At 52.2% G+C, this 142,912-nt stretch overlaps 2 protein-coding genes across 2 annotated transcripts; one reads left to right on the forward strand and one right to left on the reverse strand.

The window, feature by feature from the left end:
- Positions 1-3,857: 3,857 nt before the first annotated feature.
- On the forward strand, positions 3,858-12,447 carry TMEM160 (transmembrane protein 160). Its single transcript, XM_073321420.1, has 3 exons — positions 3,858-4,079; positions 8,186-8,278; positions 11,487-12,447. Exons 1-3 carry the CDS (start codon positions 3,911-3,913, stop codon positions 11,741-11,743), a joined length of 519 nt encoding a protein of 172 aa, XP_073177521.1. The 5' UTR covers positions 3,858-3,910; the 3' UTR covers positions 11,744-12,447.
- Positions 12,448-16,206: 3,759 nt separating this feature from the next.
- Positions 16,207-89,462, reverse strand: NPAS1 (neuronal PAS domain protein 1). Its single transcript, XM_073321710.1, has 10 exons — positions 89,265-89,462; positions 65,915-65,988; positions 47,587-47,676; positions 38,124-38,316; positions 36,366-36,481; positions 35,424-35,620; positions 34,797-34,903; positions 30,976-31,123; positions 24,349-24,455; positions 16,207-20,636 (listed from the first exon to the last, which is right to left on the reverse strand). Exons 1-10 carry the CDS (start codon positions 89,422-89,424, stop codon positions 19,372-19,374), a joined length of 2,457 nt encoding a protein of 818 aa, XP_073177811.1. The 5' UTR covers positions 89,425-89,462; the 3' UTR covers positions 16,207-19,371.
- Positions 89,463-142,912: the final 53,450 nt, after the last annotated feature.

Genomic DNA, 142,912 nt, shown 5'->3' on the forward strand with positions numbered 1-142,912 from the left:
GCGTAGTCCCTTTGAAATTATGTTTGGAAGGGCATGGCCTATGAATGGCACCCTGGTTCTGTCAGGGGAATAGGAGTTGGGTAATGGTTTTTTGTCACAGTATATGTGTTCCCTGTCTGCTGTTCTCTTGTCTCTTCACAGGTATACCAAGGATTCCCAGCCTGTCCCCTTGGACTCTTCCGTTCACTCCTTACAGCCCGGTGACTCTGTGCTTGTTCGCACCTGGAAAGACGAGCCTCTCCAGGAAAAGTGGAAAGGACCCTATACCGTCCTGCTGATCTCCCATACAGCGGCAAAGATCGAGGGACACAAGAACTGGATCCATCACTGTCGTCTGAAGGCAGTACCTGCCCCCTCGTCAGCAGAACAGTGGACCATCCAACCTGCTGACTCCTCATCTAGTGACGATCTCGGGCTAAAGCTACTGTTTAAAAGACACAAATAGCGGGCACCTTAATGCTAAAATGGGCCCACCCAGGTACTGGAGACCCTGGGTTGGGAAGACTCTGGTAATAATTAATTGGGTAACATTGTTATTCTCTGTATTGGTATTTCCAAACTGTGCATATCGGGAGCATAACTCCTGTTTTGCTTGCGCACCATGTTGCTAATTTAACAAACCAGACTGATTGCTGGGTATGTGCTCCAACTCCACTGTCCCCCAAAACGGGAATGCCCCTTGACATGCTGCCCTTGACCCTAGCAGAATTAGCCACCACCAAAGAGCAGGAAAGAACGGACTCACGGTTCTGGAACAAGATCTCTTTACAGCAAGCCACCTATCAGGACCAGGAGTATTCAGTTGCAGTACTCACTGAGGGAGTATTATGTTTTACCTGAAACCAATCTGATCACTATGGGCATCCTGTGGGAAAGAGCTCCTGTGTTATTACACAGTGGGCTGATGGGTATTAAATAAAGACCAACAGGGGAGGCCAACAGTGTGGGTGTAATGGTTCCTCCTCTTTTAGGGAAACACTTACAAATAATCTTACCACAAAAAAGGGGTTTGGAAATGTAACTTGCTGTCCAGTTAATATCTCCAATGTAGCAAGCCAATGGTGGGTTTGTAGTGATCCCTATGGCGAGTGTAATTTGAACAGCACAATTAGAAACGCCCCCACTTGTACCCAATCAAAAAAATAAGATGCTCCCATAGAGGCATATAAACTGTTTAAAAAAGCAGCCAAAGCAGCCTTAAATATCCCAGGAATCCCCTTAAGAAACAGTCCTTACTGGGCCCTACAAAGTCACTATTTTGTATGTGGCCGAAAGGCTTACAAAGGTGCTGCCAGCCAACTGGACAGGTAGCTGTTATATAGCTCATGGAGTTCCTCATCTTTCCATAACTGCCACACTGCCCAAAGAAAAGATTAAAAATGCCTGAGACACCTCTGTTGAGTCACGAGAAAAGACCCTGCGGCGACTGACTACGGCATTAGAGGGCAATATGAAGAATCCCCTCACAACCGAGAAGCTGGTAGGGTGCTCTGTACTGGGAATAGCGCCACTGTTTACTGGGCCAGCCATGGCATGCATAGGCCGCTATACTGTAAGGCTGCAGATGGTACTTAAGAAGGTGGCCTTAAAGTTAAAAAACTCGGTTCGTAATTTATGGTCAGCAGTAAAAACTTTAAATAAAGAGGTACAGCAGCTCAGGACGTTTTCCCTCCAAAACAGGCTGGCTTTGGACTATCTCTTGGCATCCCAAGGAGGGGTTTGTGCCCTCGTCGGGCCCCAATGTTGTGTATATGTAAATGATAGCAGTTATGAAATCTATAAAAAGGTGGTACAGGCTGAGGCCCATGCCCGAGCCGGAGCACAGGTTGCCTATACTGCCCCAGAAAACGATTGGTTGCAAACCTTGTTTTCAGGCTGGGGTTTGTCATCTTGGCTTGGTGGTTTATTTAGCCTGCTATTGAAAATTCTCTTTCCTGTATTGCTTGTATTACTGGTATTATGCTGTGCGGTATCATGTGTCAGGGCCCTTTGGCAAACGTTAATAAGTCATTCTCTTCAGGGCTATCACAAAGTGCTTATGCAAAGTCATATTGTAAAGAAATAAGTAGCCCAAGTGAGAAAACTCAGAGCCAAGGCTGTTGAGTGTTCTCAAAGGGGGGAGTTGTTGGGGACACTGGGGCATGGCCACTAGGTAACTCGAGGGGATGGAAGACCACGCGTGTCGATGAAGCCCCCTTGCACTAGGCCCCGGTGTCCTTGGCCCCCCCTCCTGCCTGGACGCCCTCACAGCAGCTCTGCGTACTAGGCCCAAGTGTCCTTGGCCCCCCTGCCTGGAGGCACACACAGCAGTTATGCTGAGAATCTGCAACAGTATGTTGCAGAGTCAGACTGCCTGAAACTAAGCAAGGCCAAACAGGGGAGATATGGAAGAACAATGCTGAATAAAGCAGCTTTATGTAGAGTTTAACAAATGATACAGAGAATCAGGGAACTAGCTGGGAACTGGATTGGCTGGCTATATGGATACTTGGGGCAGCTTGCTATTGGACAAGTATGCTGGGAAAAAGGATGTATAAAAGCCTGTGTAACTTCCTGCTCTGTGGTGCAGGATTTGAGATTTTATTCTCCCTGTAGCTTTTTGCAGCTGCAAATAAACTTTTCTGCTTCTCCACCCCGTTGTGATTATTGGGTGCAGCACACCGGGTAACGAACCAACTCAAGCTGTTGTTCAGCCTCTCGGCACTGGGTGCCGGCAACAGCGGAAATGGGGCCTTTCACATGCATTAAGGCAACGTTGTCTCTTTTGGCCTGGTCAGTTACACAATACTCAGAACCTTGCAGGGTTGTTTCCCTTAGGATGATAAATCAATTATATGAACGTTCTCAGGGTAATCTTGTTTATTTGTGTTAAGTAGACAGTGGGGTGGTGAACTGATCTTTTGGCCCCTGAAATGTTTTCATGCTTTTTCATACTGGGAATCACTTCTTAAGACTGAGATCCTCCTGGAAACACCTCGCCTCCCAATTGTGCGCTATCCCTGGTTCCCTCCAACTGCCGCGGAACCTTCGGGGCCCAACATTCCACCCCAGCTCCCTCCCACCCCCGTGCCAGCATTCCTTCCAACTGCCGCGGAACCTTCGGGGCCCAACATTCCACCCCAGCTCCCTCCCACCCCCGTGCCAGCGTTCCTTCCAACTGCCGCGGAACCTTCGGGGCCCAACATTCCACCCCAGCTCCCTCCCACCCCGGTGCCAGCGTTTCCTTCAACTGCCGCGGAACCTTCGGGGCCCAACATTCCACCCCAGCTCCCTCCCACCCCCGTGCCAGCGTTCCTTCAACTGCCGCGGAACCTTCGGGGCCCAACATTCCACCCCAGCTCCCTCCCACCCCCGTGCCAGCGTTCCTTCAACTGCCGCGGAACCTTCGGGGCCCAACATTCCACCCCAGCTCCCTCCCACCCCCGTGCCAGCGTTTCCTTCAACTGCCGCGGAACCTTCGGGGCCCAACATTCCACCCCAGCTCCCTCCCACCCCCGTGCCAGCGTTCCTTCCAACTGCCGCGGAACCTTCGGGGCCCAACATTCCACCCCAGCTCCCTCCCATTCCCGGCATGCAACGCGCCACCCGCGGCGCTGCCAGGCGCGGAGACTACAAATCCCAGCATGCAATTCTCCCCCAGGAACGCCGGAGTCGTCGATTCCTCCCTCCTGAGGGTGGGGCTGCGAATCCCACGACGGACGGGCTGGGCAACCTATCCTATTGGGCTCCCGTCGGAAGAGGGCGCGGTTATTAAGAGTGGCAGGCTCGCTGACCTATCCCCTGGGCTCCCGCCCCCTGAGGGGCGGTGCTTCTGTGAGTGACCCTCCGGACAGCCTATCCCCGTCGGCACCCCCTTCCCGTCGGGCCTCGGCGGCCTTGGTTGGGCGGCGGGTACCGGGTAGACTCCGCCATGGGCTGGTGGGTGCGGGCGGCCGGGCGCTTCCTGCGGGGCGCGGCCGGGCGCAGGCCCCCCCGGTGCAGCTCGAGCCGGGCCTCTGCCGCCCCCCCACCTCCGCCGCCCCCCGTCTCGGAGCTGGACAAGGCGGACGCCTGGCTGCTCAGGAAGGCGCATGAGACGGGTCCGTGCGGGGAGGCCCGGCCGGGAGCCGCTGAGGGGCCCGTAGGGAGGGGGCGGGGCCCAGGGTGGGGGGAGGGGAGCTGTGTGGAATGGTGGGGAGCGGGAAGGGGCCCGTGGTGGGGGGGCAGGGTGGGGAGGAAGGGGGGCTGTGGGGAGGGGCCCGTGGTGGGGGGGGCAGGGTGGGGAGGAAGGGGGGCTGTGGGGAGGGGCCCATGGTGGGGGAGGAAGGGTGGGGGGGGCGGGGGGCGGTGGGGAGGGGCCCATGGTGGGGGGGGCAGGGTGGGGAGGAAGGGGGGCTGTGTGGAAGGGGAGGGGGCCCCATGGTGGGGGGGCAGGGTGGGGAGGAAGGGGGGCTGTGGGGAGGGGCCCGTGGTGGGGGGGGCAGGGTGGGGAGGAAGGGGGGCTGTGGGGAGGGGCCCGTGGTGGGGGGGGCAGGATGGGGAGGAAGGGGGGCTGTGGGGAGGGGCCCATGGTGGGGGAGGAAGGGTGGGGGGGGCGGGGGGCGGTGGGGAGGGGCCCATGGTGGGGGGGGCAGGGTGGGGAGGAAGGGGGGCTGTGTGGAAGGGGAGGGGGCCCCATGGTGGGGGGGCAGGGTGGGGAGGAAGGGGGGCTGTGGGGAGGGGCCCATGGTGGGGGGAGGCAGGCTGTGTGGAAGGGGAGGGTGCCTCATGGTGGGGGGAGGGGAGCTGTGTGGAATGGTGGGGAGCGGGAAGGGGCCCGTGGTGGGGGGGCAGGGTGGGGAGGAAGGGGGGCTGTGTGGAAGGGGAAGGGGCCCGTGGTGGGGGGGCAGGGTGGGGAGGAAGGGGGGCTGTGGGGAGAGGGGCCCGTGGTGGGGAGGGGGAAGTGGGCTCAGGATGAGGAGGAGGAAGGGGAGCTATGTGGAAGGGACCTAGGATGGGGAGCGGGAAGGGGCCTGTGGAGGAAGGGGGGGCAGGGTGGGGGGGAGGGGGAAGGGACCCATGGTGTGGGGGCTGTGAGGAGGGGAGTTGGAGGGGAGGAGTGGCTATGGTTGGGGGCCCATGGTGGGGGTGCTATAGGGGAGGTGTGCTCTGGTCGCAGGAGGAGGTCTGTGGTGGTGGGGCTGTTGGGTTGGAAGTGGAGTGTGTGGGGGAGGAAGGGAGGGAGCCTTTAGGGAGGTTGTGGGGGGCTGTAGGGGAGTGGGGCCAGGGTGGGAGATAATGGGGACTGGGCATAAGGGGCTTTGGGGCAGCACAGCATGTGGAGATGGGGGCACGGGAGGGTCCATGTACTGTGAGGGCAGGGTGGTGGAGGGGATGGCATGGGGTGGTAGCTGGTCCATTGTTGGGTATGATGTGGCCTGAGGCATTGTGGGGGCCGGGCTGCTGCCACCTGAGACACGAAGTGAAGTGGGGTGGGTGACACAGGGAACATTGAGGCTTAAGGCTTGGTGTGGTGTATCGGGGTTCAGTTGGGGATGGTGTAACGTGTGGGGTGGTGAGGATGGGAAAGCACAGAGTTGCAGGTAGCCTGATGACAGGAATGGGGTAGGGAACTCTTGGGAATAGCATGGTGGGAGAGGCACGTAAGGGTTTGAGTGGGGAGATGGTGTATGGCACATTGCAGTGATGGGGTTGTCATAAGGGCTGGAAGGGCATAATGTGGTATTCTGACAAAGCATGTGGGTCAAGGTGGTGCAGCTGTATCTAGATGTGGATGTGCAACTAGGGTTGGTACCGTGTGATGGCATCTTGACACGGTGTCTTCTTTTGGTTAAAGTGAGAGGGTGTCACTGACCAGAGTGGATAAAAATCAATGATTTTTTTGATTTAAAGCTTTTTGGGGGCTTCTGTATAGATTATTTAGGTTAATCTTTCTATCTATCCAATGGGACTCAGTGCTCAGTCTAGAAGATACCATCAGAGATGCTTAGTTTTGCAGTTCTCAAACTGTGAATTTGTGTCTCCAGAGATAACATACTTGTTAACAGAAAAAAATGTTTTAAAATAAATAATATATAGAGGTGAGAAATAACAGACCTCAACCCTATTGTCCCTCTGCAAATTTGTGTTTCCAGTCACTCCCTTACCTCTCTCTAAAAGTGTAAAGTTTCAAAAAGTTCAGTGAATAGAAGATAGTTGTGGGCGGAATAGATCTGGACAAGGAGAAAAAGTGTGGAGATAAATGTGAGAAGGAAGGGACAGGCAGTAGAAACAAAAGTGAAACTGTTTGAGCAGCATATTCCAGAAGTCTTGAGGTCTTTCTGAGTGTAGCCTTCGTTGATTTGAGATCTGCCATACCATTCTCTCACTAGAAGAGAGAACCTATAATGGCAGCAGGCCGTAAAAGAGACCCAATTTGGGAATAAGAACCATTCAAGAAATATGTTTGCTGATGATGCTTTAAAGAAAGTCACACCAGTGAACTGGTGAAAGTCACTTAAGCACTTGGATTCAGAAACTGTTGAAGAGATAATCTCACTTTTAACAGCAGTAGCTTCTTCTGCCAGTGTGGAAAGAATATTTTCTTCCTTTGGACTAATTAATTCCAAATTGAGAAATCGCTTGGGACCTGAAAAAGCAGGAATGCCTGTTTTTCTTTTCCAGATTATGAACAAACAGGAAAATGAAGGTGAAGATGACTGAGTTAGCTGCAGAAGCCAATATTTTAAGTTTGTTATGTTGACCTGGCTGACAGAGTTGATTTAATTTTTAAAAAAAATATTTCATTTAACGATTTTAGTTAAAAACAATTTTAACAAAAACAAACCTGATTTTAAAAAATTTGAATGTTTAACTAAATTCAAAAATTCATATGCTTGTTTTGTTAAAATATATGTTTGCTGTTGAAGAAAAAAAAATCCAGAATACATAACGTTGTTTTAGTTAAATAAAACAATTTAAATGTGCGTCTGATGATGTTCTCCTCCTAATATAGCATAGCAAGAAAATTCTCCAAAAATTAATGATTAACCTGTTGAATTGGAGATAGTTCACCTCCCAGTGACTTCATAAATATCTGCTTCAGTTACCTTTGGTAAATGAAATAACCAAACAATCATTCATTTTCTGAGATAGCTGTAAAACTAATCTGAAAAGTTTTCAGAATAAATCACTTAAAACTGTAGAGTGTGTACCTTTTAAAAATGAAACCTACATCTATCTTTGAGTTGTGAAGAATATGTATTAAGGTCTTAAGAACCAACAAGAACACACTTTTATATCTTCATACAGTGTCACTTCACCTTCCCACTAAAATGCACAACTTGGGACAGGAAGTGAGAGAGAATCCCTTATCCACTACAGGGGAACTAAAGGAGCATAATGTAATTATCCCAGTTGGGCTGCTCCTCCTGATGCGTGTGGAATACAGCTCAGGAATTCTAATTGGTACAGGTAGCCAGGACGCTAGTTCTATGTTTTATCTAAAAAATAGCACATCCCGTCGCACTATGTTGAGCCATCTACCTCAGTAATGAGACAAAGAGGAGGGCACTCATCATTCTGTCACCATTATTCTAGTGTACAGTTTCCCCTTAATCATGCTGTGGCATTTTGATCAGTACTGATTTGAAAGGAAGAGCCACCTCCTCACTAATCATTGGTGCGTCCCACAGCGCATGGGCTTGGAAACTTCACACCTGAGTGCTGTCCATACTAAACCCTGCTTAAACATTGCAACCCAAGATGATGCAGCTACCTGTTAACTTGATAGGGTGATAGACTGAAAAGGGAAAGTGGGTTTTGATGGGATGAAGCCAGAACTAGAGACCCAAGGGAGATTTTAACCTGTGTTAAAAATGAGCAGTAATCACGGTTGCCCTTCTCACCTAGGTCTGGTAGATTGTCTTTGAAAGATCTCTCTCTGGAGTTTTCTACGGGTGTGACAGAGGTTTGAGACACTACAGGATCATGTGGAGCTTGGATGCTGTGGAGTCCTGCAGTTGCTTGTGTTCCCATGTTCCAATATAAAAGGGATGAACATGCTATAGACAAAATCCCAAGGCTGTGAGAGTTAATCTTTTAAAGAATCTGCTTCCCAGACATAATGGTGCCTCATATCCTCTCTACCACAACAGGTAGCAGTAAAAACAAAATAACAAATGGCTGAAGAGGAGGAAACACTCCCTTTCTCCTGTTCTCTACTCAGGTTTCCTGTCCTGGTTTCGCAATGGCTTGCTGGCGACCGGCGTTGGAGTAATTTCTTATGTCCAGAGCGACATGGGACGAGAGGCAGCTTATGGTAAGTAACACACGCTATAGATGAGCAAAGGGGAGATTTGAACTGGACGCTGCACCAATGAAAAGTATTATTGTCACCAGGTGAGTTAACCCACCACTGAAATGTTGATTTTTGTAACTAAGGTCAGTTCACTTATGCCCCATCAAACAATTGCTAAGCCCAGAGGTGGTCACATGTCAATTATGGGTGAAGCAATCCAGTCCTGTGTGTACAGAATTAGTAGATTTCATAAGACACTTTGAACCACATGGCTATAGCAGCTGTTTTCTATACCTGTAAGATCAGGGAAGGTTTATGACCTGTGGTGTGCAGGAGGTTAGACGACCAGTGGTCCCTTCTGGCCTTAGAATCTATTAATCATTTTTTATAAAACTCCTACAAATGTATTGTCTGTATAGATCTTTAGCCAATAGACTATAATGGCTTATATGATTATAATAGTCTATACAAAGAAGTTAATAGGCATCTCGAAATTGCCTTAGTGCAATTTACATGCTAGATCATGATGGCTCCAGCACTGTAGTAATGGTCTGTAAAAGGCCTCTGAATAGTGATGATAGAATGCATACAGGTCTACGCTGGGGGGGCGGAGGGGGGAATCGATCTAAGATACGCAACTTCAGCTACGAGAATAGTGTAGCTGAAGTTGACACATCTTAAATCAACTTAGAATCACTTACTTTGCGTCCTTGCGGCGTGGGATCGACGGCCGCCGCTCCCCGTTGACTCTGCTTCTGCCTCTCGCCATGGTGAAGTTCCAGAGTTGATGGCAGAGCGATCAGGGATCGATCTATCACGTCTACACTAGATGCGATAGATCGATCATTACCCTCCGATCCAGCGGGTAGTATAGACATGGCCTCAGAGTCATGCATGGATCCAATGTCCAGCTTAGCCCATGAATCCCTGAGGAATGACTTTGAACAATTTACTTAACCCCGATATCACTTAATTTCTGAGTCTGTACAATGGTGAGAATACGCCCATTGTAATGCATTTTGAGAGAGCCATTGAAAAGATGTGGTAGGTATGGATCATACATACAGGCTGCAACTGCTGTGAGTTACTGAGATTGAACTCTTGGGTTATTGAATTTCTGTGTGTGTTTAACTCTGTGCTCCAGGAAAGCTGTTATGAAATGAGGAAGGCACTAGCAGATATGCTAAAATGGCAGCAAACTGACCTTTATTTCCTAGAAAGAAGTGAACTGTAATGTGTATAAATGTGCTGGACCTTAGACCTTAGAAAAGGAGATGTAGCTGCCCCCAGATGAGCTTTAGAGGGTGATGTAAAATATGGGGGGTGGGGGAAGATGAATGTGTAATACAGATGTCTGTAATAGGGTGACTGTGTGAAAGTAACTTCATTGTTCCTGTTGGGCTAGAATCTTGAAGTCTGGTGCACTCATTGGAGGAAAAAATACCAGATTTGATCTTTATATCAGAGGTCATCAATCTACCCATTTACAGAAATGGTGTTTCTCTTGTGAGGCAGTTATATTGCACACAAGGCCTACCATTTGGAGAAATTAAAGTCACTAGTTTTTATGGGACTTCTACCACAGATTTGTCAGAGGCATGTGACTGCGTGACAAGATGCAGTGTTGATAGCCATGTGTGCTAGAAGGGTGGGGCTGCTGTCTTTGTAAAACATACACATTAGGATTACAACAAAAACTAGTGATGACCTTTTGACTCAAAGCCCTTTGTCAATGACATGGTGACCTTACCTAGCACTGTGATTCGAGGATCCCAAAGCATGGTACAAGCTCAGAACTACCTACTCTGTATGGCAGGTGTTATCTCTGTCAGGCCTCTTGAGATCCCTTCTTGGTTCCGCTGTAGACTTGCTGAATGAGATCTTGGGTAGGTCACTTCCCCTCTCTTTGGCTGCTTGCCCATCTTCAAAATGGGAATAATAAAGTCTCCTCCCCTGAGGATTGAGAGACCTAATGTGTGTTTTCATAAAGCACTTGAGATCCTTTTTAAAGGTGCTATACAACTTCAAAGTATTTGTGCTGGTCCTCTAATCTCGTCTTGCTTCATTTGTTCATTGATGCCACATGCTAGTATTTAGCCTCCGAATTCCCTATGAAGAAAGTAATGTGATGACTTAAATAGCTGACTGGGACATAGATGAATCAGCTAGGAGGAGGACTCTCGCTGCTTTCTTCTGCACACAGACTACAGGGGAGGGAGAGGAAATGCAAGAGAAATACATGACAGTCATAAAGAATTTTGGTTGAGTATGGTTATTTTAAAGCTCACCACAGTGTGGTGCAGTGGTTCTTCAAAACCTGAAGAGAGAAGAATTGTCTTTGTAAGTTGACGCACATGTTATGACGAGTTGTGGGTTTATGGTTGAGCTGTGTCCAGCTGAAGAGTTCTTGACCTTTAAGACAGGAAGTTCAGGCCAACTTTTATCTCTTGTTCTGTTTTTAAAAATTGTCTTGGTCTGTTTGATTACAATGAAAGCCATTTGGGATTTTGATTTCTTGCAGTGTTTGCAACTCAATTGCAGCCTGGGGCTAACACAGAGGAACTCTGTGGCAGAGTTGGGAAGAAAATCCATGAATCCTGGGGCCCAGTCATGTGCTTTAACCATCCTTCCTACCTCCCAAGAAACAACTCTTAAGAACAACGTGTACAAAGTTGTTTTCCTTAAACCCTAACTCAAAGTGGAGAAATCATAGGGAAGACTTTTTGGCATCACCTGCCCTGGCAGAATTGTTGCCTGCAGTGTTCTAGCACATCTTGCTTGACTTGTGTGGATGCGGATTTATTAAGACAACCCCCTAGGGAGTCTGGAACAATTTTATAACACAGTCAATCTATGTCTACGCTAGTCAGGGAAACCCTGCCAGCAACGGTCAGGCACAATGCCTGTCGTAACTAGCATGGCCCTGATTCCGTTATAAAGAGGGAGACTGGCCTAGAAGTTAGGGCACTAGGCTAGGACTTGGGAGACCTGAGTTAAATTCCCTGTTCTGCCACAGACTTCCTATATGACCTTGGCCAAGTCACTTATTCTCTGTGTTCCTTACCCCATCGTACAGGTGGGGATCTTAGCACTTCCCTACTTTCCAGGGGTGTTAGGAGAATAAATACATTAAAGACTGTGAGCTGCTCAGATATTTCCCATAGATGGCTGGTTTACCAAGCTCTGCTCCAGATGCATAGATGGATTTCATTCTCTGTTTCTACTCTAGGTTTCTTCATTCTCGGCGGGATTTGCGTCTCTTATGGCAGCGCCTCCTACCTTGTCAGCCTCTTCCTCCTCCGCCGCACCATGATGCTTGCTTTCTCCACGGCCCTGCTGAACGGCACAGTGGTCACAACGGTGGCGCTGTTCTGGCTGTGTGCCATCTCCCTCTACATTGGTCGCCTTGAGGTTGAGATCATACAGGAGGACAGTAGTGATGAATGCCAGAACACAAAAAAGGATGATGGGAAGTCGGATGAGTGAAGACCAAGGTCCTGGGGAATTTTGCTGCTTTCATGATGGTCATTTAGAATGTTCTCCAGCACGCTCAGTGGACCGAGTTTTAATGCAATAGATACAGCGCCCACAGGCTGTCCTGCTCACTGTGTCCAAGGGCACGAAGGAAGGGCAGCTTTATTTTAAATAAGACGCTGCGTTGGCTGCTTTATATTTATTTAACATTTTCCAGATTGGCAGTGGGAATTAGCATTAGAAAAATTGGATCATCGAACGGAAATATGGCTGCAGGAGACCCTGCTGTGGTAGTAAAAGAATTGGTGGGACGGCTTCCCAGCTGGGAGCTTGCGTTGCTGTCAAAATGGATCTCTGATGCTTTTAAAGAGCTGGCTGTCCACTGAGATCCTGTGCTCCTGTCTCCCACAGACATCCCATGCCTGTTCTGCCAGGTATGCAGAAGCTGGAAATTTTAAGCCAAATTCAGCTGATGTTTCCTAGAAATATTGAATCGCAACAGTATCCCATGGAGCTCGATCCTGCTGCCCCGTCTTATGTTGTAAAGTTAGCATATCACACTGAGGTTATTCATTGCACCTCTTGAGCAGCTCGATCCTGCTGCCCCAGCTTACATTGTGAAGTTAGCATATCACATTGAGGTTACTCACTGTGCCTCTTGAGCCCATTTTACATCCAGATCAGTTAATGTTTGTATTAAAAACATCAAAACAAAACTGCTCTCTTCCTGTGTCTGAATGAAATGTACACTCTGGGATTACTCTGCTTTCTCACTCTCCCCATATCCACTTGCAGAAAGGGCCTGGTTACGTTGTTATGCAGGTTAAATTTCCATTCATTTCCAGGAGTTTTGTTTCCATAAAGGCTTCAGGATCAGGCCCTCATGTGTTGCCCTTTCTCTGCTATTGCCTCGAGAGATGAACAGTTGTAGGGGTTTTTTTTGTTTTGTTTTGTTTTTTTTCTGTTGAACTCCACAAGCACCTACCTGGGAAGCATAAGACTGGGAGTTAGGAGTGTACAGTTCTGCTCCTACCCTTGCTACTGCTTTACTCAGATCACTTACTGCTCTTTGCCTCAGTTTAGTTATCTCTAAAATGGAATATAATTGCCTACTTCTTGGGTATAAGGTTTATAGAGCATATTTGAGATCCTCCAGTGGGAGGAGTTAAGGATCGGCAAAGTGTTTATTTTTGATCTGTAAAACGGTTTACTTAGTACAGTTTAGATGCTGCCCTTTTGACGTCTGGCAAGTTGTCATGGTGACTCATGGTGTTTGAAAGTTTGGTAGGGCCCTGGAGAAGGCCCTGTTTGCAGCCCTCCACACAACAATGGGTACATGTGGGTGGAAATGACTCTGTGGATAGCTAGAAGTAAGGCCACCTATCAGTGTGAGTAAAGGGAGGGAAATAGGATGCAGCCACAATCGGGTGAGGTTTCTAATTGGTTGCATCTGTTCCCCTCCCCCAGACATTGTTACTTTCATTTCTTCTAATAGTTTGTTTTCACTGGTCTGAATAATCGTTTGCCATGTTGTTCATTTGAAACATCAGGATGTTGTGACCTGGAGGCTTGATCCATCCTGCAAGGCAGGAAACAAAATCAAGGGCCTGGATCCTTGACAGTGGAGAATACACTTTGTACTTCCTTGCCCCATGGGCTGCCTTTGTGTCAGATGTAACTTATACCAGCATTCAGAGTTATACTGGCTGTCCGCAACTCCCAAGTGCTGATGTGCTAGCAAAACATCAGATTGGGAAATCCTGGCCATGCCTTCTGCACCAACGGGGTGGGGTGTGGTGTGGTGTAGGAACCTCTGTGTCAGTTATGCCCTGTTGGATGTGTCTCTGCTGGGAGGCTCTCCAAGGGGGCTGGTTATGTTGGCTTTAGGGTCAGAATCTCCGGGCACTGTGATGCAAGCATTTTTCCAACACAGCACTAGGGATAGCAGCTTTTACAAAGTGCTCTAAAACCCCCAGCCAAAAAATGCAAAGGATGTGCAAATAATTAGGTGTGAGGCTTTTTGTAGTGTTCTGACATCCCTCCAACAAAATCCTCTTACTTTGTAGGAATACCAGAGGACAATATTAGTCTGTGAATTAGGAAGTCTTGCAGTTGGTATCCTAGCACCTCCTGTGTGGGGAGTAAATACTAAGAGGATCTTATGGAATTATTCCAGCTTTACACTATTTGATAGAGCAGAATTTGGTCCCGTCTCTCGGCCTCCAGGAAATGATGCTCATGAAAGCCGGGTGATAAAGACACGTTGGCTATTTTTCAAACCAGAGGTGGCAACCCCATTGATTTAAAGCTCTCTGGGCAATGCATAGTTCGCAGAGGCAACATCCCCAGGGGTTGTGCACTGGAAATGACTCTGCTCCATGCATTAGTAATTGATGTAAATGACCTTCAGAGCATTTGGCATTACGGGCTTCTGGAAGGTGAGGAGTTGAGCAGATGGAATGTGTTAATCGCAGTTTTCATAACTAATGCAAAACATACCTGGACCATTTTCCCCTGCTGCAGCTTCTGTGGTGTACTTAATCTGCTTTGCACTGCTGTAGCATCTCTCCTGAGGGTTTCAGTATCTTGCTGATATCTCCATCTGACCTGCTGCTTTTGCCTGGCCTTTCTAATGACGATTAGCTCTCTTCCCTTTCTGAGGCATCTGCCTTTTTTCCTTATTAGTTGTCCACCTATTTAAATTATACTGTAAATTTTTTGGGGCAGGGACTTGTCTGTTAAAGCACCATGCAGGCATGTTGTGTGTGTTGTGAATAAAACATATAGGACTGTCAGTTTGGCACATTTCACTAATAGCTGTTGTGAGAACTTTTTTCTCCAGTTTATAAACTCTGTCCTATTTCCCTATGGTATCTGCTGCTTGGCTCATTTGGCGAGCACCTTTTGAAATACCCAAGAGGTACAATGCCCAAGAGACTAGATGAGCCCTATAACTAGCCTGGGCTTTGCAAACGCTGCCAGTCCTCATTATTTTGAAGCAATTTCTACGAGAATCTTTCTGATAACCTTCTGATAGCTGCTTTCCATGATGGATGCAGCAGCTCGCCCAGTAAAGTTTGTAGAAGTTTACATTAACTTATCACGTAAAATCTCTTCTTTTCCCTTTGAGTTTGAGTGAAACACTGATGTACTTTTTTCAGAGTAACAGCCGTGTTAGTCTGTATTCGCAAAAAGAAAAGGAGTACTTGTGGCACCTTAGAGACTAACCAATTTATTTGAGCATGAGCTTTCGTGAGCTACAGCGAAGTGAGCTGTAGCTCACGAAAGCTCATGCTCAAATAAATTGATTAGTCTCTAAGGTGCCCCAAGTACTCCTTTTCTTTTTACTGATGTACTTGAGCAAGATGAAGCAATGTCGGATGGTTATTCATGAAGCATGGTCTAGTGCCTGGAGCAAGGGATTAAGTCAAGAATCCTCGGTTATATTTTCAGCTCTGGGAAGGAGTGTGGCCTAGTGCTAAGTGTAAGGGATGGGTTTGCTTTGGTGTTCCTGGGTTTTATCCCCTGCTCTGACACTGGCTGGGTCTGTGGCCAAGTCAGTTTCCTCATCTGAAAGGGAGAATATTTACCCAGATCTAAAGAAGAAAACTGCAGTCAAATATTGAAGCTTCTAAGCATATGATTGAATGTGAAACATTACTGACTAATAATTTTATTTCTTTTAAATGCCATGTATGCATGAAAGCTAATGACAAAGGAGGGTGTAAGCAGTAAGAGATGGAGCAAGAACGGAACAGAAAATGCAAAGAGCAGTGGAAGGGTCTCCTGCTCTCTTCCCTGGACCCAAAAATAAAAGCCCCCTCATGTAACTTACCTCAGAAGAGCTGCTGAGTCCAGGGCTATGGCTCTGAATGTCTTGTTTTAATGCATTGTCCAGCTGCATTTCCTGTGAGAGGGATTAAAGTAGGGACCATCCATCTGCCCAATTCCTGTCAGTCTGAAACCTTTCCAGGTATTCTTAAGCACAGCTTTGGAAAGTCTGACAGAGTGAGTTTTGCTGTCGTGAAAATCACTTCACTTCTTTAAATCTGCTAGCAAATAGCCATCAGATCCAGTCATCATTGAAAATACACTGGGTGCTTCTTCACAGATCATGTGCTGTTGACTGACAGCTTCTGGGCCTCTGCTAGAGAGGCAGGGATAGATGTGTGTATGAATTCCCTGGTACCAAACTGAAACCTACTCCCCAATTTAAGGCATGTTTGCAAGCAAATGGCCTGATTTTCAGAGGTGCCATGCACCCACAACTCCCATTAAGACTGGCAACAGTTGTGGCTGCCAGCACCTTTGACAATCAAATCCTTGGCTGTTCACAGTGGGTTTCCATCCCCGCCCCAAGCCCTGTGTCTTGCTGGGAGCTGACATGTTCTGCTGCTGTTCCATGGCGTTTCATTCATTTCATGGTTTCTTTTCATGAAACCAAAAGGGGAGAAACAAGTTGATTCCTTTTTTTTTTTTTTAATTTTATTTTCATTGAAATCCTGGACCGCAGAAAGCAGCCACAATGACAACACCCAGTCAACGATGGAAGCTACCTTCATCGGACGAATGGGAATGGAAAAATTAAAAAAACACACAGAGATCCTTTAGCAAAAGTTACAGAAAAAGAACGTGGCATATAAGCACTACTGGTTGGGGTTGGGTTTTGTTTAACAGAATTATACAAATCTCTTTTTTTTTTTTTTAAATAAGTGCTAAAAGTCATGACATCGGTTTACCTTTTTAAGTGCAGCCAATGGAGTTCTCTTTGCCTCCTTTTGTTCTCCTAGCTTGCGGGAAGGAAGGGGTTCAGAGGTGGCTCTGGCACCCCCCTGAGGGCTTATTTTTGTTGGATCATTCAGTTGAAGGGCTGTGTTTGCAGGGGGAGCGGTTGGATTGCTTGGAAGAGGCTCTGTCGTACAATGCCAGCCTTTCAAACTAGTCACTGGTTCAAATCCAGCCCAGCGTGACCGTGAACACTGCTCGCTGGTGTGCGGTGATCTGGGAAATTAGTTGATCTTAATTTAGTTCCTAGTTGGCCCCACAGCAGTTCCCCCTCTTGGCAATCTCAGCGCAAAAGCCATGGATTGAACAGACCACAGAAATGGAACTTCTCATCCCTAGTGGGTGGGCTTACCATGGCAGGGGTCAGTTGGCAGGGCTGTCATTCCAACAGCTTTAAATACACATCAAGGAATAAGGGACTACAGTAAATCAGTGTCGCTTCCAATGACTTTGCTGAATGACAGCCCAGATCTATAAAGGCATTTAGGCACCTAAATCTCTGATTCGGGCACCATCCCAATCCACAACCCCCCCACCCCTGCTCGGCATAACTGGTTAGTTGCCTAAACCTGGTGCCTAAATCTTCCCTGGGTACCCAAGTTTCTGCCTCTGGGCATATGCACAATGCCTCATTCAAGGCATCTGGGTGTCTATCTCATGCCTAGGCCCTAGCATGATCTACACACCTGAGGAAGATAGGCGTTTGCTTGCGAGTCTTGAGCCGGTGGCCATGCTCCGAGCACACCTATATACTTGGGTCCTATTCAAATCTGGCCAGAGAAGAAGGAGATGCTGCCCACTTGGTGGTTGGAGCACTCACCGAAGGTGTGGGAGACCAGGATTCAATTCCCCTCTCTCCCAGATGATGAAAGAGGATTTGAACGGGGGTCTCCCACCTTTCAGGTGTGCCCTAACCAATGGGATATTCTGATGTCAGGCTCTCAGATTCTCCTGTTGAAGTTGTTCCCCTTTGGATAAAGAAATAGAGGAATCAGGGGGACTGAACTGTGGGTGGAAGCCCTAACCACAGATGACCATCGTTCTTACACACTCTGGTCGAATGACCATTTAAGTGTTTATCGAGTATCTTAAGCAACATTTGACAGGGAGGTGAGTGCAAATGCTCTTGCTGTAGCTTAAAAGCAAATGCAATTTGTGGCTGTGTGGGCTGGATTTCAGCTGAGTATAGCTAGTGTTTGAAGCCACTGGAAGCTGGGGAGAGGGCTCGCTCACTCCCTCTTAGGAAAAAGGCCCTGCCATGAAAATGATGGTAATGAGAAGAACAGGAACTCTCCAGCCAAGCCGCTAGAGCAACCTGGAAACCCTTTTCTTTGCATCCAGCTTCCATTCATCCTTCCTTGAATAGGAGAAAAACACTCAGTGGAGTTGGGGGAGAAGCCTCTCTCTTTTTTTTTTTAACCAATTCCCCCTCCTTCTAGGGAGGAATAAAAGGAAGATTGCTGCTGGCACAGAGCAGGGTAGCAGAAGGCCTGGCTGAAGAACATAAGAACGGCCATACTGGGTCAGACCAAAGGTCCATCTAGCCCAGTGTCCTGTCTTCCGACAGCAGCCAGTGCCAGGTGTCCCAGAGGGAAGGAACAGAAGAGGCAATCACCAACTGATCCATCCCCTGTCACCCACTCCGAAAGATCAAAGCACTCTCTTTATTTTGTTGTTAATCTGCAAGGAAAAGCACTTAAGCATAGTTAGCCCTTACAGAGCGCTGGGCCAAACTGCTCGGTGGGTCAGAAAACAGGCATAAGTGGTCAATTAGTCTGACCTGCAGTTATATGCGGCTGGGACACGACTGAAACTTACAAGCTGAAGAGGCCAACAGGGCTGGGAGGGGTAAGAGAAGCAGCCACCTGGAGCTGGTAAGATAAAGAGGAGGTGATGAGGGATGGGCGCATTGTCTTACACATTAAAGCAGCTATGGAGAGGGTGTAAGTCACCTCATTTTGCCTTCCCCACTGATCAGAATAAGCAACTCACTTTGCTACTCATGCCCTCCCTGCTGCATTTACCCCACAGATTTCTACGGAAGCTGCATCCATTTGCTCCAATTTACATTGCTCTCTCGGTGTCTTGGCTTCCCCAAACCCTGTTCTGCTCTTGGTTACCATGGAATCACTCCAGATTTTACCCCCGTGTAACAGAAGAGGAACAGAATCTGGCCCCCAGTTTCAACAATGGGGATGATATTCAGCTCCATAATAAGTGTCTGGCAGTAAGGATTGATTAACGTTTATACAGCATTTTGAAGCTGGAAAAGTACGAGGGGCCAGATCCTCTACTGCTGTAAATCAGCCTGGCTCCATTTTTTGATGGAAATCGGGTCACGTCATGAGTGCAAAGCGTCCTTTCTTCCCATGCACCATTATGCAATAATGGGAGAAAAGGCAAAGAGGGGAAGGAAGCTCATCCTGCTTTTAAAGATATAAATCAGGAAGGGGGGGAGGGGTGAGCTGATGCTTGCTATGATTCTGGCTCTTCCACAAAGGGTAGCTGATTTTTAAAAAGTGCAGATTCTGTTTTCTGGTGTAAATCTGGAGTAACTCATGGACCTGCTTTGGATTTACACCAGCGTAACAGGAGCATCTGACCCAGAAGGATAAAGCTATGAATCAGGGAGCAGAATACTGATTTGTGCTGTGATTTAGTTGTGGGGCGGGGGAATGAGACATGAGGATTGATTCCAGAATAAAGATTTTTCCCTGCTGAAACATCCAGCAGCTCCTGTGGTCGCGAGCCCCCGAGATGAGTTTCAAAGGAGCACGGACTTCAGCGCAGAGCTCAGTGCAGAGTCAGTTCGGGGTGGCGTATCTAACGAGACGCCTTCAGGGCAGCTGCTTGGCTTAGTCCTCTTTGCGCTCTGTGGCTGACAGGCTGTGGATGCCGCCGCTGGCCATGGAGAAGGGCAGCGTAGAGAACAAGGATTCGGCAGCTGTGAAAACGCCCCCCGCGGCGCCCGAAATCTGCGCCAAACCGGTGGCACTGGCTGAGTTCCCGAACGGCGCCACCATGTTGAGCCGCTGGATGTGGTGGTACATGAGTTCCATGGAGGCCTTGGACTCCACGCTGCCGATGTCCATGAGGTTGATCGCATGGGAGGCAGGCAGCACATTGCCTGGCACAGCCAGGGTCACGTCAGCTGGGGCGTATCGGATAGTGCTGGTGGTGTAGAGGCTCTGGGAGCCGGTGGTGCTGGCGATGCCGTGGTGCCCGCCAAGCTGGTGCACCAGCGGGAGGACCACGTTCCCCGCGTGGAACCGCTGGAGCGCCTCCATCTCGCCAGGATAGACCAGGGGGGCGAAGGGCGTCGACGTGGCCCTTTCCTCGCACGGTGAGCCCGAGAGCGGGGGGGAGAGCGTTTCAGCTGAGGGGGCCGGCAGCATAGCCCGGGGAGATGTGCTGAAGGGGGCCTTGGCCAGGCCTCCGCTGCTGTCCATCTCGGGAGGGGTGAGGACTGAGTCCGGGATGGAGACGTACAAGTGGGAAGTGGCTTGCCTCAGAATGGGCTTCTCCAGGCTAAGTGCTTTGCTCACAGTGTAGGGGGGTCCCTCGTGGAGGGCATCCCGGGCAGAGGGGTAGGTCCACAGGGCGGCCTTGTCGTACTTGGGAGCCTGGCTCTGCTCTGTCTTAATGCTAAGCGCTGCACTGGTTTTCGGTGGGTAGCTCCTCTGGGTCTGGATGACGGAGGCGAACTCCGATGTGCAAGGCTGGCTCGGCCCCGCGTTCCTCCCTGCCGCCATATTGTACCCGTTCACCCTCCTCTCCAGCGCCACCGGCTGGGGCGGGAGATCAGGTTCCTCCTCGCTGCCGCTGTCCGACTCCTCAGTGCTGACGAGCGAGGCCTCCCGGGGGGGGCTTTCCGGCTGGAATTCCAGCTTGATCCGTTTGCTCCGGGGCCCCCTGTGCCTGCTCTCGGCGTCGCTCGCCCCAGCGCCTTCCGACACGTCCTCATCCTTGTAGCTCATTTCCGGGCTGCTGGCGTTGTTCTCCGCCATGGAGCAACGGGCCCCATCATCCGGAGTGCTCCGGGAGTAACCTTTGGCCAAGGCCCCAGCCGCTTTGGGCAGAAACTGGTTCCCCTGCTTGTGTTCCGGCCCATGGTCGCTCTCTGGAAGGGAAGAAGAGAAGGTGATTCAGGAGCAGCCTACTCAGCAAGGGATCTGGACGGAGGTTGTTAAACTCCACCTAGCTGCTTTCTGCCAGCAGGTGATGGGTTTATTTTATCTAACAAAATATTTTTCCAGCGAGACACCTAATGGGAGGTTACATCCCATTTTATAGCTGCTTCCTACCTGCAGAGCAGCTAATGATCACAACCTCATGGCATGCACAAACCAGCGATGCAAAGTCAACACGGCATGTTTCCTCTTAGACTGTCCCCCTCCTGCCAGATCGGATCTGATTCTCAGCCTTATGGCCAAAGAGGAGAGGACAAAGATTAGCTCCCTTAATAAGTTTGTGCTTTTCTTCCATCTGAATATTACAACTCCGGTTCAGCGCCACAGTGCTGACCACCTCTGCTATACCGACGGAGAAACCAAGATGCTGAGCAGCGCCCGAGGTCACACTGTACCAGAACCAGGAATAGAACCCGGGCGACACAATGCACAGGGCTGTGCGCTAATCACTAGCCCAACCTGCCTGTCTCCAGGGTTGTCTATAGCTTCAGTGCAATAGGATTCCTTCATGCTCTGGGCTGGTTAAGGGCCCAAACTTGGATCCTCTCTATAGGGCAATACATTGGAGATGGGGAAATGCTGTTTGGGTCCCATCTATTTCATTCGTCACCAAGGGCCAGTGCTGGTTTCTTCTCTACATGTAGAGCTGGTCAGAAAATGGATATTTTCCATGGATTTTTTTAAAATTAAAAACAACTAGATTTGGAAGGATTTGTTTTTTTGTCGGTAAATGCTTATTTCACCATTTTCACATGCAAACCGATGAAATAATATTTCCATTGATAATAATAGAAATGTACAGATAGGCAAAGTAAGAAAAATGCTACCAGGGAACTTATTCCAGCTTGATTTAAGGCTCCTTAGCATATTTTGACATGGGGTTTAACAGACATAACGCTTTAATGTTTTGAATTTCAATGGGTCCTGTCAATAAATAGTTGTCTGACACCCCATAGTTTCTCGCCATGTTGAAAATTTAAATTGATAAATTTTAAAAATGCTTAAAATAAACATTAATAGGGGTTGAAATTATAAAACTTGAATTCTGCCAAGCCTAAAAACAACACAGTACATTATTTTGTCTGAGTTTTCTACAGCACATTTCATTTTTTTTCCCATCAGATTTGAATACCAAAAAAATTTCATCTGGACAAAAAAATCTATTTGGAAATGCTGCCACTGTGCATCATGGAAAGCCTCCTGCTTCTACGCTCTATTGGCCAGGCTCTCTGTTGGATGACATTTCCCACGATGCCTCTGGGTCTTGCCTCTTGCAGAAGGGAGATCGTGCACCATGGGAGTCCTTAGCTGTGGGGCATCATGGGAGATGTGGTCTGGCCAGGGATCCCAGCCCATACAGGAGAATGGGGACACAAGCCAACCACACTACAACTCCTATGAGGCTCTGTGGTAGCATATCCAAATCAAAATACTTCCGGTTTTGGATGAACTAGTTTGTTTTTCCCATGCAAAATGTACGTTTTCCACAGGACACAGGCACTCAGCGTGAAAAATCTGGTTTCCACAAAAACCCAATTTTTCATCTGAAAACTGTTTTGATGGGAAACTTTCGACCAACTTAATACTATCTTCTGGTGTAGTCACACCCTGCCACTAGGCCGTGGGCCAACCCTCTACTCGGTCATTGTAGCTCTGTCTGCTCTGGATTTCGCATACGTAACCAGGCTTTGCAGGTTGCTGTCTGAAGTAGGATGCACAGGGTTCCGTACTCATGTAACTACAGTAACACAGGGGGAGGGAGAGAGGCTGGGCTGGATTGGAGAGATGTTTAGGGTGGGGTGTGTCTATGGTCAGCTTTTAAGGAAGCAACGGTAGGTGCTGACTAACACGGTCTCAACTGGTTCCCCAGGCTCCCCCATTCATCTGTCCCCATCTGATGTCTCCTGTCTTATAGTGGGACCGTCAGCTCTTTGGGGCTGTCTTTGTACAGCACCTACCATGGTGGGGCCCTGGCATGTGACTGGGGCTACCATAATACACCTAATCGCAATCAACTAGCACAATGGGGTTCTCGTCTCTGGCTGGGGCTCCTAGGCGCTACCGTAATACACCTAAGAATAATACTGGAGGATTTTAGCAACTGGTGAGTGTGAAAAGCAAGAGTTGGGTATCTTTCAAGTAGGCCAGCCGGAAGGGGGTCCTTGGTGGTTGCTGGGAGAGTGGTGATGACCGAGTAGGACCCTGGCAGACCGTACATTGGCACAGGCGTAGGGGTCTGATACACTGACCTGGCTTCCAGTGCACCATGAGGAGGAGGGTGCGTGGAATTCATTATGACTAGGGCAAACCTGATGTTTCCCGCAGCTTTAGCCCTGTGATCCTTTGGGACTCCAGAGAGCCTACCATGGCGCTGTCAGATTTGAAAGCTAGAAGTGGGGGCTGAGAAGAGGTAGTTAGAAAGGGATAGTGGGAGCCAGGTCTCCTGGGTTCTGGTCTCTCCTGTGGGGACAATAGATCCTTATGTCCCAGGAGGTTGCATTAATTAATGCCTGTAAAGTGCTTTGAGATCCTCAAATGAAAAGCAGTTGAGAGGGGTGAAGTATGCTCCTCTGTTGTGCATGCTGCTACCTGGGAGGTTGTCAAAGGGAGCCTGGCAAGAGACGAACACGAGTACTGAGTGTTTGTGAGGGGCAGGAATTTACCTGCAGATCCAAAGTTTCTACCGTCCCTGGAAATCCGCCTCCCTGACACACACACCATCTGACCCCCTAGCAAAGGACTGCCACACTATGCTATCTCGGAGCATGACCCTATGATATAATTTATCATACGCCAAGAGAGGTTAATTAAGATGAGGCTGTGTCTGGAGTGAAATTAACCATGCTTTGCCCTGCTGTGGCATCCTTCCCCGGAGGATCTTAAAGCACCTTACAAGCATTCAGTCAAAAAGCCCCATGATACTTGCCCCTGTAATGGGTAGGAGAGATGATGTATTTCAACCCTCCCTGAAATGCAGCTACCTCTGGGGTGGGGTGCAGCGGCCTGTTAAAAGCCATAGAACAGGCAAGGAAGTGAACATGAACCCCCCCGTGTATTTGAAATTGCAGAAGGATTAGGGGAAGCTGATAGTTCTTGCCCAAACTGGAATTTGGCCAGGACACAGGGGGTTAACGTGTGTGAATCACTGGAGCTCTGTGGCAGTCAGAGCTTGGCTGATTTATGCCAGCTGAGGAGATGCCCTCAGGTTGCTGATGAAAATGATCCTTAATGATCATGAAGTCAGGGCTTACTTTTTGCCCCTTATCTGCAAGCCCAAATCTCCCACAACCACAGTGAAATGCCCTCTGGGGTCATGACTTAGAAGAAGGGAGAGCACTCCTTTTTGAATAGCTCCCCACCCCCTGCATGACTGTACCTCCCAGAGCCGCAATGGGGCTAGAAATGGCTTAGAAAAAAGAGCCTCCCCCCTTCTCCCCCCCGGCTCACCTAGAGAGATGGGGCTGGGACTGCCAGTCTGGGGCATTCATAGATTGTAAGGCCTGAAGGGACCACTGTGATCATCTAGTGTGACCTCCCTGTGTGACACAGGCCAGAGAACTCCCCTGAGTTAATTCCTTCATGGTGGGTATATTGGCAAAGCCAAAGCTAAAATACCCATCAGAGCGCAGCAGTCAGCTTTACCTTTGAAGTCGGGTTCCAAGTCGGACACGTCGGAGGCATCGGTCTGTCGGGCTGGAATCCCAGGCAGCTGGAAGATGTCCAGGGCCGTGTTCTTACACTCGGGTTTGCTAAAAGGGTTTGGCAAAAGTAAATCAGAGAAACAACAGATCAGGTTGTTCCCTCCATGGATGGGATTTCTGTAGCACAAGCTTAGGTGCCGTGGGAGGCAGTATGGGCTAGTGATTAGAGCAGGGAACTAAGAGCCAAGACTCCTGGGTTTGAATTCAAGGTCTGGAAGGGCAGTGGTTAGAGCACAGTGGGATGATTGGGATTCAGGACACCTGGGTTCTATCCCCAGCTCTGGGAGCAGAGTGTGGTCTAGTGGTTAGAGCAGAGAGGGGCTGGGAGTCAGGACTCCTGGGTTCTATTTCACTTCAGAAGTGAATTCAGCTAAATCGAATTAAGTCCATTTTAATTCTGGATAAGAGCACCCACGGAGGGGTTTAGTTCAGTTCAACTAATCCATTTTAAAAGTGAATTCAGACTAAACTTTCCTGAAACTAGGTCTACACTAGAAACTGCACAGCGGTACACCTGTAGTAAATCCTCCTTGCCAAGAGGCGGTAGCTGGAAGAAGTTTTAATCAATCAATCTAGTGCTTTGGGTTTGGGTCAACTTAACTGTGTCTCTCGGGGTGTGAATTTTTCACATTCCTGAGTGATGTAGCTGAGTTGATCTAACCGTCTAGTGTAGACCAGCTCTGAGTGTCTCTGTACAGACAAGCCCGTAGGCACCTAGGAGATTTAGGTGCCCATGGGCTTAGGCGCCACCTTTGAAAATGTCAGCGGCATCTAAAAGGTGGACTTAGGTGTCTAAGTAACTTGCCAGGGTCACAGGCAGTTTGTGAGGGAGCTGAGAATTTAACCTAGGTCTCCTGTGGCCCAGTCTAGTACTCCTATCCCCCAAGCCATCCTAGAAAGGGCCTCCCAAAGGAGACAGAGCAGTGTGTGCTGATCCTTGGTAGACTGCTAAGCCTGCTGGGAGGCCATGAAATTAAACCAACTGAGCCCTAACAAAAGAACCGAAGAAGGAAAACTTGATTTCAAGCTGACACAGCCAGCCACCTGCAGGCTGGTCTCTGCAAAACAACTCCACTAGGGCTATCGCCTTATTGTCCAAGAACAAACAAGGACAGATTGGAAATCGCAAGCTCTCTCTTTTAGAAAACAGCCAGCTTTGGGGTTTCATTGTTTATGGACGGGCAGAGTTGGCTCTGATTCAAATGAGCCGTCCCCTGCAAACGGCTCTGCCAGAGCTCGGAGTGGGGAGGAAGGGGAAAAGCACAGCGCCAAGTTCTCCCCTGGTGTAACACCCATAGCGTCACGGTGCAGCAGTGTAACTCCCTTGAGGTAGATTGTGCTACACCAGGAGTGAAATTGGCCCACCCTCCTCCATGTTTGTATCAGCTTGACTCCAAGGATCCCAAAGCACTTTATTAACAATAATTACGCCAGAAGCCCTACAAGGTAGCCATGACAACCCCCCATCATCTTACAGAAGGTGAAACAGGACATATGCTATTCTAAGCATTAGGCTTCCCTTCGCTCTAAGCTGAGAGGCGAACCCAGGAGTCCTGGTCCCCTTCTCTAGCCACTTCCTGCTATAGAGAACTAATCACTGGGTTGCACTGTCCTCCCAGGGTTAGCCATAGAACCCAGGAGTCCTGAGTCCCCCAGACCCTCTCTGTAAATCACAGTCCCATCCCATATAACAATATAGAGAGTAACCACTAGCTGGTCTCCCTTCCAATCTAGCCCAGCCAGGGCGCATGACTGGGGAGGCTAGCGACAGGGGAGCGCCCCCGAGAGCGACCTGCTGACAGTGGGCTCGGTCTGGGTTGGGATGGGGAGGGTCCCCCTTGCCGCCCCCTCATCATTCATCACGTGCTGCTTCCCAGAGAAAAGAAAGTAAATAAGTTTCCATTCCGGCAAGGCTGAGAGAAAGTTAATTAGTCTCTGTAATTACAGCACTAATTAACTAAAATACTAATCACCCTGACAAATCATACACTGGTATCTGTAATTACTTACAGGATTAGCATAATAATAGCTCCTTTTGCTTTAGCGGGGGGAAAAAAACAGCCATTAATAACCATCTGTTGTAGTCATTCATATATTAATTTATTTTAGATATAAAAAAAAAAAAAACCCCTCTCCTCGCCAGAGAAAGTGTGTCATTCTGGAGTCGCTTTAATGGTGCAGGTGGGGGAGACACTCCAGACTAGTGGCGATTTTTTGCAGTGTCACACCCATCCTGCGATGTTTGCTCAGAGCCGTTTTCTGATGCTACGGAGGCCAGTGACCAAAATTCTCCAAAGCCAGAAGGGACCATTGTGATCATCTAGTCCAGGGGTTCTCAAACTGGGGGTCGGGACCCCCTCAGGGGGTCATGAGGTTATTACATGGGGGGTTGCGAGCGATCAGCCTCCACCCCAAACCCCGCTTTGCCTCCAGCATTTAGAATGGTGTTAAATATATAAACTAGTGTTTAATTGATGGGGGGGGGGTCGCACTCAGAGGCTTGCTATGTGAAAGGGGTCACCAGTACAAACGTTTGAGAACCACTGATCTAGTCTGACCCCTGTTGCATAACCCAGGCCAGAGAACAGCCCCCAAATCATTCCTAGGGCAGTGCTTTTTAAAAAACATCCCGTCTTGATTTAAAAATGGTCCGTGATGGAGAATCCACCCCGACCCGGGGTGAATTGTTCCGCGGGTTAATTGCTTTCGCTGTTAAAAATGTACATCTTCTTTTGCGCCTGAAGTGGTCTAGCGTCAAGGTCAGGGGCCACATCCGGGTGCCTCTCGGCGCTGAAGGGACAGCCGCCTTGTGCAGCGAAATGGCACGCCAAGCTAAGCTGAGGGGCGGCCCCCGATGAAGGGATATTTACGGCCAGATCCATTGCTTGGGCCTGGTGCAAAGGCCCAGGTGTCACAGCAGCCAGGGCACTAGACTATGGCTGTATCCACACACCAGCGGGGAGTGCTGATCAAGGTTGCACACTAAAAATAGCAGCGTGGTTGGAGCAGTTTGGGCAGTCGAGCAGGCTTGTACGAGGGTGGCTGGCCCACCCCACTGCCTGAGCCACTCTGGCTCTGCTGCTGTTTGGACTGAGCTGGCTCGTGTCTGCCCACCCATGCGGGGAATCACAGAATCATAGAATACCAGGGTCGGAAGGGACCTCAGGAGGTCATCTAGTCCAACCCTCTGCTCAAAGCAAGACCTAGTCGCCAACTAAGTCATCCCAGCCAGGGCTTTGTCAAGCCTGACCTTAAAAACCTCTAAGGAAGGAGATTCCACCACCTCCCTAGGGAACCCATTCCAGTGCTTCACCACCCTCCTAGTGAAAAAGTTTTTCCTAATATCCAACCTCCCCCACTGCAACTTTAGACCATTACTCCTCGTTCTGTCGTCTGCCACCACTGAGAACTGTCTAGATCCATCCTCTTTGGAACCCCCCTGTATCCACTGTACCCCCTGTAGGTAGTTGAAAGCAGCTATCAAATCCCCCCTCATTCTTCTCTTCCGCAGACTAAATAATCCCAGTTCCCTCAGCCTCTCCTCATAAGTCATGTGTTCCAGTCCCCTAATCATTTCTGTTGCCCTCCGCTGGACTCTTTCCAATTTTTCCACATCCTTCTTGTAGTGTGGGGGCCCAAACTGGACACAGTACTGCAGATGAGGCCTCACCAATGCTGAATAGAGGGGAACGATCACGTCCCTCGATCTGCTGGCAATGCTCCTACTTATACAGCCCAAAATGCCATTGGCCTTCTTCCAGCTGCTCCGTAGACATACTGTGTCAGGAGACCTAGGTTCTAGTCCTAGGTCTGCAGGGTGAGCCTGGACAAGTCACTTCGTATCCTGGATCCTCTCACAGAAATCAGTGGAAATTAGGTCCCCTAAATGCCTTTGAGGATCTGGGGCTTGCCTCTGTTTCCCCCCCATCCCCCCACTATCTTTTACTGTGGGTTTGTGAAGCTCTCAGCACAGGTTAGGGGCTCTGGGTGGGGAATGGGGTCTAGTGTTTAGAGCAGAGGGGGCTGGGAGTCAGGACTCCTGGATTCTAGTCCCAATGTAGGGAGGGGAGTGGTATCTAGTGGTTAGAGCAGGGAGGCTGGGCGCCAGGACTCCTGGGTTCTGTTCCCAACTCAGGGAGAGGAGTGGTGTCTAGTGGTTAGAACAGAAGGGAGTTGGGAGTCAGGACTCTTGGGTTCTAGTCCCAGGTCAGGGAGGGGAGTGATATCTAGTGGTTAGAGCAGAGGGGTCTGGGAATCAGGCCTCCAAGGTTCCATGTCCTTCTCTGTTGTGGCATGGCGCATGTCATTTCCTCTCCCTGTGCCTCCATTTCCCCGTGTGACCTCAACCAGGGATTCTAAGTGCTACTATAGATGACTGTATTTAGGCACCCGACTCCTTTGATTTCAATGCAAGTTAGACTCCGAAACACCTTTGAGGGCTTCTGTTCCTATACCTGGGCAAACCGTTGCCTGGAATACATGAGCATGGGGCCCAGCAGAGACGCACAGCTCTGTGTGCGTCTATCAGAGCAGGACTGTGGGCGATGCAGATTTCCCCCTGCAGCCCTAGCAGGGAGGTGGACAATAGAGATGGAAATGGCAGCTACCTGCTGGTCTCAGATCACATTTCCCAGGGTGTCTTCCACACTCTGCAGCTATAGAGAAATATTTTCTCAACAAATTACAGCCCTGCTGGAATGGGATGGGGGGCAAAGGAGGTTTTCAATCAGGTTTGCTGCTTCTCTCAATATTTAATAGTCTGTACAGGCTGGAGCTGGATCCTTGTCTACCAGGAACTGCTGCGATGAAGAGTATTAATCACTAAAACACTTACAAAGCGATCAGCCAGCCTGGCTGGATCTGATGGGCAAAGCACTAGACTAGGAGGCAGGACTCCTGGGTTCCGTTCCCAGCTTGAGGCGGGAGCATAGTCTAGAGATTAGAGCAAGGGTGAGGGGAGTGTGGTTAGAGTAGCGAGGGGGGCCTGTGGGGCAGAACTCCTGGGTTCTATTCCCAACTCTGCCACAGTATGACCGTGGGCAAGTCACCACAAGACTCTGTGCCTCAGTTTACAATGAGGCTAGTAAATACTGCCCCCACTTCCATGGGGATTGGGAGGATAGGTCATTTACTGCCTATAGGGACCATCTCCTCCTATGTGTTTACAGAGCACCCAGCAATGTTCCCTCTAATTTTTTCCATCCATGTGGGGAATAAATGTTACGTGCACTGAGGTATGTGTGGATGTGCACCACCAGGAGAAACAAAAAAAACCTAGGGACAATATATATTTTTAAAAAGTTAAATAGGGATAATTACTCCAGCCAGGACAGGTTAGGCATTTTAGAACTCACTACTCAAAGAATTAAATGTAAGTGTGAGAGAAATACAAATGATGAAAGGCATAGACCAGTCAAAACACTAAAATAACACACTTGGAAAGAATAAAATTACAGAGAATATATGTGCATTGCAGGAAGTACCAAGAAGTACCAACAACAACAATAATACAAGTATGGGTTGGGAGGTGAGTGTGACACAGAGACAGTGCGTGTGTGACACAGTGTGTGTGTGTGTGTGTGTGACACGGAGACTATGTTTGCGTGTGCGTGCATGACAGTGTGTGTGAGACACAGATTGTGACACAGAGACAGTGCGTGTGTGACACAGACACAATATGTGTGAGACAGTGTGTGACACAGACAGTGTGTGTGTCACAGAGACTCTGTGTGTGTGTGTGAGAGAGACACAGAGACAGCATGTGTGCTGGCTGCTGGGAAAGTTTCTGAGATGCCCTGCGCTGTCTCTTTAAGACACTCATTGAAAGCTCTCCTGCTCTGTCCTGAGCCCTGGTGTCTCCCCTGCTCCGCTCTGCGGAGATGGGGGTACATGGGCAGGGGGAGGGGGAGAGAGAGAGTGCGTGTGTGTGTAACAGACAGACAGATACTGTGTGAGCTGCTGCTGGAGAAATCTCAGAAACAGTGCACTGTCTCTTTAAGAAAGGCACTCAGCCATTCACCCTTCTCCACAGTAGCTCTGAGTTCTGAGTCCAGCTGTGTCCCCTCCGCCCTGCTCTACGGAGATGGGGTACAGGGGCTGGGTGGAGGGGGACACCCTGACATCAGCACCCCCCCGCACAGCCAGCAGGATGGTCCCGGGAGCAGCTGCAGGACAGAGCAGCACGTGGAAGGAGGAGCACCTGGCTGTGCGGCATTTAATCTCTCCTGCCCAGCGCAGCTTACAGGGAACACAGCCCCGCACTGATCCTGATTGGCTGCTCCCATAATCCAAACATTAGTTCATCATACAGGGCTTTGGGATCCTCCGACAGCCTGTGCACACAGCATTGCCCTCTCCTGGATGAACTCAGAACAGCTCACCTGGGTGTCCTAGACCCCACAGAGTCAGCAGTGAATGGGGATTGCCCCGGAGCTCAGCGGGTGGCAGCTGCCTGAGCTTTTGGAGCAGGAGGGTCTGCGAATCTATCCCTATGGCCACAGCATGTAGAATAGCGACGCCCCTCTTCGGTAGCTTGCTGATTTGTTACAACCCAACCATGTGCTCTCACCTGAGGATGTAATTGACCCAGACCATATTCTTCTCGCTGGGGTTCTTGATATTGACCGAGATGGTGGCACACGACTGAATCCACACAAAGCCCCCGTTCTTCTGCAGCCAGCGGTAATAGCGGGTCACGACCTGGCCTTTTTTCAACACTAATTGAAAAAGAAGTTTGTCAGCTGAAGGCTGCCAGGCCCCACCCCTTCCCCTCTATCATGAGCACAGCGAGCCAAGAAAGGGGCTTTTACCCTCCCCACGATCCCAGGAAAGGTATGGTCCCACTTATCACAGCCACGGCTTCTTAATGGTTTATCCAGCTTGTCATCATCTCGGATGTCTCTGTGGCCCCTTTCATCTCTCTCCAGTGCTCATGTCCCCAGTTCAAGCTGGAGGTTGATCAACTGGAGAGGGGTCAGAGAAGAGTCACGAGAATGATAAAAAAGATTGGAAAACCTGCCTGATAGTGAGATTCTCCAGGAGCTCAATCTGTGTAGGTTAACAAAGAGAAGGTCAAAGGGTTACTTGATCCCAGCCTATCAGTAACCATACGGGGAAAAATATGTGATCATGGGCTCTTCAGTCTAGCAGAGGAATGACTAACACAATCCAATGGCTGGAAGTGGAAGCTAGACAAATTCAGACTGGAAATAAGGTGTCAGTTTTTAACAGTGAGAGTAATTAACCATTGGTGCAATTGACTAAGGGCCACGGTGGATTCCCCATCACTGGCAAGTGTTCAGTGAAGACTGGACGTTTTTTATATAAGAGATCTGCGCTAGTTCAAACCGGAATTAATTCAGGGCATTCCTATGGCCCGTGTTAGACAGGACGTCAGAGTAGACGACCAAATATGTTAAGGGCTGTTATAAAGAGGATGATGATCACTTGCTCTCCATGTGCACTGGAGATAGGACAAGACATAATGGGCTTAATCTGCAGCGAGGGAGATTTAGGTGAGATATCAGGACAAACGTTCGAACTCTCGGGGGAGTTAAGCTCTGGAACAGGCGTCCAAGGGAGGTTGTGGACTCCCCGTCATTGGAGGTTTTTAAGACCAGACTCTCAGGGCTGATCTAAGTTTACTTGGTCCTGCCTCAGTGCAGGGGGCTGGACGTGATGACCTCTTGAGGTCCCTTCCAGCCCGACATTTCTATGATCACAGTGGTCCCTTCTGGCTTTTGAAGCTATCTGACTCCATAATACACGCCGGGGCCCGGCTCAAAGGTTTGACAGGTTAAGGGCTAGTTATGATTAATAACGGATTGCACCTTTCATCCAAAGCAGCTTTCATGCTGCATATAAAGGCCCGAGTCCAGCTGCTCCCTCTCTGAGGTGGGATGCAGCAGCTGTTTGAACATCTGCCCTGCAGTTTAGGCCAGGAAGTGTAGAAAGAATCCTGCGTCCAGTTGAAACTGGAGCAGGAGGGGAGTGGTTTAGGGAGCAGGGATTTAATCTCCAGGGTTGGGATCTCGCCTGGACAAGCAGGGGTTAAATGCTCGGATTCTGACAGGGATGTTCGGAGAATCTTTAATGATCACAAGGGGTCAGGATCCAATTTGAAAGGTGGCAACGCCACCAGCAAGGCCAGCCCTGACTGCAAAGGGAGAGCCCCCCTAGTACCATGTTGGGGTCAGCACTGACTCAAGTGAGAGCAGCATGCTCCCTAACTTGCCATGAGCACTATTCCCTGTAGCATCCTGAGTGATCCTGAGAGGGCACCCATCCAAGAACTGAGCAAACCCAACACTCCTTAGCTTAGTAGGATTGCTATCAGCCCACCTGCCCAGGGGCATAACCATTGCCTGCTAGTGCGTCGTTCAGACACACCACACGGACCAAATCCATCCCTGGAGACAAGGGGTTGCAATATTCCCCTAGGTCTCTTGCACCCCCTTGCTGATCCACAGCCCATTCCTGGGTGCCTGCTTGGACTTCTCCAAAGCCAGATCAGCATTGGGTAAGGAACTATCAACCCCTAGTTTAACATGGCACACGTTACATGGATTAAATCTGGCTAATTGATAGATCTCAAAATGTCACTGTAAACAGGAAACCCACATCCAACAGATGTCTTTCCAGTGAGGTCCCACAGGGATCAGTTCTTGGCCCTACACTATTTCACATTTTTATCACTGACCTGGAAGAAAACATGAAAATCACCACTGAAATGACACAAAAATTGGTGGAGTGGTAAATAATGAAGAGGCCAAGTCGCTGATACAGAGCGATCTGGATCACTTGGTAAACGGGGCACCAGCAAACACTATGTGTCTTAACGTGGCTAAATGTCAATGGATACACCTGGGAACAAAGACTGTTGGCCGTCCTTACAGGATAGGGGAGTCTAGCCTTTGGAAGGAGTGGCTCTGAAAAACATTTGGATAATCAGCTGAACATGCAGTCGCAGTGCGACACTGGGGCCAAAAGATCTAATGCGAACCTGGGATGTATAAAAAAGGGGCATCTCAGATAGGAGCAGAGAGGTTATCTTATGTCTGTGTTTGGCACCGGTGCGTCTGCTTCTGGAATCCTGTGTCCAGTTCTGGGGCCCACAGTTCAAGAAGGAGGCTGATAAATTGGAGAGGGGTCAAAGAAGAGCCACAAAAATGATTAAAAGATCCGAAAACCTGCCGTATAGTGATAAGACTCAAGGAGCTCAAGCTATTTAACTTAACAAAGAGAAGGTGAAGGGGTGACTTGATTCCAGCCTATCAGTATCTACCTGGGGGCTCTTCAGTCCGGCAGAGGAAGGTCTAACATGATCCAATGGCTGGAAATTGAAGCTAGACACATTCAGACTGGAAATACGGTGTCAAGTTTTAAATGAGTACTTAGCCATTGGGACAGTTTGCAGTTTACAAAGACCCTTGAGGCTCAGCAAGACTTGCCGGGGATTCAGCACATCAGGTCTGCTGGGGAAAGGACAGGTCTGATGGCACCTCTTGCTGGACAGACAGTGCCACATGCCCGCCTGGAGGAAATCCAGCTATGGACAGAGTGCATGCATTACGGCTGGCCCCGTCGCCAGGGAGAGCACCCCACGCAGGAGGGACAATCAGGGAGGCAGGAACAGAACCCCTCTCAAAGCAAACCTGACATAGCCAGAGTTCAACAAGCAGCCACAGAGACAACTTGGTCTTTGGAGCTGCTCCCGACACTGGAGAGAAGCAGCTTAGACCCAGATCGGGGCAGGCAGCTTTACCCAAGCGGAACAAAAATACGCAAATGACAAAGAGGGAGAGGGCAGGGGCATCTCCTGCAGAGGCAGTGACGGGGGAGGAGAATCCATTGGCAGAGACAGTTCAGCAAGTATCCCAGGAGAGGATGGGGACACAACTTTCCTTTGCACTAGGAACCTGGCGGCATCCCGCACGCAGGCACAACTTGCTGTGTGTCACGGTAGCACTAACTGAGAGCAGGGCACCATGTTGTGCTAGGGGCTGGACCCACACACCCAGGGAGAGACAGTCCCCACCCAGAAAAGCTGACGGTCGAAACAGACCAAGGAAGGATGAGTAACCTCATTGTACAGATGGGGGAAACTGAGGCACTGAGATTTTTTTTTTAAGTGACGCATGCTAGGGGATCTGTGGCACATCTGGGACACAAAGCTGGTCTCCTGGGTGCCCAGTGCCTCATTCCCACAGCACTTCCTGCCTCCAGCTGATGAATTTTACAAGCTAGGAAATCCAGCAGAGAGCCCTGCCCGCTGGGTTCTGAAACGTCCCTTTATATGCCTATCCCCACCGACATGGCATGGACCCTTCACCCCAAAGAGAGGAAGAGCTGGGGCAAACCAAAGCAGGGGACCATAACTAGGATGCTTACAGTCCAGGTGGCTCTGCCGGATTCCTTCCACATCCTCACCATGGATAAACTGGTAACAGCTTTTCCCTACCAGCTCCGAGGGGCACAAGTCCATATAATCGCTGATCCTGTGGGCGGAGGAGAGGCAGGGAGTTATAAAGGCAGGGAGAAGCAGAGCGAGATGGGAAAGGGTGGACCAGCTGAACGCCACTGTCCCCCGTCCCGGCATAGAGACTGGCTAGGAAGGGGTGGCGACCTGGCATGCACCAGGATGCTATTGGATGGTAGGGGCCAGATCCCGAGTGTGGGTAAATTGGCGCAGCTCCACTGATTCCAGTTGACACTAACTGGGGGGTCTGGCCCTATTGACTGTAAGATCCACGCCAGCTGGGGATCTGGCCCCATCAACGCCAATGGGGCGACGGTGGCTTCACACCAGTTGGGGCCTGAAACGGAACAGATCCCTTGTAGCGGGGCGAGAGAGAATCCCAGAATACAAAGCTGTATCAGGTATTAACCTGAGGCCAAAATAAAAGGCACAGACCAGACACCCACTGCAATGGCTCTAGATTTACCCCCGGGTGGCTGTGCGCAGAATCTGGCACCAACCGAGTCCCTCCGGACCCAGCCCCCTGCCCCTGAACCCACCTGCTCTCACAGTACACGATCTGCAGGTCCATGTTGACCCGGAACACAAACATGTGGCTCTCGATGCGCACCTCGCTGAGCGTGGAAGGCGGCAACGTGTGGGCCAGGGCCACCAGCCCCAGGACTCGGCTGAGGACCGAATGGGCGTGGGAGAAGGACGGCAGGCGGGGGCGGAGACGGCCAGTGACATGAATCACCTGTGTGTGGTGGTGGGGAGCGGGGGGGGGGGGTCGGAGAGAAAGAGAGAGAGTTGTGTACGGGCGGGGAACATTTATCCACTGAGACAGCGTCCCCGTGCCGTACCACTGCCCGAGAGTCTGGGCCCCTAACGCCAAGGCCATGCCGGGAATGAGTCAAAGGGAGCTAGGGGTCAGAGAGCGGGATACGGGCAGTCATGTCTAGTGGTTAGAGCAGGAGTCAGCCAATCAGGCAACCTACTCCAGACCAGCTGCCCTCGGGACCGGCTCTGCTGCAGGTCTTGATTCCTGACACAAGGCGCCTCCTGCTCGCGCCGATCCAGCGGCCACGGACTCCTGGATCCCTTTGAACTTTTGCTCCATTGCAGAGCTGCCAGCCACGGGGAGGGAAGGGAAGAGAAGGAAAGGCTGACACCAACCATTGACAGCTTGGACCCTGGGCAGCAGAGCACAGCCTCAGCTGGGAGGAAGCATCAGGGGCAGGGCCTGCAGGGAGGTCTGAACAGGAGAAAATGACCCAGGCTCAGTAGAGGTGATCAGCTAGTGGGGAAGGAGGGAGGCTTTGGGCATTTGCATTGCAATTGATCAATCAGGTCTTTGGGAGCAAGGAGCTCAGATCTGATCACCCCCACACCATCAGCCTCAGTAGGAAGACACTGGGGACGAGGCGTGTGCCCCCCCAACACAAGGGTTTTGGCATTTAAGGCCACTACATGCAGCAGATCACTCCCTCAGGCCCCTTTACCTTGTAGCCAGAAGTCTTCACGTGCAGCCCTCTCTTGGTCAGGGTGGATTTCATACGGACGAAGAAGGATCGTTCCAGGGCGTCATGCTTGGGGGGCGCGTGGGAGCCGGCAGGATCTGAGACAGACACAGGGCGATCAGTGTCATGGTTCAGACACCCAGCCCCCCACACAGTGCGAGGGGGGCATGGCCATCCACCCGGGGCTCCGGCGAATTACCATGAGGGGCGTGGCCTTTGTCAGAGCGAGGCTGGCCCTCAAATAACTGAGGGAGGCTGGCCCTGGAGGCATGAGGCCTGAATCAAAAAGCAGGTGGCTTCCTGCGAGGATCAGGGAGGAACCTGTTTTCCTGCTGGGGCAGGGGCTGGGTCATCTTGTACAGCCTCTCAGGCGTCACTCCTGCAACCCGCTTATCCCACGCTCCCTTGTGCCCCACTTCGGTGTGGCACTTGCCCCGGCCCCCATCCCGATGACTGTCATCCACCCCACAAGGGGAGAGGCCCCAGCGTAAACCACTCCGCTGCTACATCTCTCGCCCAGCCCCCAGCCTTGGTCACCTCCTGGCTCTTATGCTGGGGACTCTTTGGTTTAACTGGCCCTATCGGATCATCTCCCCGATCTCGAAATAATCCACCAAGCCCCCAAACCCCCACATGCCCAACCCTGTGGGAACAGATCCCTTCGAAACCCAGTTCCGCCAGCCCCCGCCAGGACCCCTGTATGCAAACACCTGCCAATCTATTGCAATTTTGGAGCAGCAGTTTTGCTAAGACCGTGTGCCCCTCAGCTCTGTGGCTTGCAATTCCCCACCCCCCTTAAGAATGGCACCCATGCCCAGCAGAACCCCCTCCCCCGCAGGAACACACGTCTCTCCCCCCCAACACCTGCACCAATCTGCACTCCCCCAGCAATGCAGAGGACGGGCCGCTGTCTGCTTTCCGTCTAGGGAGGCAGAGCGTGCTCCAGGCTGAGCTTTATATCTCATTCTCTTTTACGCTCCTGCTTCGTATAAATCTTTTAAAGGTTCCCCAGATAAAAGCCAAGCAGACGGATATCAAATGAGATGGAAGGCGACTGAAGATTGCCTTTCATTTCTCGCCACCCACCAGCCTCCTGGATGCCGGCTCCCCCGCAAGACCCTGGTGGTTGTGGGTGTGCAGGGAAGGGACTGGGGGGACGGACACTGACAACCCCTGGGTGAAGGCGGCTGGCGGGGGCCAGGTGAGACTGAGGGAATAAGCAGCCAAAACAGAGTCTCGTCTCCTACCCTCCCCGGGGAAGCAGCTCACACATGAAGGTGACAAAGGGCTGGGAAATCCAAGGCTCAGGGAGTGGAGTGTGGGGGGGACAAAAGGAGGGGAAAGGGGTTGGGAAGAGAGAGAGAGAGAAGAGGAAAAGAAAGGAGGAAGAGAGAGGAAAGGGGAGAGAGGGACTGGGGAAAGGAGAAAGGAAGAGGGGGGAGGCAAAGGGAGAGAGGCTGGGGATTCCAGTGGTTAGAGCAGGGTGTCAGGACTCCCGGGTTCCACCCCATGCTCTGGGACAGGAGCGGGGTCTAGTGGTTAGAGCAGGGTGGACTGAGAATCAGGACTCCTGGGTTCTATTCCTGGTGGGATGGGAGTGTGGTGTAGTGGTTAGAGCAGGGGGGACTAGGCATTTGGGACTGCCAGGTTCTTGTCGCAGCTCTGGGACAGAGGCAGAGGGTTGGGGGTAGGGGATGGGTCCACAAGCTGTTTCCGGCCAAGCAAGAGAAGCTGCTTTACCGGGCTCAGAGGCCTCGTTCAGGGAGGAGGAGCAGGAGGAGGAAGAGCTGGCCCCAGTGAGGCCTGGAGGTTTCTGGCTCTCCGGCGGGGAGCCAACAGCATCGAAAGGCAGCTTGAGCCCCAGTTGCTCGGCGACCTCAGGGTGATCTCCAGGATGGATGTAGTCAAAGACGCTGCTGCCCGTCAGCTCCACCTAAAAGGCAACAGAGACGGGTGGGGGGAGTCAGAGCTGGGCTCCCCTGTTTGGGGAGAGAGAGAAGCTAGCTGGGGCCATTCCCCTCCGGGATCCCAGCACCTGGGACCACCCTCTTGCAGGACTCATGCCCGATGCACCTAACACCAAACCAGCTGACAGACCCAACCAGCCCTTGGCCGTCACCTGGCGCCTCCCCTCCCCACCTTTCTAAGCCAGGCCCTGGTGCCGCCCTTCCAGACAGCCATCAGAGAGGAGAGAGATCAGATTGTCTCTTTGTTCTGTGTCTGTACAGCCCCTAGCACAATGGTGGTCTGGTCATGACCGCGGCTCCTAGGCACTACCACTATCTGAATAACTAATAATGGGATCCAGCCACAGGGGCGAGGGAGGAGGGTGAACCCCGGCAAGGTCCCCTTGATCGGAACATGCTGTTGTATCACAGGCAGGCTTCTCCTCCCCTGGGCTGAGCGCTGGAAGGCTTGCCAGGGATGTAATTAAAAGCCCCAGCTAGCTGACTTGGAGACAGCCCCCCCTCCACCCCCCCCGAGAGGGGGCAAATAACCTAACTAGTTAGCACAGTTGCCACCTTTCACATGGTGAATAAGCACCCCCGACTTCCACAATAAGCCAAAAATCAAGCTCATCCTATTTCAAAACAAGCCACTCCCTAAGCACCCCAACACTCTATGTGACTAGATCCCCTCCACAGCGTGCAGCCTGGGACTGTGGTGGGCCCGCTGTGCACCCCCTGACTCGCTCCCCTCCTTGCCCCTGCTTGCTGGTAGCCGATCCAAAAAAAGAAGAAGCCACAAGCCAAAAACTAGCCAACTAGCAACTCACAAGCCAATTAAGCCAAAAACAAGCCCGATTTCGGCGTTTTTCCCGCGGATTTGGCACGTCTGCTAGGTAGCTGATGGAGCGTGATACATTTCTGCCTGGGCTGATCAGATGGGCTGGCCTGCGATGGCAGGGACGAGACCCGATGCTTCAGGAGATCCTGTATTACCTAGGCGTGGATAGCTCAACACCCACGGGGGGTGGGGGGGCGTGCCCCCTTGGCAAGGGCACAAGCCCAGCAGGGCATGGACCAGGTGCCCCCTTGTGAGGCGAGAATATCAAGCAGGAATGCCTCAGTGGTCCCAGAGAGACACAGCTGCCTGCCCCCTCTCCTGTCAACCAGCACTCGCTCTCACCGATCACACAGGGCTGAGCCTCGGCTAATGCAATAAACCTCTGGACGGAGAGCCTGTTCTAAAAGCCCCCCTCCCCGCCGCCCCCAGACACGCGCCCACTGCCCCAGCCAGAGCGAGGTCAGCCAGCGTGACCTCCGAGCCGCCTGCAAAGGAAGGGGCAGCGTCCTCATCACCGTGCCAGCCTGCCCGGGGGCAGCGGCGTCCCGTTGGAATACTTAAGGTCAGCGCTTCGGGTTAACGTTTCCCACCACATAATGAAGAGGGAGGATCAATAAATAATCATGCCAGGCTATTTTCTTCGCCTCCAGGGTTCAGGGGCTTTCCAAAGGGCTGAGCCTCATCAAAAGCGGAAAGGAGCAAGCCTGGGCGGCCAAGGCGGCGGCTGGAGATGGGCTAAGGACCAACGCTGCGTAGGAGACCACCACCACCCTCGGGAACGGTGTGCTACACATGGGGGGGGGGGCGAGCCCACAGGCATCATGGCCTAGTAGGATAGAACGGGGCGGGGCGGGAAACAGGACTCATGGGCTGGTCTAGGGGCTGCCTTTGTGTTCGTACCGCACCTAGCGCAATGGGGTCTTAGCCTGTCACTGGGGCTCCCAAGTGCTACCGCAATACACCTAATCCCACTAAAATGTACAGCGCCTAGCACAATGGGGGGGGGTCTTAGTCTATGACTGGGGCTGCTGAGCACGACCATAATACACCTAATAGCAATAAAAACATATGGTGCCCAGCACAATGGGGGGTCTTAGTCCATGAGTGGGGTGCCTAGCCACTACCGTAATATATCTAATAGCAAAAAAACACATATTGCACCTAGCACAATGTCATCTTAGTCCACAACCATGGCTTCTAAAATCTCATAATATTCTCCACGCTGGGAAGAGAGTGGGTCTAGTGGTTACAGCAGGGACGCCGGACACCTGGGTTCCGTCCCCAGCTCTGGGAGGGGAGTGTGCTCTAGTGGCTACAGGAGGTCACAGTGAGCTGGGATTCCTGGGTTCTGCCACGGATTTGGAGAAGGGAAGCCGGTGCATGTCACGTTGTCACTGCGTGCCTCAGTTTACCCTGAAATAGGGAAGGATAATAACTTGCCCGGGGGGGGAGGGTCACAAGGATTAATTAACATCTATGAAGGGCAAAGGCTAGGCATCCTGAGCCAGTGACCATGGCTGCAGCTGGCCCCTTTGCCGTTTTGCCCCCAAAAGATCTCAAAGCACTTGAGGAATTCAGTCTCATGCCGCCTTCGTGCCTGCAGGGAAGGGCAGGAGAGAGATTGCCGTGGTCACAGTTCCTCATCGGAGGCGCCCAGAAGCCACCGAAATGGGAGCCACAGAAGAGCCTAGAGAGCGGCACGCCTAGGGGCAGCAGCCTGCTCTCGTTTTCACACTCAGGGGAGGTGAGGCGCAGGGACTCAGCCAAGGGCTCCCAGGCCTGTGTGTTAGCCACTAGCCCACGCTGTCTCCCCAGCTGGCAGCACAAGGCCTGACTACTGCAAACCCAGAGGCTTCTGCCAGCTAAAGGGGATTGGGCACAGGGCAGATGAGGAGGGGTTTATCTTTCCAGCTGGGGGCCCGGGGAGAGCGTGGAGGGGAAAGAAAGAAAGAAAGAAAGAAAGAAAGAAAGAAAGAAAGAAAGAAAGAAAGAAAGAAAGAAAGAAAAAGGGCTGAAGACAAAGAGATCTTTCCAGGAGGGAGATGGGGGGGGAGAAGAAGGGGAGCTGGACAGTGTGTGTGTCGGGGGGAGGGATGAGCGATTCCCCTCCATGAATGAGGCTGGATAATACAGCACTGGGATGAAGTCCCAGCAGCCCCAATCCAATTCCTTGCCTCAGAGCCATAAGGCCCCCCCCCGCCCCGAAAGCCTGCGGCAAGGTCCTCTCCATCAGCACTGACTGTGGTATCAAAGGCTGCCTTCTCCTTGCCTGGGGTTGGCTCCGGGTCTGCAGTGCTCGCTGGGGATGCATTAAAAGCGCCTGCGATCTGACTCAGGCACGGAGGCCCTGAGGAGCTTAAACTATGCCCCAGCCAGGTTCCTTGGCGCCCTCCATGCATGGGCCAGAGACTCTCAAAGTACTTAACCCTCTTTCACTGAGCGGGGAAGGCACCTAAGGCTATGCAGTGAGTCAGTGGCAGAATCAGGCATGGAAAATCCCTGGAGTCCTGACTCCCTGCCCCCTACTTTAACCACCAGACCCCACTTCCTTCCCAGAACCAGGGGCAGAATGCAGGAGTCCTGTTGTATGACCTGGGGAAAGTCCCTTCCCTGCTCCATGCCTCAGTTTCTCCTCCTACCCTTTGGGCTGTGACCTCTTCAGGGCAGGGACTGTCTCACGCTGTGTCTATGCAGCACCCAGCACAATGGGGTCCTGATCTCAGCTGGGGTCTGTGCAGCACCATCACAACGGAGCCCTGAGCTCAGTCAGGGGCCTCTGGGCACTATCTTAATACAACTAATTATGTGTCCTCACTGTTAGTCCCCTAAACAAGGCTTTGCACCACACTCCCTCTTAGAGACAGGAGAGCCCAGGAGGCCTGCTGCCCTAACCAGTGGACAACACTCCCCTTCTTGCAATGGGAATAGAACCCAGGAGTCTCCCTCATGCCTGCTCTAACCATTAGGCCAGGTACAGAGCATCATGCACAATTCCCTTGTCATCTCGTCTATTTCTAATGCATACTGTATTCAAAGATCCCAAAACATCTGACAGACTGGGATGGGAATCAAATCACCCACCACTGGGGTGGAGTATGGCAGCTGTTTATACAGGCATCGCTCACCCAGCACTGACATGCAGCCACCTCTGGGGTGGGGCGTGGCAGCTGTTTATACAGGCATCGCTCACCCAGCACTGACATGCAGCCACCTCTGGGGTGGGGCGTGGCAGCTGTTTATACAGGCATCGCTCACCCAGCACTGACATGCAGCCACCTCTGGGGTGGGGCGTGGCAGCTGTTTATACAGGCATCGCTCACCCAGCACTGACATGCAGCCACGTGGCAACTGCAACAGCAATAACTGCATGACAGCCAAGACGAGACGAAGAGCCCAGTGTCCAGGTGGTGGTTGCTCCACAGGGGCTTTCCCCCGCACACAGGTGCCCAGCTGTGCTAAACTCACCTCCAGCGGGAGCTGCCAGGGATGTGGCCGGAGCTCCTCACCCGGGAGAGGAGGCGCTATCCCTGCACAGGGCACTGCTGCAAGATGCTGTCTCCTGTACCCTGGCCAGGAGCTACAATGGGTAAGTGGGTCTCCCCTGTTTCCCCCACCCCCATGGAGAGGGAGCGTTCCAAAGGAGACCCGGAGGAGTCCCACTGTCATGGACAGGGCAAAGCTCCTGGATCATCGGTGGCTGAGTAGGGGCCCAGGTGCGGGAGAGGGAGCAGAGGGGGAACATACTTGGGGATCTGTGGGGTTTGTTTCTCCCATGCCCCATGCACTGGACCCCAGCACGGATGGGAACAGCCCCCGGTCCCCTTGCGCGTGGCCCCTCCTGTGGTGAAGCGATCCTGGGAGAGCAGCAAATGCAATTTTAGTAGCTACTAACGAGGCAGAGCTTGCACCATGCAACCGGTCAGCTCGCCATGGCCCCCACCGTCCTTTTCCTGCAATGAGCCACCAGCAGAACCCAGTGATGAAGCTGGCTTCTCTTGCCTGCTCCGGGATGGAAGTGAAATCTAGTGGTTAGAGTGGGGCGGGGGGGTGGCTGAGAGTCAGGACCGCCCGGGTTCTGTGCCCAACTCTGCGGCAGGAGTGGAGTCTCGTGGTTAGAGCGGAGAGCGGGGAGAGCAGGGTTCTGTGCCCAACTCCAGAGGGTGGGGGGGAGTGTCTAGTGGTGAGAGCAAAGGGGGCTGGGCGTAAGGCTTCCTGGTTTTATTTCCAAGTCACAGCGAGGACTGTTGTCTAGTTGGTAGAACAGGAGGGACTGGCAGCCAGGACTCACAGCACCTGTAATGGTGAGAGACGGGAGAGAACTAAAGGCAAGGTGCCTGGGTCCTATCCTCATCTCTTGTTCACTGGACGACCTTGGGTGATCGCCCCATCCCGTGCCTCAGTTTCTCCATCAGGGGCTGTTTCAACAGCTGCAATCCCTTCCTCCCCCTGACACTGAACCAAGTTAGGTTTGCTGCATCCGGGCTGGGGACTGAGCGCTCCCCGCATACTAAGGCCAGGAGGGATGTACTCTCCGGAGACCAGCAGAATGCAGTACGTCGGGCCGGACACCGGTCTGACGGGCTCTGTCTGACAGGAGCTATTGTTCCAAAGCACAAGAAAAGAGCTGAAGAACATCTTTGAAGTTTCTCTGTTCTTCATCTTGACAACAAGAGAACAATGGGAAAGGCAGAGAGCTGGTGGGGAGGTGCCAGGGGGCAGCGGTGGGAGCCTGCAGCCCGCCCGATCGATGGATTGATCCTTTCCTTTGCTCAGCACAGGGCTCTGAGCCCAGGCTGTGCCTTTCAACTCCACGTTTCCCCTACAGCGATTAGAACGGAAAGGGAAAGAAAAATGTAGGTACAGAACACCGTGCTGCATTATGGAAGGGAGGGTGAGACAGCGTGGGACCAGGGCTGAGGTGTTTGGGCTGCGCGTGGGTTGGGGGACTGGGGGTGGGGGTCGGCTTTCCAGATACTCGGCTCCAGTTGGGGTTAATGGTCAGACGTCACCGTTAAGGTCTCAAAGCGCATCACGGGTATTTAACCACACAGCCAACCTGCCCAGTTATCCCATTTTATAGGAGAGGAAACTGAGGCACGCAGAAGGGGTGTCCGAGGTGTCAGCACTGGGGACAGAATCCAGGAGTTTTGACTCTCAGTTCCCCTACTTCCCCATTCAAACCATTAGATCCCCACTTCCCCTCCTAGAGCTGGGATGAGAACCCAGGAGTCCTAGCTCATTTGCTGGGCTGCCCTGATGGCTCAGGGTCGACAGAGAATAGTCACAGCACAGTCCACCCCAGTCATGCTCCTGATCCACCCCCCATGGGCCCTGGGGGGCAGAAAATAGGTACAGTTCAGTGCGCTCCGGCCATGCCCCCAATCCACGCCCTACACCAGGGGGCTGGGCGCAGGGTCCTTCCACCAACCGGTGCGGCCCCCCCCGCACCACGTGGAATTCCACCACATTAAGGCCCCTTGACGCTGACCGAGCAGCCTGAGTTCACGCAGCTCATCTGGGGCAGCGCAGGGAACTGAACCCAGATCTGATCCCTGCCCCTTCCCCTGCCAGGCAACCTGAGAGATCAAAGTAACCGACCGATCTGAAGCATTTTTGACGCGCATATGTGTGTGTGTCCCTGCTGGAGGGGGTGGGCCCTGCTCTCTGTGTGTGTGGCTCTTCTGCCCTTTGCTGGAAGGGCTGAGCCCTGCTCTGTGTGTGTGTGTTTACCTGAAGTCCATCACTGAGAATTCACCAGGGCATTTAGACAAAGGTGGCTCAGTTCAGTGCCCCTCTGCCCGGGTGCTCCCCCCCACCCCCCGACGCACACCAGCCGTAGTCACTCCAGCCTTTAACGCAATCACCAGTCATAAGGCAACACGTGTAAGAGAGCCCTCATTTGTTGCCGAGATAATTACTGCTATTAACTATTCATGCTGCGAGGGCCAAGAGGCGCAGCGACAGACAAGGAGAAGGGGAGGTGGCCCAAATGTTTTCTAGTGCAGATGAAACTCAGCTAAGACAAAGCCCCGGTGTTTGCTAAGGATCCGCGGCAAGGCGGTTACCATGCGTGTCCTGGCTTTGCTGGGGACGTGGTGGGGGGAACTCCTGCCTCTTTTGTGCAAAGAGACTTGGTGCTAAAATGGCATCTGCGTGGCGGAGGGCCCGGGCGGGTCAGGGGGGTGTCCTGGATGAGCCCTAAGCCCTCCAAGAGCTGATTTGCATCGTGTGGTCTGTCTCCACTGGGTTCATAGAGGGGGCAGATCAAGGTGCCAGGGCGGGGTGAGTATTATCAGGTTTGGCCAGGGATAGAAGGGGGTTCTGCTTCTGGCTGCTAGGCCAGGGTCAGAGCTTGGGGAAGATCCTTACCCCTGAACGCAGAGATGGGGCTGAACCACCATGGAACTGGGACATCTGGACCTGAACATGTGCCGGGTCTAAACAGTGTAGGTTGTGCCCATCCCTGCCCAAAAGGCTTTGGGCCTGATGCTGAGTTATTCCACCTCTGCACTTGGGGACAAGAGTAGGGGGAGGTGGCTTTAAGCCCCCTTTGTGCTCCCCATATTCTGTGCCTGGCTCCCAGTGTCACCTAGAGCAGCTTCAGGGCTGCTCTAACTCATGTTCTGCTCCCCATGGACCCTGGGGGACAGAGAATAGCCAAAGCGCAGTGCACTCCAGCCACACCCCTGATCCACCCCCTATGGGACCTGGGGGGGCAGAGAAGAGCCACAGGGCAATGCACTCCAGCCATGCCCCCGATCTGCCCCATGGGGGGCTGTTTTGACAAAACAGAAATATTTTGCAAAATCATATAAAAAAACGCCCATGAAAAGTTTTGATTTTTCCTATAGAAACTGACTTGTCATTTCAAAAATTGCTTATATATATATATCAAAATGAAATGCTTTGATTGGCCCAATGTGAAAGTTGGGTGGGGAGGAGGAATTTCATTTCACGAAAAATTTCGAAATTTTGGCTTTTCCTCCCGATGAGGGATGAGAAAAAAATAAACAGAAATCTCAACATTTCTCCCAGTGCAGAAAATCAATTTTCCGACCTGCTGTAGTTCCCATCAGATACTCAGACTGGTGACGTGCCCCAAGGATCCCTCCGCAGGGTGGGGGAACAGGAGACGTCTGATTGCCCTGCAGCAAACCCCTCTACATCTAGGCCTCCCCTGGCTCTGACCCGTGGGAGCCCATTAGCACATCCAGCCCCCAATACAAGACAATTCAGACCTTACGCTAGTCTGACTACTCAGCACTTTCCAGCTGCAGATCTCAACTATGTTTCAAAGGAGGTTGGTATCATTATCCCCATTTCACAGATGGGGAAACTGAGGCATAGAGCAGTCCACAGTCACCGAGAAAGTCAGCAGAAGAGTTCTGTCTCCACTACCACCTGCCCCACCACTAGACTCCACTCCCTTCTCAGCCCCAGGAATAGAACCCAGGAGTCCTGGCCACTAATCCTGTGCTCTTACCCCAACTGCAGGAATAGAACCCAGGAGTCCTGACTCCCAGCCCTGTGCTCTAACCACTAGCCCCAGGAATAGAACCCAGGAGTCCTGACTCCCAGCCCTGTGCTCTAACCACTAGCCCCAGGAATAGAACCCAGGAGTCCTGACTCCCAGCCCTGTGCTCTAACCACTAGCCCCAGGAATAGAACCCAGGAGTCCTGACTCCCAGCCCTGTGCTCTAACCACTAGCCCCAGGAATAGAACCCAGGAGTCCTGACTCCCAGCCCTGTGCTCTAACCACTAGCCCCAGGAATAGAACCCAGGAGTCCTGACTCCCAGCCCTGTGCTCTAACCACTAGCCCCAGGAATAGAACCCAGGAGTCCTGACTCCCAGCCCTGTGCTCTAACCACTAGCCCCAGGAATAGAACCCAGGAGTCCTGACTCCCAGCCCTGTGCTCTAACCACTAGCCCCAGGAATAGAACCCAGGAGTCCTGACTCCCAGCCCTGTGCTCTAACCACTAGCCCCAGGAATAGAACCCAGGAGTCCTGACTCCCAGCCCTGTGCTCTAACCACTAGCCCCAGGAATAGAACCCAGGAGTCCTGACTCCCAGCCCTGTGCTCTAACCACTAGACCACCTCGATCCTGTCTGTTTCCATTAGACAGTCACAATCTGGATCTTGCTCTCACTGAAGTCAACGAGAGATCTGCCATTGGCCTCAACGGGAGTCGGGTTGCTGGGCGTAACACTGTTGCTTAGCGGTGAAATGGGAGGCACCTTTCCAGCCACTGATGCACCGGGCCCGGCAGATCGTCGCCTTGTGATTCTCACTGCAGCCCACCGGGTCACGTTGCTCATGCATTTTAAGCCGACGCACGGTCTGGCCACCTGATTGGAATTTATTTCCAGCGCGTATCCATTATTCATGTTAGTACACAGCTCGCATCGCTCCTACCTGCGAGAGCCCGAGGTAAATAGACACCGTCTCGGAGATGTAAAGAAACTTCCCCTCTTGGTTTAGTGCAAACACAAACCCGTCCAGAGACTGAGAAGAGAAGAGAGAGACAGAGAGAGAACACATTTACTATGCAGCTCACTCGGGCCGGGCACCGGCAGGACCAAGCTATCAGTGCCGATGGGATTAGCTCGCCATCGCAATAGGCTTTCTTCTACACGCTCTGTGCCCCAGCGAAGTGACTCAATTGCCAGAGCTGGCCATCGCCTGCCTGGCTTTGCAAAGACGACAACTCAATTCCGGAGGGGGGGGAAGCGGGGACAGTGGGTGGGAAAGCCAAGCTGGGACCAAAGCCCCCGCTGAAAGCTGCAGCTTGGGAAATCTAACGGCGATCTCCTGTCTGTCTGTGTCCACCTGGTGTCACCCGTCTTACACTTAGAACCGACTTTTTGTTCCGTATTTGTACAGCGCCCGGCACAATGGGATCCTGGCCCATAATTGCGGCTCCTAGGTTCTACCGTAATACACCTAATAGCAATACAAATGTACAGCACTTGGCACAATGGGGTCCTGGACTCTGACTGGGTGGCCTAGGTGCTACCGTAATACACCTAATAGCAATACAAATGTACAGCGCTTGGCACAATGGGGTCCTGGACTCTGACTGGGTGGCCTAGATGCTACCGTAATACACCTAATAGGAAGAAAAGTGTACAATGTCTAGCACCATAGGTGGGGGGTGTGTGGGGGGAGGGGCTGGTCTGTGACTGGAGCACCTACATGCTACTGTAACACACCTAATCAATAATCATCCCAATGGTTTGATCCTTTCACAGTGCTATGGGAGGCCCCAGGTGCCCTGTCCCATCTCCAAGCGCCCACCGGGGCCCGGGCCCAAAAGGGGATCTCGGCCTACCTACCACAGACCATCGTCAGACCATTGTGCAGGGGCAATGAAATGTCCTGCACTGCCAGCCCCAGAGGCTGACAGCAGCTATGAGCCCACTGGGTGGCTGCAGGGCAGGACCCGAACACACCCTGCTTGCTACCCTCACTACAATCAGCACAGCTGAGCCGAGCTCCGGCCTCCCTTCTGACCTGGCCAGCTGTTGCTCATTTCACACAATCCATTAGTGGCCACAGCTTTGGGTTCCCATCGCCTTGGCTCAGCTTTAACCACCCGGTCCAAGGCTGCACAGCCCCTTAGCCAGCCCCCCTGAGCCTTCAGAAGCAGCTATTTAAATAAGGCCACGTCTGGCCGGATGTGTGAGTAGGGAGGGGTCCACGAGACGAACCTCCCCCAGCAGCTGCCTGCCAGCATCCCAGGTGCTGAGCCCACTGGCTGGTTTCAGGAGTGAGGGTCAACTGTGCGGGCAGGCCCCCGGGGTCTTCAGCCTCAGCCCCGAAGGTGTCTAAGATGCTGAGCCGTGACCTGGTGGCATGCCCCTCCCCCCTTCCACGCCCAGCTGCTCAGGGGAAAGAGGAATAATGGGCTGGCTTTCAGATGAGATGCAAATTTATATCCCACTGCAATTTATGCAAGAGACAGGAAGGTTATCGTCAGTGCCCTGGCCAAATTCCAGCCCGGTTGATTGTAGCTCACCACTTTAAATTCCCCTCTCAGTGGGTGCAGGATTGCTCTTCATGGCCTGCCCTAGACTGGCATGCAGCCACAGCCCCTGCACCCCTCCCCACAAGCGGCTGCTTCTGGGCAAGGGATTCCTGTTTAAACAGCTGCTACGCTCCACCCCAGAGGTGGCCCCATCGCAACACTGTGTGAGTGATCCCTGTATAAACGTCTGCCATGCTGCACCCCAGAGGTGGTTGCATCTCAGCACTGGATGAGACATCTTTGTACCAATAGCCCCCACTGCCCCACGTCAGAGGCAGCCCTAGCTCAATATCAGGTGAGGGGGCCCTGTATAAACATCTGCCACATTCTACCCCAGAGGCAGCTAAGTTAAGGTGCACTGCAGGGAGTCACACTCAGGAAAGCAAAGCCTGGCATTTCAGCACCAGATGATAGTACCCTTTATAAACAGCTGCCGTACCCCACCCCAGAGACAGCTGCATTTCAGTGTAGGGTGAGGTTATCCAGTCTGTTAAGGGGCTTGGGGTCCTTAAACCACCCTCCCCGACCTGGGTTTATTAGACTGACTACTGGGCCCATTTGTGATGGCCTGAGCCAGGATTTACCCCGCTGAACATGACACCCCGCAGCACTCCTGAATTGCGTCTGCAAAAGGAGTCAAGATGCCTCTAAGGGCCAAACTCCACCCTGGTGTAACTCAATGGCATTACACCTGCTTATGCCATGGCTGGATTGCACAGTGGAGCACTGCCCCCAGTCAGCTGAATGGAGTGTTAACCCTGCTGCCCAATGACGTTCCCCCCAACATTGTTAACCCTTTCAGTGCTGGATGCCTGAGGAGGAACAGCCATCACGCTGAGGAATTCCCCCCCCCCACCCCAGAGGGAAGGGGTGGGCACCCTGTAGATTAAGAAGACCCACATAGCTAGAGTGCACAATACTCTGATGAGCACAGTGTGAGTGCATGATTCCCAGCCGGGCCACCAGGGGGCACTGGACAGCCCAGACAGGCTTGCCTGGCTGTATTTCGTGCAGTTGTACAGTTGGCTTCAAACTTGGGTGATTTCTGGGTGGCAGATTTCTTTACCTCCCACCCGCAACCCCAAGCTGCAGCTGGCCTTGATTTCCTGGTCTAGTGAACTGAGCACAGGATTGGGAGCCAGGACTCCTGGGTTCTCTTGCCAGCTCTGGGAAGGGAGTTGGGGGCTGGTGGGTTAGAGAAGGGCGGGATAGGAGTTAGGACTCCTGGGTTTTATTCCGAGCTGTTGGGAGGGGAGTGGGGTCTAATGGCTGAGAGGGTGGGGGGGTGGGCTGGGAGTCAGGACTCCTGGGTTCTATTTCAGGCTCAGGGAGTGGAATGGGGTCTTGTGATTACAGCAGGGTGGGCTAGGAGTTAGGACTCCTGGGTCCTGGTCCCAGCTGTCGAGAAGGATGCTGTCGTGAGCATTTAGAGCAGGATAGGCTGGGAGCCAGGACGCTTGGGGTCAATTCCAAACCCTGCCACTGCCCTTGCATGGGATCTTGAGGTGAGTCACTCCACCACCTTGCAAGCAGGGATAAGGACACTGGCCCTGCCTCTTTGCAAAGCTCTTCCAGAGCCAGAGCTGCAAAGCCTTCGGAGGAGCCAGACTCAGCACCGCTCGGAGGGCCCCGCAGACCAACCAGAGGGTGGCGGGGACGCAAGGCGAGCTACGGTCTCTGATATAGGCAGTGCGTGCGTGTAGATCCAAGGAACGGGAACAATTGTTCTGAATGCCGCCTGAATACATTTATGCAAGTACAATCCCCCCACCCACCCTGTTATGGAGAGACATGATAATAATGGGAGATGAATGCCACTGACAGTCACGTTAACATTCAGCCGCGTTAATTACCACTGCCAGACAAAATTGCTTTTTTATCAAGTGGTTGCGATGAGCCACTCGCAGGTCAACAGTAATTAAACACTTGACACCCTTTTTGGGGGGAATGGGGTGGCTTTCATGTGATGGGGAATTGATGTGTGTGTGTGTGTGGGGGGAACAACCCCCCCCAACAGATTATTCTTATGTCAAGTTTATTACAGGTGAGGGAGGGGAAGGAGTTAAACATGAAAACTACCAGCCCCTCCTGACACCGACAAGGTTTTCAACATGATGGACTAGAATCCAGCCTGTTCTGGGATGGCCCAGAGAGAGTTCTGTGCCTGGCTCCGGGAGGGGAACGGGTTAGCACAGGGGGGCTGGAAATCAGTCTCCTACTATAAGGTGGACGCACAACTGGTTGGAAAACTAAGAGTAATTATAAATGGTTCACAATCAAGCTGGAAGGGCAAGTCGAGTGGGGTCCCGTGAGGATCTGTCCTGGGTCTGGTTCTAGTTAATATCTTCATCAGTGATTTGGATAACAGCATAGAAAGTACACTTAAGAACATAAGAACGGCCGTACTGGGTCAGAACAATGGCCCATCTAGCCCAGTCTCCTGTCTTCCGACAGCAACCAATGCCAGATGCCCCAGAGGGAATGAACAGACCAGGGAATCATCAAGTGATCCATCCCCTGTCGCCCATTCCCAGCTTCTGGCAAACAGAGGCCAGGGACACTTATAAAGTTTGCGGATGATACCAAGCTGGGAGGGGTTGCGAGTGCTTTGGCGGGCTGGATTAGAATTCAAAATGATCAACTGGAGAAATGGACTGAAATAAAGAGGCTGAATTTCAATAAGAACAAATGCAAAGTACGCCACGTAGGAAGGATCTGGGAGCTAGAGTGGATCACAAACGAAATATGAGTCAACGGTGTAATGCTGTTGCAAAGAAAAAAGAATCTCATTCTGGGCTGTATTAGCAGGCGTGTTGTAAGCAAGACACGAGAAGTGATTCTTCCGCTCTACTCCATGCTGATAAGGCCTCCGCTGGTGTCTTGTGTCCAGTTATGGGCGCCACACTTTGGGAAAGATGTGGACCAATCGGAGAAAGTCCAGAGAGAGCAACAAAAATGACTAAAGGCCTAGAAAACATGAGCGATGAGGGAAGATTGAAAAAATTGAGTTTGTTGGAGAAGAGAAAACTGAGAGGGGACACGATAACAGTTTTCAAGTACATAAAAGGTTGTTACAAGGAGGAGGGAGAAAAATTGTTCTTAACCTCTGAGGACAGGACAAGAAGCGATGGGCTTAAATTGCGGCCAGGGAGATTTAGGTTGGACCTTAGGAAAAACTTCCTAACTGTCAAGCTAGTTAAGCTCGGGAACAAATCACCCAAAGGTATTGTGGAATCTCCACCATTGGAGGCTTTTAAGAACAGGTGAGACAAACCCCTGTCGGGGATGGTCTAGACAATACTTAGTCCTGCCTCAGTGCAGGGGACTGGACTATTGAGGTCCCTTCCAGTCCTACATTTCTAATGCTTTCTGTGACTTCTGGGGCCTATGGCCAGCTCTGGGAGGGGAGGTCGGTCTAGTGATTAGAGCAGGGGAGGAAGTGGGGCTGGGAGTCAGGACTCCTCGGGAGAGGAAGGCAGTAGTGACCAGTCGACACGGCCGCATATGTCGGATGTTCTGGGAGTCAGCCCAAGGAGCCGCTGCAACTGGGATTCCCTGGTGGCCTTGGGGAGAGAGATCCGTGCCTGCCGAGGTTGGTGCCCTGTCTCTTCCACAGGTGGTGGTGGGGAAACAGAGTGGTGGGGGCCAGGCTGTTCCTTACTTTGTTAGCCTGTGAGCGTGCTTCCCCATGGGCAGCCCTCAGGTAGAGGGCGAGGAGGGTTGGAAGAGGGGATATTGGCAGGCAGGGAAGGAGTATGGAAGGGAAAGGAGAAGAACCTACCCAGTGCCCCCTTTCCCAGTCCAGCAGAGCCCGTCTCTCTCGAGCCAGCTCTGGGGTGGAGACCCTGCGCTGCAGAGAGAGATGGGTCTGAGCTGGAGTGGATTTGGGGCACCTCAGGCTTTGTTCAAGGGGGGTGGGGTGGGGGGAGAGATTCGCAGAGTCTGCCTCCGGCTCCAGATTTTCTAGAACTTTGCCAACTGGAGGTTGCACTTGGCCCCGGCTACGCGTGATCTCTGGGCCGCAGCAGGGTTCTCAGTTTGGTTGGTTGGTCTAATTGGGCCACCTCACAGAGGCGAGGCTGTTTTGGGGGGCTGTGGAATCTCAGCTTCCATTTAAAAGACTTGTTAAGTCTCTAGGTCTTACGCAGAGAAAACCTTGAGCATCATGAACCGAGGGTGCCACGTCTGCCGCCAACGGGCTCTGAGAGAAAGGCAAACTGACCTCCTGTAACTCCCTGGCATGTTAACTCTGAAACCTAGCAATGGCACATCATGTCTCAATGTTAACTCTTTAATTGCTGCTCAAAGCCAGATGCGCTATTGCAGAGCTAGGAAGGGAACCCAGGCGTCCTGACTGCCCGTGCCGCTGCTCTAACCCATGCCCCTCCCAGAGCTGGGCACAGAACCCTCTCTGGGCCATCCCAGAACAGATTGTGGATTCTATTCCATTGTGTTTAAAACCTTTTCAGTGTTGGGAGGGGATAGTAACTTTCACATTTAACTCCTTCTCCTCCCTCACCAGGACAATCTACTGTAAATGGCACCTGAATTTGTTGTCTTGAGTGGGCGGGGCTTGCTTTGTGGGTGTGGCTTGTGAGAATGACTCACTCCCCTCCCAGTTTGACCCCACATTGCTCATCCTAAACATCGGGGCAGGGATCTCTTTATTCCTCACAGTGGCATGCTCCCCCGTTACAAATACCCTGGGAGCGCTATGGGCTGATGGCTACAGCACTGGGCTGAGATGGGGGGAGCTGGATACTATTCCTGGTGCTGCCACTGGTCCAGTGGGAGGGCTTGTCTTTTCCCAGCTCTGTGCCTCAGTTTCCCCAACTGTAAATGGGGCTACTGCCCTGCTTTGTAGAGCTTTGAGATCCACTGATTAAAAAACACTATATAAGAGTTATAAATTATATTTCCGCCCAGCTCTGGGGATAGAACCCAAACGTCCTGACTCCTGGCCCCTCCTGCTCTAACCACTAGACCCTACTTCCCTCCTCCATGAGTTGGGATCTATTTCATGGAGGAAGTATAGCTCCTATATAACTACTGTATAGGGCATTATAATGAATTCTTACTGAATGCCCTTTGAAAGTTAATGGCTTAAATCAGAGACTCCCCACCTGGGGTCGTGCACCCCACAGTGTGGGTCGGGTGGAGGTCACAAGCAGGTTTCCAGGGGTCACACCCATCCCCTCCCTTTCTGAATGGGGAGACACAAGGGGCTCCTGAATATCCTGGTGGGGAGGATCCCGGTACGATTTCCCCGTTGTAACACTGGACGGGACAACCCTTAGGAGCAGATTGGGAACCATGGGGTTAAATTAAAGGGGGTGAGGGTGGGGTCAGAGGGAGGAATTATTACAACCGATGAACCGGGCAGCACCAGGCTATTCCACTGCAGGTCACCCTGAGATCTGGGGTCCCCCCCCAGCACCCCCCTTCCCCCCCCCAGCCTCAGACAAGTCCACCTGATTCCCTGCAAAGCAGCTGCCAAGCTAAACCCACCCCTTTCCTTACAGCCCCCTCGCCCCCCCCAGCCCTTAATGCAATTACTTGGAATGAAGCTGCATTAGTCCCAGGGTGAGCGCTGGGTACCAGGAAGGCAGCAGGTGTCCGGGACGTGGCGGGGGCTGCTGGGGAGCAAATGCAGTTTGCGGGGGCCTGGCCGAGCCGCGCAATCACATTACAACCCTGCCCCTTGGCGCGGCACCGGCTCACAAGCCGGTAACTCAATAACGCGGCTGCTCACCTCGGCGCTGGGTGCATAACACCTGTCCCGAGCCCCTGGCGGACCTCCCTGATTCGGGGGGGGGGGGCATTGACACCAGGGGCTGAGCTGAGCAACAGAAGCGGCTTTTGCTCTGTCTGCTCCATGTGGCTGTTGTGGGGAGGCTGGGAGTCAGGACTCCTGGGTTCTATTCTCAGCTTTGCCCCTGATGTGCTGAGGAAAAATAACTTCATCCCTGTGCCCCGGTGAAGGGCTGCACGAGTTACTGAGACAGCTTCCCCTTGAGCCGTCCCTTCCTTTGCCAACCCAGAGAGGAACTGAAGCTGAGCAATATGGCAGGAAAGATGGTCCCAAAAGAGGCATTGCCACAGGCATGGGCCGGAGCCCCGCTAGGGCCATGAGCAGCATGCTAGAGAACCGATCTCAAGGGAGGAGACCAGGGGAGCAGGGCTAGACGCTGGCTGCGAGAACAGCTGAGCACTCGCTAGACACACGCTGGGGGCGGGTGGAAACCCCAGGGAGGGAGATGAGCTAGTAAAGCGAACGGACAACGTTGGCCCAAGAAGAAATGACCGGGAATCAGTTGCGGCTGGAGATTAGGAGAAAGTTTCTAACCGTCAGAGAAAGGAGAGTCTGGAACAGCCTTCCAACAGGAGCAGCGGGGGCCAAACCACCAAAGATGATCTGACGAGGGAGGACTGGATCCATGACCCTATGTCCATCCTATGCGTCATCTGCCAAACACCCCTGTGGCTGCCGAAAGGTGCTGTGATTATTTCTACTTCAAACAGGATGATTTTCGAGGGGGAGATTCACAGGCTGGAGGGTTCCACGGGGAAGGAACCGGCTCCATCTCTATGCCAGAAACACGGGACTCGCCCGGTTTGGACGCCCCGTTTGGATCAGAGTCGAGACCCATCAAACCCGGTATCCCGTCTTGGACAGCACCCGGAACCAGATGCTGCAGAGGAAGGTGTAAGAAGCCTGCCAGGGACAGATGTGGGATAAACTTTCCCCACACCCTGAAGCGTAACCCTAACTGCTTCCCAATGCCAGTGGGCGCACTGGAATCAGGCAGTGAGGTCAGCTGGGCCGACCAAATTCAGAGTACCCCTGCTCACGTATGTCATGATCTGTATCTACTGGGGTTGTGTAAGGTATCCCTGGAAAACCAGGGACACACTTACCATTAATATTCCTGCACGGGGTACATATGGGAAACACCCAAAGCCCTATACAAATGTGAAGGAAATATTCAGCTAAAATATGTTTGGCCCGGACAAGCCTGGGGAGTGGGGAACGAGGAAAGAAACACCTCCATCCAGATGCCATCACAGCTCAGGGGCCATGCATGGGCATATCGGAGGCTGCAGGGACAGATCGCTTTGCATTGCAGAAAGCATCAGCGGGGGAAAAAAGAGCCGGGAACCTTCCCCATGAGAGCCATGGCACTTTTCCCCACGGCTGGGAGAAGTCTCTGGACTATAAAAGAGAGGGGCAAAGAACCCCTAGGTAGGACTTGGTGGAGACCCTAGGCAGGGGGTTGGGAGCAGAGGAGTCACCTTGCTGTAGGAGGTGTGGTAAGAATCTTACCTTGAACCACCCCAGACCCATAGGGTTAGAAGGAACTATAAGGGTCATCTAGTCCAGTGGCTCTCAACCTTTCCAGCCTACTGCCCCCCTTTTCAAGAGTCTGATTTGTCTTGCGTATCCCCAAGCTTCACCTCCCTTAAAAACAACTTGCTGACAAAATCAGACCTCAAAAGGCAAAAGTGGCCCAGCCACACTGTTACTGACAAATGGCCGACTTTCTCATTTTTTCCATCTAATTATGAAATAAATCGATTGGAATATTAATATTGTCCTTACATTTCAGTGGATAGTCTACGGAGCGGTGTAAACGAGTCAGCGTCTCTTTGGAATTTTAGCTTGTACTGACTTTGCTGGTGCTTTTTATGTAGCCTGTTTGTAAAACAAGGCAAATCTCTCGGAGTTGATGTACCCCCTGGAAGACCCCAGTAGTACGTGGGCCCCTCGTTGAGAACCACTGAGCTAGTCTAATCCCCTGCCAAGACGCAGGATTTGTTGCATCTACCAACAAAGCCCTTTCAAGTCACTTTTATTTGCTTTTGTGCCCGTTTCCGACGGTATCCCTTACACCTGAACTCACTTAAAACCTCTCTCTTTTCCATTACAGAAACTTGGCTGTTTATTCTAATTTATTATCTGATTTATTCTAAAATCAACCTTTTATTTTGAATCAACCCCGTGCTGGGTTTGGGGTTGGGAAGTCAGGACTGGGGAGGTCACCAAGGCTGGTGGAGCCCAGGCTGTGGCTAGGGGGTGACAAGCAGGCTGCGGGAGCCAGGGCTGCCCAACCCTCTGCCCATGGTTGCAGTCAAGCTGGGAGCTAGAGCAGCTGAACGTCCGAAGGCACTCGGGGCGACTGGATGGGCAGTGATACAAACTTCTTGCTGGTCTGGGTTGGCCCCCAAAACGTGACAGGCTGAGGCTCGGGTGATCTAGGATCTAGTCCCAGCTCAGCCGCTAGCCTGCTGGAAAGTCACTTCCCCTCTCTGTGCCCCAGTTTCCCCATCATAAAATGGAGATCAGAATAGTGATGGCCTTTCCTAAAATGCTTTGTGATCCACGCGTGAGAACAGCTAGGGCTGTCTTATTGTTAATCTCTTTTCCACCATTTCCGTTAGCAGGAACGAGTTTAACCCTTGCAACAGCAGGGTCAGAGCGGCCCTTGGGGCGCCCCTGACTTGATGGATCTTACACCAGGAATGGAGCGTCCTTGCTCTTTTTTATCCCTTCCTTTCTGCTGCCTGGGGCCCTCATTGGAAGCCGTTGGTGGGGAGCTAAGGAACCCGCCTGAGTCCGAATTAACCTGATAGGTGGTGGGGGTGTTCTTCATTTTGCTCTTAAATTCTCAGTCCAAATGGGCTTTGAGTGTCCATTGGCCTGAGCGGGAATGCGAGCAAACTGCAGGCCTGGGACCCAGGGCAGAGCATCCTCCGGCAGGAAAGGTTCCCATCCCCCACCCCATCCGGTTGCTCCGGAGCTCAGGGGAGAAATTCTCCGTCGTTCTCAAGGGTGGTTTGGGGGGCGGGGGGGGCTTTTGAAAGATGCAGACCCAAGGCGTATTGACTCTCCTCTGCAGTTCATGTTCTCTTTAGCTCGCTCGGTGGGTCCGAATGGGGCAGCCGACACCCCGGCAATCGAACCAGGGACCCCCCAGGGTCCCTGAACTAAAGCCGAAGCTGCTACAACTTGAGCTAAAATCAGGAACACCTCACTGGGGTCTGCAACAGACTCAGGCCCTCTGCAGATGGCAGCGGGATACTGACTAGGGATGGAAGAGAGATGGAATTGGAGCCGGTGGGTTAGATGAGCACAGATGCGGCCAGAGGGTTGTGCACGGATTGAGCCTTTAAGGCTTCGTCTTGGTGAGGAAACCTGGCTGCACTTAGATCAGGCTGAGAAAGCACAGAGCACAGCAGCCCAATCTAAACTCAGCTGCTTGTCCTAGGCAAGACAAAGCTACCCGTGCCCCGATGCATGATCAGTCGAGGCCTGATTCTCCACTGAGCTACGCCTCACGCAGTCATTTGCGCCCGGGCTAAATGTTACCAGCTCAGAATGGGGGTGAGGTTCACGGGGGCTGCGCGACGCGCAGGGTGAGGGAGGATCGGCCCTTCCGTGCAAACACGCTCATGTCAACGTGGCTCAGTCCCCAGGCGCTGGCTTTAAATGGGAAGGAAGCTGGACTGGGGGGATAAATCCCAGCGGGTGTGCGGGTGGGTTTCCTTCAGAGATCGGACGATCACGCTCGTTTCTTCCTGGGAAATCTGCATGCTAAGAACCTGCGAGGGCCTGTCCAAATCAATAAGGCACCTGCAGAGCAGAGATGGCAGCCTCCTTCTCAGAGTCAGCCCCGGGGTCAGAGTCTGTCGAGCCGCAACCGCTCTCCTCGTGACAGCTGGAGATCAAATCCAGAGGCTCAATGGCATCGCCTGGGTGACGGGCAGTAATTGCTGGAGAGGAGCGGCTCAGGTAGCAAAGACTAGGAGCCTCTGCAGGCTGTGGATAAATGCCGGCGGTGCCTTTCATTTCGCCTGCATAGGATTGGCGGCTAACAGGGTGGGTTGCTAGGGTTTTGTCAGGCCAGCACTGCAATGCAGCTACCTCTAGGGTGAGGCACAGCTGCAGTGTATACAGGGATCGATCAGTCAGTGCCGAAATGCAGCCACCTCTGGGGTGGAACCCAGCCGCTGTTTAACTGCTGCACAGCAGTGACACACAGCAGGATACGGACTAGGGATGGGAATGATCCACATCGATGGAGGGATTTCCTCTTTCACCAGGAAGATGGGATCTGGAGCGAGCTGATCAAACCCATGGCCAGGAAGGGACGCCCTCTCCAATTTCAAAGCTCGGCCCCAAATTTCATTGCTGCCTTTTGCACCATTTTCAGGATCAGCCCCATTTTAGTGCCCCCCTCCGCCCCCCATGAAATGCCCCACAATGGCCTTTGGATGCTAAGAATTGGGATGTGCAGGATCAGATTCCTTAAAGGATCAGATTCACTTGGGGATGTCTCGAGCAGCTGGCTGTGGCATGCCAGCCGTATGGCCCATCCTGGAGCTTGGCAAAGAATGGATATTTTGGTTCACGGGCAAGTCTGAAAACTGGGAGGTTGGGGGGGGGGGAAAGGGAATCATTCTGGGTGGGACTGAAAACTAAATTTTCAAAAACCTTCAGCAACTAGAAAAGTCAGGGGGGTAGGAGGAGGGTAATGGTTTTGGGGTCAAATGAAACTTTTGAATAAAAGTAACTGGCTGTAAAACTTTCCTGCCCCTGTTTGTGGAGATGGACCAGCTGCTTTAGAAAGCAGGTAGGCAAGGAGCTCAGGGCATCTCCAGTTTCAGCTTATAATCCTTTGCCAGAGAGAACAATACCCAAGGCAGACTGCACATAGCTGGGGCCAGGAAGGGATACCCTGCCTGATCTGCAGTTCGGCCCAGATTTCCATGCTGCCTGTCGTGGTCTTTTCAGGATTAGCTCCATTTTAATTCCCTCCCACCCCGGCCTGGGTCCCTGAAATGCCAGGTCTCTGTTTTCTTTTCCTTCCCTCTCTACCTATCGTATCTATCGACTTTGACCACTCTTAAACGTTTTCAGGCGGCTTGGAAGGCAATTTTGAATAAAAAGTCATTTCAAAGCAAAAAAAATCAAACCATTTTGGTTTTTTTTACATGTCGAAACGAAGCATTTCCATTTTTTTCTGATTTCTTTTTACGTTTTTTTTTTTTTTTTAAAGTTTTGCAGCCAAAACAATTTGCTGAAACAACCCAAATGCGCAAAATTTTGGTGCTGGGGTCACCTAGACTGCATTTTTTGCTGGAAAAAAGTTTCGGGTGAAATTTTTCACCCAACTGTGGTAAGCTCAGGACCATGGAGTTTTCTTCATTATCTAGAGAGATGGATTTATTTATTTTTAATTAAATGGAAGCTTAGACTGCAGCACACAATTCTGCAGCCACAAAATGCAAATGAGCCTGCCTACAAGATCAGAATCTAAGGCGTCCCACAGCATCCCAGGGCCCCAGTCTCTTATATGTAGGGCCCGACCAAATCCACCATCCATCGGGGTCAATTTCACAGTCATAGGAAAAAAATAGTAAATTTAATGATTTCAGCTATTTAAATCTGAAATTTCATGATGTTGTAATTGTAGGGGTCCTGACCCAAAAGGGAGTTGCGGGGGGGGGGGTCACAAGGTTATTTTAGGGGGGTCACGGTATGGCCACCCTTACTTCTGCGCTGCTGTTTGCGGGGCGCTGCCTTCAGAACTGGGCTCCCGGCCAGCAGCCACCGCGCTCCAGTTGCCCAGCTCTGACGGCAGCGCAGAAGTAAGGGTGGCCATTCCGTGACCCCCCCTAAAATAAGCTTGTGACCGCCCCTGCAACTCCCTGGGTCAGGACCCCCAATTTGAGAAACACTGGTCTCCCCCGTGAAATCTGTAGAGTATAGGGTAAAGATCAGATTTCACGGGAGGAGACCAAATTTCACAGTCTGACATGCGTTTTTCATGGCCGTGAATTTGGCAGGGCCCTACTTATGTGCATAGCTGCTTCCTTCTCCGTAACAGGCAATACTTAGTTGTGGCTCTTCAGAAATTTGAAAAACAGCATCAGCCCTGTAACTAGGCTTGGCAGAATTGGATTTTTCTTTTTCTGTAATTTTGATGGGTCATATCGATGTTTATTTTGAAGCATGTTTTTGGATATTTATCGATTTAAAGGCTCACGGTTGTGCAAAATTACGGGTTTGAAGCCTCTCTTTCAAGATTTTTATCCTTTTAAACTTTCACGGTCCCAGGAAATTGTCTGGGGGCGACAGACAACGGGGGTGGGGGGGGGTCGGACAATAATTATTGAATGACAGTAGAGGCTGAGATTCAAAAGTTAAAGCTTTAGAACGGTTAAAACACAAACTGTCCACGTCACGTGTCAAAATAGACAAAGTTAATACCCTTAACTCCAGCTCTCATGAGTTCTAAAGCAGTATTTTCCTTACGCCGCCTATCTGCACATTCCAGTTGTCATTGACGGAAATGACGTTTCCTTGCTTTGGTTTGTTTGCCTGCACGCACGCGTGCTGTGCAATGAACGGTTCCCGACATTTACTGATAAAAGTCAAATCCTTCCAAGCTTAACCTTAACTAAGCAGGTTTTTTTCCCTTCAGATCACGTGTAACAGGGCAAGGTCTGCGAGGAGACGTAGTGCTGGATGTGGGACGGTGCTTTGAGGGGTGAGCGATCAGGGTGCTTGGATATTTCAGGGATGGCAGATCTCGAGAGTAAGGTTCTCAGAAGATCTTGTGCTTAAGAGATTAGGACTCAAGAGACACTGGGTTTCTACCCTGGCTCTGGCTGACCTTGGGTACATCGCTTAATCACTCTGGGCCTCAGTTTCCCTCTCAGTAAACTGGAGGTAATGATCCTCTCTTTGTTTATTTGGACTGTGAGCTCATTGATTCCAAGGGCAGACGGGACCACTGTGATTGTCTAGACTAGCTGCCTGTATAGCCCGGGCCAGAGAACTGCCCCGAAATCATTCCAGAGCAGCTCTGTTAGAAAAACATCCCATCCTGATTTATGAATTGTCAGCGATGGAGAGTCCACCACGACCCTGTGTAGGTTGTTCCAGTGGTTAATGACTCTCACCGTTAAAAATGCATGCCTTATTTCCAGTCTGAATTTGTCTAGCTTCAGCGTCCAGCCACTGATCATGTTAGACCTGCCTCTGCTAGGCTGATGAGCCCATTATTCAATATTTGTTCCCCACGTAGGTACTGATAGACTGGGATCAAGTCCCCCCTTAACCTTCTCTTTGTTAAGCGAAGTAGATCGAGCTCCTTGAGTCTCTCACTATAAGGGATCTTTTCTAATCCTTTAATCATTCTCATGGCTCTTCTCTGCACCCTCTCCAATCTATCAGTGCCCTTCTTGAATTGTGGGCCCCAGAGCTGGACACAGGATCCCAGCAGCGGTCGCACCAGTGCCAAATACGGAGGGAAAAGCACCTCTCTGCTCCTGCTTGAGATTTCCCTGCTTCTGCATGAGCCCTTTTGGCCCCAGCGCTGCATTGGGAGCTCATGTTCAGCTGCCCCCGCCCCTCAGAAAAACCCTTTTTCAGAGTCACTGCTCATGCTACCGTAACGGCAACATTCCGCATTATTCTGGGGTCCGAGGCGGGTTTGCTGCGTGACGCCTCCTGTCTGCACCCAGGGAAAGATTGATGGTGGCTGCCTCAGAAATTCTACTTCACCGTTCCTGCCTTTTCCATCTTTGGGGGCTTGGGAATCCCTTGCCCCAGCAGGACAGCGCCCTGTCCGGGGACTCACCTGGCGTCACTGCAACTAAAACAGGGGGCGAGGGTGGCAGCAACGTGCTGCGGGCTGCACAGACCCACAAGATCTTGCCGTACACACAGGGACAGGAAAGAGCATAGCCATGGACCAGGATCAGCACGCAGGTCTGCGGGCTCGCAGTCTGGTGTCCTGTTCTCCAGACTAAGTTGCATCTCCTCTTTATGCACTTGTATGTGTTAGTGGTGACCTCCCAGCTCCTCCAGACGTTCAGAGCAATCTGCTGCCTAATGTAAGTACTCAAGAAGCTCACCTTCGCCTCAGGGGCAATATAATTCCTGCTGGCCTGGGCAGGGGGAGAATCCCCAGTGCCCAAAGGTGGCAGCAAAATGCCCTAACTGCTAGGCCCATGGATGGCTGTGACGGCATCTCTAATATTTGTATCCGACTGTGAACTCTCCCAAACTCCTTGGCTCGGGTGATTTGTACAGGACCATTTAGGTTGGTTTGTAGATCCCCCCCAGTTTGATTCGGGCACAGCTCTCATTTGAACACATAAAACCAAATTAAAACTGCTCCCACTCTCTAGCCCCCATGGCCATGTCATGCAACAGACACTTAGAATGGGATCCTGCCGATGGGACGAAAGGTGCAGACAGCCAGGGATTGCTCACCCAGAGCTGAGATGCAGCCACCTCTGGGGTGGAGCACCGCAAGAGGGATTGCTCACCCAGTGTCAAAATGCAGCCACCTCTGGCGTAGGGCATGCAGCTGTTTATACAGTGATTGCTCACCCAGCACTGAGATGCAGCCACCTCTGGGGTGGAGCACCACAAGAGGGATTGCTCACCCAGTGTCAAAATGCAGCCACCTCTGGCGTAGGGCATGCAGCTGTTTATACAGTGATTGCTCACCCAGAGCTGAGATGCAGCCACCTCTGGGGTGGAGCACCGCAAGAGGGATTGCTCACCCAGTGTCAAAATGCAGCCACCTCTGGCGTAGGGCATGCAGCTGTTTATACAGTGATTGCTCACCCAGCACTGAGATGCAGCCACCTCTGGGGTGGAGCACCACAAGAGGGATTGCTCACCCAGTGCCAAGATGCAGCTGCCTCTGGGATGGGATTCAGGGGCTGTTTATACAGGGATTGCTCATGCAGTGCTGAAATGCAGCCACCTCTGGGGTGGGGCTCAGGGGCTGTTTATACAGGGATTGCTCACCCAGCACTGAAAGGCAGCCACTTCTGGGGTGGAACATAGCTATGGTTGGACAGCTGCCCAGTAAAATGATGCAGCAGTTTTAGGGGAGAAAGTATCCTGCTTCTGTTTGAAACTGCGGGAGTATTTAAGGAGGAAAAGTGCCATTACCCGGGACTGGATCAATATCCCAAATCCCATGGAAAGTACCACGGGGATCTCTGACAACACTACAAGCAGCCAGGCCTTCAGTTTTGCATCTCCTGGGCATCTTCAGCAGCACAGCACCCCCTTGCACCGCATGGCGTCATCGCTAACTCAGAGGCGAAGAGCGCCTCCTACCCCACTCCCTGCAGCACAGCGCCCCCTAGTGGGGCGGTGTGAACTGAGAATGGGAGAGCAAGACTCCTACAGAGCCCCCCCCCCCCAACCCACTCCCTGCAGTACAGCACCCCCTATGGCCCCATTAGTGTCAGCCCTGCCTCTGATGGAAAAGCACCATCTCCCCGTTCGCAGTACCTTGGGGTTGTCTGACTTGTCACCAACCCAAGTACTGGGCCAGCCTGATCCTGCACACCTTGGGAGTTCAAAGCCGACACTGGGCAAGGGGCGATGGGGGCTGACATGTTAAAGGCATGGGCCATTCCCTTTGGATTTGGAGGGGGCCACAGCGCAGGCTGGGCTTGATTCCACACTGGTGCACGGAGAGAGCTGAAGGCCACCCGATGGGAATGCCGGGGGGAGGGATAGCTCAGTGGTTTGAGCATTGGCCTGCTAAACCCAGGGTTGTGAGTTCAATCCTTGAGGGGGTCATTTAGGGATCTGGGGCAAAAATTGGGGATTGGTCCTGCTTTGAGCAGGGGGTTGGACTAGATGACTGCCTAAGGTCCCTTCCAAACCCGATATTCTATGATTCACGACACAAAGCAGGCCATGCAGAATGGGGCCCCCCCGGGGAGCAAAGCGACGGGGAATCAGGACCCAACAGAGCCACCCCAGGAAAATTGCTTTGCCAGGGCTCCAGGCAGCCCTCTGCCCTGTGTCCGTCACTGACCTGGGTGGGTGGCGGAGGGGAAGGGGAGAGGGCTGGTTAAAATATTACCTTATGCCACTTCTGACAATTAGGCAGCAGCCAGGAGGCCGCTGTCATGAGAGCTCTCCAGCGATAATTAGCCTGATCCATCGAGCTCAGCCACGCTTGCCCTGAAATGTCAGGGCTCCGAGCTGCAAGGGAAGGGGCTGGGCAGCCGCAGGGCAGCACCGGGAGCAGAGACCGTGAACCCGCCACCTCCCCCCTGCCTCCTCTGAGTGATCTGTAGAGCCTACTGCCAAAACAGGCCACACTTCCCTAGGCCTGGGGTGGGCAGGGGAGACAGAGAGGCCAGGCTGGCCCAAACCAGTGAATGGAAAGCGTCCCATTGGCTTCAGTGGGCATCGGTTCAGGCCCATAGCCTGGGGAAATTGGGAGCAACTGGACCAGGTTCTGTGTTACATCCAGTGCCCCTGGGGCGGATCGGGGGCATGGCTGGAGCACACTGAGCTGTGGCTATTCTCTGCCCCCCACGGCCCGTACGGGGATCGGGTCTCTCGCCAGCCAAGGAGGAGAGGGAACTGGGAGGGGAGAGAATGGGATGGGATGCGCACTCCGCTTTTAACAGAAGAGGGGCCCTGTTCTCCCCCCGATGCTTTAACCCCTTCTGGCGAGACAGGGAGTTTTCCTGAGCTCCTAGACCCCCCACCCCAACTATGCACCACCCCAACCGCCATGGGGTTTGCCCCCCTTTCTGATAGACACACACCATTGTCCCATCCCCCCCCGCCGCATTCCCTATTAGCCAGGCAATGCTCAATTCATCTCTCTCCCCAGGTTGGGCTCTGCATCCCCTTTAACCAGGGAAGCCGGGACTCACCTGCAAAATGTGTCCTCCCAGATGCTGTTCAAAGAGCTTGGTCAGCAGAGCTGCCATGTTCCTCCTGCCGGGACCTGCAGAGAGGAATGCAAGCGGTCAGAGCCAGCCCCCTGCTGTATGGTGCCTTCTCCCCCTAGCCCGTGGGTGCAGGCTGCAGGGGGTACTCTGGCATTATGGGTGTGATCGTGAGGGACTGGGCCACACCAGTTCCATGCCTGATGGAACCAGTAGCCTCCAGCTCCCTCCTCTTGGCTGAGTCACTCTCCCCACCCCACCCTGTGCCTCAGTTTCCCAGTAAAATGGGGATGGTAGAGAATACGTCCCTTACTCCCCAGGAGCGCAGGGACTTCGTGAGTCAGTGACAGAACTTTGCCTGTCTTTAGCAGCTGCAATCAGAGGAGCTCAAAGCATTTTGTAAACGTGACTGATTTGCATGCATGCCGGGGGGCTGGCAGGTAAACCCCCATGTGAAGGATGGAGGAAACCACGGTACAGAAGTTGCTTAAGGCACCGAGTGAGTCAAGGGAAGAAGCTGGAACAGAACCCAGGAGCTCTGGCTCCCAATTCTCTGCTTTAACCATTAAGTCCCATGCCTCCCTCCCAGTGCTGGGAATAAACCCGAGGAGCTGACTCCCAGCACCCTTCCAACCATTAGGTCCCGCTCCCCTCCCAGAGCCAGGGATAGAACCCAGGAGTCCTGCCTCCCAGGCCCCCTGCTCTAACCACCCGACACCACTTCCCTCCCAGAGCTGGGGATAGAACCCAGGAGTCCTGATTCTCAGCCCCCCCATGCTCTAACCACTAGATCCCACCTGCCACCCGGTGGGAATTTTCCAAACCATCCTTGGCTTTGAGCGATACCCCAGTGGCTGATAGTGCTGCATTAGATCTGATCTGCCATGGGGGCGTAGAGCAGGATGGGGTGGGGGGATGCAGACTGAGACTAGACCGTGATGGGGATGGGGGGTGGGGCACAGCAGGAATCTCTGGTGCGGGACTGATCAATGAGCTGAGGAGGGCGAGGAGCTGGGATGAGGACAGGGAGGAAGTAGACAGCAGTACAGCCCCTGAGCCACCCTCCGGCCTGACATCCCTGCTGCAGCTGGAGACAGGGGGGAGAATCAGGGTCTCCTGGGCCCCCCAGAGTCTCAGCTGTTCTCACTTCGGGGCCAGGCAACTTGCTGAAACCAAGGCAGGGTCACAGTGAGTTACTTATGTTCCGCCTCCGCCGCCCACCTGGAGGCCCAAAACACTTGGGAGCGTGGAAGCTGTAGCCCTTCAAGCAAGGAGAAATGAGATGAACGAAGGGGGCGGGAGGGTTCTTCCCCAGCCGGGGTAACAGCTCTGAGCACATAGCCTGAAATAAGCATTGTCCACGCCGTGAACGTCAATCTCCCCCAGGCAGAGTTAATGCGAGTTATAACTCAAGTGCCATCCACACACAAGACACTGGTCACTCAAGGGCAGTGCTGTTTTTAAAGCTGGCTGCCCTGCCAGGGGAGGGCAAGGGGGGGGTCAGAAGTGACATCTCCACTTAGCTCAGCGCACCAGCTGCTAACACAACCCCTCTGTGCTGTGTTTTTTTGGCCAGGTAGCTGCTCTCACCTGAGCTAGGCTCAACTCTGTAGATAACTCGAGTTAACTCTGCAGCAAAGTCGTTGCCTAACGACTCTCACCCGTGTTACGGGGTCAGCCCCAACACGGTTACTCCTGATTTACACCTGGATCAGGGCGAAGGGAATCAGCTCCCTTGACTCCAATGGAGTTATTCTGATTTATAAAGGGGTGGGCAAGAAGGGAGGGATTGTATCTACCAGGGATCAGAGAACAAGTTTCCCTGAAGTCCAGTGAAATGTATAAGGCAGTGTCCGTTTCCTAGAGGTTTGGGGGGCAGGGGGGATCTTATAGAGCCAGGGTCTCATCCTGCATCTTAAACCACACACACACACACACACGGTTTGGTGAAGGAGGATTTGCACATCACACAAGCCAGAGAGACCTCACTGACTGGGGAGAGGGAGAGAATTTGCCATTGTCCTTTGAACATTCCAGGCGGATGGCAGTGGAATACTTATCAGCTCTGCATTCACAGCTCCCCCAAAAGCCTGAAAGGTTCACAGGACCTGAGCTTAACCTTTCTTTCAGGCTTTTCTCATTGCTACACAGAGCCCTGGCTCACAGCAGCTGAAGGCAAAGATCCCTGGCTCCTGGGGTCCACGGAGGAGCTGGGGGGGGGGGGGGCAGGAACAGAACTGTTCAAGGCAACATGGAGCGAGGCGGCTGCGGGTACAGGGAAGGTGGCCGCCTCCAGGTTGAAGGCAGTGGTTCCCCATGGGTTTGCCCCAAGAGCTGGCCGAAAATTTTTTTTGCCAGAACTGTTTTCCGTCAGAAAACGCAGTTTTGTTGAATCCGAAAAGGGTCGATTTTGATGAAATTTTTGCTGGGAAAAAAACGTTAAAATAAATCAGTTCAACTTTCTTGCTTTGATTCATTTGGTTTCGACTTCTATGGCCCGTGGAAATCTTCATTTTGTTATATTGCTACATGATATTTAATATCATATTTTATAGAGCTTATCCTTACATTTATAAAATAACGCTTCGAGGTTGTGAAAAGGAAACGTTCGCAGGCTTCCAAGAATGAATTCTTTGGGAATTTTCAATCCACGTGCCATTCTCAAAATTTCAACGCTTCGTTCCAATTCAGGACGAAAATGAGTTTCCCAGTGTCAGATTTCCCCACAGGAGGCAAATTCCATTTTCTGATCAGCTCCCTGCTTCACCACCTTTCTCAGCTGTCTCCCCACATGGGATAAACATGTCTCTTGACCCCGTTATGCCCCGCTGATGGACTGGACCTTTTCATGGAAAAAAAACCCAATTTTTTTCAATGAAACTGGAACCAAAACATTAAGAGTAAAATTGGATGTGTGTTCACTTTCCTGTTTATATATTTTCTTTCTTTTCTTTTTTCCTTTCCTCCATCTCCCCTCACCCCTCCACTCTCTTTCTCTCTGGGGGACGCACACTCTCTTTCCTTCTTTCTCTTTCTAAATTGGCTGAAATCAAACTCAGGAGTAGCTGCGCAGGAGTCTCTGGCCCGGGTTATTCAGGAGGTCAGACTAGATAATGGTCACAGTGGTCCTTTTCTGGTCTTAAAAATCTGTGCATTTATAGGGGGCGGAAATCACTAAATTTTTAAAAACTAATCAAAATTGAGTCTGTTCTGAACTGTCTGAAAAGAAAAGAGTTTTGACATTTCAAGGGGAATTGGCTTTCTTTTTTCAACCTGCTCTATTCCCTGCCCTCCCTGGCTCTGTCCCATAAGCCATGTGGTGTGGGTGCAAGAACCTTCTCCTCTGCTGCTCCAACTTTCATGTATCCTTCTGCCTCATTGTCTGCGCCCTTTGTCCAAACCTGGAAGCATCACCTCCACCCTCACCCCCAAACCCCTTTCCCATACACTTTCATTTCCCCATTGTCCTCTGTTACCGTAAAACTCTTGCTAATATGAGGATCTTTCCTCTCCTCAAAGAATTAAGCACAGAACGACAGTGCTGCTTTATAAAACACAAGGGAACAGCTGTGAGACGCTGAAGCAAGTCACTCCCCTGCCTTGTGCCTCAGTTTCCCCATCTGTAATAATAATTCCCCTACTTCCTACAGGGATCAGGAAGGTAGTTCCGGTTTGTAAATTGCTTTGAGATCCTCCACAGGTGCCAGACAAATGCAAAATGATCACTTAATAGTAACACTTTCCTCTCCTACGTGGATGCTTGATCTGAAAGCACTTTACAAAGGTGGTCAATATCAGAGCTGGGTGAATAACAGATTTTTTGATTCATTGGCAATTCCGAAAAGTCTAAAAAAATGGTTTTGGGTTGGACCAAAACCAAAACTTCTAGACACGTCTGGCAAATGGAAAAGTTGAAAAAATACCCCTCCTCTTTGGAGTCAAATCAGAGATTTGGTTCTGACAAAATCAAACTGTCTTGTTTTGATTTGACTATTTTTTAGTTAAAAAAAATCAAATCAAATCATAGGAAACTTTGAAATATGAAATTTTTGCAAACTGGGGGGAAAAAAAAAAACAGTGAAATGAACCAGTTTGAGTCTTTTGGAGTTTTTTGTTTTTCCTAAATCAACAATTTATCAAAATCAGAACAAAGTCACAGAACATTTTGTTGTCGCTGAATCGGCATTTTTGGGCCATGAACCTTTCACCTGAAAAACGTCACCCAGCTGTCGTCTGTATTGTTCTCCTCATTTTACAGCAGGGAAAAGTGAGACACAGAGCGAGGAAATAACTCGCCCAAGGTCACCCAGAAGCCCCTGACAGAGCTGGGAATAGTACCTAACTCTCTCACATCAGCACTCTATCTGCTCCTCCACACTGCCTCCCTATGCCATTGCAAAACCAATTCTGCAGGGTACCCAGCAGTCCAGATTAAATAGTGTGACGGTTTATTATATGTATTGTGGTTGTGCCTAGGAGCCCATCATGGGCTTGGACAGGGTGACCAGACAGCAAGGGTAAAACATCGGGACGGGGGCGGGGGGCAATACGTGCCTATATAAGAAAAAGCCCCCAAAATCGGGACTGTCCCTATAAAATCAGGACATCTGGTCACCCTAGGCCTGGACCTCATTGTGCCAGCCACGGTAAATATTTTTTGCTATTAGGTGTATTATGGTACCACCTAGGAGCCCCAGGACTCCATTATGCTGGCCTTCATGGACCAGGACCCTACGTGCTCAGGGCTGTACATTTCTATTGTTATTAGGTGTGTTACAGTAGAACCTAGGAACCTGTCAATGACCAGGACCATATTGTGCTAGCAGCTGTACATTTTTATGATATTAGGAGTATTACAGTAGTGCCTGGGAACCTGTTACTGACCAGTACCCCATTGCGCCAGGTGCTGTACATTTTCATTGCTATTAGATGTATTATAGTAGCATCCCCAGTTATGGAGGAGGACCCAATTGGGCCAGGTGTTGTACATTTTTATTGCTATTAGAAGTATTACGGTAGCACCGAGGAGCCCCAGTCCTGTACCAGGCCCCTAATGCGCTAGGCGCTGTACAGACACAGAACAAAAAGCCAGGCCCTGCCCCAAGGAGCTGACAGTCGAAATAAGGTGCCTAATATCTAGCCGCAGGACTTTGCAACTGACACTTGTCCAGAGCCAAGTCTCACCATGCGCAGACACCGGCCATGGGCAGTCAGCAAGGGACTGACAGTGAGTTTGAAAAGGACCGGGGCCCAGGAAAATCAGCCCCATGGATCTCAAGGCCCAAATGGGCATGGCTGGAGGCAGGCTGAAAGGCTCTTCTCCCCACACCTTGTTAGCCCTAAAGGGGCGAGGCGTGTGGAGGGTTCCATAAAATTTGCAGTGCACTAAACTGGGATTCAGAAAACCTGGCTTCTGTTCATAGAGTTCAAGGCCAGAAGAGACCAAGAGCTCTCCTAGTGTGTGTGACCACCGGTACATCGCAGGCCGCCAACCCCTCCCAGCAGCCACATGCTAACCCCAACAACCGAAAATCCACCACAGCCCACAGGAGACGAGACTGTTGCATGTTACAGGCAGAGAACAGGAGGGACCGAGGGCCCCCTGCCATGGCATGGAAATGGTTAACTGAGATCTACCCAGGTAATCGGGGGAAGAGACCTGCACCCCATACTGCAGAGGAAGGTGCAAAACCCCTCAGGGTCCCTGCCTATCTGACCTGGCGGGTGGATTCCTTCCCGACCCCACACATGGTGATCAGTTCAACCCGGAGCAAATGAGCAAGAACCAGCCAGCCAAGCACTCGAGAGAGAGAGAACGCTTGGTGCCACCACAGAGCCCTGGCCCACCCCGTCCAGTATCCCATCTCCAGCCATGGCCATCTCCAATGCTTCAGTGGAAGGCAATAAAAAGAAAGTTTCCCAGAATGCATTGCAAGGGGGGAAAACCCTTCCTGACCCCTGCATGTGGCCAGCTGGAGCCCTGAAGCATGCGCTTTAGGAACATAAGAGATAAAGTAGAAGTGAGCCCTGCCCCCTACAATCACAAGAGCCCCACCATACCGTCCCACTCAGAAATTTGTCCAGCTCCCTTAGAACTAATGAAATTGCTTGCCCCAAAACTCCTGTTGGGAGGCTGTACTGGTGTAGCATCCCAGTCAAACTATAGCCGCAAAGGACTCCTAGTGTGAATGCAGTTTACACCAGCAACACTGAGCTTTTACTGGTAAAACTTATTCCATCCCCCTAGAGTTAGACAAGCTGTACTAGACCCCACTCCCCTCCCAGAGCCATGACAAGAACCCAAGAGTTCCGACTTCCAGCCCCTCGTGCCGCTCTATCCACTAAACACCACTCCCCTCCCAGAGCTGGGAATAGAACCCAGGAGTCCAGACTCCCAGCCCCCCTGCTCTATACCAGTAAAAGCTCAGCTTTGCCAGCATACTAGGGGCTTCTGCCAACCCAGCTATGATGCTCAGAAATCTCTTCTCATCAGATCCCCTGGCCAACCCAGCCACATTGCAGTGTAGTGTAGACATGGCCTTATCCTGCTCTAGCTATTCTCCACCCGAACAGAAATAGCCACTCTGATACAGCCACCCCAAAGGGTTCAGTCCTAAGGAGGACTAAACCCGTAACCGTTTAAGCAGCACAACTTTCTCCTACCGAAACGCCCACCCTAAGACAGTGGCAGACATGGGGATGGAACCCAGGAACCCAGAGCGCTAACCACTAGCCCAGACCATCTCAGGAAGCAGCTGATCTCCTTGATTAACTGCGCAGTCATTTACACACATGCAAAATGCTCCCGTTTCGAAGCAGACATGGAATTAACCTCTAGGACCAGCACTTAACAGATGCCCTGCAGGGCTGGAGGAGAGAAGGGGGTGGGGGCAGAGAGAGTAAGTCTTTTCTTCCCAGGACCCTACTTTGGAGGAGAAATATTATTTTACAAAGAATTAAACAAAAAAATATATAATAATAATAAAATAGCTGCGGCACCATGCAGCAGCTAAGATGGCATTTATAATCGCTCCCTCTGTTATCTGTATGAATTTACTTGTAACTAACAAACACAGAGCTCCCTTGACAGACACGCCGAACAATGCAAACTCTACTAATTGCCGCAATTTTCTCTGTCATTTTCTTTAATTCCTTCATTTCGCCTCTCTTGAAATAACCCCGCAGGTCAGACCGAATGCTCCTATAATTAAAAGCATTTAATGTAGGAATTAGAAAGCTGCTAGGTTGGGAAGGGGGGAAGGAGGGGGAGACATATATATATGAAAAATACCTTCTTCTTTTTCTAATACTTTGAAAGTTGCCAACTCTTAAAGTAACAAAGCACCTAATAACAACCTCTGCTGTTCGTCTCAGATTCAACGGCTCCCTGGTCTGTTAGGACAGGTTCAGAGGGAGGAAAGGGGAGCCAAGGTCTTATACTACGTTTGTAGCATCCATTTCCGTTCAGCAGAAACTTTAAGTTGCAGAGGAGAGTGCTAGGTAGTGGTTAGAGCAGGGCCTCTGGGTCACTGATCTCAGGGTATCCGGACTCCTGGGTTCTATGCTGTGGTTCTGGGAGGATGGTGGTTAGAGCAAGGATACTGGGAGTCAGGACTCCTGGGTTCTATTCCTGGTGCTAGGATGGAGCTGGGAGTTCATGCTGGGTTTTGTCCTATGGCTCTGGGAGGAAAGTGGGGTCGAGAGGTTAGAGCCGGGGGGTGCAGTCAGAACTCCTTAGGACTTATTCTGTGGTTCTGGGAGCATAAGGGATCTAAGGATAGGAGAGGGGACTGGGAGTCAGGACTCCTGGCTTCTATCCCTGGGATGGAGATGGGAGACAGGATTCCTGGGTTCAGTCCTCCGGCTCTCAGAGAGAGTGTGGTCCAGTGGGTGGCTGGGAGTCAGGATTCCCAAGTTCTGTGTGCAGCTCTGTCCCTGACTTGCTCTGTGACCTTTGCAAAGTCACGGCTTTGTGCCTCAGTTTCCCCTGGGGCAACAGGGGCTGCGAGAATGAGAGAATGTTTGCAACGCATTTTTAGAAGCTGCCTCATAATAACAAGCCCTTCTGTGGCAGCCTCCTGCCAGGACAGAGCTCCCTGCTTTGCCAGTCAGACAGATTATTACAGTGGTCCCTTTGGCCTTGGAGACTCTGGCAGCATTAAGGAACTAAGCGTCTCCTGAATGGAGAAATAACCTGCCCCAGCCCCAGGAGATGCTGCAAGACATCAGCCTGGCAGGAATGCCTCCATGTGATCACATCAGCCAGCAGGTCCTCCCTTATTATGTGTATTACGGTAGCACCTAGAGGCCCAAACTTCATAGACAGACAGTCTCTGCCCCAAAGAGTGTACATTATAGTCTAAAAGGCACAAAAGACAAAGGGGCAGACAACTGAGGCACAACGAGGGGAAGTGACTTGCCCAGTTGGCACAGCTGGGAACAGAACCCAGGTCTGGTGGCTTTTAGGCTAGGCCAGGCCCCTCACCACTAGCCCACACTGCCTCTCGCTTGGCAGGGTAGCCCCTCTTTCTCTATCCAGGTGCCTGTATATGCTCCCTGCCCCTCTAATATCTGCACACTGCCCAGTCATTAACGAGCCCTTCATCACAGCCCCCCGGAAGCAACGGTAGGGGCATAAGCCCTGTCATACCAAGGGGGAAACTGAGGCAGAGAGCGCTCACGGGACAGATGTTTGGAAGCACTTGGCATACTGGGTGCAGAGCCCTGTTGATAGTCTGGCCCTGATGGTAGGCACTGGGCACCTGAGAAAATCTTGGTGACGTGACAGGCCTAAAGGTCACAGAGGGAGTCTGTAGCAGAGACAAGAACTGAACCCCAGTGCCGGCCCAGCACCTTAAATACCAGCCCATCCTTCCTTCCCAAACCCCCGCTGCCTCATTCTCTTCACCCACTTCCTTTCCTGTCCCTTCCCAGCCCACACTGCTCTCACCACTCAGTCATACTCCCCTCCCACAGGGCGGGACGGCAGGTGAGCGAGAGGCCAGTTCCTGCCCTGACACAGAAACACGGCCCGTGGGTTGCCCCAAACAGCCCGGTGCCTGCCAGGACCTGGGGGGCTTGTCTGTCACTGGATCACGGAGCGCTGGCAAGTACCCCTCCTATTGAGCACCAGAGTAGAGACGCCAGCAGGAGGGAGCGGTGGGTGGCCCGGAAGACTGGGCACAACCAGCATAGCAAGAGGGCGAGCTCCCCCCCACGCTTCCAGGTCTGATGGGGGCATTCCCATTCCATGGCTCACCCAGCCCATGGCCTCCGGGCTGGTGGTTTCTGGAGGTAGCGGACCCCAGGTAGGAGGAGTTCAGCCAGCAGCTGTTTGCATCAGAACATCCTGGCTGACGTTCACCCGCCAGGTTCCAGCCCCAGGGCCCCGTGTTGCCAAGTGCCAGCCCTTTAATTCTGGGCAGCGCCTATGCCAGACCCTGCAGCCCTCTCTCTTCCCGAGCAGGAGGGTGTCACTGCTTTAGCCCAGTTGCCACCCCACCGATTTAGCCATGGCCTCGATTTCTAGCCACCATTAGGGCATGATCCTTCACTGCCGCCTAAGCCCCTAGTGCGATCCCTTGCACCGGCGTGCAAAGTTAGCGTGAAATGCATGAGGCCTGGGGTCAGGGCCTCACACTGCCGAAACACAAAGGGAGGAGCGGATCGGTGCAGTCGTCTTGCATGACCGCTTGGCGCTGGTGAAGCAGGAGAATCAGGCCCTGGGCGTCAGAGGGGAGCAGCCTTCAGCACAAGCCATTGCGGGGGGAGGGGGAGAGTGGGGAGGTTTGGGGAGCATGCCCCCCTGCACTTGCAATCCAGTCTGCCCGCTGGATTCAGGTCTTTGAGGGGATAAATATACCCAGCTTCCCCTTCCCTGCCGTGGGGACTCGCCCGACAGCACTGCTGGCTCCCCGCCCTACCCCGCTGGAAGGTAAGGGCTTGGAACGTACATCCTCCGATCCTGGGCCTGGATTCAGCGCTGGGCTCTGGCCCCTTTTATGTCATGGGGCTGGAAAGCGGGCAGCTCCCCCTAGCTGGGAATTCTGAGGGGGATCCTGGGATGGTGAAGTCACCATAGGAGGCTGAACTAAGATGGAGTCGGGTCCCTGTGAGAAAAGGGCGCATTGGAGCCCGAAGGCTCAGAGTCACCGAGAGCACGTGGCCTGCCCTTGTGTGGGTCCTTGGGGTTTCCCCCCAGTGGCTGTTTGAAGGTGGGGTATAGCACAGAGCCTGTAAATCCGTGACCGTTCCTCTGGCAGTGTGGGCTGGACACCGTCCCCGCCCCCCACAGCAGCCCCCTGCACTCTGGGCTGCCCCATGGGAAGTTAAGGCAGGGCCACCTTCCCCCGACACCTCCCCCTGCCAAGGGAAGGCGCTCAGTCTCCATGGCCCAGTCTGGCTTTGGTCCCTGCTCTACAGTGGCCAAGGAAAGGGCTCGTGTCACCCCAGCTCCGAGCCCGCCTTGTGCATCACAGCCAGCAGCCCTAGGGTTAATTCTGTCAGCTGGATGTACAGCGCCCAGAGAAACTGGACCAACGAGGGGACAGGGTGGGGTGGGGAGATCAAGCTAACGAGGCCAAGTTCCAACAGCGATCTCTGCCCTTGGCTGTGCAAGGATCTGGATGTCTGGCCCTCTGGCTAACGAGGGGTTTAATCGCTGAGATTAGAATGAATTCCTTGGTGAAGTTCTGTGCTGTGGCAGGGGAAGAGAGCCAGAAGGGAGCCGCTGCCAGGTCTGAGCTGGGGCCGGTCCTGTCCTCGTCTGACCAGTCACTGCCCCAGTCTCAGACCCCAGTTAGAGCAGGCGAAGGGATGTTCGGACTTCTGGGTTCTCTAACCAGCTCTGGGAGCGGAGGGGTGGTTAGAGCAGGGGATTTGCGAGCTAGGACACCTGGGTTCTATTCCCAGTTCTAAGAAGGGAGTGGTGTCTAGTGGTTGGAGATGGGGGGCTCAGAGTCAGGCTCCTGGATCTTGGAAGGGAGTGATGCCTAATAATATAAGCAGTGCAGACTGGGGTCAGGACTCCTGGGTTCTATCCCAGCTCTGGGAGAGGAGCAGTGTCTAGTGGTTAGCACAGGGGTGGCTGGGACTCAAGACATCATGGGTTCTATCCCCAACTCTTCTGCTAACTTAGTGTGACCTTGGGCAAAACACAAAACAGTGAAATCACAGCACCACCGTTCCATGCCTCGGTTTCCCCCTCTAAATGCTACTGAGGTGAGGAGGGGAAGCAGAGGTCACAGGCAGGAAAGACTGGGCTGTAAAACCAAATCAGTGGAGCAACTCAACCAAGGGAAGGCAAAGAGCTATGTTTCGGTCACTACCAAAATGATACTAAACCTTACTCCGTCAACATAGCCAGGGGCAGGGAGCAGTGCCCTCTGGGTACTACCATAACACAGATCACAAGGAGATTCCCCTCGCCAGAAGGGATGCTTAGAAGAAGGCCCCAGGCCGGTCACCCAGCCAGACGGTGCTGGGCTCATCGTGAATTTTTCGGTTCCTTGGCCATTCCAAAAAAATCATTTCTGACTGAAAGAAACATTCTCTTCAACCCGAAACAAAACACTCAGTTTAAAAAAAAAAAAATTGGAAGGAAATTTCCAAACAAAAAGTCATTTTGAACCGAAAACCCAAAACATTTGCCCTGTTTCGGAATACTTTTCAACACGCCACATTCAGCGAAACCAACACGCATTGACAAAATGTTTCGGTGCCCCAAATCTGGGGTTTTCACTAAAAGAATGCAACCAGCTCTTAGGGCTTGTCAAGACGAGGAGTTGGATCAAACTTGGATGGGACTCCGCTGCGCACAAAAAGTTGTCTGGTGTGCTTTGATCTATTCTGCTTTGACACAGGAGTACGGCATTGCACACTACAGAAATTTTAGTGTGCCGTAGCGGGGTCCACCCAGACGGAGCGTGCAGCAGGCTAGTTAGCTGTAGAGTCACGCCCCAGCTTGCCGGGCACCAACTCTTCATCTAGACAAACCCAAAGTCTGACCTACATAACCCATGCCAGAGAGCCTCCCTCCCCCACAGGTGGTCCTGCATCCAGCCCATATCTGGTGGTGGAGCTAGAAGAGCATAGCTTTTGAAAATAAAAAGATACCAAGACTGAGACAGATTTTCCCTAAGGGGAGGCTCTCAGCTTCCCTTTTTGAGCTTGCCCTCCCCGACATAGAATTTGGGGTTTGGGCTTTAAAGTTGGTTTGCTTTGTTGGTTTCACCCCAGCCCCAATCTCTAGGAAACTAGAAAAGCCCAAGCACATGTACATGCCCAACACGCTCTCTCCTGAGCTGAGACTTCTCTTTAAAAGGCACCTCACTTCCTCCCTCCCCCCGCCACCTTCACAAAAAGACTCCTTCCTTTTCAAGCCAGCACTGCTGAATAATTGAGCAGGATATTCTACTCAGCATGAAAGAGGCAGGGCTCAGTTCTCGCTGCCCGTGTTCCAACAAGCTCTCTGGACCCCTCCGGGGGCACCAAGCCACCAACACACCTCTCCCCGCCTTTGACCCCACTTTGAAGTGGAAATTTCTGAATCTTGGGCACGGGACGCCAGCCCCAGATACTCAGAGCCTGCAGCTTTACCATCACACCGTGAGTTCTGATGGTCTCTGAACGGGCTGGTGGTCCAGTGAAACAGACAGACGGACCAAACCTCGTACATAGAAAATTAATCATACACCAGGACAGGTCATCAACTCCGCAACTCGCCTGATTTGAACCATGGTATTTGGTGGGGGGGGTTGTTTTTTTTGTTTTTCAGCCCCCAGCTGCAGGAGTTGGTGAGTCCCTAAAAATCACAGCTTCTGCTTCAAGAGCCTCAGGGTGGCTTGGGACTAGGCTTTTCGTTACATTATGTGTCTGTCCAAAGCCCAGCACGGGGGGGTCCTGCTCCATGATGCAGCACATAGGTGCTACTATAATACACCTAATAGAAATAAAATGTACAGCACCTAGCACAATGGGGCCCTGGGCCATGATGACTGCAATGTCTAGGTGCTACCGTAATACATCTAATAGCAATAAAAAATATCCAGTGCCTTCCAGCAGAATGGGTCCTGGGCCATAACTGGGGTTCCTAAGTGCTGCCATAATACACCTAATAGCAATAAAAATGCACAGCATCTAGCATAATGGGGGCTTGGTCCATGACTGGGCTCCTAGGTGCTACCATAATATACCTAATAGCAACAAAAATGTATAGCACCTGACACAGTGGGGTTCATGAGTGGGGCTCCTAAATGCAACCATAATACAAATACATAATAATAATGCCACTTCTACCTTCAAATTAACCAACGGATTGCTGGGGAGGTGTGTACATGTTGGTATGAAGATATGGCAAATGCAAACCCTGATCACTTTCCTTGTACGCTGAATCCCATTCACTACCCCTGCTCCTGTCTGTCTGTTTCCACTGAAAGCCCTTCTATGCAGGGTCTGTCCTACGGATCAGTACAGTACCTGAGCCCCCTAAACACAGAGGATAACCCCAAGCTCTTATAGTGCTCTTTTCACTAGCAGATCTCAAAGCACTTTACAAAGGAGGCCAGCAACATTATCCCCATTTTATAGACAGGGAAACTGAAGCCTGGGGCAGTGAAGTGACTTGCCAAAGGTCAGCATCTCAGTGGCAGAGCTGGAAATAAACCCCAGGTCTCACAAGCCTGAACTCCCCACCTGGGGTATCACAGATTGGACCCTGTCTTGGGCTGCCGATGAAGCAGGTCGCTTCTCCTTCAAAGCAGAGTTCGGGGCTTGTAAAAAGCCGCCAGATCCACCCGTCCCTCTGTCTGTGGCATGGGTAAGACCAATGCTGGAATCCAGTTCTGGTGTCCACGTTTTTAAAAGGCTGTGGAAAAATGCCAGGGAGGGACAGAGCTCAAAACAACAAGAGGATCCAAAGGCAACTTGATTATAGTGTCTCGGTAGCTTCATAGGGAACGAATCCCAGGTACTCATGGGATCTACAATCTAGCAGAGAAAGGCAGAGCAAGAACCAATGGCTGGAAGCTAAAGCCAGGCAAATTCAAACTAGAAAAAAGACCCCTAATTTTAACAGTGAGGATGGTTATCCATAGGAACTAACACCCAAGGGAAGTGGGGGGGTTCTCTGTCTCTTGATGGCTCCAGATCCAGACCAGCTGCCTTTCTGGAATATGCTTTAGTCCGACCCAAGCTACTGGGCTCACTGCAAACTTCACTGGGTGAAACTCTGTGGCTTGTGTTATGCCGGAGGTCAGACGAGACAATCTAATGATCCCTTCAATAGCCTTAAAATTGACGTATTCATAGAGCGGATCCAGCATATGGGCGGCAGCGTTCCAGCATCTTTTGATTTCATTGGGATTTGGAGATGGCACGCTGGGCCGCAGGGGCGAGAATGCAGGCCCGGCTCTGTGACCCTTTTAATCCCGGGTTTCTGTCCAGACTAAGGACCCACAGCTGGCCTGCTTACCTGCTCACTTAACACCTGGCAGTCTCATGAGCGTGGCTGGCCCCATTTCAGCCGCCTGGCTGGCCCAGCAGCCCGACTGGCTGAGGAGACTAGCAGACCCGCTCTTGAGATCAGCAGCACCAGCAGGCTGCTCAAAGCATTTGCCCACGCCTCACTCAGCCTTGCCTGTCATGGCTCACTCCAGGTAACCCAGTTCTGACCCACGGCTCTGATCCCTGACTTTGGCTCTGACCCAGGCCTCTGACCCCTGGTTCCTGACTCCCAGCTGCCACCCTGGCTCTGACTCCTGCTGGCACCATGAGGCCTGACTCCGGCTCCATCCACTAGGTGTGACTGCCCACACCCTGGTCCTTAACAATTTCACTGCTGACTCTACCGGACAAGGGGGCCAGCTGATGCCAACCACGGTGGCAGACTTCACTGTCCTGCTGAGAACCCCCTCAAATTCACTTCACTCAGGTCACCAAAACAGCCACAGCTCTCAGCAACAGACTGACCCTGTTGCAAACTAGCTGGGCCCCTCCCCATGTTGCCGCCAATCTCCTGAGCCAGCCAGCCCCCTATTCAGGGTGCAGCTGTTGGCTGAAGAAGAGCTGGTGTCTGCTGAACAATACGAGATATTTTTATCCATTGAATGCTTCGATCCACTCAGCCAGCCGTGCATTCAGAGCACGAGGATCACGCCTCCCGGCTCCATAGGCAAGAGGACCACAAAATCTGCCTCAGGAAACTTGGCCTGGTTAGTTTATTCAAGAGAAGGCAACTTGATTGCGGGTTACAAGCACCTACGCCCGGAGATTTCTGACAACAGAGGGCTCTTAATTGAGCGGACAAAGGCAGAAGAAGAACTCATGAATGGGGGTTGAAGCTGGCCAAATGCAGACTGGAAACAGGGGTGAACATTTTTAACGGGGCAGGGGAGTAATCATTGGAACAAATGCCCCAGGGTTGGCGTGGCTGGTCCATCACTCGGCGTCTTTCCAGCGAGAGCAGAAGGTCTGGGCTGGATGCAGGGATCACTGGGTTACGCAGGTCAGACTACGTGATCAGAATGGTCCCTTCTGCCTTAGCCTCTACAGGGCTGATTATCATTTACACTGTGGGGTGAGTGTCATTTATGGCCGCTTTAAGGTCCCAGTAACAAGGCCAGAGTGCTGAAAGGGGCCTTTGAATCAGGCTCTGGAGAGATGAATTGAACCGTCATGCCTTAGCATCCTCTCCTGCTTTGCCAAGGCATCATCCGACTGTCTTCACGCTCCCTTCCCTTCCTCAAGGACTGGTCCACCCAAATGAAACTCTTGGGGGCAAATTTAGATTGCTGTCCAGGCTCACCAGCTGTGACCACTTCTCTGCTCTAAGCTCTGGGAGTGTGTGTGTGGGGCAGAGGGGAGGGGGTTCTGGCTGAACCCCCAAGATTCATGGCAAGCCAAACTCGGGGCTTTGATTCCAAACTCTCTTCTGTCGTTATTTGCCCAGCTCTGCTCAAAGCGTTGAGGTCACTGAATGCACAGGCCCTTCCAGTCACCAAGCCCGTGAGCCCTTTGTAGGTCTCCTGCACGCAACCCCCCTTCCCAGGGTTGAAGATCCAGCTATCTTTCCCCCCACCATGGGGTGCGGATCGACTTTCTGTAGCGTGACACCAGCTCTTGTCAGCTGCTGTAGCCAACTCACGCCAGTGCCCACCCTCCGCCAACCATCTTATCTCTCATACACCCGTCACACTATGAAGTTGGCAAGTTCTTAGTGGGGAGACATCCAAGTTAAAACACAGGGAGCAGGGCAAGTGATCCAATAGAATCCACTTTCTTTTCCAAGCCAGCGCTGACCCCAGAGCCCCAGTATGGAGCTAGGGGCGCTGTGCTACCAGCAGAGGGGTGAGGGCTCAGCAGGGGGCGCTCTCCCCTCGCAGCAGACTCAATTCTCCGTTGCAGCCCTAGGGGGCACTGTGCTGGAGGGAGTGGGCGCAGCAGGGGGTGCTCCCCCGTTGCAGTCAGAGCTGACCCCAATGTCCCAGTGCAGCCCTAGGGGACACTGTACTGCCAGATGGGGGCTCAGGAGGGAGCGCTCTCCCCTGGCAGCCAGCACTGACTCCAATGCTGCAGCATGGGTCTGGGTAGCCAAAGATGCTGTCTTTGGGATCAGGTATAAAACCAAGGCCCAGAGTCCATTTGCAAGAGCCCCAGGATCATGCCCAAAGGGCAGTTCTGCCTCCCTGTTTCTCTCCCAGACAGTCCTCCTTGTCCTAAATTGCCACGTGCCCAGCTGTTAAAAACAGCTCCTTGCCTTCCACGCTCTACCCCAGCGGCAAATGCCTTCCAGCAGGGAGCAGCGAGACCTCCGTCTAGAAGAAGGGCTGCTTTGGGAGAATCCCAGCCCGAAAGCCAATCCAGCTGCTCCCCACCCGCCAGGGGACGCACTGGTGAATCCGCACACAGCTCTCTGCTCCTTGGCTGCACAGGAATCCCACCGTGCAAACCCTGCCTGGCCAATTATCCCATTGCTCTGATTGAAAAGAAGATTCACAGATGTGTAGCCCATACGCCACTCCACTGTCCCCCCGGCTTCCTTCTCATGCACAATAACATCGTTAAAGTGAAGAATTCGGTCACTGTGGCCTCCCCCCAACTCGCCATCACTCCTCGACAAATTCCATATGCCTGCATTAACCCTTTGCAGCCCAATGCTCGTTCGTTCTGCTACAAGGCTGGAGGAAATTTAGCACAGCTGATGGTGGGCTCCAAGTCAGACCACAAACGGGGGGATGCTTAGATTTGATCTCTCCCTGCCCTTCTGGAACCTGGTTCCCAGTCTGCTCTAACCATTAGACTACACTCCCCTCCCAGAGCCAGGGATAGAACCATGCCACCCAACTCTAATCTCCCCCAGAGATTGCATAGGACTCAGGAGTCCTGACTCCCAGTGCCTCATTGCTCTAGCTACTGTCATCCGTCCCAGAAATTAATTCTTGGTTGAACTAAACACGTTCTTTTATAAACACATCCCATCTTGATTTCAAAAACCGCCAGGGATGGAGAATCCACCACGATCCTTGGGAAGGAGTAAATTTTTAACAGTGAGAGTAATTAATCACTGGAAACATTTACCCAGGATTCTCCATCACTAGCAATTTTTAATTCAAGGTGGGATGTGTTTCTAAAGGATCAGCTTTAGGAATTATTGTGGGGAAGTTCTCTGGCCTGGGTTATGCAGGGGTCAGACCAGATGATCACAGCAGTCCCTTCCGGTCTTAGATCTAGAAACGTGGGGGCAGCTTTATCCAAAATCTGCAATTCTGGGGTTCATACCCCTTCCTCTGAAGCATCTGGCACAGACCACTGTCCGAGACGAGAAACCAGGCTAGATGGGCCGCAGCTCTGATCCAGCCTGGTAGTTCACATGTTCCTAACTCAGCACAAATAAAATGCATTCAATCTCCTACTCCATCACAGATTGCTCGTGTGACCTTGGATAAGTCACTTTGCCTCTCCGTGCCTCAGTTTCCCCATCTGTACATTGGGATAATAGCTCTGCCCTGCCTCCCAGAGGCGCTGTGAGGTTGAAGAATGAGAGGTGCTCAGATGCTGTGGTGAGGTGATGGGGGCTGTTTTCCTACCACCTCCTCAGCCACTTTCAATAAATAAATTATTCACACTCTTCTGCTAAACAGTACAACACAGACCTCTCTGCATCGCTGCATTTCAGCAGACCATTCGTGTTTTACAAGTACATGCAAGTCACCATGCTAAGTACACCGTGACCACTCAGAATGTCAAGGCTGAACTAGCACTCAGACCTCACTGCTTCAGAAGCCCAGACCCTGCCACTTCAACTAAAAGAGAATTACCATTAGCTGTTAGGAGTATAGGGGGTCTATGACACACAGGTGAGCAGTTCTGATCCCATGCAGCAGAGGGCATCGGTGCATGCACAGACAAGAGCCAGTCATGTTTTACCCACAGGCCAATGCTTTCCAAAGTGACTAATCATTTTGGGGGCCTTGCTTTTAAGGGGTCTCAAGCTGTGTACCTAGAAGGGGCTGATTTTCAGAGGGCGAGTGATTAGCATTTTCTGAAAATCAGCCCCCCTCCCCACACTTTTAAAAGCATCTTCTCAAAATCTCTAGCCAGGTCTGAAAATCTTGGCCCGTGAAATCTGACTCCTCATCTAGTGGTTAAAGCAAAGGACACCTCTCCACCCTCTCCCAGATCTGAGATCAGAACCCTGCAATCCCGACACCAAGGCCCCCACTGCTCTAAACCCACTAGACCCTACTCCCCTCCCAGATGTCAGAGCAGAGCCCCAGAGCCCTGACTCCCAGCACCCACCAAAACAACAGAAGTTGGTCTTGGAGCCAGCAGGCCCCTTTTCAAACCTCAGAGATCCATCCCCAAAACTGGCAGCATCTTGCTGGATTTTTCTTTCCAGAATTCAGTTCAGCTTTGGGTGGCTGGATGACTCAGGGAAATCAGACTGCCTTTGCTGTCAAATTAGGAGCAATTTGAGCAATTGGGCTCTCTGCAGATGTTTAATAAACTGCTGATTATTAATCAATGTGACCTTAATATTTTCCCTGGTTAAGCCTGGAAGACTTTTGCTGTCAGCATAAATGCTGCTAATTTCACTAATGCAATTGATTAGGAAATTGGCCCCGGGTCAAAGATGCTAATTAGCACTAGAAATGGTTCGGGTCAACAGCTTTATTTGAGAATGGGGAGGGGGATGCATTACTTTAGGACCAGAGCAATTGCCAAATCCAGGGTCCTGTGAAATGATTCGGTGCCTGTAGGAGGAAGGAAATTGAGCCCAGGCAGGTGTGGGAAGCAGGAGAGATGCGGAGTTATGTTATAACCCTTGTGGATCTCTCACTCAAACACAGAGACATCGCTACATCCGGGAGCGGTGACAAGGGCCCAGATCCTGCATGGTATTTACTTGCCTGACTCCCTTCAGTAGCTAAACACCTTTGATGACCTAGAACCATGATTTCTATCAGCCGTCTCCCCTAGTCCCACTAAGGGCAGCTGAGTTTCCCTCCTCATCTTTGAGGATACAAGCGTCAAGAACCCAGGTGATGCTGTTACGGCAACCCCAAAAGGGATCAGGAATAACTCCCCTACCCCAGCCGGTGGAATGTGGGAAGCAGCAGCAACTGCCTGCCCTCTCTGCACAGGCTCAGAGATGGACTGAGAGCAGTAAAGGAGCATTTTAAGGCAGTGTTGCCTAGTGGGCGGGTTGCTGGCCTGAGAGTCAGGATGGGGTCCTATTCCCATCTCTGCCAGGCTAAAATCTCTCCTAGAGTTGGTGGTGAGATATCAAAAGGTTTTCCCGTCCCACATCAGGAAGAAAAGTCGAAACCTCAAAAATTTTCACGAACCGAAAAATAAAATAAAAAAAAATATTTGAGTTGGGGTCAATTGAAATGTTTCCTTTTGATTTCAGGCATTAAAAAAATAAAAATTATTCTGATTTTGCTGAACTGTCTAAACAAAAAGTAGTTATGAACTAGAAAAGCAGAAAAATCAGAAAATCATTCTGAAAATATGTCAAAACAAAACACGGATGATTTGGAAATCCCCCCCCCCGGTGAAAAGTCTGTCTAAAATTTCCTGAGGAAATGTTCCCTTTTGACCAACCGGTATTTTCTGACAAAAATGTGTTTTAGCTGAAAGATTCCCAGCTGGCTGTGGTCGCATCCTGTGTGCCTCAGTTTCCCCAAACATTAGAGCCAAAACACTGCCTTCAAAGAAGGCTTTGAAATCCATGGATGAAAGGTGCTGTATAAGGATTATAACTGTACAGAGCCACACCAGTGTGCCAGTCCAACAAAAGGAAGTTTGGGTACCAGAACGGTGCATCAGCATGACTCGACCCCTAGGTCACCTGTATTCTAATGGAACAAGCGCTGCTCAGAGTCAGGACTCCTGGGTTCTAACCCCCACTCATTGTGTGACCCCGTGCCTCAGGATTATCTATCAGGAATAACGACAGCGCTCCGATCTGCTCCCCAGCTCACACGGTGTCAGGAAATTGGGATTATTTTGTTTGTTGTTTTCAAAGTAACGTTCACCAGGATATTTGAATGTGCGAGGGTATTTCCTACTGCAAAGGTGGGGGTCCAGTCATAACACGCAGGGCACTTTTGAGGCAAGAAAGGGCTCAAATATAGGCTTACCCCCTAAATAATAGCCTGCAGGAAAAGCTTTGCAGTTATCGCTTGGCACCTGGCGTGCTTTGCAGGTGGAAGCCAAGAGACAGGTTAGGATCCTCACTTTAGAGCTAGCGTAACCTTGTCCAAGGTCATGCAGTGTCAGAATTGAGACTAGAACCCAGGAGTCCTGGTTCCCAGGCCCCCACCCTTCTCTAAACCCTTGCTCACACCCCCTCTCCCAGCGATCCTGACTCATACTCCTCCCTACCCCCTGGCTCTAACCCCTAAACCATACTGCCCTCCCAGAAACAGAACCCAGGAGTCCTGACTCCTCCTCCCCACACTCTAACCCCTTGTCACGGGGCGGGACTCACCCCTGCGGCGCCTCCTGCTGATCTCTCAGGGAATTAGCTTTTCCAGCCTCCGGAGCGCCCTCTACAGGCCGGTGTCCTGCTTGCCGCTGGCCCCTGCGTCCCTCCCGGACACCGGTGCCCCTTTTACCCAGGGTGCTGCCCCCGGCAAGTACCCCCCCAGTCTCTGGGTCTCCCCTCCCCGGGGAACCCCCACCCACTATCCCCACCTCGCCTCAGTCTTTGGCTACTGCCAGTCACCACTGAGCCCCCGCACACTGGGGCGGACTGCAGCGTATAAGCCAATCATCACTGGCAAGGGGGGTTTGGACCTGCTGCTTCTGCCTACCCGTGGGCTGTCCCCTGCAACCCTAAGACCCTTTCTGGCTTTCCACTAGGCCTGCAGCCTGGGGGGTTTCCAGGCCAGAGCTCCCCAGCAACCTTGGCCTTCCCCCAGCCCAGCGCCACCTCAGAAGTACTCTGGTATGCTCCCCAGCAGCCAGGCCCATCTCCCTCCACGGCTAGAGGAGACTCTGTGTTCCTGGCCCACGGCTCTCTGATAAGGCCGTGGGGCGTGGCCCCCGCTGAGCCTGCTTCCCCCAGTCAGCCCGGGAACTGCTTGCTCCCAGCCACAGTCCCACCCCAGGGCTGATTTCAAGCCCTTCAGGGCAGGAGCGGGTGACCACCCTGCTACACTCCTCCATCATACTTCCCTCCCAAATACAGCAAAAGAACCCAGGCATCCTAGTCCTCCCCATCCCCTGGCTCTAGCCCCTAAACTCCCAGAAACAGAAGCCAGGAATCCTGATCCCCCCACTCACAACCCCTAGGCCCCGCTCCCCATCATGGCACCTCCTTTCCCCCCCTGCCTAAGATCCAGCTGCAATGATATCAAAAGCAGATCGAGTTCTCAGGCATCCTCTTGCCAAGCTCGTCATTATCATAATTCCTCTGCCAACAGATTTTGGCTCCGCGCGCCAAAGGAGACGCAAACTAAGCCGGCTGTGTGTCGGAATCCGTCTACGCGTGAATGTCCCGGGGGTGGTGGTGCGGGGGGGATGGACAGCAAGGGGCTGGTCTCCCCAGCTCCCCTGGAACAATAGGCAGATGTTTATCCCTATTTCAGGGAACACATGTTATTTGCCTGATAACTACCCCGCGGGTAATGACAGTAATCAGAAATCGCTGGAAGCCTGTATTCTTCCAAGGCAGTTAATTTGCTTAATTACACACTTGGAAGCTGCATTATTTAAATGGTGATTTATTGCATGGCTAATCAATGCTATTTTCTGTGTGCTCTGGGTGTGAGGGAGTGCACACATGTGTCGGAATGGAGCAGCCGATGCCCCTTCGAAAGGACAAGGGCAGGGAGAGCTGGGAGAGTAGGGGGGGAATGGAGGAGTCACAATGCCCTCACTGGGCACACATCAGGAACCCCCAGGAGCTGGCCAAATTTGCTGTGGCTGGTCCACACGCAGGATAAGAGTCTACTGCTGCTAGCAGCTAATGAAGGGACTCTTCTAGGGTAATATTTCAGAGCCAGCGACTAGGGCACCAGACTGAGATCTGGATTCTATTGCTGGCTCGACAGTGGACTTGCTGTCTGACTATGGGCAAACCTGGGCCTCTGGTTTCCCCTCCTGGCCGTGGCCGGTCTTGTCTATTTAGTTTATAAGCTCTCTGGGGCAGAAAGCCGAGGGGAAGAATGGCCACAGCTGGGGCGCTAGCCAAGCCCTGGATTCAATTCCTCCTTCTTGTACGGCCTCGGATGAGTCGACGTAGGCCCAGATCCTTAATCACCTCACTTCCCTCATTACAAATATGGGGCAGAGCCGATGGGGCGGGGAGAGGCCCAACTGATTGAGGGGCAGATGTGCGGGGGAGAACTTCTGCAGCAGGGCCTGAGAATCAGCTTAATAAAAGAGTGAGCCCTGGCACCAGTAATGGTCACCAGTGCACCAGGGGATGGGCAGAGGGTGTTAAACAAAAGACAGACAAGAAACCCCTCATTATTATTTTGAAAGATAATATTAATAATCTCATGTGCTCGGAGCTGGCTAATCTCATGAAGTTTTGAGGTCCGAGCTGTGATTTTCACACCTTTAGGGTTGGTCATGCTAGGTCAACAGCCCTGCCTTGCCCCACGGGGGGTTGTGTGGGCGTCAGATACCATGGTGATGGGGGGGTCAGTGTAAATACCTCCCTAGATAGACGAGACAGTAAATGGAGTATAATCCTTCTTTGCTTCATGACCCATGGGTTATTTTTTTTTTTCCAGCATTGACCACTAAGGGGGGGTTCTTGCAGGTGGATGCAGTGAGGGGAGCCCTGATTCCTTCTGCTTCCCCCCCGGCTTTTGGCTCTTACCTTTGCCGGCAGGGCCGGGCGGGGGGCTCCCTTCGGCCCGCAGCCCCCACGGGGGCTCACCGTGGCTGGCGAAGTCGCGCATCTTGAGGTAACTGATGGTGAGGCGGACGATGGAGGCTTTGTCCAGCTGGCTGGTGATGGCGCCGGGCAGGGGCAGCATCTTGGCCAGCTCGTAGAACTCGAAGTTCTCCTTGCCGCGCCGGGAGCGGGCGGCATTGCGGGACTTCTCCTTCCGCAGGGCCTGCAGACTGCGGGGAGGGGGAGCACACACAGACCGGGGTTAGAGAGCACGAGGGTTTGTGGGTGGGGGGCTGCTCCCCACCCACCATCTTCCCAACTCAACCAGGCAACACTGGTCCCCCCGCAGCCACCAGACAGGGCCCCCGCCTCCCAAGCCCCCGCCCACCTCACGTGCAGCCACCCAGCCTGCCCCCTCAATGCAATGCTGCTTCGGAACATTTTCCATTGTGGGTGCAGACACAATGAATTTTTTCCCCCCGATTTTTCGGAAGGGCCCAGACTGCTTGGTGCTCAGTAGCCGGAACATGGGAAAGGGGCTGTGCCTTCCAGGATGTGTGCGGAGGGGTAGAGGAGCTAAATCGGCAGGGCCTCTGAGGAACGCAGAAGGGATACATGAGGAATTTATTGGCCCATGGGATGCTCAGAGGGTCTGACACTGGAGCGGAGAACAGAGACCCAGCATCCCGAAGGCTCAGTCCCCTCGTTCTCATTTGCTAGCACCCAGGCACTGGAGCGGAAATCCACCCTTACATCTGGCTCTGGACAGGACATCGTGGCAAGGGGGTCTGAGAGTGGGCTGGTCCTGCTGCTTCCCAGACTGCGTCTGCTCTATGGACTCCAGACCCCAGGCCTAACAAATAAAAAAAATATCCCTTGCTTTTTTTTTCTTTAAATCCCACTTTTTAAAATAGTGCATCTGGTACCTCCAGCACTGAACTCCTCCAGATTCATGGATTTCCCAACCTCCCTTTAAAGACATCCCCCTTTTACAGATGGGGAAACTGAGGCTGGAGCAGCCTAAGCAACCCTCCCAAGGGGCAGCGAATTGAACTTTGGTCACCTGAAGCCCTCCTCATTAGGCCCCCCTTCCATCCACAGCCAAAGAGGGAACGTATTCTCTGAAGCACCAAGGGTGCATCTATACTGCAAAAAAACAACCCCATGGCACTGAGCCTCCAAGCCCACAACTGACTCAGGTTCAAGCTTCAGGGCTTCAAACAGCAGTGTAGATGTTCCTGCATGAGCCAGAGCCTGGGCTCTGAAACCCAGAAAATGGGGTGGGTCTCAGAATCTGGACTCAAGCCGAGTGGGAATGTCTACACTGCTGTTTTAAGCCCCGTAGCGTGAGCACAAGCTAGCTGACAGTCACCATAGGGGTATCTCTGCCACCACACAGCCCACTGCAGAGCTGAGCAAATAATGGGTTTTGCAGTTCAGGCACCGAACCGAAAAATTGAATAAAATTTTTAAAAATCTGGTTTGATTCCACTGAAACAAATTTAAAAAAAAAAAAAAAAATTTGTGTTGAATCAAAAACTTATTTAAAAATTCATTCCAAATCAATCAAAACATTTCAGGTCAATCCAAAACAAAAAAATTTGGGGGAGGGGGGAGGTGTTAAATTAATTTCAAAACAATTAAAACGTTTTGGTCAAAACAAAAGATTTTTTTTGCAATAAAATCGCCTTTTTTCCTCCGCTGAAGCTATTTGCCGAGTGCGCCCCGAATTAATGGATCGTTTCGGAGCACAGAGAGCTACGTTTCTCCAGGAAAAGTCTGTTCCCTCTGCTCTAAACACAACTATTGCTGTAGCTGGCAGGCCTGGCTGGGGCGGGGGGGATCCTTAAATGGAAGGGGCTCCCGCTGAGGAGCTGGTGGCATCAGACGAGGGATCCCAGGAGTGAGTGGGGCACTTGCTGGCACATTTCCAGTGTGTGCCATGAGGCAATTATGGCCGTGAGTCGCCCCGGGAGCTGCCGGGACTTGTTTGTCTAACATCAAGTCTAGACTCACGGAACGGCTAATAACCACGGAAAGCTCTGGGTCCTCTCCCCATGAGGACACAACCCTCAGTGATGGCTCCCCACGGACACCCTGGAAAACTCTCTACGCACTTGGCTGCTGGCCAGTTCAGCCTTCAGCTGGGAGCCCTGCTGGTGGCCAAATGGAGGGGTCGGCATTTGTGTGGGATGTTTCAGCCCCAGGGTTTCCCCCTTCAGAGATTTGGGGGGTGGGGGAGAAGACCCTTAAAACCGGCAGAGCAACAGTTCGGTTCGGTGCCAGACGTTTGGAGGCTGGTCCCTGCTACCCCAGGATGAGAGACTGTCAGCAAGCGGGCCTGGGGAAATCCTCACCATCGGGAGTGGCTGGCAGAGCAAAGGGTTCGGCAGGAGGGGTACAGCAGGGGGCTAGAAGGCAGGACTCCAGGGTTCCATTGCCAACTCGGGGGGAAAGCGTTTAGTGAGTTGAGCAAGAAGGGTTTGAGGTCAGGACCCCTGGGGTCTATTTCCAGCTCTGGAAGGAGAGTGGGGTCTAGTGGTTAGAGTAGGCGGGACTGAGGGCCAGGACTCCTGGGTTCTATTTCCAGATCTGGGAGGAGAGTGGGATCTAGTGGTTACTCCAGGGGGCGGGGGCTGGGAGCCAGGACTCCTGGGTTCTATTCCCAGTGCGGGGGAAGTGGTGTTTCGTGGTGAAGGCAGGGACTCCTGGGTTCTATTCCCAGTGCGGGGGAAGGGAGTGGGATCTAGTGGTTAGAGTAGGCAGGACTGAGAGCCAGAACTCCTGGGTTCTAGCCCCAGCTCTGGGAGGGGAGTGGAATCTAACGGGAGCGGGGCGGACTGGGAGCCAGGACTTCTGGGTTCTCGTCCCAGGCTCTGCACTAACTTGCTGAGTGACATTGGGCCAGTTACGTCTCATTGGGCCTCAGTTTCCCTCAAGGACACCAACATCTCCGGGGGGGGGGGGAGGGGAAGGGTTGTCTGGCTTTATTAACCATGCCTGTACAGTGTTTCCAGACACGCAGGTGGAAGGAGCTATATATGTGCAAAGAATCCATCCTCTTCAGCATCTTACCAGGGCACTGGCTGATTCTTAACCAACAGTCCTTGCAAGAAGTCCCACTCTACGCTAACGCACTTCACCTCATTGCCGAACGGGGCTGCCATCTTTACTCGGGGCGCTGTGCTCCAGATCGGCTGACTTCAGGCAGTCTGTGAGCAGCTGCCTCTGGAGAAGGGCCAGGCCTCCTACAAGAACAAGAGGCGAGAGAGGGTCAGTTTTCTTCCCCCCACCAGGGAGCCAACGTACAGACAGAGGAAGCTCCTGTTGCTGAAGACCCATCTGCTGTTGCCAAGGGCTAGGGGATGATGAAGAAGAGGAGAGACTAGGGTTATCTCTGTGGGAGACAGTATGGCCTAGCGGATAAAGCATAGACCTGGGACATGGGAGACCAGGGTTCTAGTCCCAGCTCTGCAGAGTGACCCTGGGGAAGTCCCTTTCTGTGCCTCAGTTTCCCAGGCCTGTATCGGGAGAATAAGCCACCCCTTGTCTGGTTAGATTGTGAAGTTTATGGGGCAGGGACTGTCTCTCACTTGGTAACACACACCAGAGACATGTAACCCAGCTATAGCTACATTAGCACTGCAGAGTGCTCCTACTTTGCCAGGACAGCTGCATCTACGCTAGGGACACCGGCATTACTGTGGGTCACAGATCCCAGGTCATCATGCTGACAGATGTCTGCTATGCAGACATGGTCTTCGCTCAAGCAGCGGCTGGGTCCCCAGAGCAGGAGCTGCCCACGGGCACATGGCCTAGATAACGGTGGATCACTTGCTGGGAGGGCGTAGGGGATAAGCTAAGATTGCAGGGATATCAAGGATAAGCGATGGAGACAGGCACAATCTCTCCTTAGGATAAATGGGAGAAACCACCAGGCTCGCTGGACCTCTCGCCTCCTCAGAGCAACACCCCCATCTTTGACTCTGGGGACCCCTCAATGCTGGTACAGACCAGCACATTCACTTATTTGTCTGCATCGTGCAGGGAACAGCAGCTGCCAGAGAGGTTAATAATCTTAGACTACTAATATTACAGTAACACCTGAAATCAGAGCCCCGTCGGGCCGGGCGCCGCCCAGACACGCAGTGACCGAGATCGGGGCCCCCGTCGGGCCGGGCGCCGCCCAGACACGCAGTGACCGAGATCGGGGCCCCCGTCGGGCCGGGCGCCGCCCAGACACGCAGTGACCGAGATCGGGGCCCCCGTCGGGCCGGGCGCCGCCCAGACACGCAGTGACCGAGATCGGGGCCCCCGTCGGGCCGGGCGCCGCCCAGACACGCAGTGACCGAGATCGGGGCCCCCGTCGGGCCGGGCGCCGCCCAGACATAGACCCTGCCCCGAAGGGCTCACAGTCTAAATACACAAAGGGCACAGAGGGGGAAAGGGACAAGATCAGCGGCCGAGCTGGGATGAGAACCCAGGTGTCCAAATTCCCACTCCAGTGCGCGATCCTAGACCATCACTCAGCTCTTCCCTAGTTCTTCCTCTACTGCAGTAGGGGGGAACAGTATGTGTACGTGTGTATATGGGGGGGGTGTTATGTTCTCCAGTTCTTTGCTTCCATGGGAGTGCCCGGCAGCATGCCCCCTGCTGGTGGCGTTGCCCCATGCATGCTGCCCACTCCGCTTTTTTAATTGCGCTCAACAGGATAGAATCTCACAACCACAGGGTCAGAAGGGACCGCAAGGGACATCTAGTCTAACCCCCTGCCAAGGTGCAGGATTTGCTGGGTCTAAACCACCCAAGACAGACGGCTCCAGCCTCCTTTCGAAAACCGCCAGCGAAGGAGCTTCCACGACCCCCCGAGGCCTCCGTTCCATTGTCCTGCTGCTCGTACAGCGAGGGAGTTTTTCCTGAGATTTAATCTACATCTGCTGGGCTGTCGTTTGAACCCACTGCCCCTTGTCCTGCCCTCTGTGGCAGGGGAGAACGACTTTTCTCCAGCTTTCTTACGGCAGCTTTCCAAGTATCTGAAGACCACTACCGCGTCCCCCTTTCCTCTCCTCTTTTCCCAGCTAACCATAGCCAGCTCCTTCAGCCTTTGCTCATACGGCTTGTGTTCCACCCTCTGATCATCTCTGTCGCTCGCCTCTGGACCCTTTCCAGTTTCTCTACGTCCTTCCTATACAACGGACACAGGTCTCCAGGTGAGGCCCAGCTGGCGCCGAGCAGAGCGGTACTGTCACCTCCCAGGACTTGCAGGAGGTATTAATGCAACCCAAAATTGCTTTTGCTTTTTTGGCCACAGCATCGCATTGCTGACTCACGTTGGGGCTGGGATCCACCACAACTCCCAGCTCCTTCTCAGCCGTGCTGCTGCCAAGCCGGTTACCCCACATTCCGCATTTGTGCGTCTGGTTTTTCTTCCCTAACTGAAGCACCTTCCATTTGTCTGTGTTGAATTTCAAGCCCCGTTCTCCAATTTATCAAGATCCCTCTGAATCTTCGCTCTGTCCTCCAAAGCGTTGGCAACCCCCCCCCCCCCCCGCCAGCTTTGTGTCACCTGCAAATATGATCAGTCTCCTCTCTCTTCCTACATCCAGGCCATTAATAAAGATGTTAAACAACACCGGACCCAGAACAGATCCCTGGGGAGCCCCACTCGAGACCTCTCTCCAATCCGACATCGTTCCATTAATAGTTACTCTTTGTTTGCAGCTGTTTAACCAGTTACGTATCCACTTAATGGTAGTTCTGCCGAGCCGCATCTCTCCAGCTTAGTTATCAGAATGTCACGTGGGACTGTGTCAAAAGCCTTGCTGAAGTCCAGGTGTAGGATGTCCACCGCATTCCCCCATCCACCAGACCAGTTACGCTGTCAAAGAAGGGAATCACGCTGGTTTGGCAGGATTTGTTCTTGGCAAACCCATGCTGGCTGCTAGTGATCACCCCTTCAGCCTCCCGGCATTCGCCAGTGGAATGGTTTATACCTGGCTCCAGTAGCTTCCAGGTATCGAAGCCAGGCTGACTGGTCTACAGCTCCCCGGCTCCCCCTTTGTAAAGATGGGCTCCACGCTGGCCCTTCTCCGGTCTTCCGGGACCTGTCACCCAGGTGTTTGTAAGTATTATCGCCAGTGGCTCCGAGATTTCTTCAGCTAATTCCTGCAGTAGCCTGGGTGAAGAGCATCCGGCCCTGCTGATTTGACGTCATTCAGATTGGTCAGAAGATCTGTGACGTGTTCTTTACTTATCCCGACCTGCCTCCCGTCCCCTTCATTGTCTGCGGTAATTTTGCTAGTCGTCCGGTCACATGTTACAGACTGAGGCGAGGTAGGCATTGAGCAGCTCTGCGTTCCTACCATCTTCCGTTCCCAGCTCACCTTCTCCAGCGAGCCCACACTGTCCGTGATCTTTCTTTTTCATCTGACTTATTTGAAGAACCCCGTCCTGTCGTCTCTAACCTTCCTTGCCAGCCATAACTCATTCCTTGCCTGGGCTTTCCTGATTTTGCCCCGACACGCTCGCGCTATTCCCAGTATGCTTCCTCGGTGCCGGGCCCCTCCTTCCATTCCCTGAACGTATCCCATTGGGTTTTTAGATCGCTAAAACGTGCCTTGTGCAGCCACATTGGCCTCCTGTGGCTTTTTTTAAATCTTTCCTCTGCATCAGAATAGCTTGATGTTGAGCACCTGGCATTACACCTTTGAGGAACTCCCAGCCCCCTTTGACTCCTTTTCTTCCCAACTGGTCTGTCCATGGGACCTCGCCTGCTTTTTCTCGGAGTCAGTTGCAATCCACCTTTCTCAAGTCCAGGGTCCTTGTTTTGCAGTTCTCGTGTCCTCCTTCCTGTAGGCCAGGGGTGGCCAACCTGTGGCTCCAGCCCCCATGCGGCTCTTCAGACGATAAGATGCAGCTCCTCGTACAGGCCCCGACTCCGGGGCTGGAGCTACTGTCGCCAAATTTCCAGTGTGCCAGGGGGTGCTCACTGCTCAACCCCCGGCTCTGCCACAGGCCCTGCCCCCACTCCACCCCTTCCCGCCCCCTCCCCTGAGCCTGCCGTGCCCTCGCTCCTCCCCCCCAGAGCCTCCTGGACGCCACGAAACAGCTGATCAGGAGGTGCGGGGAGGGAGGGGGAAGCTGATGGGGGCTACTGACATATTACTGTGGCTCTTTGGCAATGTACATGGGTAAATTCTGGCTCCTTCTCAGGCTCAGGTTGGCCACCCCTGCCATAGGAGCTTGAATTCGATCAGATCCTGAGCACTTCCTCCCAAGTTCCCGACCACCTTTGCCTTCCCAACGAATTCATCCCGGTTGGTCAAGACCAGATCCAAAATGGATGACTCCCGAGTTGTTTTCTCGACCTTCTGAATCCGTCCCCTACCCGCGCTAAGAATTTGCGGGATGGATTATGTTTGGCTGTCATAGTCTTCCAACAGACACCAGGGATCCCTCAGCCTGGGACCGCGGACGGGAACTCCCAAAGTGGGTGCTTGTCACCACTGCCCTCCTCCTCGGGCCCCCACCCAGGAGTAACCTGGGGGCAAGGGGGGCATTACAGGGTGATGTTGCCATGGCAGCCCCAGGAAAGATCAGGGGTCTGGGTAGCAACAGCCACCTGCCGCTCTCTCTGTATGGGATCAGAAAGGGGGGCCCAGCGAAAAAGGGCAATTTAATACCTAGGGGAGAGATAACATGGCCCAGTGCGTAGAGCACTCCGCTGGGACTCCGGAGACCTGGGTTCTAGCCCTATGTGGCGTTGAGTATCACAGCCCTGCTCCCTGCCTCAGTTTCCCCTCCCACCTTTTGGCAATGTAAACAGTGAGCCCTTCGGGGCAGGGGCTGTTTTTCACTCTGCATCTGGCCTGAGGGGCTCCCAGTTTTCACTGGGGCCTCCACCATAACAACAATAAGGGATACAGAGGGGCTAAGGCCAGACACCCTCCGGGAATAACCTGGGTGTGGGGGAAGTTACAGGCCTTGCTCCCAGAGAGCTGACAAGCCGCCTGAGCATACGGACAGAAGAGGAAGGGTACCAGGGACAGAAAAAACGAACGGAATCTGACTCATTAAGGGTGTCATTAAGGCTTAATTTAAAAAACAAAAACCTGATCAGCTGCCACTTACTTGGTATAACAGACTCAGATCCTGTATAGATGTACACACACGCCCTGGCACTGGGCGTGCCAGGGAGTCATACCAGTATAGCTATAGTGTCTGGTAAATTACCCATATATCCTAGAAACTTCTATGGTGCCCATCACTACAGTATCTGAGCACCTCATAATCTTTAACGGATTTATCCTCATAACAGCCCTGCAGGGCATGGCAGGGCTGTTATCCCCATTTTAAAGATGGGGAAACTGAGGCACAGAAAGCCTAAGTGACTTGCTCAAGGTCACACAGGAAGTCAGTGGCAGAGCAGAAAATGGAATGCAAGTCTCCCAACGCCTAGACTCGAGTCCTAACCACTGGGCCAACCTGCCCTCTTGTAGCCAAGCCTTTCGACAATCATGGAGCTGACTTTCCGCCTCCCCACCCCTTGCGGGAACGTGGGCTGGTGGTTAAAGCCCAGAGCTGCACATGCGGGCTCCTGGTTTCTAACCCCAGCCCTGGTCAGGACCCTTGCCCTCTCTGTGCCTCAGTTTCTCCCCCATGAGAAAAACGCTCACCTCCTCTCAGGGTGGGTAGGCGCATAATTAATGGCCTCAACCGCACCTCAAGAGCTGGGGCATAGGCCTCCCCACCGGCGAAGAGAACTGCTGACATCAGTTCGCACAAGGGGTCCCTGCTCTAGCTCAGCCCGATTCTATGTCTGCAAAGGGCTTTCAGAGCCACTGGCCAGCGGGGAGGGTAAAGGGTTAAAAAGGCACCATGATGCCCAGGGAGACATGAGCTCAGCTGCTGCAGCCTCAACCCAAAGGCTGCCAGTGGCGAGACCAAGGGGGGATCCAGCAAGGGAATGAACCCTGAGCTGACGGATCAGATTCGGGCCGGGACCGTCTTTCTGTTCTGTGTCTGTACAGCCTCTCTGCCTAGGCGCTACCCTAATACACCTAATAGCAATAAAAACATACAGCCCCTTGCACAAGGGGACCGCCTAGGCACTACCCTAATACACCTAATAGCAATAAAAACATACAGCCCCTTGCACAAGGGGACCGCCTAGGCGCTACCCTAATACATCTAATAGCAATAAAAAGATACAGCCCCTTGTGCAATGGGACCGCCTAGGCGCTACCCTAATACACCTAATAGCAATAAAAACATACAGCCCCTTGCACAAGGGGACTGCCTAGGCGCTACCCTAATACATCTAATAGCAATAAAAAGATACAGCCCCTTGCACAAGGGGACCGCCTAGGCGCTACCCTAATACATCTAATAGCAATAAAAAGATACAGCCCCTTGTGCAATAGGACCGCCTAGGCGCTACCCTAATACATCTAATGGCAATAAAAAGATTCATAGATTCATAGATTCATAGATATTTAGGTCAGAAGGGACCATTATGATCATCTAGTCTGACCTCCTGCACAATGCAGGCCACAGAATTTCACCCACCACTCCTAAAAAAGACCTCACACCTATATCTGTGCTATTGAAGTCCTCAAATTGTAGTTTGAAGACCTCAAGGAGCAGAGAATCCTCCAGCAAGTGACCCGTGCCCCATGCTACAGAGGAAGGCAAAAAACCTCCAGGGCCTTCCAATCTGCCCTGGAGGAAAATTCCTTCCCGACCCCAAATATGGCGATCAGCTAAACCCTGAGCATATGGGCAAGATTCATCAGCCAGATACTACAGAAAATTCTTTCCCGGGTAACTTGGATCTTACCCCATCTAAAAACCCATCACAGGCCATTAGGCCTATTTACCATGAATATTTAATTACCAAAACCATGTTATCCCATCATACCATCTCCTCCATAAACTTATCGAGTTTAATCTTAAAGCAAGATAGATCTTTTGCCCCCACTACTTCCCAAGATACAGCCCCTTGCACAATGGGACCGCCTAGGCACTACTGACAGGTTTCAGAGTAACAGCCGTGTTAGTCTGTATTCGCAAAAAGAAAAGGAGTACTTGTGGCACCTTAGAGACTAACCAATTTATTAGAGCATAAGCTTTCGTGGCACTACTGTAATACACCTAATAGCAATACAAATGTGCAGCACCTGGCAAAATAGGGGCCTGGTCCGTGACTCGGGCTCCTCAGCGCTACCGTAATACATCAAATGCACAGTGACTAGCATGGACACCAGCAAACACCACAGCTCCTGCTGGGGAGAGGCACATGAGCCGGATGGGAGGGATCAAGAGGGGGACGAGAGCCTGAACAGCCCACCTCCCCCATGCACACAATCCAGAGAGTCAGAACAAGGCTGCGTGGCCGCAAGCACTATCCGCTGCTGCTGGGAGTGCCCCGGGGTTCGAGGTTGAACGGTGAGCCAGTGGCAGAATCCAGCAGTCCTGCCCCCCCACCCCCAACTCTAACCACTAGACCCCACTCTCCTCCCAGAGCTGGGGATAGAACCCAGGATAGACTGACTCCCAGTCCCCCCTGCTCTAACCACCAGACCCCACTCCCCTCCCAGAGCTAGGAAGGGGGCACTCAGGATACAGAGGGCTGTAGTGAGCTGTCTCCCCTCTTTTTCTGCCCCTCCCAGCCACCTTGCCGAGGTGCGAATTCCCTGTGGGCACCTCACCATTTTCTACATCCAACCCGCTGCGTGAGCCCTGGAGCGGGGGACAGGGCCGTCCAACGCAGAGCCAGGGCAGCCCCATGGTATCGCTCCAGGCCGGCCCCACCATCCCTGCACAGATGCAAATGCTGCGGCAGCAGCTCCCCCTGCCTCCTCCCAGCCACCCCCTCTAGGGCAGCAGCTGAGAGGAAGCTGCCCCATCCCCGCAGGGCTGGCAGAAGGGGGCAAGGACTGCCATAAGCAGCTCAGGGCCTTTTCTTTGCCTCCTCCCCTTAAACCAGATGCCCCAGATGGAAAGGTCTGAGTTGACTCACTGACCTCCCCCGCCCCGCCAGGGCACATCCCAGCATGGCCAGGGCCTCCCATGAAGAGACATTCACCCCCCTCCCGCTTCTCAGCTCCCCCTGCTCTTGGCTTCGGGCCACCCTCCCAGCCCCTGATGCTCACCAAGAATCCAGGTCGCACCGGACCCCTCCTGCCAGGCTGCTGGTCCTGGCGGCTTGTCTGCCACACGCACCCGCAAGTGTCCAACTGTTTCGGGTGTATCCTGGGATCTCAAAGCACTTCATAAAGATGGGTCCAGGATTACTGCGCTTGTTTTACAGGCAGGGAAACTGAGGCGCTGTGGGACATGAATCGCCCTCTTGATAGCGAATCAGTGCAGTGCTCAAAACAACCCGGCAGCAGTCCTCCTGACTTGCAAGCCCATTGATTTAATCTACTAGTCCCCACTCCCCTCCCAGAATCAGGGACAGAACCCAGGAGTCCTGACTCCCAGCCCTTCCCTCCTCCCCCGCACCCCCCCTCCCTGCCCACATGCACACACCACAGAGTCGCTCTCTCTCTAACCCTGAGCTCATGTTCCTTCTTTAGATAACCTGAGATGGGGGGGGGTGCATGAAATTAACTTGGTATGTTAATTTCACATTTTACACTCTAGGCACACGCAGGGCCCATCTGGATTTTGATCATTTATGAGAAATTACAAAATTACACTTTAAAAAAGGAACATTTCAGAGCCTGAGTGGGTCTGAGCTGGTTTCCTTCCACCACAAGCAGGAACTCCCGATCAGCACACCCCCAAACTGGCAGGAACATTGGGTCAGGATCCAGATGCTGTCACTGGCCCTTCACCTCCCAGGCTGACCCAGAAGGCAGGTTCCACACACTCCTGAATAGTATCAGCCCAGTTCTCCATCCCCCTGAACCTTGTGCCGCCACGGGCACCCGTGCAAACTGGGGAGGTGGCGTTTCTCCCACCCACTTTGCACTGGTGTATCGTACATGCAAGATCCTCGTCATCACAAATTGCTCGTTCCTCCTCTCCATAGTATGGCTCCTAACGACGCCCCCGCATCTTTACTGTGATACCCGAGTGCCTCGCCATCTTTCACGGAGGTGCCCTCGCAGCCCCTCTGTGAGACAGGGAAGTGCAGATGGGGAAGCGAGCAGTACGTCAGCAGTGTAATTCCCAGCTCAAGCAGACATACCTGTGCCAGCTCTGATTGAGCTAGTGTGCTAAAAATAGCACGGTCGCTGTGGTGGCGTGGCTGGCAGGGGAGACTGCCCTGAGCATCTACCCTGGGTTTCAGAAAGGATTGTACTTGGGGCTCACGGCTATACTTAGCGCGCTAACTCGATCAAAGCTAGCTCGGGTACGTCTACACCTCCAGCTCCCGCATACACATATCCAGACAGACTAAGGGATTGTCTACACAGGCAAATTGACCAGAATAGCGCACTTCCAAAGTGGAGTAATTATTATTTTATTGTTACTAGGTGTATTACAGCTGTACCTAGAAGCCCCAGTCCTGGACCAAGAGCCCGTTGTGCCAGGCACTGTACACAACACTGAACAAAAGAGACGGTAGGTTTTGTTTTGATAATTCCCTGCAACATTTTTTTTTTGACAACAATCGACACATTCTGTCAAAAGGCTCCAGTCGAATCAGCACTTCCCAGTAGCAGAATGCTGTACAACCAACTCCAGTCCGTACCGACCCCCCTGAGACAGCAATATCTCTAGCAGCGAGGCGGACCCTTTTGGCAAAGGTCAAGGTGCGGCTGGAACCCCAACCCCAGATTCAGCCTTCAGAGTCCCAGCCAGCCACACCAACACCACGGAACACATCCAAGCTGACAGCAGGAAACAGACAGAGCTGAGATAAGCTCCAGCGCCCTTGGGAGACGTTCAATATCAGGGTTGGAAGGGACCTCAGGAGGTATCTAGTCCAACCCCCTGCTCAAAGCAGGACCAATCCCCAACTAAATCTTCCCAGCCAGGGCTTTGTCAAGCCTGACCTTAAAAACCTCTAAGGAAGGAGATTCCACCACCTCCCTAGCTAACACATTCCAGTGCTTCACCACCCTTCTAGTGAAAAAGTTTTTCCTAATATCCAACCTAAACCTCCCTCACTGCAACTTGAGACCATTACTCCTTGTCCTGTCCTCTTCTACCACTGAGAATAGTCTAGATCCATCCTCTTTGGAACCCCCTTTCAGGTAGTTGAAAGCAGCTATCAAATGCCCCTTCATTCTTCTCTTCCGCAGACTAAACAATCCCAGTTCCCTCAGCCTCTCCTCATAAGTCATGTGGTCCAGTCCCCTAATCATTTTTGTTGCCCTCCGCTGGAGTCTTTCCAAATTTTTCCACATCCTTCTTGTAGTGTGGGGCCCAAAACTGGACACAGTACTCCAGATGAGGCCTCACCAATGTCGAATAGAGGGAACGATCACGTCCCTCGATCTGCTGGCAATGCCCCTACTTATACATCCCAAAATGCCGTTGGCCTTCTTGGCAACAAGGGCACACTGGTGACTCATATCCAGCTTCTCGTCCACCATAACCCCTAGGTCCTTTTCTGCAGAACTGCTGCCGAGCCACTTGTCTACATTGCAGTGTCTGTTACAGCAAGTGGGGACTGAGAGTTAGGTCTAGAGAAACAGAGCGAGATTTCTGGCCATCTCAGTGCACTCAGGTTCCAGACAGGACTCAGGGCGATAAAGTTGGTCCCAATTTATACCCAGAGCAGCCCCTATTATTAATAATAATTATTTGTATAATCACAGCATCTAGGAGCCTTAATCAGAGATCAGGATCCTATTGCACCATGCACTATACACACTAATTGCTATTAGGTGTATTACGGTAGCCCTTTGGTGCCCCCAGTCATGGAGCAGAACTCCATTGTGCCATGCATACTAATTGCTATTAGGTGTATTATGGTAACACCTGAGAGCCCTTGCCTTGGAGCAGGACCCCACTGTGTACATTTTAACACAGTTAGGTGTATTATGGTAGCACCTAGGCACCCGCGTGATGGACCAAGCCATCATGCCAGGGGCTGTACAAACACAGAACACAAAGGCAGTCCCTGCCCAAAAGACTTCCTTCCAGTCAGGCTTTGTCCATACAGAAAGGTGGTCCCACCTTAACCGCCCCAGTCTGGACAATAAGAGGACCAGAAGAATACCACCACGCTAACCAGCTGAGTAATCAAGGCTGTTAGAGGCAAAAGCATCCTTTAAAATCTGGAATTCAAATCCTACCAAGGATAATAGGAAGGAACACAAACTCCAGCAGGGTAAGTGTTAAAGGATAATAAAGCAGGCCAAGAAAGAATTTGAGAAGAAACTTGCTAAAGACACAAAAACTGTCTGATTTTTTTTTTTTTTTTTTAAAGTACATCAGAAGCAGGAAGCCTGCCCAACAATCAAGAGGGGCCACTGGACAACGGAGGTGCTAAAGGAGCACTCAGAGAAGACAAGGCCATTGCAGAGAAGCTAAATGAATTCTTTGCATCTGTCTTCACTGCAGAGCATGTGCGGGAGAGACCCATATCAGAGCTATTCTTTTTGGGTGACAAATAAGAACATAAAGAATGGCCATACTGGGTCAGCCCAACAGTCCAGGATCCTGTCTTCCAACAGTGGCCAGTGACAGATGCTTCAGTGGGAATGAACAGAACAGGGGAATTATCAAGTGATCCATCCTGTCCCGGCTTATGGCAGTCAGAGGTCTAGGGACCAACTGTATGGGATACCATCACATACTGATATGTCAGTCGAAGAGGTTTTAAAACAAATTCACAAATTAAACAGCAATAAGTCACCAGGACCAGATGGGATTCACCCAAGAGTTCTGAAGAAACTCAACTACGAAACTGCAGAACTCCTATCTGTAGTACATAACCTATCACTGAAATCAGATGACTGGTGGAGAGCTAATGTAATGCTGATTTTTTTAAAAAAAGGCACCAGAGGTGATCCTAACTTCAGTACTGGGCAAACTGGTAGAAGCTATACTAAAGAACAGAATTCTCAGACACAGACAAACACGATTTGTTGGGGAAGAATCAACACGGCTTTTGTAAAGGGAAATCATGTCTCACCAATGTACTAGAATTCTTTGAGGGGGGTCAACAAACATGTGGACAAGGGTAATCCAGTCCACATAATGTACTTGTACTTTCAGAAAGCCTTTGACAAGGCCCCTCACCAAATGCTCTTAAGCAAAGTAAGCAGTCATGGGATAAGAAGGGAAGGTCCTCTCATGAATCAGTAACCAGTTAAAAGACACAAAACAAAGGGTAGCAATAAATGGTCAGTTTTCACAATGGAGAGTTAACAGTGGGGTCCCCCCCAGAATCTGTTCTGGGCCTCGTACTGTTTAACATATTCATTAATGATCTGGAAAAGGGGGTGAACAGTGAGGTGGCAAAGTTTGCAGATGACACAAAATTATTCAAGATAGTTAAATCCAAAGCTGACTGCAAAGAGTTAAAAATGGATCTCACATAACTGGGTGACAGGGTAACAAAATGGCAGATGAAATTCAACATTGATAAGTGCAAAGTAATGCACTTTGGGAAAAAATAATCCCAACTATACATATATAATGATGGGGTCTAAATCAGCTGTTACCACTCAAGAGAGATCTTGGAGTCATCGTGGCTAGTTCTCTGAAAACATCTGTTCAAGGCACGAAAGAGACAACTAAGGGGGGGGGATATGATAGAGGTCTATAAAATCATAAATGGTGTGGGAAAAATGACTATAGAAGTGTTATTTACCCTTTCCCAGAATACAAAAAACCGGGGGCACCCAAGGAAATTAATAGGCAGCAGGTTTCATACAAATAAGAGGACATATTTTTTTCACACACACTGCACAATTAACCTGTGGAACTCATTGCCATGGGATGTTACAATGGGCAAAAGTATAAAGAACTTTCTGCTTGACACTGAAGCAATTTGATGTGATGGCTACTATGCTCAATCCTACCAGAATTTGCATTTTTACACAGTTCAGCGTTAGCAAGTGCGGAAGTTACAGACTGGTTGGAGACTGAAACTCAGGACTCTTCTTTCTTAAGAGTTTGTCTCATACATACATACACACCCCAGCTCACCCTTTCATTAGCAGCTGATGATGCTGGAATTTTGATGAACCCTTTCCCCCCTGAAAAATGTAGATTTAAGTGCTGCAAACCGAAAATGCGGGAAAGGGTCAGTTTTGATGAATTTCCCATCTTGAAAAAAAGTTGAAAAAAGTTCCAAAATTGTCCAAGCATGCCATTTTGACATTTTCTGAACAAAAAGTTTCAGGTTTTCATTTTGAAATGTAACTTCATTGACACTGTTCCAGAACATTCAAGAAGGACGGTTGTGATGGTCTGGATACGCGTCAGGAGTGGACACAGATGGGATACCACACATGGTGATACTAATCAGAGTGTAAGGAACCAGAAATAGAGGAAGACCAAGGATGCATCATCATGGAGTGAGAGGGAGTCAGGGCCCTGCACCCCGCACTTCCTGAGATTCACCATGACTCTCAGCCAGCCAATAAAACAGAAGGTTTATTAGACGACAGGAACATGGTCTAAAACAGAACTTGTAGGTACAGAAAACAGGACCCCTCAGTCAGGTCCATCTTGGAGGTTCTGGGCCTCCCCGCATCTCCCCAGCGAGCTCCAAACTGAAAACTCCCTCCAGCCCCTCCTCTGGCCTTTGGCTCTTTCCAGGTAAGGAGGCCACCTGATCTCTTTGTTCTCTAACACCTTCAGTTGGCACCTTGCAGGGGAGGGGCCCAGGCCATCAGCTGCCAGGAGACAGGGTGTTGGCCATTCTGTACTGCACACCCCTGCCCTCTAGGGCTCTGCAACAATCACACACCCTTATCCAATCACCTAGATACTTAAGAAATGCACAGGGGAAATTGAGGCGCCCACACAGTATTCAGAGAAAACATTAAGAACATTCCCACTTCGTCACAGCATTGGATAGAGATGGTGAAGAATGACACAGAACAAAGAGGTTTAAAGATAAACAAAGCTGTAAAGCTGGTACTATGAGGAGAGATTAATAAGGCTGGCGACTTTTCAGCTTGGAAAAGAGACGACTAAGGGGGGATATGATAGAGGTCTATAAAATCATGACTGGTGTGGAGAAAGTAAATAAGGAAGTGTTATTTACTCCTTCTCACAAGAACTAGGGGTCACCAAATGAAATTAATAGGCAGAAGGTTTAAAACAAACAAAAGGAAGTATTTTTTCACACAACGGTCAACCTGTGGAACTCCTTGCCAGAGGATGTTGTGAAGGCCAAGACTATAACAGCGTTCAAGAAAGAACTAGATACATTCATGGAGGATAGGTCCATCAATGGCTATTAGCCAGGGTGGGCAGGGCTGGTGTCCTAGCCTCTGTTTGCCAGAAGCGGGGAATGGGCCAACGGGGGATGGAAAAGGACCTAGGGGTGACAGTGGACGAGAAGCTGGATATGAGTCAGCAGTGTGCCCTTGTTGCCAAGAAGGCCAATGGCATTTTGGGATGTATAAGTAGGGGCATAGCGAGCAGATCGAGGGACGTGATCGTTCCCCTCTATTCGACATTGGTGAGGCCTCATCTGGAGTACTGTGTCCAGTTTTGGGCCCCACACTTCAAGAAGGATGTGGATAAATTGGAGAGAGTCCAGCGAAGGGCAACAAAAATGATTAGGGGACTGGAACACATGAGTTATGAGGAGAGGCTGAGGGAGCTGGGATTGTTTAGCCTGCAGAAGAGAAGAATGAGGGGGGATTTGATAGCTGCTTTCAACTACCTGAAAGGGGGTTCCAAAGAGGATGGCTCTAGACTGTTCTCAATGGTAGCAGATGACAGAACGAGGAGTAATGGTCTCAAGTTGCAGTGGGGGAGGTTTAGATTGGATATTAGGAAAAACTTTTTCACTAAGAGGGTGGTGAAACACTGGAATGCGTTACCTAGGGAGGTGGTAGAATCTCCTTCCTTAGAGGTTTTTAAGGTCAGGCTTGACAAAGCCCTGGCTGGGATGATTTAACTGGGAATTGGTCCTGCTTTGAGCAGGGGGTTGGACTAGATGACCTTCTGGGGTCCCTTCCAACCCTGATATTCTATGATTCTATGATTCTATGGATCACTTGTTCTGGTCATTCCCTCTGAAGCACCTGGCATTGGCCATGGTCAGAAGACAGGTTACTGGGCTACATGGACCTTTGGTCTGACCCAGCCTGATCGTTCTTACGTACAAGACAGAAAGCGATTGAAAGACTTTATTCGGCCCCATTGTCACTGTTAAACTGATGGATGGGACTCAAAGACAAAGGAGAGAGAGAGAGACACACAAAAAAGGCAAAAATTGGAACAAAATATTTCAGTAACCCGAACTGAAATTTTTTTTGGTTTGTGTTGTGGAAATTTTTGAGATTTTGACTTTGTCCCAATTGAGGATTAATTTTTTATTTTTATTTTTTTATTTTTCTTTTGAATTTTCTAGAAAATTCTCAGGAGACGGGAAAACTGTTTCCCACCTAGCCTCAATTAGCTTTGACCCAAACGGTCAAAGGGCATGAGCCTGCCCAGATAAAATGCTGAAACCAGCTTAAATAATCCTGAGATTTAAAATAAATAAAGAAATAAGAACATAAGAACGGCCAGACTGGGTCAGACCAAAGGTCCATCTAGCCCAGTGTCCTGTCTCCCGACAGCGGCCAGTGCCAGGTGCCCCAGAGGGAATGAACAGGACAGGGAATCATCAAGTGATCCATCCCCTGTTGTCATTCCCAGCTTCTGGCAAACAGAGGCCAGGGACACCATCCCTGCCTATCCTGGCTAATAGCCCCTGATGGATCTATCACTTCATGAAATTATCCAGTTCTTTTTTGAATAAACACAGGGTTCTTTTTATTTTCCTTCTGGGTTTTGAGCCTTTAGGAATTATGTTTTCAAAATCTTCTCTAATGCCCTAAGGGCTAGAAACGTGCTTCTTTTTCTAAATGAAAGAAGAGATTCTCACATAATGGCGTGATTTCAGGAGCTGGGATTTTAAGAGGGAGAGAGCAGCAGCAAAATATCAGATTCATCAGCAAGAAAGATACCGTTGTCGTACAAACTTCCTTGGCAGCGTAACTGACCGGGTGTTGGGGCTGCACCTTTAAGAACTGAGAACCCAGTTCTGCCAGGGACCGAGCACCTTCAACGCCCGTTCTGGAAGGGATTGAGAGGTCAGAGTGGTGGACACAACTCAACAAGAGCCCCCAGTGCGATGCTGGGGCAAAAAGGGCCAATGCGATCTTTGGATGTTTAAACAGGGAAATAGTGAGTAGAAGCGGGGACGTGATTTTCCCTCTGCGTACAGGCTGGATGAGACCGATACTGGATACTGCAGTTAGCTCTGGTGACCGATCCGAGGGATGGAGAAAAGGTCTGATCGCAAGAGTCTGACAGAACTCAATCTCTTTAATTTATCGAAGGGAAGATTGAGAGGTGGCTTGATTATAGCGTATCAGCACCTTCATGGGGAGACAATCCCAGGTACAAAAGGGCTCTACAATCTAGCGGAGGAAGGCAGAACAAGAACTAGTGCCTGGAAGCTGAAGCCAGACAAATTCAGGTTAGAAATAAGGCTCATGCATTTAACAAGGAGGGCAGGTGAGGAACCAGCTCCCAAGAGAAGAGGTGGATTTTCCATCTTTCGCTGGCTTCAGATGAAGACAGGGTGTGTTTCTGGAAGAGAAACATTAGTCTGACACAAGTGACTGGGCTCAAAACATGGGTAACTGGACGGGGGGCGGGGGGAGAAAGAACCTAACTAGTTTGAAGACAGGGCTTGATAAATTCATGAACAGGATTATACGATGGGGTTGCCCGTGACTGTACTTGATGACCCAGGAGGTCTCTTCCAGTCCTTTGTAGCTATGACTTCTCTGGCCTGGGGTATTTAGAATCATAGAATCATAGACTTTAAGGTCAGAAGGGACCATTATGATAGTCTAGTCTGACCTCCTGCACAACACAAGCCATGGAATCTCACCCACCAACTCCTGTAACAAACCCCTAACTTATGTCTGAGCTACTGAAGTCCTCAAATCGTGGGTTAAAGACTTCAAGGTGCAGAGAATCCTCCAGCAAGTGATCCGTACCCCACGCAGCAGAAGAAGGCAAAAAACCCCTAGGAAGTCACAGTAGATGGTCTTCTGGCCTTAAACTCTATGAATCTACAGGAGGCATCCTGCATCTGGGCAGAACTGGGACTTATAGATGAGCTGCCAATTACAAGAGGTTCACTTCCTGTTACCTGGAAAGCACTGCCGATGATCGCCAGAAGGACCCTGCTGCAAGCTGCAATCTGAAATCCATGGTGCCGGTGCTGCTAATACTCAAAGGAGCTGTGTGACCCCTTGGCCGCTTTTTGCTACAGGCCCCCGGAGTTAAAAAAACAGACACCACGAAACGGGACTGCTCAGAAACAGGATATTTGGCTAAGAGTTTTGCAGCCGTGGATCCTGAAAACTGAGGGCCAGAAGTCACTCTGAAAGGCGCCGCCCCCTGTGAAATGCCCACGTCTTATAAGCCACCAACTCCCCGTCATCACCTTTACAGGCAGGCTCAGCGGAGAGACCAAAGAGGAGATGGAGCTTCCTTTATGGGGCAGAGTCAAGGGAAGAGGGGTATGTGAGGTTTTCCCAGCCTGTACCCGCTCTGAGAATCAGGAAAGAGAATCTACACTTCGAGCCCCCAATGCAGCACCTTTCCCGAGGTTTTTTTTTTTTAATTACTACTTTGCCTTGATACAGAGGGCTCCGATTCTCCCATCAGCCTACGCCTTCGTGCATTTACACCAGTGCAAAGCGAGGGCATTTTGTATGCACTTTGCATAAGCACGGGGCAGAGCGATGGACAGATAGGGACTGTGCAAACCATCAGATGCCCTAGGATGCAGAGCGAAGCTTGAACAGCACCTGGCAGAGGTTATTCTCTATCACCACGGTGTGGGCACTTCAATAAAAAAATCACGCCTCAGATGCATGAATGAAACAGCCTGTTATCTTCACACACAAACCTTTCCCATCCAACGTGTCTCCCACAGCCCCAAGTTTGTTGCAAGGAGAAAATTTTTTAAAAAAAAAACAACAAAAAAGACTCTGATAACAACAAGACAAGAAGCTAGAAGCGTTGGAGAGAGATCTTTCTAAAAGCCCCTAATTGCAAAAATATTAGCATAAACTATGACATGAATTTAGCTCAATTACTGCAGGCTCCCGAGCGGGAGTTATAATTAAAATCCACAGCATTCAGTACAAACCTGCAGAGGTTAAGAAGAGTTCTTTTCCAAGTCAGGGGAACTCAAAATCTCTATTTGCCCATCAGAAATAGCACAGGATGTTTCCATTTGGTAAAGCAATAGATCTTTTGCACAAATTATTTTCAGGAGTACTTTCCCCAAACAGCAGGGAAGAGAGACAATATTTTTCCTTCATTTTTTTTTTTATCATCATCTGCTACGAAGTTAAACCAAAGCTAGTTCTGGGTTACCAAGACTCTCTTCAATCTGTTTGAAACAATGCCTAGGGACCACCCATCTGATTAACTAATTAATATTAGGGTGGTATCTATAGACCCCCAATCACAATAAGTGGAAGCTTAGGTCAGGAAGGACTTTTAAAAATATGCTGAAGTGTTGGGATTAAAAAGTGGGTGAACTAGAACATTTAAATGGCTTTGAGATTGTTCCTCATTTAAATTAAACACAAATTTGTTCATTTGTTTTTTATCTTGCAGGTAACACAAACATAACAAACAGCTTCTGGGCATCTGAGCACCGGTTGCAGAATGGAAAATTGACCTATCTGCTTCCACTGCCACAAACTCACGTAAAGATAAAATGTCCAAACTGCACCTTGGAAAAATCTGGCCTCACGTGTCCACAGCAGATTCATTCCCAGACAGCATCTGCTGCTGCCAATCGCGCCTGCCAGGCCTGCATACACCCCTCTGCCACCCTGGTGCGAGTCAGACCCGGCCGCCACATCTGCCTCTGCGTTTGGGGCTCGTCTCCTGGTGCCCTTGCCACCAGCCTGCGGATCTCTCTCCAGCACGAAGCACGCCTCCCTCCAGGCCTGGGTGCTTGGATGCAGAAGACAGCAAGGTTTGGGAGAGGTGCTTTGCTTTCCCCCAGCATAACACCAGCCTCCACCCGCCCGCAGCCACAGACCTGCTCTGGCCCACGTCCCTGCCACACGCACACATGCATACCGATCCGAACGCACGCCCCACCGCACTCGCACCCTCTCGCACATACCAATCCAAGCCCACACCTCTCACGCATATCAAATTGAGCTCATCAATAGGAAGGCTGCTTTGTGCATACCAATGCCAGCCTGCCACTAGCAACACAGGCCACAGGCGGACGCTGGAGGGGGGCTTGGGGCGATCAGTTCCATCTTTTAAACTCTCGGACTCGGGGGTTTTTTCCCCCCGGCGGGGAGCAGGGGTTGATATTTGCCCGTCAGCTTGTTGTTTGGTGGCTGGAGGGTTTGCAGAAGGCGCAGGGCTACGGATGAGCATTAGGAAAAACTAGGTGCAAAATCTGAGACCACGGAGCCATCGCCACGAGCCACGTTCCACCCTTGGGGTTCGCAGCCCCATAGATGAGACCTCATGGGAGAACTTGGGACTGGGAGGGAGTAAGGGAGGGTGGCAGAGGCCCACGTGCGGGATCAAAAAACGTACTCCCTTGACACAAACTGGGCAGCAGAGAAGGGGCCCCTCTGATGCAATTAGGTCCCAACTATTAAAGCGAAACTCAAAGACCTTTAATAAAGATTCCCCAGGACAGTCAGGCTGAGATGTCCCCTCCAATCTGGTACACCAACTTGGCTGGATCTGCCTTCCACAGACAGCAGGGCTCCTGGGTCCCCTTGGAATTCTTCCTCCCAGGCCCTGGGGATTTTTCTAGCAGCCAGCAGCAAAAACTATGTACACACCCCTGTGCTCCATCCTCCATTTCCAGCCCCACTCTGCCTCCTGCAGCATCACCGGGAGCAAAGATGTTGCCCACAGACTCACAGCTGATCTTTCTAGGGCTGTTGCATGAAACTGAATAGACCCTGGCCGGCTCCCACATTGCTGCATTATCTTATGCCCTCAGATCCACTCCCCCAACCACCCCCATTGACACTTGAGCTCAAGGAGAATCTCCCCAAGCTCTCAGCAGTACGGGGGCTATGACCCATGGCCAAGCTGTGTTATATACGCATGCTAGCTGAGTCATTGCCACAAACGTGCAGGTCACATCCATAGCAACTCCCCCACTGAGAATCTCCAAGCTCTTGACACACAGCAGCAAAGCCGCACAGCCACCCTACAGGGTTAGGTAACCATGCTTCACAACTCAGGAAACAGTAGGAACAGACCAACTGACTGGCCCAAGGTGCCACAGCGATTCCAGTGACAGAATCTAGAACAGAATCCAGAAGTCCTGACTCCCAGCCCCCCCCTGCTGTAAGCCCCCACACCCCTCCCAGAGCTGGAAACAGAACCCAAGAGTCCCGACTCCCAGACCCCACTATTCTAACCACTAGACCCCACTCCTTTCCCAAAGCCTCCTTCTCTATTCCTCTCAGCTCTAGCTGTCCTCCTGGGCCTCTCACCTCTTTTGGGTAATAAGAGAGGGGTCCATTTTCAAAGGCAAAAAAGGCAGCCAAGTGCCAAACTCCCAGTGACTTTCAGAGGCGTCAGACACTGAACAGGGGAAAATCTCCCTGGAAATTCACATCCGGGTGGGGAGGGAAGTGCCCTGGACTTTCAAGAGGGCCGTAGAGGAGGGTAGTAGCTGTTGTGCATTTGATCAGGACTAGCAGGTCGTGGGGCAGGGACAGGGGCCGGGGTAGTGAGTGAGGGAGCCCAGATTAAGGTCAGGAGATTAGACTGTAGAGACCAGCCCTGGGATGGACTTGGTAGAATCCAGCAGGTCTTCCCCAGTTCTAGGACAGACAAGCCCCAGGCACAGCCAGGCACATTCTCTGGTTCCTTCTCTCAACCCCAACCCAGCTCTCTGTCCTTTTACCACGGCTGGGAGCGGCAGCTGGACAAATTCAGACAGGAACCAAGGTGCACGTTTGTAACAGGGAAGGGTGATTAATGCAAGGAACAGCCCCCCTCGAGACAGGGTGGATTCTCTGCTGCTCCGAGTCTACACTGAGATGGGACGTCTCTTTCTAAATGCTCTGCTCGAGCTCCCCCCTGGATCTGGGCTGGAGGCAGGGATCGCCGGGCGAGATTCCCTGGCCTGCGCGATGCAGGAGGTCAGATCAGAACAGTCCCTTCCAGCACAGGACAGTCAGATCTCGACCCTTCCTTTCCAGAGGCAGGAAGAGCCAAAGCTGAGAAACCCAGCAACCCACATGCTGTCCGGAAAGCAGACGAAGGCACCCCACGGTTATCCCACCACAGGTCCCTCTGAGGCTGGGGAGACACCAGATTCCGGGAGCAAGCGCTGATGCTCTGCTAACCCCAGAGTGTCAAACTCTAGCAAAGCCCTGGAGAACAGGGGAGATGATCCTGAACTGCCCCCCAGGGCATGAGTTCTGGGATCCACCTAGGACAGCTCCCCTCACCCCCCATTCACCCTACATCTCTTCTCACCCCCTGCACTCCAATGGGACTACATCACAGCCTCACTCGCTCCCAGCCATGGGGGGCCGCCCTCCCGCCACAGCCCGACAGTCCCACTCCTTAGACAGACTGGGAGGGATCAGTGGCAGAGAACCCAGGAGTTCTGGCTCAGTCTCTCTCCACCATCCGCCCCAGATGGGCTAGGGAAGGAGGGTGCGAGTTCGGGGAATGGGATGGATGCAGTGGGGGATGAGGTTTGTGGCTATCATGGCTGAGCTTAGCTGCTCTCTGGCCGGCTCTGCACTCCCGGTGAGGTAAAGGGGCCCGGAGCTCAGAGCAGGGGTGGGGCTCTGGGCTCAGACCCTCGCGGTCTCTGAGCCCCACCCCCCACACACACACCCCAAGCACAATGCTCACTCACTAGACCCCTTGCCCTGGATCTTTGCTCCCACAGTGGATCCAGCCTAGCACAGAGGGAGAATGGGGGATTCACATTCAAAGCCCAAAACAGTCCTGCTCCCCCTGCCCCCCCACATCCATTGCCAGGTGGGGAGGAGAAGATGCCAACCCAGCACTTTTTACACCCCACAGGATGTGCCTGAGCAGATTTCTTTGCAGGGACTGGTGCTCTGTTGCCCCCTCCCTCCCAGGGCAGCTGGGGTGGAGGGTTTTATGGTATGAGGGTGCATGGGACGGAGACAGACGTGGGTGCACGGATGGGAGCAAAGGGAGGTTTAGATAGGCTAGGGCGAGGCCAAGTCATTTCATGCAAATATCCTGACCCAGAGCCCCCTCCCCCGCAGCTAAAGTTAGGGGACCCACAGGTTAGGGCATCCCCCCACCCCGTTGCTGTCAATCCCATGTTCTCTGGAACCAGGGAGGAGCAGCCCCTCACCAGCCCTCGACAGACCCCCCTGCACCTACACATATACCCCCTCCATGGTCCCCATGCACCCCAACATAGGTGCATCCCTACCTGGCTCCCCCAGCAGATATGAACCCCATAGCACCCTCCGCCTACATATTCAGCCCCCAGATCCCCCCACTCATGCACTCCCTAGACCCCCTCATCCACACACCCACTGCCCCACACACTCAGCCCCCAGCCCTCTATGCAGACCCCTTCAACTCTCATACACCCAATACCCCATCACCCATGCGACACCCCACAACCCCAGCTATGCACCCCTGGCCCCCATTCAGCTCCCTGCACCCCCTTCTATCCAGACCCCACTCATTCCCATACCCCCAGATAACAACATTCCAGCCATGCAACCCCCAGCCAAGCCCCTGCCCTCAACAGCGTCCTGCATCCCTTCTCTCCAGACCCTGAGTCCCGGGCACCCTCAGCCCCATGCCCACCACACAGAGCCCGTGCACTCCTTCTATCCAGCCCCCCAAGCCCATGCAACCTGCCCCACATACTCAGCCCCCGGCACCCCTTCTCTCCAGCCCCCCAAACCCATGCAACCTGCCCCACATACTCACCCCCCTGCACCCCTTCTCTCCAGCCCCCCAACCCCATGCACCCCTTCTCTCCAGCCCCCCAACCCCATGCAATCTGCCCCACATACTCAGCCCCCTGCACCCCTTCTCTCCAGCCCCCCAACCCCATGCAACCTGCCCCACATACTCAGCCCCCTGCACCCCTTCTCTCCAGCCCCCCAACCCCATGCACCCCTTCTCTCCAGCCCCCAATCCCATGCAACCTGCCCCACATACTCAGCCCCCTGCACCCCTTCTCTCCAGCCCCCCAACCCCATGCAACCTGCCCCACATACTCAGCCCCCTGCACCCCTTCTCTCCAGCCCCCCAACCCCATGCACCCCTTTTCTCCAGCCCCCCAACCCCATGCAATCTGCCCCACATACTCAGCCCCCTGCACCCCTTCTCTCCAGCCCCCCAACCCCATGCAACCTGCCCCACATACTCACCCCCCTGCACCCCTTCTCTCCAGCCCCCCAACCCCATGCACCCCTTCTCTCCAGCCCCCAATCCCATGCAACCTGCCCCACATACTCAGCCCCCTGCACCCCTTCTCTCCAGCCCCCCAACCCCATGCAACCTGCCCCACATACTCAGCCCCCTGCACCCCTTCTCTCCAGCCCCCCACTCACTCAGCGCCCCCCCCCGAGGGGCAGAAGGCGGGGGAGTTACCCGGCTGGCATGGCAGGATCCCAGGGCAAAGGGGCAGGTGCCCGAGCCCCTGTAGCTGCTGCTGCGGGCGGCTCCTTTCCTTCCCGCGGGGGGGTGACCATCCGCCGTGGCCTCGGGGCGCTGGGGGCAGCAGCCGGCAGGCGCCTCCATAGACCCCCCCCCGCCCCGCCACGGCCGCCCGCCCCCGGCGCCGCGCTCCCTGGGGCTGCCCCGGCTGCACGGAGGGCGCCCGGCGGGTCCCGGCTCCTCTCCGGCGGGCTCCGCTCTCCCCAGCCCGGCCGCCCCGCCTTTCCGATGGTGATTAGCGGACATTGTGAGCGGCGGGGCGGGGGGCCGGGGGAGGGGATTCCGCTGGAGCCGCCGGCACACCCCACTGCATACTGATGCTGCCAGCGCCGGGCGGGCTGAGTGGCTGGGACTGGAGAGAGGGGCACCCCCCCCAAAAAACCCACCCTGAGCAGCACCCCCAACGAGGGTTCACACTGGGACCCCCCCCCAGCACCGATGCAGAGGCAGGATCCCTCAATCCCGCAGCAGCACCCCCCAAAACACCCCCAGCCACGATGGGACTCCCCCTTCCTAGCAAGAGTCCACACCCAGGGTCCCCTGCCCAGAGCAGCACCCCTCAAAGACCCCGGAGCCACGCTCCCCCCAGCCCTGATCGCCACCCCCAGCAAGCTCCCGCACAGCAAAGATTCCCCTCCCAGAGCAGCACCCCCCCCACACACCAGCCAGCAAAAGACCCCAACCCCAAAAGCCACCCCCCAGTAAGGACTCACACTAGGATACACCCCCACCCCACCCCAAGCAGCACCCCTCTGCCTCAGCAAGGACGTACACCAAGGGTTCCCTGCCCAGAACAGCACCCCTCAACGATCCCTGAGCTGCACCCCCAGCCCCGAACTGCCACCCCCCAGGAAGGACACACAACAGGGACCTCCTCCCGGGGAGCAGCACCCCCACCCATCATCCTCCCCAGCAAGGACTCACACTGGGACCTCTCCCCAGAGCAGCACCCCCCTCTCAAGGATGTACACCAAGGATCCCCCTCCCAACCCCAATCGCCACCCCCAGCAAGGACTCACACTGGGATCCCCCTGCCCTGAGCAGCACCCCCATCATCCCCAGCCAGGACACACACGGGCACCCCAGCATCACCTCTCACCAAAGACACCCCTGTCCCAGCACAGCAACCCCCACCCCCAGCAAAGATGCAGAGCAGGGACCTTCCCCAAAGAACCACTCTCAGACCACGCTGGGATCACCCCATCACCCTCAGCAGGGATACACCCCAGGGAATTCCTCACAGCACCACCCCCAGCTCACACTGGGCCCCCTCCCACAGCAACACACCCCAGCAGCGCCCTCCGTCACCCCCAGCAAGGATGCACCCCAAGGATCCAGAGCAGCACCCCTCAAAGACCCCTCCGAGAACATCACCCCCAGCAAGGATGCACCCCAAGGATCCAGAGCAGCACCCCTCAAAGACCCCTCCCAGAACATCACCCCCAGCAAGGATGCACCCCAAGGATCCAGAGCAGCACCCCTCAAAGACCCCTCCCAGAACATCAGCCCCAGCAAGGATGCACCCCAAGGATCCAGAGCAGCACCCCTCAAAGACCCCTCCCAGAACATCAGCCCCAGCAAGGATGCACCCCAAGGATCCAGAGCAGCACCCCTCAAAGACCCCTCCCAGAACATCACCCCCAGCAAGGATGCACCCCAAGGATCCAGAGCAGCACCCCTCAAAGACCCCTCCCAGAACATCACCCCCAGCAAGGATGCACCCCAAGGATCCAGAGCAGCACCCCTCAAAGACCCCTCCCAGAACATCACCCCCAGCAAGGATGCTCCCCAGGGGCACCCCCACCTTAGCAGCACCCCACTCTGCTCTCCCCACCTCCACTGCAACACTACTAACCCCCTCCCCTCCACACACACGCTCCAAAACACAAGACACCCCCACCCTGCTGCAGCCAGAAGCCTCCGGTCCAGCGCTCCCTCCCCTCCACTCCCAACCCTGCAGCAAGGCGGCCCACTTGCATCGTCACTAGCCTCACGCCCCAGCAAATTACACCCCCACCCCCACCCCAACATAGCCCAGTCTCCCAGCAAAGCACTGGATAGCCACAACCGCCTCTCTTCCCTCTCCATCCGCAGCAGAATCTGGCTGGAGGAGCCCTGGAGATGGGCGAAGGTGGGAAGGAGCGCATCTACCAGCTGGAGCTCAGGTACGAGGGCAGGGGCTCTGCACAGCAGCAAGGCATGCTTGCAGAGGTGCGAATTTGACCCATCAGACAGGAAATAAGGCAGAAATTTTTAACAAAGCGCTGGAACTATTCACCAGGGGTCGTGGTGGATTCTGCATCACTGTTTTTAAATCAAGAGGGGGTTGAAGTGGAAGTGCTGCAGCTGTCCTGAAATAGCTCTTGAAAAATAGTTAAGAACATAAGAACAGCCAGACTGGGTGAGGGCAATGGTCCATCCAGCCCAGCGTCCTGTCTTCCGACAGTGGCCAGTGCCAGGTGCCCCATAGGGAATAAACAGAACAGGTCATCATCAAGCGATCCACCCCGTCGCCCATTCCTAGCTTCCGGCAAACAGAGGCGAGGGACACTTCATTACATGGGTTTGCATCCCTGCCCATCCTGGGAGTCCAATGTGCATTACTTTGCATTTATCAACACTGAATTTCATCTCCCATTCTGCCGCCCAGTCACCCAGTTTTGTGAGGTCCCTTTGTAACTCTTTGCAGTCTACTTTTGACTTAATCTTGAGTAGTTTTGTATCTGCAAATTTTGCCACCTCACTGTTTACCTGGTTTTCCAGTTATATTATTCCAGAATAGCTAGTCTGATCAATCTTCCCATGTAAACAAGCTCTTAGATAAAGTCTGAGGTTTTCAAGAGCAACATGAATATTAAAATTACACAGGGTCATGGTGGGTTCTCCATCCCTGACCATTTTTAAATCAAGATGGTATGTTTTTCTAAAAGATCTGCTTCAGTTTGATGGCTTGTGTTATACAGGGGGTCAGACTATCACAATGGTCCCTTCTGGCCTTGGAATCTATGAAAATCAGCTCCCAATTTATGAGCAGGCTGTATCTGAGAAACCCCTTGACTAAATGACACCAAATTTGCCCCCGAGTCTACCCCTGCCCCTGTTGCAACATACCAGTTTTAACGATAACCTCAATATGCACCTGAATTTTGGAGCATGTCGAAAATTAATAGCAGCTCACACTGGGAATTCCTTGATCACAGGACCCCGTATTTGCCCCCTCAAGCTTCCCTCCAACCCCTGTTCTGTTTTACCAACATTCAAGGTAATCTCAAGATGCACATGGGATTTTAGAGCACTTTAAAAATTAAAAGAAGCTCATATATGTGGGGTGGGGTATATATTGGGAACCATTTAATTAAATGATCCCCAATTTGCACCACTAATTTCTAGCTCAACCCCTCTCATGACACATCAAGTTTCAAGACAATCTCCATAGGCATGTGTATTTTAGCACCCTTTGATTATTAAAATTAGCTCTTTATTGGGGTGGAGGGCTATATCAGAGGATCCCTTGACCAAATGACCCCAAGTTGTATCACTTGGTACCCCTTACACACCAATTCATGATAGCATGGCAGGATTTCCATTTTAACAAGTGAAAGATCTGAAAATATTCTGTCCTTCAGGTTAGAAGCATCACTTTTAAATGCTTGTTGCAGTTTGTGCACTGCGTGATTTTTCTGAAATGGTGTGTGGAGGGAAATATCACTTGAGATTTGTTATGACTGTCATAGAATATCAGGGTTGGAAGGGACCTCAGGAGGTATCTAGTCCAACCCCCTGCTCAAAGCAGGACCAATCCCCAACTAAATCATCCCAGCCAGGGCTTTGTCAAGCCTGACCTTAAAAACCTCTAAGGAAGGAGATTCTACCACCTCCCTAGGTAACGCATTCCAGTGTTTCACCACCCTCCTAGTGAAAAAGTTTTTCCTAATATCCAACCTAAACCTCCCCCACTGCAACTTGAGACCATTACTCCTTGTTCTGTCATCAGCCACCACTGAGAACAGTCTAGATCCATCCTCTTTGGAACCCCCTTTCAGGTAGTTGAAAGCAGCTATCAAATGCCCCCTCATTTTTCTCTTCCGCAGACTAAATAATCCCAGTTCCCTCAGCCTCTCCTCATAAGTCATGTGTTCCAGTCCCCTCATCATTTTTGTTGCCCTTCGCTGGACTCTCTCCAATTTATCCACATCCTTCTTGTAGTGTGGGGCGCAAAACTGGACACAGTACTCCAGATGAGGCCTCACCAATGGCGGATAGAGGGGAACGATCACGTCCCTCGATCTGCTGGCAATGCCCCTACGTATACATCCCAACATGCCATTGGCCTTCTTGGCAACAAGGGCACACTGTTGTCTGGAACTAACATTTCCTAGTGTTTGACATTGTCTTCAGACCCCCTTTTCCAAGGAACTCTCTCACTTTGAGGGGTGAAATTAATAAGTATGAGCCTCTGGATTGTGCAGATTGGGCAGGTGAATGATGGTAGAAAGTTGAAATTTGTTTCCCATGTTTATTTTGTTCACTGATGAGTGTCACAGCTACTCGCAAAGAGAACAGGAGGACTCGGGGCACCTTCGAGACTAACCCATTTATCTGAGCATGAGCTTTCGTGAGCCACAGCTCCCTGCATCGGGTGCATTCTGTGGAAAGTGCAGAAGATCTTTTTATATACACACAAAGCATGAAACAATACCTTCTCCCACCCCACTCTTCTGCTGACAATAGCTTATCTAAAGTGACCACTCTCCTTACAATGTGTATGATAATCAAGGTGGGCCATTTCCACCACAAATCCAGGGTTTAACAAGAACGTCTGGGGGGAGAGGGGGGTAGGAAAAAACAAGGGGAAATAGGTTACCTTGCATAATGACTTAGCCACTCCCAGTCTCTATTCAAGCCTAAGTTAATTGTATCCAATTTGCAAATGAATTCCAATTCAACAGTTTCTCGCTGGAGTCTGGATTTGAAGTTTTTTTGTTGTAATATCGCAACTTTCATGTCTGTAATCGCGTGACCAGAGAGATTGAAGTGTTCTCCGACTGGTTTATGAATGTTATCATTCTTGACATCTGATTTGTGTCCATTTATTCTTTTACGTAGAGACTGTCCAGTTTGACCAATGTACATGGCAGAGGGGCATTGCTGGCACATGATGGCATATATCACATTGGTGGATGTGCAGGTGAACGAGCCTCTGATAGTGTGGCTGATGTTATTAGGCCCTGTGATGGTGTCCCCTGAATAGATATGTGGGCACAGTTGGCAACGGGCTTTGTTGCAAGGATAGGTTCCTGGATTAGTGGTTCTGTTGTGTGGTATGTGGTTGCTGGTGAGTATTTGCTTCAGGTTGGGGGGCTGTCTGTAGGCAAGGACTGGCCTGTCTCCCAAGATTCGTGAGAGTGTTGGGTCATCCTTCAGGATAGGTTGTAGATCCTTAATAATGCATTGGAGAGGTTTTAGTTGGGGGCTGAAGGTGACGGCTAGTGACGTTCTGTTATTTTCTTTGTTAGGCCTGTCCTGTAGTAGGAGACTTCTGGGAACTCTTCTGGCTCTATCAATCTGTTTCTTCACTTCCGCAGGTGGGTACTGTAGTTGTAAGAACGCTTGATAGAGCTCTTGTAGGTGTTTGTCTCTGTCTGAGGGGTTGGAGCAAATGCGGTTGTATCACAGAGCTTGGCTGTAGACGATGGATCGTGTGGTGTGGTCAGGGTGAAAGCTGGAGGCATGTAGGTAGGAATAGCGGTCAGTAGGTTTCCGGTATAGGGTGGTGTTTATGTGACCATCGTTTATTAACACGGTAGTGTCCAGGAAGTGGATCTCTTGTGTGGACTGGACCAGGCTGAGGTTGATGGTGGGATGGAAATTATTGAAATCATGGTGGAATTCCTCAAGGGCTTCTTTTCCATGGGTCCAGATGATGAAGATGTCATCAGTATAGCACAAGTAGAGTAGGGGCGTTAGGGGACGAGAGCTGAGGAAGCATTGTTCTAAGTCAGCCATAAAAATGTTGGCATACTGTGGGGCCATGCGGGTACCCATAGCAGTCGCCGCTGATCTGAAGGTATACATTGTCCCCAAATGTGAAATAGTTATGGGTAAGGACAAAATCACAAAGTTCAGCCACCAGGTTAGCCGTGACATTATCGGGGATACTGTTCCTGACGGTTTGTAGTCCATCTTTGTGTGGAATGTTGGTGTAGAGGGCTTCTACATCCATAGTGGCCAGGATGGTGTTACCAGGAAGATGACCGATGAATTGTCGTTTCCTCAGGAAGTCAGTGGTGTCTCGAAGGTAGCTGGGAGTGCTGGTAGCGTAGGGCCTGAGGAGGGAGTCTACATAGCCAGACAATCCTGCTGTCAGGGTGGCAATGCCTGAGATGATGGGGCACCCAGGATTTCCAGGTTTATGGATCTTGGATAGTAGATAGAATACCCCAGGTCGGGGTTCCAGGGGTGTGTCTGTGCGGATTTGACCTTGTGCTTTTTCAGGGAGTTTCTTGAGCAACTGCTGTAGTTTCTTTTGGTAACTCTCAGTGGGATCAGAGGGTAATGGCTTGTAGAAAGTGGTGCTGGAGAGCTGCCGAGCAGTCTCTTGTTCATATTCCGACCTATTCATGATGACAACAGCACCTCCTTTGTCAGCCTTTTTGATTATGTCAGAATTGTTTCTGAGGCTGTGGATAGCATTGTGTTCCGCACGGCTGAGGTTATGGGGCAAGTGATGCTGCTTTTCCACAATTTCAGCCCGTGCACGTCGGCGGAAGCACTCTATGTAGAAGTCCAGTCTGCTGTTTCGACCTTCAGGAGGAGTCCACCTAGAATCCTTCTTTTTGTAGTGTTGGGAGGGAGGTCTCTGTGGATTAGTATGTTGTTCAGAGGTATTTTGGAAATATTCCTTGAGTCGGAGACGTCGAAAATAGGATTCTAGGTCACCACAGAAATGTATCATGTTCGTGGGAGTGGAGGGGCAGAAGGAGAGGCCCCGAGATAGGACAGCTGCTTCTGCTGGGCTGAGAGTATAGTTGGATAGGTTAACAATATTGCTGGGTGGGTTGAGGGAACCGTTGCTGTGGCCCCTTGTGGCATGTAGTAGTTTAGAAAGTTTAGTGTCCTTTTTCTTTTGTAGAGAAGCAAAGTGTGCGTTGTAAATGGCTTGTCTAGTTTTAGTAAAGTCCAGCCACGAGGAAGTTTGTGTGGAAGGTTGGTTTTTTATGAGAGTATCCATTTTTGAGAGCTCATTCTTAATCTTTCCCTGTTTGCCGTAGAGGATGTTGATCAGGTGATTCCGCAGTTTCTTTGATCACATGCAGTCCCATTCTTGGGGCGTGAGCATCATGTGTCAGGGTGGTTAAGCACTGGAACAAATTACCTAGGGAGGTTGTGGAATCTCCATCACTGGAGGTTTTTAAGAACAGGTGAAACAAACACCTGTCAGGGATGGTTTAGCTAATACTTAGTCCTGCCTCAGTGTATGGGACTGGACTAGATGACCTATTAAGGTCCCTTCCATTCCTACCTTTCTATGATTCTTCTCTCTCTCTGGCGCAATGACTGCTCCACTGTGGGTGAATACATTTCGGCCAGAGGCAAAGAGGAGAGAATGAATGAATGACGCTGTAGCTCTGGTGGGTCAGAGACCTAGGGTCCAGTCCCCCTGCTCCCATCACTCTTTCATTAGATATCCACAGTTGGATAGCTTCAACAGGAGAGACTGAGGGAGCCCTACACTCAGATCAGAATCTCTCAGAGCTCAGTGATTCAAGAACTTTCCTTAGAGGTGGGACATAGGCTTTTACTTTTCCCCAGGGATGGGTCTTAGGTCAGAGCATCTAGAATAATTGTTGCTCTTGCTGGAGACGCACCAAAAGGACTGAATGCTCTCATGATACTTGACTTTTTTTTCTTTTCTTTTTTTTTTAAGACCTGAGCTCCTGGAGTCATGTGATTAGCTGAAAATCTCAGATCTCTCTCTTTTTTTAAATAGCAAGTTACAGAGGGGTCATTGGAAAACATGACCCCTAATGGCTTCGACATCAGAAGGGGAATAAAGAGACCCCATCATGGATTGTCTTTTAAGATTTCACAAGTTTTAAGCCACTCATGAGTTTTGGGACCTGATTTAGACTTAGAGCTGGGCCAAGGTGTTCCAGTAGAACAGTTTTCCATCCAAAATGCTGATTCAATGAAACCAAAATGTTTTGTGGGAATGTATTGATTTCACCAAAATCTGATGAAAAATTATCAAACGCTTGGTTATCACTTCAACTTCTATATTACATAATCTAAACAAGGCAAAATACAGCACTTCCACTGTTTCCGTGAACTGACAAACTGAACAAGATGTCAGTTCAGGTCTCTCAAAATAAAACGTTTGGATCATTTCAACAAGTTCTGTTTCGATTTCAACCTTTTCTTTTGTAACCCTTCGTAGTTTGATTTCAAAACAAAAATCCATTTTGAGCCGAAAATGTTGAAAGTGACAAAACTTTTTTCAAACATTTTCCACCATTTTTTCAAGGTGGGAAATTGGTCAGAACAGACCCTTTCCCTCAAATAGTTTGTATTTTGACTGTTGACCAATAAATGCTGTAGGGACAAGGCTGCGGAAGATTGGCGAGGAGCTAAGTGGTGGACTGAGTACGTAACTGGAGGTAAGCGGCGGATGCAGGCAGTTTCAATGAACTTTGTCCGACAGACCCTGCCAAAAGACATTGTAGCCTAGCTCAGCATATTTTTGCCTGTAAACGAGTCAGTTTATGTAATAAGCATAAATTGTACATTTAAGAACGTAGCCAGCTGTTGACCCCATGTAACCCCGAGATAAGCGCGGAGAATATAGCACCGCACAGGACTCCCCCGCGGCGGAGTCCTGCCTGGTCAGCTGTCCCAAACGGCCAGAGTCCCCTGCAGCCCCGCCGCGCGTCCTAGGGGCTCCCCACGCAGATTGGAGCGTAAGTTCTTCCTTCCTTTCTTCAGTAAAGCATAGTTTACTATTCTTAGGCCTGAGTGTCCTCCTCTCGCTGGTATCTCCCCCCCAGCCCTTGTGGGCACAATTGGCGTCACGACCAGGATACTAGCGGAGGGATGCCTCTTTGGGGAAGGAAGAATAAGGGGGAGGGAGAGAGCCGCACCCCCGGGTGGCCCTCCACGGGACGGTGGACACCGGTGACTCGCAAGCTGGCGGGGTTGGTTGCCCCCGCCGCATGGCTGGAGCTAGAGCAGGAGCTGGGGTTTACCCCAGTTAGGCTGGAGGAACTGATATCCGAGCTGCGGCTGGACAAAGTAGGACCCGCGGAGCGAAAAGCGGCGGGGGGACCTGGGATGGGTCTTCCTGACCGCGCTCCGTGTGGTGAAGAAAAGCGGCGGGGGGACCTGGGATGGGTCTTCCTGACCGCGCTCCGTGTGGTGAAGAAAAGCGGCGGGGGGACCTGGGATGGGTCTTCCTGACCGCGCTCCGTGTGGTGAAGAAAAGCGGCGGGGGGCCTGGGATGGGTCTTCCTGACCGCGCTCCGTGTGGTGAAGAAAAGCGGCGGGGGGACCTGGGATGGGTCTTCCTGACCGCGCTCCGTGTGATGAAGAAAAGCGGCGGGGGGACCTGGGATGGGTCTTCCTGACCGCGCTCCGTGTGGTGAAGAAAAGCGGCGGGGGGGCCTGGGATGGGTCTTCCTGACCGCGCTCCGTGTGGTGAAGAAAAGCGGCGGGGGACCTGGGATGGGTCTTCCTGACCGCGCTCCGTGTGGTGAAGGCGGCACTGCTGGTTCAGCACCAGAGGATAGGAAGATTAGAGGCTGATTTGCAGCAAGCAAACGAGGCCCGCTCACTAACCCAAGAAGTCATCACTAGTACAGCTGAACGGGCCGATTGGTTACAGCACCGCTGCGCGGTTAGGGCGGCTTGCATTGCGAACCTCCGGCGGCGAAAGGGAAGATAGCAAGACGTGCGTCCCCTTGCCGTACGCGCACTGGTACGCAAAAGCGACTGGGATCCAGACATTTGGGAGACGAGCGAGGACGAGTCCCCGGGGAGGGGGACGGCAGGAAGGCGGGACTGTACCCACAACTGCGGCCCATTGTTGAGACATGGTATGAGGGACCGCGCAGGGAGAACGATCAAATGGTAGGAAGGGATTTTATCCAGGAATATAAATCCTCCGAGATACAGGATTTTGTGCAGCATTTCAAGCAGCGTCCCAAGGAGTCGCTGCTGGCCTGGCTGCTACGGGTTGTGGGACAATGGAGCGGATGTGATTACCCTTACCCGTGCTGAGCTAGGCAGGATGGGCTCGCTCACCAAAGACCCCCTCCTTCGTAGGAGTCTCAAGATAGGGGCCAACTCGGAGGCGAATTATCCGTATCCCTCCCTCATAGCATGGTTGACCATGGCTGTCAAAACCATCTGCAGTTTGCCCGCAGACATGGATGATGGGTTGGAACAGTGGGCCTCCATCCCAGAGGGGGTTAGCCAGCTCCGACAGCTGGGCATGCTCACCGGCATCTTTGCTGAGCATTTCGAAGGGCCTGATGTCGTGGAGCTGACCCGTACCATCCGCACCCAGCTTCTGCAGAACCTCCCCCCCACACACACACCTCAAGGTGATGATCCCGCCGATGGTTGGGGGGGGCCGTAGGGTCGGTGGGAGATGGGAGGCAGCTCATGATGCAATTAACAGAAATTGACAGTATGACGAAAACCACAAAGCCGCGGCAGGTGAATGTGAAGCAAAAGGAGAGGGTTAGCCGCAATATTATGTTTAAAGACCTACTGAGAGCAGGGATTCCCCTGGGGGAAGTGGATGGGAAAACCAATGCTGAGCTGTTAAAACACTGGTTACAGCTTAAGCCGGAACAGCGTACCAAGGAGAGGGTAGGAGCCCCGAAAACAAGGTAGATGGCACCCCCCAGCGGCCCCAACCGTCTACCCCACCGGCAGACTATGTCGAATGGAAGCTGCCCGCCCAGTATTGACGGGGTGGGTCCCCCTCGCCCCCAACCCTGGAGGTAAGGTGCTATGTAGTGGGGGACCACCGCCCTTATGTCCCAGTAGAGATCTACTGGCCTAATGGGGGGCGACAACGAGTAATGGCCCTTGTGGTCACAGGAGCAGAGGTGACTATATTGCATAGCACCCTGCCCCGTTGGGGCGGGCCGGTAACGGTGAGCGGCCTCGCAGGGGTGGATGCTCAGGCCGCACCGATGCAGTTACGGCCGGCCATCGGGAAGGCCCCCCCCATACGAGTCACCGTTTTAATCGCCCCCCCTTCATGAATATATATTGGGTATAGACCTCCTCCGAGGGCAGACCATAGATACCCAATGGGGATCCTTTTCCTTTGGGCACCTGCTGTACGTCCGAGCGGTTGTAACCATGCTGCGGGGGCATCCGCGGTGGGACCCCGTGGTGCTTCCAACCCCCACCACGGTGGTCAACACCAAACAGTATCGGATACCTGGTGGGCATGAGGAAATAACCGCTACCGTTAAAGGTCTGCTCCAGGTGGACGTCATTCGCCCCACCATGAGCGCATTCAACAGCCCTATCTAGCCAGTCCATAAAAAGGACGGAACCTGGCGCATGACAGACTACCACAACCTGAATAGGGTCACCCCAATCCTGACAGCGGCAGTTCCCGACATGGTCTCCATGGAGCGCCTCGCAACGCTGGTAGGGCAGTGGCATGTCGTGGTGGACTTGGCAAATGCCTTCTTCTCCCTTGCTATTGCCCCACAGAGCCAGGATCAATTTGCCTTTACGTGGGAGGATCAGCCGTACACGTTCACTGTGATGCCACAGAGCTCCAAGCATAGCCCTACCATCTGCCACCAGTTGGTTAGTCGAGACCTGGAGCAGGTGACTCTTCAGGAGGGAGCGGTACGATCTTGATGATGTCCTGCTGAGCGGGCCCCAGGAGGCGGCACTCTCCGAGGCCAAGAACAATGTGTTGCAGGCTCTGGCAGCCAGCGGATGGGCTGTCAACCCTGGTAAAATCCAGGGGCCCAGCCAGGAGGTGATCTTCTTGGGAATACTTTGGTCGGGGCCTCAACGCAAGATCCCACAAAAAGCCATCGAAACAATTACCCACTTCCCAGAGCCCACTAGCGTAAGCCAAGCCCAAACTTTCCTGGGCCTCCTTGGGTATTGGCGCACATTTATTCCCCATCTAGGGTACATCTTGCAGCCCATATAAGCAGTAGTCCGGAAGAAAGCCACGTTTAGTTGGGGGGCCAAGCAGCAGGCTAAAGAGGTGCTCAGCCAGCATGCAGTGCTGAGCCCAGACAGACGAGGCACCCCCTTCGAACTCGAGGTACCGGTGGTTGACCACGTGGCCTCGTGGGGGCTGTGGCAGCAAGCTTTGTCTCGAAAGCAGCCCGTAGGGTATCGGTCGCGATCCCTGTGAGGCGAGGCTGAGCGTTACACACCCCTTGAACAGCAGCTGCTTGCAGTAGTGTGGGCCCTGCAGCAAACCGAGCCCATAACAGGCGGAGCCTGTAAAGGTGTGTACCCCACTTCCGATTATGGGTTGGGTCCGGGACGAAAGCCCGCTCACACGGACTGGGGTAGCCCAGACTCAGACCCTATGGAAGCGGACACTACCTGCAGCTGCGTATGCAAATGACCCAGGCAAGCATTACCGACGCACACGGGCGCCTTTTGAGTGCTGTCACCTTCGAGGAACTGCCCTCCGGGGGCCAGCACACTTATGCCCCCCCGGTCGAAGTGCCTCAACCCCCCTGTATGGAGGCCCCTCCCTATGCTTCCTTAACCGAACAACAATGAGAGGTCGCGTGGTTTACTGATGGATCGGCCTCGTACAGGGGGGCAGAACGGTGGTGGCGAGGGGCCGCATATAATCCCTGCCTTGAGGAAATACTGTTCGAAACCGGTCCTGGCCTGTCCTGCCAGTGGGCTGAGCTACGGGCAGCCTTCATGACCATCTCAGAGAATCCAGGGCCCCTTTATCTGTATACGGATAGCTGGGCAGCCTACAAAGGCATGACGCAGCGGATGGCCGTCCGGCATGCGGCTGGCTGGAAGGTGCATGACAAACCCCTTTGGGGTTACAACATGTGGCCTGCCATTTGGGATGCCTGTAGCCAGACAGAGGCCCGTTGCTGTTCGTCATGTAGACGCCCACCTGACGGGGAATCAGAGGAGGCCCGGTTTAAGAGAGAGGTAGATGACATAGTCACAGTATATGTAGTAGCTGCCCCCGGCCTGGCCGAATGGATACATCAAAAGAGTGGTCATCTAGGAGGGGAAAAAGCAATGCAATGGGCCACCGATCGTGGCTTGCAGACCATGATCGGAGCGCAGCGGGATGCCCATCAGCACTGCCCACAGTGCACCAGGCTCTTCCCCCAGCACTTAAAAGCAGAAAAGGGGTACCTGAAGCGAGGTCAGAAACCTGGGGAAGTATGGCAGGTGGACTACATCGGCCCGCTGCCCAAAAGTCAGCGACATAAATACGCGCTAACTGCAGTAGAGACATATTCAGGTCTGCTCTTTGCATACCCGTGCGCAAGCATCACACGGGAGCAGACTATAAAGGGGTTGGAAGAACTCACCCACTACTACAGATCCCCCCTCGCGGTGCAAAGTGACCCGGGAACAATTTTATGGGAATGGAAGTAAGAGAATGGGCTAGGGGACGGGGGATTGCGTGGGTGTTCCACGTCGCATACCACCAGCAGGGCGCCGGGCTCATCGAACGCACGAACGGCTTGCTTAAAGACCAGTTACGCAAACCATCTCCCACTGAGTCCCTGGCCGGGTGGAGCCGTAATCTCCGCCAGGCCATGGCTGCGTTTAATGACCGCCCTCTGTACGGCTCCACCCCGTATGCTAGATTCAAGGGGGAGGTCATCGAGCGGCCTCCCCATTCGGGCCACCCCGGGAAGCGCTGGTCTCAATCTGCAGGTCCCTCAAGAGGGCCTCACTCTATAGCCCAATAGCCGGAACCTTGTAAGTACTGGCTTAGCCATAGGGCTCCCACAAGGCTATTATGGGCGCATGGCCCCATGCAGCAGTCTGGCCTTAAGGGCATAGATGTTGCGGCGGGAGTAATCGACGCTGACTATACCGGGGAGGTTAAGGTGCTGTTGGTTCACAATGGCCCGCAGGCAGTAACCCTCCCCCAAGGCGAACGTATTGCGCTGTTGATTTGCGAGCGCATTGGGTTGCCTGATGTCCGGGAGGTGGATGCAAGTGCGAGAGGGTTCGGCTCGACTGGACGTGCAGTTTGGGTCCACGACCCCACCAAACATAACCCGCTCGAAGGGGAAATGCTAGCTGAGGGTCCACGGCACACTCACCTCGTACTGCTAAAAGGGGAAGACGCCCCAATTTGTGCGCGCTCTAAGCGTCTTTCTTCCAGGCAACCATAATCGCTGCACTGCAGTTTGGGCGGGTCCGTGGAGCGTCCTGGTCGCGCCACCCAAAGGCTGACACTGGTGATGGCCCTATGGCATGTTCTCTATGGAATAATCCTCGAACTGATTTTAGCTGCAATAGGTGCCCAAGCCACATGGCACCACAACTCGGCCGTCCAGTGGATGCAATCGGTGGCACCAGCAGGTAACAAGTCGGACTGTTGGTACTGCACACGTGCCCCCCAATTGGGGAGCGCCGGCGTTCCATGGGCCGCAGTGCCGTGGAATGAACCCTGGGCCCTTACCGACACCACTTTTCTCACTAAGTATAATGAAACGCCCCCTTCCCGGCGCCAAGGGACACCGGTAGTGATACTGGGGGATGCGTATTGGTGTGTTCAGTGGCCTTCGGCGATGGATGCCGCTCGTCCCGCCGGAAAACTTCCCCTTTCCTCGTGCGCAGTGATAGAGAATACCTGCCAGACACCGGGCAGTTTAACCTTACTGCTGGCCCACCGGAAATGCACGGTGAGTGAATGGCCGGAGAGGCGTGGGTCTCGAGTGACAATTGCTCCGGTTCCTCTGAACCCGATTTGACCTATACCAACGGCACCACCCTCTGCCATCGGTGGTGGGGTGAGTGGGGACTACATACCCGTGGTTTTCTGTATTCCTACAATTGTGCCCCTCAGCACAGTTAGGCGCGGGCAAACCCCGCGTGCACATTACTGGTCTCAGTGTGACCAAAGCTCTGATAGTTGGTGTCGCAATGCCTCAGATAGCCCATGGCTCCCCACGGCAGGATTGCCAGGGCTGTACTGGCTATGTGGCCGTTGGGCATATAAAACCCTACCCAACCAATGGTGCGGACGGTGCACATTGGGACGGCTCCTCCCCTATACGTATGGAATGCAAACCATGCCTGCTCATGCAGTGCATAATTACATATTGGTGGCACGTCCACGACGGAGCCCAAATCCCATTGTGCAGAGACCCACGGGCTTCCCTCAGTTTGTCCGCGCTTTCCTCCCCTGGCTGGGGTGGCCGAACCGGAGCAGGCTATTGTAAATATTTCAGTCACATTAGAGATTATAGAGAATACCACCACGGATGCAATCCAAGCCCTGCAATTAGAAGTAGCTTCTTTGTCGCAAGTTGTATTACAGAATCGTATGGCGTTGGACTAGTTATTAGCCGCTCAAGGCGGCATTTGTGCCTTGATTAATGAAAGTTGTTGATTTTACTCAAATCAGGATAAGAGCATCGAGACTGATGTTCATAATATGATGGACCACTTGATGTGGGCTCTGAGGCTTCTGTATGGGATGACCCTTGGCGGTGGCTAACCTCCTGGCTTCCGGATCTCAGCGCTTGGGGGAGACGCATCGGGCTCCTGCTATTGATTGGACTACTGGGCTTTGTATGTGTGTTTGTCATTCTTCAATGCTGCGTGAATTGCTCCTCCGCCCTCCTGGCCCGACTGGCAATCCCCAAACCAGTGCGCACGCTCGAAGTTCGCTGGTGGCAGTAACTAATACACCTCAGTCCGCCAAGGGGTGGAGTGTAGGGGCAAGGTTGTGGAAGATTGGCGAGGAGCTAAGTGGTGGACTGAGTACGTAACTGGAGGTAAGCGGCGGATGCAGGCAGTTTCAACGAACTTTGTCCAACAGACCCTGCCAAAAGACATTGTAGCCTAGCTCAGCATATTTTTGCCTGTAAACGAGTCAGTTTATGTAATAAGCATAAATCGTACATATAAGAATGTAGCCAGCTGTTGACCCCATGTAACCCCGAGATAAGCGCGGAGAATATAGCACCGCAGAGGACTCCCCCCCGGCAGAATCCTGCCTGGTCAGCTGTCCCAAACGGCCAGAGTCCCTTGCAGCCCCGCCGCGCGTCCTAGGGGCTCCCCACGCAGATTGGAGCGTAAGTTCTTCCTTCCTTCCTTCAGTAAAGCATAGTTTACTATTCTTAGGCCCAAGTGTCCTCCTTTCGCTGGTATCTCCCCCCCAGCCCTTGTGGGCACAAATGCTGACTATCATATTTATATATAATCATATTAATAATATCTATTATCCTCACCATCTGTATATTAGTGTGCATTATGCACAAATAGCATTAAGCCCAACCATTATAGCAGTCATAGAGCCTAAACTGACCTATATCTTTACTATAATCCTGTTCACTTATGCTAAGTATCCCAGAACACCTTGCATTTTACCGAAGCAAGCGTTGGGCTTAAATAGATAGGAAAACCATCAGGATCAGGACATCGGAGTGTTTTACCAGAACAGTAGAAGGCAGGGAGTTACTCTCACAGGCTAGTACTGGAATGTCCAACAGGAAAAGGACAAGATATAAGTGTTCTACCCTGTCACAAACAGGAGACATTCTTGTCAACTGCTGGAAATGGCCCACCTTGATTATCACTACAAAAGGTTCCCTCCCCCTCCCCACCCGCACCCCCACCACTCTCCTGCTGGTAATAGCTCACCTTAAGTGATCACTCTCGTTACAGTGTGTATGGTAACACCCATTGTTTCATGTTCTCTATGTATATAAATCTCCCCACTGAATTTTCCACTGAACGCATCCGATGAAGTGAGGTGTAGCTCACGAAAGCTTATGCTCAAATAAATTGGTTAGTCTCCAAGGTGCCACAAGTCCTCCTTTTCTTTTTGCAGATACAGACTAACACGGCTGCTACTCTGAAACCTAGGAGATGCCTTCACACTTCTGGGTTCCTGGAACGCATGTGTTCAGAACAAAGAGAGAAGGGGCACAGCATGGTACCAGAAAATCAAGGTAAAAAGCAGATTGGAAAAATCTAGTTTCAGATGATGTACACTGTACCTTTTACTTCTACACAGGCAGGGTATAAGAAGATAGCTTCTAGAGGTGTAAATTTGGAGCACACCCTCTGCATAAGGTGAACATAAGAACGCTGCACGAGACAACAATCCATATAAAATGATAATAGAATCCCAACTGCACACATAAAACGATGGGGTCTAAATTAGCTGTTACCAGGCACTCCAGAAAGATCTTGTGGATAGTTCCCTGAAAACATCCACTCAATGTGCAGCGGCCGTCAAAAAAGGGAAGAGAATGTTGGGAATCATAAAGAAAGGGAGAGATAAGAAGACAGAAAATATCATGTTGCCTCTATATAAATCCATGGTACGCCCACATCTTGAATACTGCGTGCAGAGGTGGTCGCCCCATCTCCAAGGAGATATATTGGAATTGGAAAAGGTTCAGAAAAGGGCAAGAAAAATGATTAGGGGGATGGAACGGCTTCCGTATGAGGAGAGATTAATAAGGCTGGCGACTTTTCAGCTTGGAAAAGAGATGACTAAGGGGGGATATGACAGAGGTCTATAGAATCGTGACTGGTGTGGAGAAAGTAAATAAGGAAGTGCATTTTACTCCTTCTAGTAACACAAGAACTAAGGGTCTCCACATGAAATTAATAGGCAGCAGGTTTAAAACAAATAAAAGGAAGTATTTCTTCACACAACGCACAACCACTCTAACTCCCAGATCCTTCCTACGTGGCGTACTTTGCATTTGTCTTTATTGAATTTCAGCCTCTTTATTTCAGACCATTTCTCCAGTTGATCATTTTGAATTCTAATCCAGCCCTCCAAAGCGCTCGCAACCCCTCCCAGCTTGGTATCGTCCGCAAACTTTATAAGTGTCCCTGGCCTCTGTTTGCCAGAAGCTGGGAATGGGCGACGGGATGGATCACTTGATGATTCCCTGGTCTGTTCATTCCCTCTGGGGCACCTGGCATTGGTCGCTGTCAGAAGACAGGACACTGGGCTAGACGGACCTTTGGTCTGACCCAGTCTGGCCGCTCTTATGTTCTAACTTCTTGGAGACTGGGATCACCTAGAACCTTTTCCCTGTACTTCGTTATTGGCTTCCAGCAATAAACCTGACTGACAGCAGTTGGTCGGTCTCCTGAGTCAATTTCATTACAGACCAAAGTGTGGTCAAGCAATCGACTCTACAGCTGATCAGCATGATGCATCAGCATTGTGGGGAGAGAAGGGAGGGGTAAAAAAAAAAAAAAAAAAGCTTTTGTTGAAACTTTCCCAACCAGCTGTAGTTTCCCACACGAGAGTTTTCCAGGAATTTCCTCTTACGGGAAGTTGACTTTCCATTCAGTTTGGGGTGAAAGGTAATGTCGAGATGTTGGGGCACCAGAAATTCCGAGTTCTGACTAGCTTTGCTCAAGTTTTTTGAATGCTTGGGGCTAGCAAGCATGGGTTGCCCGCTGTAAATGGGAATCCCTGAGGAGGTCTGCAGTGCCACACTCCTGGGTCACCACGCATATGTCCTCATCCACCGTATCCCTGAAAGCCGGCAGGAGCGAAGGCGGAGAGACTGGGGGTGCCCCAAAGAGAGGTGCGGAAGGTTCTCCCTAGCACTGGGTGTGGCCCTGTGTGACTAGTTCCAGGGCACTCAGGAGAAGGGGGTATCAGAGGCAGGGCTGATTGCCAGAGGCTGGGATCATGCTTCTCTCTTCGGTCATAGGAAAAATTGGGTTTGGCTCATCCTCTGCTCTCTGAGGCTTGGCACAGGGAAAGCTGGGCAGGAGGAGGGTGGGGAGGGGTACGCAGAGCAGCCCTCACTGCCTTGTATCAGTCTCCATTTAACACTGTTACACCGCCACACCAGAGCACACCAGCCAGGCGACTCGGCAGCCCAGGCCAGCCAGGCGACTGGACAGTCTTCTCCGAACGGGGCATGGCCTGACATACTTCAATTGTCAGCTCCTTAGAGCAGGGAGCATCCTTTTGTTCTGTGTTTGTACAGCACCTAGTGCCATGGGGTCCTGGTCCATGACCGGGCGCCTAGGTGCTACTGTAATATGCCTAATAGCAACCAAAACGTACAGCGCCTGGCACCACAGGGTCCTGGTCCGTGACGGGGGCTCCTACGTACTACTATAATACATCTAATAGAAATAAATGGAAGGGGAGGGTCCCCTATGGAAAACAACAACTAGAGTGTTTGGAACATGAGATTCCCGCTTACCCTCCAGCGTAAATTTCTAGTGACAAAATAATCCTCCAGACATTTTTCAATGATAAATTTAGATATTCTCCCTGGGAATTTTCTGAACAAAACAAATAGTTTCGTTTAGTTTCTAATCAACGTTTGGAAACAAAATGGAAACATTTTATTTCACCATCCAAGTGTAATTTCAGGGTGTTTTTTTTTTAAATCAAAACATTTCATTTTTAAAAAGATTTTGGCGTATTTCCCTCCACCTCCTTTTTTGGCCTTTGGGGGGGCAGGGAAAGGTAAGAGATATGGATCTGTTTTAAGCAGTAAAAAAAAAATACGATCTCTTCCCCCATTTTTACTGTTCCCCCAACTTTTGCCAGTTGTAAAAAACAGCAACAAAGTGCAAGAAGTGGGGAGAAAACCCCAATATTCTGAAGCAAATAAGTTTTACTTTTTTTTTCCCTCCTGCAATTTTCCAAAAGGAAGCATTTAAAAGAAAACAATCGTCAAATATTTCTCTAAACTAAAAATTCCAGGAAAAAATATAAAAAGTTTCCTTGAAAAGTGTGGGTTGACTGAACGCTCTTTTCCAACGGAAAAAGGTCTCACCAGCAATTGCACAGCTAATGCAGAGATCTTACTCCGCTGTAGAGCTCAAAGCGCTTTACAAAGGAGGTCAGAGTCATTTTCCCATTGTCCTAATGGGAAATCACACAGAGGGGCTACCCAAAGTCACCCAGCAGAGACTGGAACCCCAGTCTCCCAAGTCTCACTCCAGTGCTCTAACCACTAGGTTACACCACCTCCCTTATAAAGAGCCGACAGAGGATGGCCTGATCCATTTCACAGAGCCCAATCACTTCCATTAGTTCTCCGCCACTAGCGGGTAACCAGACATGCCGGTAACTGGTGCACTGTGGGGTAGCAGCAGGCCGACGTTCAGTTACCTTGGTGGTGGAATGCATTCACACCAATACTACAAGGCTGGAACTGGCATCAATGGGTGGCTGGAGAAAGTTTGGCAGCCCTCCCTCCCCCCCCCAAAAAACCTGATAATCAGCCCCCTTTAAAAAGCCACCTTAAGTCGGGCAGTCCAAGAAGTGCAGTCACTCCGGGGACATTCCTGGCGCTGATCCAAGGCACACCTAGACCCAGCACACTTAGACCCAGAAACTCTCCCCTTTCTGCTCCAGGACAGGAGACTGATTTGCTGTGTCCCCCTCGCCCAAAGTGCTGCCATGAGCCAGGCTCATTCTGGCACCCCCTTGCATTGAGGCATAGATCTGGGAAATCACTCGCTTCTCTCGTGTTACCCCATTTGGATCTGAGCAGTTTGCCAATATTCAGGGCTGTTTCCATCAGAAGGAGAAATTGAGGGTGGAGCCAGTTATCTTTGATGCAATTCTGCCTATTTACAAAGTCTTGTTTCCCTGAACACAGCAGGAATCAAACGGCAAGAGCCAATTTCTTGGCTCGCAGTTCCAAGCCTCATTCTAGCGCTCAGCCCAGAAACTCTCTAACTCAGTTTTTTCTCAGGGCCACATCATCAGTGCTTCCATAGCGGGGTCTGGTGCTTCCTTCTCTCTCTGCTTCTTTCACACACACACACACACACACACACACACACACCCTCCACAAAACAATAGCAAGCAACACCCCTTCCATCCACAAGTGCCTTTTTTTTGGGTGGAAGCTGCTATTGTTTCCACAAAGGAGCTTAATTGTTTCTAACATTTATCCCAAATGAAAGGCAGTGGTTACACCTACTGTCTTCAGCAAGGTTTAACCCAACCCATAATACTCCCAACCCCTCTCCTCAGGAGAAGACAGGTCCCTAGAAGGCGTGTGCGTGGGGGGGTGTGGATGCGCAAAGCCCAATCAGTCCAGGGAGAAGCTCAAACTGAAAGAGCCTTTGCAGCAGTATAAAGCATCTGGGTGTGGATTGCTTAGCTGAGCAGTTGCAGATTGAAAATTAATTAGCATGGTAATTTCCTCTGTGGCCCCTAATAGCCCAGGCTCGGTCTTGTAACTAATTGTAAGCAGCCTCCCAGTGATCAATTAGTTTCACTGGAGAAATCCTCTTCCCCTTCCCCCCCACGCGCGCATCAGACAGGTCCATTCACTTCTCTCACTGTCAGGAAGCACTGAGCCAATTGGAGAATATTGGGGGCCGGGGGAGCAGGAGCAATTTCCCACCTTTAGGATGTATTTGGTGGGCAGCAAAAGTGCCAAAGCAGGTGTCAAGGGGGAATTAATGACATGAGTCTGCTAGCGGGCCTATCCTGCCAAGAAATGGTGAAGTGGGCTGTGCTCAGCTATGAGGGAGGGGCTCACTAGGTGAGGAAAGACCTAGGGTGTGAGCTGAGCAACCCGAAGGGAGGAATCCTAGGAGCAGACAAGTTCTGGAGGGGGAGCCACCTGCTCATGTTAAGGTTACAGATGAGGGGGAACCAGCAGAATTAGGCTGTGTGAGCATCAAGGTGTCCTCCCATGTGCAGATAACTTGGCACCCAAGGGACATATCTTAGAACAAGTTCAGCTCACTGAGGTTATGGATACATTGCAGCATCAGGGATCCAACACGCAACCTCCCTCCCATGACCCAAGCCCCTACTGCTTAAGCTAATGGGGTCGTGTCCAGTGGCAGACTGGTATGATCTCACTCCAAGCCATGGACCTGCTGGGCCTTTTCCCACCTCTGGCTCCCCCCACTAAACGTCTGCCAGCATCAGCCCAGCCGGGAGCCTGACGGAGCCATCAGCATATGTAGGACGGAGACCTGAATGCCAAGGCATGCCTGGGGAAGGATTCCCCCCAGGGACCTGGGCAAAGCCCACCAGCATGGGGGTCAATGTGCGCCCAATATAAAGCACACCATGCCTGTGTCTCCCTCCAGTGGCTGGCTCACAGGAGAATAGCCTACTATTGCTGCTGCCCCGCAAGATCCTGGAGCGCCTTTTCCTTCCATCCTCATGTACCAAGCCTACTTCACCCACCCTAACCTACAAGGGAGGGGGAAAAGATATGCTCAGTCGTCTCCCTTCTATGGGTGGGCCCCACAGTCCCATCTCTGGGGCTAGAATACAGAGCCACTCGTCACCCTTGTGATGCCCCATAAAGCACTCATGGGCCCTCGTTAGCTATTCACTCCTCCCCGACTATTTATTTATAATACCAAACTGCTCGACGCAGAGGCTGCCTGTTTTGGAAGAAGAATCTATCTATCTATGGTACTGGGGCACGCCCCATATTCCCACCACATCCAAGCCACTTTGATGCCTTTATCCTCACATCAGAACGCTCCCATTTTACAGATGGGGCACTGAGTCACAGAGAGAGGCAGTAACTCACCCAAGGTCACAGAGAGAGTTGGTGGAAGAGCCCATGTCTCCTGAGGACCAGGTTAGCACCCCTAACCACTGGGCCATTCTTCCTCTCCAACAACAGAGCCGCTGTGGGTAAATAGATCCCACTCTCCCACCCACCTCCAGCTCACTGCAACCTTCCCGCTGCTTAGCCGGCGCTGGAAAACCACCAGGCCCAGATTCTGACCCCGAGCACACCCCGCCCACGCCACACTGGCCTGTAATCTGGAGGCAGCTGCCCGGTGGGCAGCTCCTGCTCTGAGTCTCAGCCCGGGGCGGGGATCAGGACAGGAGCCGGTTCTGGGATGCTGGGTCAGATCTGAGCCCAGCTGGCCAGCGCACCCACCCCTCCGCCCTTGGCATAATCTGCCTCCCTTGCTCAGAAATTAGGAGGGAGAAAGACAAGAAGGAATGACCGAAAGAAAGAAAAAAGAGAGGCAGCAAACACGCAGCATTGCCTTTGTCTGTGCGGCAGTAATTGGGCCTGACAGATGCAAATAAAAATTGACGGCAAACACATCTTCCCCGCGCGCCTGATTGACAGCAAACACATTATTAATGCAGAGAGATTAGCACATAATGGACATCTGTCAGCTGTAATGACCAAGGTGGGCCCGGCGTGTCACCGCACGCAGTGATTGACACACGGCGCCGTGCAGACGTACATGGGGACGTGGGCAGGAGCTGCCAACAGGCGAGCAGGAGGCTCGGGGGCAGCGTTAGCGAGGTCATGCAGTTGGCCCACCGAGACCACAGCAGCTAAGACAAGCCTGGGAGCCCCGTCCCAGCTCTGCCCGTGACTCACTCAGGGACCTTGACTCACTTTGTGCCTCAGTTTCCCCACCTGCCCAATGGGGGCAGAGGCTACAGGCCTGCATAGCACTGATCAGGTACACAGCTTATTAGGTGCTAGGGGCTGGCTGATCCAGGGCCCAGTGGCTCCGAGTTCAGCCCCCACAGCCACAGGGGGCATCACAGCGGCTGCAGGGGTTTGGTGGGGGAGGAAGGCATGTGCGCATCCCACCTGCCATACAGGGGCCTATTTGTAGGTCCTATCCCCCAGCAACACACCTGGGCGCTTACGGGCATGGCATTTAACCCTTGTTTTGCTGGGACAAAAGGTCAGGGCTCCCCAGCACCCCCTGTGTGCCCCTTAGCCATCCACATGGTGCTTTCCCTAACGGTTTCCCCTCCCCCTGCTTTATGTCCTGCCTGCCCCCTCTCCTCCTCCCCAGAGGTGGCTGCATTTCAGCACATACAAGGCTAGAGGGGGGGCAAGCAGGGACAGAAGCGGCTAATAGCCCCACCACTGCACCATTTCCCTCTTTCCTGCTCCGCCACCGGTACAGGGCTGGATCTATGAGAACTCTCCGATACCAACCGCCTGCCCCCACTGAATCCAGCCCAGCTCTTGCAGTGATACGGGGAGAGCCACAGGCCGAAACTGGGACAGGCTGCAGAGCCTGGCAGTGGTGGGAGGAAAGTCCTGGGGTGTTGCCACCCCCACCCCCACCCCGGTGTCAGCAGGGGCGTGGGGCTCGCATGGAAACGGAGCATCTGGAGGGGGCAGGGTGGGGGGGAGCTCCCCTGCCCACGCCACCTGCAGGGAGCAGGCCTAACCTTGACCTCTGACTCAGGCAGGCAGCCCGGTGACTCCGCGGGGCGGTGGCTGTCAGTCACGCAGCCTCCAGTCCTTGTCCGGGGCTCCCCGCGGGCTGCGACATGCCTGACACGCCAGCTGCCAGCTGCTGACACATGCCTGACCCCGTTAACCCCTGCACCGATCCACCCACCATTAACCCCCAGGCCACCAGGGCCCTGCCGCCCCGTGCCCATCCACCCACCGTTAACCCCCGCGCCACCAGGGCCCTGCCGCCCCGTGCCCATCCACCCACCATTAACCCCTATGCCGCCAGGGCCCTGCCGCCCCATGCCCATCCACCCACCATTAACCCATATGCCGCCAGGGCCCTGCCGCCCCGTGCCCATCCGCCCACCATTAACCCCTATGCTGCCAGGGCCCTGCCGCCCCATGCCCATCCACCCACCATTAACCCCTATGCCGCCAGGGCCCTGCCGCCCCGTGCCCATCCACCCACCATTAACCCCTATGCCGCCAGGGCCCTGCCGCCCCGTGCCCGCCCACCCACCCACCATTAACCCCCACACCACCAGGGCCCTGCCGCCCCATGCCCATCCCATAACCATCCACCTGGCATTAACCCCTGCGCCGCCAGGACCCAATACTGACACAAAGTCACTTGCCACTCTTTAACCGTCTCACTGCCGTGGTCCACAACTCCCCACTCCCAACCTCACAGCCAACATTCTCCATGGGCAGCATGTATATTACAGTAGCCACTGGGAGGCCCCATTTGAGATCAGGGCCCCGTCAGGCTGGGCGCTGCACAGACAACACAGTGACAGAGATCAGGGCCCTGTCGTGCCAGGTGCTGCCCAGACACACAGTGACCAAGATCAGGCCCCATCATGCTCGGCGCTGCCCACACACAGTGACAGACAATCCTTTTGCTAAAGAGTTTGCAATCTAGACAGACAAAGGGGGAAGGGGAAACTGAGGCACAGAAAAGGGAAAGAATTTGTCCAGGGTTAGTGGCAGAGCCCGAAACAGAACTCAGGTCTCCCCAATCCCAGAACCAGCTGATTGCAAGTCTTGGCCTTTAGGCTTTGAGACCAGCACTCTGCGCAAGAGGTGGCCGTCCCGTAACCCTGTGAAACTGCAGCCAGGCTGGGGAGGCAGAATGCAGCTCTCTGGGTGGGGACACCGCAGTTAATGGGCCTGTTTTGGGGGAGGTGGTGTGCCAGGAGATTGTGACAGGAGTGTGAGTAACTAGGGCTTCCAAGTCAGGTGTCATCTTAAGGATGCACCCATCATCTGTCTGCAGCTACCGGGATACAGGGATAGATAAGGAAGAGCCCAAGGAAAGCATGGTGGGGGAGACAGCACCTGCCACAGGAGATGCTAAGGAGAAGCGTGGCCAAGATCTTCAAAAGGAAGGTGCTTAAAGTGGCCTGAGAAACGGGGAGGGAGGGGGTGTCTTGCATAATCTGGAAGAAGGCAAGACAGAGCTTGAAGTGCCCCCCCTCGGCAACCTGGCACAATTTATAAGGGTCTTTTTTGGGCTGGGTCTGCACCAAAACACTGGGGAAGAGGCCCAAATGGAGACCACTTAAAGAAGGGGGGGCTCTGCACAGGCCCCTTTTGGAGTCTGAGATTGCGTGCCCCAAAAATCCCCGTCACTTCTGAACGCTCTTGCCCCCTGTATCCAAAGGGGGCTGTTAAACCCCCCAGCGTGGGTCCAGGATCTCAACTCCGGGCATGGCCAGAGAGATGCCGATTGAGAGCAGAATGCAGCTCCCCGCCCCACGCACCCAGCCTCCCCCCCCACACTCCCCTTCTTCATCTCCAGCCCTCCCGATCTTCCCATTGGGCCCCAGGATGTGCAGCCACCCAGTAAAGCAGTGCGCCCTAGGTCTGCTAGTTACAAGGTTCCCTCTCTTCCCAGCCAAACTCTCCCATCGGCCGCTGCCCCATCCCACCATGGCCCCCCTGGGGGTTATTGCACCCAGTGGGCTGAGCCCGGAGTGGAGGGGTGCTGGTCCAGCTCGGCTGTGCAGCACTGGAGCCAGTCACTACCCCTCTGTGGGCCTTGGGTAATATCCTGCCATGGCGAGGGAGTTTCTTACAGTGCTTTGAGATCCTACAGGCGGCTGCCAGGGTGGGCGAAGAAGGGGTGGTACCTTTGGATCACGGTGGATGGTGCTGCTGATTTGTTTCAGCATACTCCTGTGAACCCCAGTGCAGGGTTATTAGCTTTCCTGGTCACGGTGTTCACCATCACCCTGCTTTACAATACAGAGGACAGGAAGGGCTGTTCTGCCCCCTGGTGGAGGCTGCGTGGGAACATCATTCGATTTCGGGCACCTTCCCAGCCAAGCTATTCAGTGTATTTATGGTAGTGCGGAGAGGGCTCCCTGCAAAACTGAGATCAGGTCCCCATTGTGGCAG

The sequence above is a fragment of the Lepidochelys kempii genome, chromosome 23, assembly GCF_965140265.1.
Source record: "Lepidochelys kempii isolate rLepKem1 chromosome 23, rLepKem1.hap2, whole genome shotgun sequence".
Lineage (NCBI taxonomy): Eukaryota > Metazoa > Chordata > Testudines > Cheloniidae > Lepidochelys > Lepidochelys kempii.

Coding starts and splice junctions, on each gene's coding strand:
- NPAS1 (XM_073321710.1), bottom strand. CDS start 89,424: ATGCTGCCCCTGCCCGGCGCCATCACCAGCCAGCTGGACAAAGCCTCC. Junction 36,482..38,123: donor GAACGAGGCCTCTGAGCCCG/GTAAAGCAGCTT, acceptor TGTCTGTCTCAG/ATCCTGCCGGCTCCCACGCG. Junction 34,904..35,423: donor ATCGTGTACTGTGAGAGCAG/GTGGGTTCAGGG, acceptor CTCCGCCCACAG/GATCAGCGATTATATGGACT.
- TMEM160 (XM_073321420.1), top strand. CDS start 3,911: ATGGGCTGGTGGGTGCGGGCGGCCGGGCGCTTCCTGCGGGGCGCGGCC. Junction 4,080..8,185: donor CAGGAAGGCGCATGAGACGG/GTCCGTGCGGGG, acceptor TTCTCTACTCAG/GTTTCCTGTCCTGGTTTCGC. Junction 8,279..11,486: donor GGGACGAGAGGCAGCTTATG/GTAAGTAACACA, acceptor TTTCTACTCTAG/GTTTCTTCATTCTCGGCGGG.